Source organism: Melanerpes formicivorus, unplaced genomic scaffold (genome assembly GCF_026170545.1).
Source record: "Melanerpes formicivorus ecotype bairdi unplaced genomic scaffold, bMelFor1.0.p_v2 SCAF_46, whole genome shotgun sequence".
NCBI classification, from domain to species: domain Eukaryota; kingdom Metazoa; phylum Chordata; class Aves; order Piciformes; family Picidae; genus Melanerpes; species Melanerpes formicivorus.
In genome coordinates, this window is record NW_027142398.1 from 3,434,721 (window position 1) to 3,553,481 (window position 118,761).

A 118,761-nucleotide genomic window follows, 5' to 3' on the forward strand; every position below is an offset into this window, starting at 1 on the left:
TATTGACAGCTCTGCAGAATGGGGGAGCTGAGCCCTTCTGTCTACGCAGCACCCCGTGCGTGTGCATCATCCTGACAGGATAATGAGCTGCTGCTTGTGCTGCTCTGCAGCCTGCCTGCCTTCTGCCTTCTCACAGTATCACCAAGGTTGGAAGAGACCTCAAAGCTCAGTGAGTCCAACCTGGCACCACAGACCTCCTGACTAAACCACGGCACCAAGTGCCACGTCCAATCCCCTCTTGAACACCTCCAGGGATGGGGACTCCACCACCTCCCTGGGCAGCACATCCCAATGGCCAACAGCTCTCTCTGGGAAGAACTTTCTCCTCACCTCCAGTCTAAACTTCTCCTGGCACAGCTTGAGACTGTGTCCTCTTGTTCTGGTGCTGGTTGCTTGGGAGAAGAGACCAACCCCTTCCTGGCTACTACAGCCTCCCTTCAGGGAGTTGGAGAGAGCAATGAGGTCTCCCCTGAGCCTCTTCTTCTCCAGGCTGAACAATCCCAGCTCCCTCAGCCTCTCCTCCCAGGGCTGTGCTCCAGACCCCTCCCCAGCTTTGTTGCCCTTCTCTGGACACCTTCCAGCAGCTCAACATCTTTCCTGACCTGAGGAGCCCAGAACTGGACACAGGACTCAAGGTGCAGCCTAACCAATGCAGAGTACAGGGCAGGATGACCTCCCTGCTCCTGCTGGCCACACTGTTCCTGATGCAAGCCAGGATGCCCTTGGCCTCCTTGGCCACCTGGGCACACTGCTGGCTCATGTTTAGGCAGCTGTCAATCAGCACCCCCAGGTCCCTCTCTGTTTGGGAGCTCTCAGCCACTCTGACCCCAGATCCCCCAGCTGCCTGGCTGGGTTGGCAGTGGTGTGGCCAGCGGGAGCAGGGAAGGGGTTGTGGCCCTGTGAGGGTCAGTCTGGGGCCCCTGACTCCCAAGAAGGATGATGAGGAGGAGCTGGAGTGTGGCCAGAGGAGGGCAACAAAGCTGGGGAAGGGTTTGGAGAACAGTGCTGGGAAGGGAGCTGGGGGTGTTGAGCCTGGGGAGAAGGAGGCTGAGGGGAGACCTCATTGCCCTCTACAGCTCCCTGAAAGGAGGCTGGAGCCAGATGGGAGTTGGTCTCTTTTCCCTGCTATTAGGCAAGAGAATGAGAGGAAATGACTTCAAGTGGCAGCAGGGGAAGATTAAGTTGGAGAGTAGGAAAAATTCCTTCACTCAAAGAGTGGTCAGGGATTGGAGTCCCCATCCCTGGAGGTGCTCAAAAACTGTGTGGCCGTGGCACCTGCGGCCATGGTTTGGTGGCCACGGTGGTGGGGTTGGGTTGCTGGTTGGACTCCACCACCTTAGAGCTCTTTTCCAACCCAAACAATTCTGTGCTGCTCTGAGGTGTCAGTGGCCAATATGAATGCAGGTCAGAGGAGAGCTGCTGGGTGAGTTTTCATGTGGTTCCCATCGGGGGGAAGAGTCTCCAAGCACCTCCTTGGAGCAGCTGATCGTTTCTTAGAGTACCAAGCAATTAATGTGGGCAAGCAGGGAGCTGCATGCAGCCAGTAATTAGCGAGGAAAGCACCTTAGGCCAGCAGAACAAGGTGCTGGTGTGGGTGTCCTGCCCTTTGAGATGGTTGCTTTTAATTGCAGCAATTTAACTGCTTGGATGGAGGGAAGGAGTGAGCTGGGAGGCTGCCATTGGGCAAGGGAGCCTTCAAAAGAGCTGAAATGCAACCGATGGGCTCTGCCCAAGAAAGTACCTGCCGCGGGGCACCTTATTTACATGAGAATGGGTAGTCCTGTGAGCTGTCAGCAGTAATCCTCTCACAGGGCTGACTAAATGCTGAGGCTCTGACATCTAGACCGTTCTCTTCCTTATATAGGACTGGCTAAGTGCTGGGCAGTAATGAGATTGGAATAAAAGGCTTTGGTGAGGAAGAGGAGCTGGCAAGGCCCAGCTGAACCTTACACTTCTCCAGATTCAAGCAGTGCAGAGCCTGGGTCCTAGAGTTCAGGGCTTCACAGATTGCAGTGGGTTGGAAGAGGCCTTCAAAAGTCATCCTGTGCAACCCCCCTGCAGGCAGCAGGGACACCTCCAGCTGGAGCAGGCTGCCCAGGGCCACAGCAAGGCTGATCCTGAATGGCTCCAGGCATGGGGCCTCAACCACATCCCTGGCCAGTGTCTCATCATCCTCAGTGTGAAGATGCCCAACCTAAATCTCCCTTGCTCCAGTTTCAAAGCTGTGCCCCTTGTCCTCTTGCTACAAGTCCCTCCCCAGCCTTCCTGTAGATCCCCTTCAGATACTGAAATGTAGCTCTCAAGGTCTCCCTGGAGCCTTCTCTTCTCCAGACTCAGCAGCCCTAACTCCCTCAGCCTGTCCTCACAGCAGAGGTTCTCCAGCCCTCTGATCATCTTTGTGGCCTCCTCTGGACCTGCCCCATCAGGTCTCTTTGTCTCTTGTGTTGGGGAGGTCCCACAGCTGGGCACAGCACCTCCAGGTGAGGTCTCAGCAGATCAGAGAGGCAGAATCCCCTCTCTCTTTTGCTGTTCTGGAGCTTTGGGTTGTGAATGGTGTTTGGTCTCTTGAGCTGTGGGCTCAGTGAGATGGAAACCCCCTTGAGTTTTGCCTTCATTCTATGGGAAAGAAAAGGGTGGGGAGGGAAAGGGAATCTAGCAGCTAACAGATAGCAAAACCTCCTGAGTGTAATTCATCAGGATGGATCTTCTTCCAGAGTGGTTGGGTTTGTTTTTCTTTCATTGGAAGCTGTTTGAGCTGCATGAAGAGAAGCTTGTCTCTCCTGGAATAAGAGAATCCATGTGGGATAGTGAATTAATAGAATTTGCTCTGGTTTCATTCACAGTGCATCTGATACTTCCCTTGTGCAGGCAGGGTTGTTAAAGGCTCTGCTTCACAATCTCTGTGTGGTGTAGTCAGATGTGGTCAAGGAGAATCATCCCCTCTGCTGCTCTCTGCCTGGCCTTGAGCATCTCATCCTTTGCCAGCTTCAGTGCTTGAAAACCAGGGGGTAGGACAAGAAGGGCTGAAGTTGTGCCAGGGGAGGTTTAGGTTGGATAGAAGGAAAAACTTCAGGACTGCAGGGGTGGTCAGGGCTTGGCACAGGCTGCCCAGGGCACAGGCTGCTGGAGGGTAGAGAGGCTCTGCAGAGGGACCTGGACAGGCTGGACAGATGGGCAGAGTCCAACGGCAGGAGATTGAACACATCCAAGTGCCAGGTTCTGCACATCGGCCACAGCAACCCCAGGCAGTGCTACAGGCTGGGGTCAGAGTGGCTGGAGAGCAGCCAGGCAGAGAGGGACCTGGGGGTACTGGTCGATGGTAGGCTGAACATGAGCCTGCAGTGTGCCCAGGCAGCCAAGAGGGCCAATGGCATCCTGGCCTGCATCAGGAACAGTGTGGCCAGCAGGAGCAGGGAGCTCATTCTGCCCCTGTACACTGCACTGGTTAGGCCACACCTCGAGTCCTGTGTCCAGTTCTGGGCCCCTCAGTTGAGGAAGGAGGTTGACTTGCTGGAACGAGTCCAGAGAAGGGCAACAAAGTTGGTGAGGGGCTTGGAACACAGCCCTGGGAGGAGAGGCTGAGGGAGCTGTGGTTGCTTAGCCTGGAGAAGAGGAGACTCAGGAGTGACCTCATTGCTCTCTACAACTACCTGAAGGGGGGTTGTAAACAGGCAGAGGTTGGTCTCTTCTCCCAGGCAGCCAGCACCAGAACAAGAGGACACAGTCTCAAGCTGCACCAGGGGAGGTTTAGGCTGGAGGTCAGGAGGAAGTTTTACACAGAGAGAGTGATTGCCCATTGGGATGTGCTGCCTGGGGAGGTGGTGGAGTCCCCATCCCTGGAGGTGTTCAGGAGGAGACTTGACAGGGTGCTTGGTGCCATGGGTTAGTTGGTTGGGTGGTGTTGGATGATAGGTTGGACGTGATGATCTTGAAGGTCTCTTCCAACCTGGTCTGGTCTGGTCTATTCTATTCTATTCTATTCTATTCTATTCTATTCTATTCTATTCTATTCTATTCTATTCTATTCTATTCTATTCTATTCTATTCTATTCTATTCTATTCTATTCTATTCTATTCTATTCTATTCTATCCTTTGCCAGCTTCAGTGCTTGAAAACCGGGGGGTAGGACAAGAAGGGCTGAAGTTGTGCCAGGGGAGGTTTAGGTTGGATAGAAGGAAAAACTTCAGGACTGCAGGGGTGGTCAGGGCTTGGCACAGGCTGCCCAGGGAGGTGGTGGAGTCCCCATCCCTGGAGGTGTTGCAAGAAATGTTGTGGATGTGGTGCTTCAGGGCAGAGTTTGGTGGTCATGGGTGTTGGAGTATGGTTGGGCTTGATGATCTTCCAACCCTTGGGTCATTTCCAACCTTAATGGCTCTGTGATTCTATGAAGTGCAGGAATCAGCTGGAAGATGCCAGTCCTAGGAAGTCTCAGCCTAAATGATGTGGGAAGGACACAGCAGGAATCAAGAGGAGAGCAAAGGCAGCATTTCACAGATTGACAGAAGGGGTTGGGTTGGAAGGGACCTCAAAGATCACCCAGTTCCAACCCCCCTGCCATGGGCAGGGACACCTCCCACCAGCCCAGGTTGCTCCAAGCTTCATCCAACCTGGTCTTGAACAGCTCCAGGGTGGGGCAGCCACAACCTCCCTGGGCAGCCTGTGCCTCGAGCTGCAAAGTGGGGAGGGCTTCATGGCCACTCAGAAATGATTCCTTCTCCTGAGATCCCAGACATTGGAGCCCCAAGATTCAACTCCATCAGTGCCTCACCACACTTGTCAATGCTGCTGAGGACTCAGCACTCAGATCCCATGTCTCTCAAATCTCCAGGCAAGCCTGCTGGATCCTCCCTGGGCAACCTGTTCCAGTGCCTCCCCACCCTCACTGTCAATCATTTTGCTAATAATTGGAAGTCATTTCCCTCCCTTCCCTCCCTTCCCTCCCTTCCCTCCCTTCCCTCCCTTCCCTCCCTTCCCTCCCTTCCCTCCCTTCCCTCCCTTCCCTCCCTTCCCTCCCTTCCCTCCCTTCCCTCCCTTCCCTCCCTTCCCTCCCTTCCCTCCCTTCCCTCCCTTCCCTCCCTTCCCTCCCTTCCCTCCCTTCCCTCCCTTCCCTCCCTTCCCTCCCTTCCCTCCCTTCCCTCCCTTCCCTCCCTTCCCTCCCTTCCCTCCCTTCCCTCCCTTCCCTCATGTATTTATGTTTACTCCCTCGGGGAAGGCAGGGATGAAATCTGGAAGAGAAAAGGAGGTTGGGAAGAGCGGAGGCTGAGGGTTGGTGGCAAGGTTCTGCTTCCCAAGAGGTGGTAGAAATGTGACTTGGGGGAAGTGTCGAGTTATTCTGCACTGGCACCTTCAGAGAGCTGCTGCAGCTGAGCTCTGGTTTGGTCAAGATGCTGAGGTTGGAGGTGGGTGTGGGGGGAAGGAAGGAGGTGGCGAGTGGGTGGCTTCATTTTCACCTGGGTGCCACCTGAGCTCTTTCTCCAGAGTGGGTGAAGACGGAACAACTTGGAAACATCTTATTGATCCCTTTTCATTTTCACTTTGCTTTGGGGTTGGGTGGATTTTTTTTGGGGGGGGGGGGGGTGGGGTGGGGGGAGAGTGACTCACTGCAACTTACCCAAAGTGACCTGATTTAGTTAAATGAGGCTAAATATAACCCCCTGTGCAAAGTACTGACATGTGGGAGGAGACGCCAGCAGTTGGCTCTCAGCCTCCCTGTTCTGCAGGGAACAGCTTTTCACGACTGGTGACTAATAATTTTTTTACTCTGGGTGGCTTTGGAAAGAGCATCTCTGCTCCAGCCTCCCCTCCTTCCTCTCCCCTCCTCCCCCCCCTTTTCCCTTCTAGGGCAGAGGCGACCGAATGCCTGGTGCTTAATCCCCCTCGCTTTTGTGTTCTGCCTTTCTGACTTGCAGCTTACTGCTATGGACAGTGCTATCACCCTGTGGCAGTTCCTCCTCCAGCTCCTCCAAGAGCCTCAGAACAAGAATATCATCTGTTGGACCTCCAACGACGGGGAGTTCAAACTGCTGCAGGCAGAGGAGGTGGCCAGGCTCTGGGGGATCCGCAAGAACAAGCCCAATATGAACTATGACAAACTCAGCCGGGCTCTCAGATACTATTATGTGAAGGTAACAACGTCTCTAAATCCACCTCCAATCCTTAGCCACCCTAATGAGCTTTGTTTCCTTTTTCATTCCCCTCCAGGGGGTAGGTGCCTCTCCTGCCTGCCAGGATTAAGTGAGGTGTGCTGGGCTGTCTTTCCAGGGGGTGTTCATATCCCTTCGTTGGTGCTGTGTTTCCTCCCCGCTGCTTAGTTCAGGAGGTTCTTAGCCAGCTCTGTGCAAAGGGTTCTCTCTGGTTTGTGCCTTTGGGAGCACCAGTCTTGGAGCGCTCATCCTCACCCCCCAAAATAAGAGCCCTTGGAAGAGTTAGAAACCTTCTGCAGGTAGCACTCCTTGAGTGCTGATCCTCACCCCCCAAAATAAGAGCCCTTGCAAGGGTTAAAAACCTTCTGCTGGTAGCACTCCTTGAGTGCTGATCCTCACCCCCTAAAATAAGAGCCCTTGCAAGGGTTAGAAACCTTCTGCAGGTAGCACTCCTTGAGTGCTGATCTTCACCCTCCAAAATAAGAGCCTTTGCAAGGGTTAAAAACCTTGGAGCACTAATCCTCACCTCCAAAATCTGAACCTTTGCAAGGGTTAAAAACCTTCTGCTAATAACAATCTTTGAGCACTGATCCTCACCCCCCCCAAATCTGAACCCTTGCAAGGGTTAAAAGCCTTCTGCTGGTAGCAGTCTTAGAGCACTGATCCTCACTCCCCCAAATCTGAATGCTTGCAAGGGTTAAAATAACCTTTACTGATAGCAATCTGTGAGCACTGATCCTCACCCCCAAATCTGAACCCTTGCAAGGGTTAAAAACCTTCTGCTGGCAGCAGTCTTAGAGCACTGATCCTCACCCCCCCAAATCTGAACCCTTGCAAGGGTTAAAATAACCTTTGCTGGTAGCAATCTTTGAGCACTGATCCTCACCCCCCAAATAAGAGCCCTTGCAAGGGTTAAAAACCTTCTGCTGGCAGCAGTCTTAGAGCACTGATCCTCACCCCCCCCCAAATCTGAACCCTTGCAAGGGTTAAAAACCTTGGAGCACTGATCCTCACCCCCAAATCTGAACCCTTGCAAGGGTTAAAAGCCTTCTGCTGGTAGCAGTCTTAGAGCACTGATCCTCAGCCCCCCCAAACCTGAACCCTTGCAAGGGTTAAAATAACCTTTGCTGATAGCAATCTTTGAGCACTAATCCTCACCCCCCAAATCTGAACCCTTGCTAGGGTTAAAAACCTTCTGCTGGTAGCAATCTGTGAGCACTGATCCTCATCCCCAAATCTGAACCCTTGCAAGGGTTAAAATCCTCAACACTCCACTTTAAGCAACAGGATGATGATGAGGAGGAGGAGGAGAAGGAGGAGGAGATGGTGAATGTTGCACCACCTCGAGATCTCTTCTGCAGTTGTCCCTGGGAAGGGAGATCAAAATGAGGATTTTCAGGGAAGCAGCACCGAGGGAAGGGTTTGTTCCCCCATGCATCCAGACTTGCTCTCTTCATGTGGTCAGCAAGTTTAGCCCAGCAGAGGAAGGTGCCCCTCTTGCACAGCTGCTCCCCCCTCATAATGTGGGAGAGCCTCTCCTAGCTAGTGTCCAAAAGTGGAACTGGAACCCCGGGGTGGGATTCCTGCCTTCCATTCCAATCAACCATCTACCCCAGGACCGTTCTTGGGTGGGGGGTGCAGGAGAGAAAATAAAGCTCCTGAGGAACCTGCCAGTTGGTAGGAGGTGGTCTTTGGCTTGGGGCTTTGTTAGCAGGTAGCAAGCAACCTGACTTGGCCCTGTGACACCTCACCAATGATGCTGATTGTCCACTAAGCTGAGAACCTTCTTAGCTCCGAACCGTGCCTGGCATTTCGCTTAGGAGCCAAACAAGTCTGACAGCTGCTGTTTGGTGGTATTGAAATAGCTGATTAGCCTGAGTTCTGCTGACTAGTTCAGCTGCTGGCTTTTCTTTTCTTATCATCTCCTTGAGAGCAAAGGTGGATTGGATTTGAAATATCAACTCTCAGGCCTCCCAGCTGCGGTTCTGCCGAGGTTCTCCTCTTAGCCTACGCTGAAGGCAGCCAAGGCAGTGATCGCTGATGGAGGTAATGGGAGAGGTTTCTCTCTTTCTTTCTTAGCTGATGGTTTGAAATGCATTAGGGAGTTTCAAGGCTATTGTTTGGTATTTTGAAGGTCAGGTTAAACTCCCCTGGTTCACTGCTCTGCCTGGGAGCCCTGGAAATGCTACTTTGGGAGCCCAAAGCGAGCCGCGAGGACGCGGTGTGGGTTTTAAACCGGGAAGGCAGAAGAAACCATTCCTGAGGAGAGCTTACAGACTGTTTCCTCAGTCTATTTTAGGCAGTGTTTGGAGGAAGAAAATGAATCTGAAGAAGGTCTAAATATATATATCTTTTTTTTCCCTTCTATCTCCTTACCCCCACAGAATATCATTAAGAAAGTGAACGGGAAGAAGTTTGTCTACAAGTTCGTCTCTTACCCGGAGATCCTGAACATGGATCCGCTGGTGGTGGGCAGGCTGGAAGGGGACCCCGAGATGTCTGGCTTTGCAGAAGTCAGCAGTGCTCCAAAGGAGGTGGAGAATGGTGGGAAGGAGAAGCCTCAGCCCTGTGCAAAGTCCTCCAGCCGCAATGACTACATCCACTCAGGCCTGTACTCCTCCTTCACCCTCAACTCCCTCAACTCCTCCAGCGTCAAACTCTTCAGGTCCATCAAGATCGAGAATCCGGCTGAGAAACTGACAGAGAAGAAGCCTGCTCAGGAGCCGACCCCCTCTGTCATCAAGTTTGTCACCATGCCCTCCAAAAAGCCTCCCTCTGCCCCCCTGGTCTCTACCACTTCAGCCATCTCTGCCACTTCCACTGCTTCTGCCACCTCCACCGCGCCCTCCCTTCCCATGGGATCGGATGAGACTCTGCAGACCTTGGAGACCCTCGTGCTGCCCAAGCTAACTGTCCCTGAAGCTCCAGCACCTTTGCCAAACTTAACCACCAGCTTCACCCCAACCCCCCCCATCTCCTCAGTCTCTCCTACTCTGCAAGTTCCCTCCACGCCCCCATCGCCCCCCCTGAGCTCCAACCCCGACCTGGACATTGACACGGACATCGAGTCCGTGGCATCTCAGCAGCTGGAGCAGGCTCAGAGCCTCCAGCATCAGTCCCCAGAGCCCAAAGAGCAGGATTCATCTGTGCTGGAGAAGGAATTTGCCAACCACCTCTCCAGATCTAAAAAACCCAAAGGGCTGGAGTTGGCTCCCACTTTGGTCATCACAGGCAGCGATCCAAGTCCCCTGGGGATTCTGAGCCCTTCTCTCCCAACTGCTTCTCTTACTCCAGCACTTTTCTCTCAGGTAACCTCCTTCCCTTCCCCTTGAGTTGGGCTTTGGGTTGGGTTGGGGTTTTTTTGTGTGCTAACAATAGGAGTTCTGCTGCATGTTAAAACAGGAAGGGAAGTTGGAAATGGGAGCAGCAGCTTGTATTTGGAGTTCTGGACCTCAGGATGTCACTCCCTTTGCTGCTTGCTTGGGGATTCTTTGTGGTGTTCTGGGTTTGGTTTTTTTTTTGATGCAACTGAATTTGTAGACAACAGAATTAGTTTTCTTCACAGCCAGGGTTAGCTTCCACCCCAAAGTGTGCCCAGGTGTGGTGGCTGAGCTCTGCCTGTCTGTACAGTGGCAGCATGAAGAGGCAGAACCCAAACCAGCAGCAGCAGGGATCCTCTCTAGATCTTGCCAGGGTGATAGAGAATCATTTCCAACCCCCTGAACCTTGCCTTTACCCCTCAGGCTGATTCTGGAAATGCTTGAAAAGGAGAGAGCCATGGAGGTGTCTGCTGAGCAGCTTAGGTGGTTTAGTTTGATCCTGTGGGCACTGACTTCAGGCCAGAGTATGGAGACTCATCCTGGTCTATAGTAAGCTGAACATGAGCCAGCAGTGTGCCCAGGTGGCCAAGAAGGCCAAGGGCATCCTGGCCTCCAGCAGGAGCAGGGAGGTCATTGTGCCCTGTGCTCAGCACTGCTGAGGCCACACCTTGAGTCCTGTGTCCAGTCCTGGGCTCCTCAGGTTAGGAAAGATGTTGAGCTGCTGGAAGGTGTCCAGAGAAGGGCAACAAAGCTGGGGAGGGGTCTGGAGCACAGCCCTGGGAGGAGAGGCTGAGGGAGCTGGGGTTGCTTAGCCTGCAGAAGAGGAGGCTCAGGGGAGACCTCATTGCTCTCTCCAACTCCCTGAAGGGAGATTGTAGCCAGGTGGGGGTTGGTCTCTTCTCCCAGGCAAGCAGCAGCAGAACAAGAGGACACAGTCTCAAGCTGTGCCAGGGGAGGTTTAGGCTGGAGGTAAAGAAGAAGTTCTTCATAGAAAGAAGCCCTTGGGATGTGCTGCCCAGGGAGGTGGTGGAGTCCCCATCCCTGGAGGTGTTTAGGAGGAGCCTGGATGAGGCCCTTGGTGCCATGGTTTAGCTGATCAGATGGTGCTGGGTGATAGGTTGGACTGGAGGATCTCAAAGGTCTCTTCCAACCTGGTTAATTCTGTTCTATTCAGAACAGCTGCTTAATGTGGTGGTTAACTTTGTGTGGGAAAGGAAAGCTTCTCTGCCTCATGTAAACATTGGGAGAGAACTGAATCCAGCTCTCCTCTTCCTCTCTTCTCCATGTATTCAATCTCTTTCCTGTCAGGAATGGGTGAGAGTGTGAGGAAGCTGCTGAGTGGAAACTCAAATGGCTGAAGACAGGGTGGGAGGGGAAGAAAAATCCTTTGGAGTTGCTCTTTCTGGCAGCCTTTGGAATGTTTGGCTGTTGGAGCACCTAGAACATTCAAAAGCACAGAATGGGAGGGGCTGGAAGGGACCTCTGGAGATCACCCAGTCCAACCCCCCTGCCAAGGCAGGGTCACCCAGGGAAGGTCACCCAGGGACACATCCAGGTGGGTTTGAATCTCTCCAGAGATGGAGACTCCACCATCTCTCTTGGCAGCCTTCTCCAGGGCTCCAGCACCCTTAAAGTTCCTCCTCATGTTTGGATGGAACTCCTGATGTTCGTGCTCATTGCCCCTTGCCCTGTCACTGGAGACTGAATGGAGCCTGGCCCCATCCTCCTGTCACCCACCCTTTAAATACTGATCAGATCCCCCCCTCAGGCTTCTCTCCAGACTAAACAGCCCCAATTCTCTTGGTCTCTCCTCATCACAGAGCTGTTCCAGTCCCCTCAGCATCTTTGTAGCCCTTTGCTCTACCCTCTCCAGCAAAATTGAACCAGGGAGCCCAGACCTGGAGCCAGTACTGCAGAACTACATCCAGAAGCTGGGTGTAAATGTCCCTTGTTGTGGCTTAACAGTGCCAGTGTCACCCAGCCTCTGGGTGTGCCCAGCCTCAGAGGCTGAGCTTTCCAAAGCCACTCACAGATGCTGTGGGCTGAATTGCAGGAGGAGCTGCTGGGCTCTGGGTTGCAGTGGGATTTGGCAGTGAATGGGAAAAGAGGCCAATGGCTCAGCAAAAGGGGAAGCAGAGCTGGATGGCTGCTGCTGTGGTGGGGGTTGGAGGGAGGAGGAGGGAATGGGAGTTCCTGGAATTTGGACCCAGCCCTCTGCAGCTGTAGGAGCTGAGCTGATTGTGGCTGGCTTGGATTTTCATGTGCTGTGTGTTCCACTCTCAGTGCTGCTTTCACCCTGCTGACCATCTCCTTGTGTTTTGCAGACTCCCATCTTGCTGACCCCAAGCCCCTTGCTCTCCAGCATCCACTTCTGGAGTACCCTCAGCCCAGTTGCTCCTCTCAGTCCTGCCAGGTTGCAAGGTGCTAACACACTCTTTCAGGTAAGCTCCAGCAGCATTAGTCAATCCCTCTGGGCTTTACAGAGCCTCCCTCAGCAGAGCTGCCAGAATCAACCCAAACAGCTGACAGAGAGGCAAAGTAGTGATCTCTTTCCCCCCCCCCCCCTCCCCCCTTCTCCATCCCCTGTGTTAGCTTTTGAGAGCTTTAATTGTAGTGTTTACTGAGTTTTATTTAAGTCTGGTGTAAATGTTGATGTTCCAGAGATGCTCTGTGTTACTAACAGTCTGTTCTGTGCTCAGAGATTGACTTTTTTATAGGCCTGTGCTTCCTGTCAACCTTTTTGGTGGCAGGGCAAGAGAGGAAATGCTGCCTCTTTGGTCAAAAAACAACCTCACCTCAAATCCTGCCTCCAGTTCTGGTGTTCCCAGCATAAGGACACAGAGCTGTTGGGAGAGAGTCCAGAGGAGGCCACAAAGATGATCCAAGGGCTGGAGCAGCTCTGCTGTGAGGCCAGGCTGAGGGAGCTGGGGGTGTGCAGCCTGGAGGAGGCTCCAGGGGAACCTTAGAGCTGCCTTCCAGTACCTGAAGGCATCCTACAGGAAGGCTGCAGAGGGACTTGATGATCTTTGAGGTCTCTTCCAACCTTGGTGATACTGTGTGTGACTTGCCCTGAGGGTGTCTAGAGACAGGGCAAGGGGGAATGGAGTCTTCCAAGCTGGTATCCATTTTTCCTTGTCTTGTTACTGTGCACCACCAAAAAGAGCTTGGCCCTCTCCACCTGCGCCCCAGCCCTCAGACATTGGTCAGCTCCCCTCTCAGCCTTCTCTTCTCCAGACTGAACAGCCCCAGGGCTCTCAGTCTCTCAAGTCCCCTGATTCTCTGCTACCTGCACAGCTAGGAGAGGAGCAGCACCGTTACAATGACCTCTCCCTTAACCATTGCTTTGTTCTGTCTCTCAGTTTCCATCAGTGCTGAACAGTCATGGCCCATTTACTCTGTCTGGACTGGATGGACCTTCAACCCCTGGCCCATTTTCCCCTGATCTACAGAAGACATAGCACATGATCTCCTGGGAAGGACATCTTGGCAAGCCAAGGGGAAGGATGTGAACACTTCTCTTGAGCCCCCCTTTTGTAACCGAGCAGTTTCTAGCTCCACAAAGGTTCTCCACAATCCTTGGGGGGTTTTGCCCTTCCCTCTCCCTCCTAAAACACACAAAAAGCTTCTTTTTTTTGGGGGGGTAGGGGGCAAAATTCCCCCCTTCCCCCCCTCCCCCCCCCCCACTTTTTGTTGTTGTTGGAAGACCCAGCTTGGGAATGTTTATGCAAAGGCCTTAATGGGAGCTGAAGCTCCACCATCTCTTCCCTTCCCTCCTCAGTTTGGAAGACTTCAAAGGAGTTTTTGGTTGGGGTTGCAGTACCTGAGTCTGCACTGACTGCAGCCAAAATGGTATCAGGGAAGTCTTTTGTTGTTTTCTCTCCCTCTCTCTGACTTTTGGAAAACCCTCTCTGCTCTTCTGCTTCCTGTGCTTTGCAAGAAGGGGGAAAAAAATAAACCCCAACCCAACAACCCCTCCACCCCCCCCCCACCCCCACCCAAACCTAATCCTGATTGAAGCTGGCATTCCAGGAAATGCTTGGGAAAGGGGGTGTGTGCACTCAGCTTTGCCTTGGGGGCTCCAGAACTTCTGCAGCAGCCAAGCAGCCTGCATCTTTGCTGCTGGAAAAAGCAAGCAAGCAGCCAAGCCACCTTTTTGTCTTTCTGCAGGGAGAAGTTTTCTCAAGGGGTGTTCAGTGGTTGTGTTACTGAGAGACAATTTGGCTATGGTGGTGTTAGAGCAGCAGCAGCAGCCCAGCCCCTCAGAGGAGCAGTCTTGGCAAGGCTCTTCTGGATGCTTCCCTGCCCCTCCTTTTGGTGAGGAGGCCACGAGCTGACCGGGGGGGATTGGTTCCTTTTCAGTTCTCAGTGAGTTTGAATGCTGAAGTCCAAACATTTCTTGTGCCAGAGACCTGTTACAAAAGCCCTTGTGTAACCTCACTGCTGGATGAGCAGGGTGGTGGATTTTTAACCTGTCTGTGTTTGGTGAGGTTGCTGCCTGATGCTGAAGGTTTGGACCCCCCAGTGGGTGAGAAGAATGAGGTCTGAGCATTAACTTCCTTGCTCTTTTCCCACGGTGGAAGGTGGAGGAGCTCCTCTTCTGCCAGCTCTGAGCTCAAGTTTGGCATTAATGCTGTTGCCTTTTTAATTTGAGGAAGCACTCAGCCCCCCAATCAGTTAGGCTCAGACCCAAGGTAGGCTCAGACCCAAAATCAGTTAGGCTCAGTGTTTACAGCCACCTGAGAGGGGCACCCCCACACCCCAAGCTCACTGTAAATTTGCACTTGCATTCCTTTTCCTTGGTGGCCCTGTGTGCATGGATCAGCAGAGGATTGGTCCTCAGCCACTTTGAAACACTGATGGAATGAAATTTGCAGTTTGATTTGTACTTCTCTTTTCCTCTGACAACTCAGGAGGCCTTTTAGGAGGAATGAGGGAAGAGAGGCTCTGCTCTCATGGCTCCTCAGAGGCTTGGGTGTCTTGGGTCTGTCGGTGGTGTGTCCTTCCACTGTGGGCAGCTGATGTCAGGCAGCAACTTCTCATCTCTTTGCTACTGCATGCATTGAGTTGGTGACATTAAGAGGATCTCCTCCATGAGCTGTACAGCTGGAGACCATCTCCTGGGGCATTCCCCACTGGCTGTCTTCAAAGTCTTGAGGAGCAGAGGAGGATTGCACCTCTCCCAGCACGAGGAGCTGACAGTCTGTGCTGTATATACTGCACCTGCCCTGTGGAGAAGTGGTGAACTCCAAACTTCCCAGAGTGTTCCTTCTGCCACTCCTGCAGACTCTGAATTCACTTTTAAAGCATCTGACAGTACCCAAGACTTCACTTAGAGCAGTGGCATTGTCCTTCTACCTTCTACTGTTGAAATCCAGAGACCACTTAGTGTGTTCCTGACGTGAACCCCAGGCAGGTGGACGTAGGGGAGTTGCTTTTGGGGCATTTTGGGGGGGGTTGGGGTCTTGGGTTTTTCTTCATCCCAAAAAGTCCCCTGCCTGGTGGGAGGTGGGAGAAGAAGCTTCTGCCTCCTTTAGGTGGGAAGCAGGGGAGTGAGCTCCTGGAGTGAACTGTCTTCCTGCAGTTAGGTCAGAGGCATGATGCTTTGTGTTTGTTCAGACATCAGCAGAGGCAGGAGGAAAAAACTTCCTGTGCCAGCAGCTCTTAAAGTGACAAATGTGCAATATTTGACCTCTTAGGAATTTTCCCTCTCCTTTTTTTTTGTTTTTTTACTTATTAATTATTATTGACTGCAGAAATCAAGCTGCAGGTCAGAACTGAGAGCAGGCAGCTGGAATTTTCCTGGTGTGCAGGATGGCTTAGGGGTCTGCTCTAGAAAATTCCCTGTAGCTAGATAGGAATAGCAGCACTTTGAATGGTTGATTTAGGGTGGGCCAGCTTTGGGCCCTAAGGTTGGGCCAATTTTATGCCCTAGGTTGGGCCAGCCTTGGGCCCTAGGTTGGGCCAGCCTTGGGCCCTAGGTTGGGCCAGCCTTGGGCCCTAGGTTGGGCCAGCCATGGGCCCTAGGTTGGGCCAGCTTTGGGCCCTAGATTGGGCTAGGATTGGGCCCTAGATTGGGCCAATTTTATGCCCTAGGTTGGTCCAGCCTTGGGCCCTAAGGTTGGTCCAGCCTTGGGCCCTAGGTTGGGCTAGGATTGGGCCCTAGATTGGGCCAATTTTATGCCCTAGGTTGGGCCAACTTTGGGCCCTAAGGTTGGGCTAGGATTGGGCCCTAGGTTGGGCCAATTTTATGCCCTAGGTTGGTCCAGCCTTGGGCCCTAGGTTGGGCTAGGATTGTGCCCTAGGTTGGGCCAACTTTGGGCCCTAAGGTTGGGCTAGGATTGGGCCCTAGGTTGGCCACTTTCATGCCCACCAGATGGGTGGACTTGAGAGCAACCTTGCAGACTAGGAGCAGAGTTGACAGACAACAAACAAAGCACTAAAGATTTGCAATCTAATTGCTTCCCCTTTCCTCATCCCCTATGGAGAAAAGCCAAGTTTGTTTGTGTAGAAGTCATGTGTGTGTATGTGTGTGTGGTGCACAGGATGCACTTAGCTCATTGTAAACTTGATCACTTTCAGCACAGGTATGCAAAGAGAAGCAAGGGCTGGCGCAGCTTCTCCGCCTGGTTTCCTGCTCCTCTCCAAGCAGCTCCCTGAGATTGCACTGCCCCAAGGGAACGGCCTCAAGCTGCAGCAGGGTAGGGTTAGGCTGAGCATTAGGAAGGTTCATTCTGTTTGTCTCACTGTAAGCAGCTCAGCCTCAAGCTGCAGCAGGGTAGGGTTAGGCTGAGCATTAGGAAGGTTCATTCTGTTTGTCTCAGTGAAAGGGCAGCTCAGCCTCAAGCTGCAGCAGGGTAGGGTTAGGCTGAGCATTGGGAAGGTTCATTCTGTCTCACTGTAAGAGCAGCTCAGCCTCAAGGTGCAGCAGGGTAGGGCTAGGCTGAGCATTAGGAAGGTTCATTTTGTCTCACTGTAAGCAGCTCAGCCTCAAGCTGCAGCAGGGTAGGGTTAGGCTGAGCATTGGGAAGGTTCATTTTGTCTCACTGTAAGAGCAGCTCAGCCTCAAGCTGCAGCAGGGTAGGGTTAGGCTGAGCATTAGGAAGGTTCATTTTGGCTCACTGTAAGAGCAGCTCAGCCTGAAGCTGCAGCAGGGTAGGGTTAGGCTGAGCATTGGGAAGGTTCATTTTGTCTCACTGGAAGGGCAGCTAAGCCCTGGGACAGGCTGCCCAGGGAAGTGGTGGAGTCACCATCCCTGGAGGGAGGTTGTTTAGGTGCTTAGTGGTGAACTTAGCAGAGCAGTTGGACCTGGGGATCTCTTTCCCAGCCCATGAAAGGGTTGCTGATCCACATTTGCTTGCAGAGAGAGAGAGGGCTGCTGGGAAGCTGCAGTGTGTGTGTGTGTGTGAGTGTGTATGCTGGATTCAGCCTGGAAATCCCCAGCTTCCTGCCAGATAGGCTGAGATGTTTTGCTTCTTGAGCACCTGCCTAGGACAACAAAAAGCTCCTGATCTCAGGAGGCAGCTGGGGAAGCAGGGTAGGGGTGGGGGGGTGGGGAGGAGAGGGAGAGGAGCAGCTTGCTCGCTTTTTCTCCATGACAACGTTCAGGTCACTTAAGGTAATACTCCCTTGTATATATGCTGCCTCATTAAACACAGATTAGCTAACAAGTGTCTAAGTGCCAGCTCGCTTGGATCCCGTTCCTGACTGGAGCTCAGCGTCCCTCTGACTTCTCGGAGCTTGGGTTCTGCCACTCGCTGATGATTTCAACTCGCCGGCTACCAGCAGCAGTTCGCAGCTCGTTGCAGCTCTTCGTTTAGGGGAGGGAAGGCTGGGGGTGGGGGGATGGTGGGAGGGGGGGAGGGAGGGAAGGGGGGGAGGTTAATTTAGGCTCTCTTTTTCACTTAGCAGCCTGTAACGTGGGGTGTTTAGTAGAGTGTCGGTTCCGAGTTACCGCAGCCTCGCAGAAGCCTCTCGCTCCGGTTCGTGTCGCCATGGTCTCGTTGGATGCTTTTGATTAACCTTTGCATTGGTGAATTCAGTAGGTGGTGGTGGTAGAATTAGGCTGGATGAGCATGGTCTTGCTTCTGGAAACCTCTTGTCTTGTTTTGTTAGGTGTCACTGCTGCTGTGTAGTAGCTGCTGCAGGGTGAAGCCAGCTTGCCGCCGCTGCCGCCGCCTGTGCTACCTCCGGTGCTTCGCTTGGAGCTCCTGAGCTCTGGGGATGCTACCAGCACCACATGGTGCTGGCAGAGGCAGTTCCAGGGGAAGCAGAAACGTGTTCCATGCACCCTCAGGGTTATGGAACCAGACTTGCTCTGCCTTAGCCCTGTTCCAGGGGCTGTGATCCTACTCGTCAGGGGATGGAGAAAAGCTGGGTTGGTGTCTTTTCAGCTTTACCTTAGCAGCAGCTTCAGCCTAGCTCCTTGTTTCAGCAGTTGATCTGCAGCAGTGAGGGCTGGATTGTGTTTGCTATGCACTGCCTCTGGCACATTCAAGTTGCTAAAATCCCTTGAGTTTGAGGAGCTGTTGTTTTAACTTGGAGCAGCTGAGGGCTTCTCAGTCTCCAGGCGGTGTGGCAGAGCCTGCGCCTGCGGTAGGAGAGAGGCTTTGGCTGCTCAGTGGTTTGTTCAGGGCAATCCCTCCCTCTGCTGTGTTTTCAAACCTCAGATTTCTGGCAACTAGACTTATGGGTGTGTTTTTTTTCCCCCCTTGGGTTGAAAATGTTTGTTGTAAGCACAGGGAAGGCTGCTTTGTGTCCAGCCCTTCCCTTCCCCCGCTTGCCGAGGTGCATCCCTCCTGGCTCTGCCTGTCACAGGAGAGCTTCTGCAGGCTGAGATGGGATGGAGGAGCTGCTCTGGCACATGGGTGCAGCCCCTCAGGTGAGCACAGGCACAGAGTTCTGCTCCTCTCCTGTAGCATTTTCCCAGTGCCAGGTCAGGGCCAGGCTGTTGGCTCCCCCTGGTTTGTTCATGTGTTGGTTTCTTTCCAGTTACCTTTTGCTGCTGTTTTATAGCAAACCTTTTTGGGTGTGTACTTATGTTTTACTACACAATTCAGCCTCTTCCATCCTTTCTTTTTGATGCCTGTTTGTTTACAAGACACATCTCAGTGCTGTAGCAAGAGGCTGCCTTGGTATTGCCAGCAGTGCAAATTCAAACTGCAGCAGCAGTAGTTAAGGAGCACTGGCAAAGCTCACAGGGAGTTGAAACCTTGATGTTTAAATTCTGGCTGTCCAGAACAACCTTCTTCTGCCCTTCTGGGGCACAGACATCACCTCCTGGCCTCTGAGGTCGTGGGGGATGGAGAGTTCTCTTTGGGTTTAATGATCACAGAGCATGGTGTGTTGCAACCAGCCAGGGACCCACAGGATCAGGTGAGTGGAGAAGCCATTAGGGCTGCAGCTGTGCTGCTTAGGAGCCACTCAGGATGGTTTCATGAGGGTTAGGATGTGATGCCTAAGCAGGAATCTTCATGCTTTGATTAAACTTTAATTAAACAGTAATTGGCAATGGCTGCTGCTGAGCCCTGAGCTGCTGCCAGCAGATCTGCCTGATGTGGAGGCCCTGGGCTATGGGCATCAAGTGGTTCACTTGTGACAGGCTGGAGCTGAGCTGCTGAAATCAGAGGCTGGCAGAGGCAGATGGAAAGAGGAGCTGCAGTGACAGTTGTTCTACACAGACCTTCAGGGCTACTGCTGCAGAGAGCTGTGGATCAGCAGCTGTGGAGGTGCCTTCCCATGTGGTTTTAGTGTGGCTGTGGAGGAGCTCTGAGAGGTGTGTCCTGCAGGTCTGAGGAGGTTCTCCTCCATCTCTTCTCTGCCCTAGTGAGACCACACCTGCCCAGTGTGGGGCTCCCCAGCTCAAGAGAGACAGGGATCTGCTGGAGAGAGTCCAGTGGAGAGTACAAGGGTGATTTGGGGTCTTGAACATGTTCATAACTCCTGTGAAGAAGGACTGAGACCTGGGGCTGTTTGGCCTTGAGAAGAGGAGGCTGAGAGGGGATCTGATCAGTGTCTCTGAATATCTGAGGGGTGGGTGTCAGGATGAAGGTGCCAGGCTCTTTTCAGTGGCAGGACAAGGAACAACAGTTGAAACCCAAGAAGTTCCAACTCCAGATGAGGAGAAACTTTAGTGTGAGGCTGCTGGAAGCCTGGAGCAGGCTGCCCAGAGAGCTTCTGGAGTCTCCTTCACTGGAGACTTTCCAAACCCATCTGGATATGTTCCTGTGTGAGCTGCCCTGGGTGATGCTGCTTTGGCAGGGGGGGTTGGACTGGATGATCTCCAGTGGTCCCTTCCAACCTCTACCATTCCATGATTCTGGACAGAGAAGGATTGGTTTGCAGGGAGAAGCCAAGGTTTTTATTGCATGGCCTGCTTTTAGCCAGCCAACCCTTGGCAGTCTGTGATTCTGTGGCACCAGAGGAGCTACGAAGCCACAGTGGTGGAGTCAGCATTGCTGGAGGTGGTTAAGAGAGGACTGGATGAGGCCCTTGGTGCCAGGGTTTAGTTGGTTAGATGGTCTTGGGTGATAGGTTGGACTGGATGATCTCAAAGGTCTTTTCCAACTTGGTTTGGTCCCTCCTGCTCCTCTCTCTCTGCCTGCCTCCTCCTGCTCCTCTCTCTCTGCCTGCCTCCTCCTGCTCCTCTCTCTCTGCCTGCCTCCTCCTGCTCCTCTCTCTCTGCCTGCCTCCTCCCGCTCCTCTCTCTCTGCCTCCCTCCTCCCGCTCCTCTCTCTCTGCCTCCCTCCTCCCGCTCCTCTCTCTCTGCCTCCCTCCTCCCGCTCCTCTCTCTCTGCCTCCCTCCTCCCGCTCCTCTCTCTCTGCCTCCTCCTGCTCCTCTCTCTCTGCCTCCCCCTGCTCCCCTCTGCACTCAACCAACCTTCTGTTGGCATTCCTGACACTTTTGGTGCCACCTAAAGCAGAAGGGTTCAGCTTTGGGGTTGGGTGTTAGTGCTTCTTGACCCTGGGGGGATGTCATTCTTGCCCTTGGAGGAGGAACAAGCAGAATGAAGGGAGGGATCTGTCCTCTGCAGCAGGTTGGTTTAGCTCCTGGCAGGATGCAGCTTTGACCATTGCTATCCCATGGTAAGGGTTTGGGTTGGGGGGGAGGGGGTTAGTGGGTTTTTGAGGGGGGGTTTAGTGGGGGGTTTGGGGGGGTTTAGAGGGTTTTTGAGGGGGTTTAGTGAGGGGTTTGGGGGGCGTTTAGTGGGGGGGGGTTGGGGGAGTTTGGGAGGGTTTAGTGGGGAGTTTTGGGGTTTTAGTGGTTTTTTGGGGGGGTTTAGTGTTTTTTTTGAGGGGTTTTAGTGTTTTTTGGGGGTTTTAGTGTTTTTTTGGGGGTTTTAGTGGTTTTTAGGGGGGTTAGTGATTTTTTGGGGGGGTTTAGTGGGTGTTTTTGGGAGGGGTTAGTGTTTTTTTGGGGGGGTTTAGTGGGTGTTTTTGGGAGGGGTTTAGTGGTTTTTTTGGGGGGTTTAGTGGTTTTTTTTTGGGGGTTAGTGTTTTTGGGAGGGGTTAAGTGGTTTTTTGGGGGGGTAGTGGGTTTTGGGGGGGTTAGTGGGTTTTTTTTGTTCAGTGGTTTTTTGGGGTGGTTTAGTGGGATTGTTTTGGGGGGGTTAGTGGTTTTTTGGGGGGTTAGTGGGTTTTTTTGGGGTTTAGTGGGGTTTTAGGTGGGTTTTTGGGGGGGTTAGGGGGGTTTTGGGGATTTTAGTGATGTTTTGGGGGGTTTTGGGGGGTTTTAGTGGTTTTTTTGGGGTTTAGTGAGTTTTTTTTGGGGGTTTTAGTGGGGTTTTAGGTGGGTTTTTGGGGGTTTTAGTGGGTTTTGGGGGGGTTTAGTGGGTTTTCCTTCTGGGGGGGCAAGGGCTGTCTCAGGCTAATTCTGAACCTTCCCAAAAGTCCTCATGGTGACACCAAGCTGTAAGCAGAGGGGAGGAGAGGTTAGCAGGCAGGCTGTGTGTGCAGAGCCCACTTCAGCCCCTGAGCAGCAGCTGCAGCAGTGCTGCACCAAGAACTGGAAGCTCTTTGGTTTGGTTTCATTTTTCCCTTTTTCTCTGGAGGCTTTTCCCCCCCTCCCCTTTTTATTTCAGATAACCTCTCAGCACAGGAAAAGCTTTGAGGGTGGCCTCTGCATGGCTCCTGAAGTGTGCTGTGTGCTGGCCTTGGGGGAAGGGGTGAGGCTAGAAGGGCTCACACCCCAAAGTGGTGAAGTTTCATCAGGCTTAGAGGGGAAGCAGACCCCCAACAGAGGCACTTGATGGGGTTTAAGCCAAGGGCATCCTGGCCTGCAGCAGGAACAGTGTGGCCAGCAGGAGCAGGGAGCTCATCCTGCCCTGTGCTCAGCACTGCTTAGGCCACACCTTGAGTTCTGAGTCCAGTTCTGGGCTCCTCAGTTTAGGAAAGAGGTTGAGCTGCTGGAAGGTGTCCAGAGAAGGGCAACAAAGCTGGGGAGGGATCTGGAGCACAGCCCTGTGAGGAGAGGCTGAGGGAGCTGGGGTTGCTTAGCCTGGAGAAGAGGAGGCTCAGGGGAGACCTTCTTGCTCTCTCCAACTCCCTGAAGGGAGGCTGTAGCCAGGTGGGGATTGGTCTCTTCTCCCAGGCACCCAGCAGCAGAACAAGAGGACACAGTCTCAAGCTGTGCCAGGGGAGGTTCAGGCTGGAGGTGAGGAGAAAGCTCTTCCCAGCAAGAGAGATTGGCCCTTGGGCTGTGCTGCCCAGGGGAGGAGGTGGTGGAGTCCATCCCTGGAGGTGTTTCCAACCCCTGGCTTCGCTCTGAGGCCCCTGGAGCTGTGGTTTTTACTCTCTATATCCTTTTTTTTCCCCCTGGGCTAGCATGTCTTAACCCCTTGAGGCTTTGAACCCTGCTTTAGCCAATTGTGTTGAGTTTTGTTGTTGGGCTTTGGGTTTTGTTCTGCTGTTGGTCAGTTGCACAAGAGGTGGGTTTTTTTTTGGGGGTGGGGGGGGGGGTGGGTTTTACCTTGGGTGTTAGGGCTGTGTGCTGGGTTGGGATCCCTCTGTGAGCCAGGGTTGAGATTTAATCCTCCTGGAGGTTTGGGTTGGGTTTGTTGTTGTAAACAAGCAAAAAAAAAAAACCAGATGAAAGGAAAGAACAAAACCAACTCCCAAAAGTTGTGTTCTGAGAGGAAAAAATGGATCCTAAAAGCCAAACCAGAGCAAACCTCTTGCTGTGTGTTGTGTTGCAGTGTTACCAGATGGCCTTATGTACGTCACAGTGTTTGTGATGAGTACAGTAGCACATTTAATGCTTCTCTTCCCCTCCCCTCCTCCCCCCCTCCCCCCCAAAAACCTTCTCTCCCCCCCCTCTCTTTTTGTAGCTGAGAAGGAGATTCTTTGAGCCCAGAGTTGACTCAAGGAAGGGGAGGAGAGACAACTCCAGCACCACCTCCCCTGAGGGGGGTGGTTGGCTCCTGGGTCAGGGCAGCTGGGACTGAGCTGACTGTGAGCAGGGCTGGGTAAGCAAGGTGTGAGAGGCTTTGCTTGGAGCCTCCCTGAGCGAGCTGCTGGCAGGTGTGAATCCTCTGCCAGAAGCTTGGCAGCCAGGCCTGGATGCTCTTGGCCCCACTGCAGGTGCTCTGACTTCACAGCAGGTGAGAGAATCTGCTCTGGGCAGCTTCTGAGCCCTGGCTCAGAGTCAGGGCAGGGAAGTTCCAGTGGCACTTGAAGAGAGCAGCCTGTAAGGTGTGACTCTTGGGCTTGGCTTTGTGCTTTCAAGTGCACATCTGATTTGGAAAGCAACTTTCTGAGGCCTTCAGTGTTTGTTCCTCAGCTGTTCACTTAACCTGGGTCCTCAGGATGGTGTCTGCAGTGGGGCTGCTCCTACAGCAGCTCTGCTTGGGGCAGCTTGAGCTTGGAACTGGGGAATGAATCCATCTCTGTTAGCTTGGAACTCTGGAACTAATCCATTTTACTTCCCTGGCAGTGGGTTAAAAAAACTCCACTGTGGTGGAGTTGAAAATCTCCATCAGTGGTTGCAAAGCTCCAGGAAGAAGTTGTTCCCCATGAGGGTGGTGAGAGCCTGGCACAGGCTGCCCAGGGAGGTGGTGGAAGCCTCATCCCTGGAGGTGTTTGCAGCCAGGCTGGATGTGGCTGTGAGCAACCTGATCCAGTGTGCCCATGGCAGGGGGGTTGGCAGTGGCTGAGCCTTGAGGTCCCTTCCAAGCCTGACAGTTCTGTGATTCTATGAAAAGACTCCCACCAGGGACTTCAAGGCTCCACCAGGGCCTGCAAGGCTCCCCTGAAAGCAGCAGAGGTGATGCTTTCAGTTACTCTTTCCAGAACAGAGCTGCATTTAAGATCTATTCTCTCTCTCTGTATTTATGTAGTACCCAGATGAAGCAAAGCAATTTATGTGGAGTAGTTGAGTGGCTTCACTTCCTCCACTGGAGGCTTTTGTGGTGGTGTTGCTTCTCTCACCATGGTCCTTTGGAGTCAGCTGTGATCTCAGAGGGGCTCTCTGGGGCTCCTGTTACAGCTGGGTCAATTTGCCTGGCAGAGACCTGGCTCTCAGTCTAAACCCTCTCTCACTGCCATTGTGTTTTAAAACACTCAACCCAAGCCCCCCCAGGAGCTGGTGGTGGAAAATGCAAGTCCCTAAAAACCCAGCCAGAGTTTGGTGTTACCAAACTTCCTTCCGTGCTAAAGGATGGTTGGGAAGACCTTCAGAACTGGCAGCTGTTGGGAAGCCCTTTCAGGGTCGACTTCAAAGGTGGGAAGCAAAGTTTTAAGGTGCAAAGAAGAGGGGGGGGGGGGGAAAAAAGAAACCACCCCAAAAAGGTGAACTTTGGACCAGTGAGAAGTGCCCTGAGCCTGACCTTTGAGCGCTGCTGCTTTCCAGCTTGGCCTCCTTGGGGGGCAGCTTTGTCTTTCACTGCAGCAGGAAGGTCTTTCCTCATCAATCAATCAATCAGGTGAGCTTTTTCTTTCCCCCCCTCCTCTTCCTTCAATTTCTGTGCAAAAAGGCCCTACTCCCCCTCCCCAATTAAATCCATGTCTTTGCAAGGGTTGTTGCTGCTCTTCTCCTCCTCCTTGGTTAGAAGAACTCATGGAGGGGGGGTGAAGAGGAAAGAGCTCCAACAGCAGCACCAACCCAAGCTCAAAAGTGCAAGCTTAGTTTAGGGAAGAACTGACAAGAGGGGGAGGGATGTTTTTTGGGTGGGGTTGGTGTTCTTTGGGGGGGGTGGGTTCTTTACTGTTTCTTTTTGGCTGTGTATAAATGCAAAGCTGGCTTTCAAAAAGCATCGTAGCGAGGTTCCCCCACCCTCCTCCCCCCCACCCCACCCCAGGTCAATCCTCTCTCCCCCCCCCCCAGGTTAATGTGCAACCAGACATGCAAAACAATTGTATTTTTTTAAATAAATATTTTTAACAAAGCTTCTCAGCCTTTGGGCAGTTGGCTTTTGGGGTTTTTTTGCTCCTCCTCCCCATCCTCCTCCCCCCCTGCCCCTTGCAGTAGAGGATTGAGAGCTGCGGAGAGGAAAGAGGGAAGGGGAGAGCGGCCAGGCAGAAAGGGAGCCTGGGGGGTGGTGGTTGATAGGAGGCTGAACAGGAGCCAGCAGTGTGCCCAGGTGGCCAAGAAGGCCAAGGGCATCCTGGCCTGCAGCAGGAGCAGTGTGGCCAGCAGGGGCAGGGAATTCATCCTGCCCTGTGCTCAGCACTGCTCAGGCCACACCTTGAGTCCTGTGTCCAGTTCTGGGCCCCTCAGTTTAAGAAGGACATTGAGATGCTGGAAGGTGTCCAGAGAAGGGCAACAAAGTTGGGGAGGGGTCTGGAGCACAGCCCTGTGAGGAGAGGCTGAGGGAGCTGGGGTTGCTTAGCCTGCAGAAGAGGAGGCTCAGGGGAGACCTTCTTGCTCTTTCCAACTCCCTGAAGGGAGGTTGTAGCCAGGTGGAGGTTGGGCTCTTCTCCCAGATCAAGAGGACACAGTCTCAAGCTGTGCCAGGGGAGGTTTAGGCTGGAGGTGAGGAAGAAGTTCTTCCCAGCAAGAGAGATTGGCCATTGGGATGTGCTGCCCAGGGAGGTGGTGGAGTCTCCATCCCTGGTGGTGTTTAGGAAGAGCCTGGATGAGGCCCTTGGTGCCATGGTTTAGTTGATCAGATGGTGCTGGGTGATAGGTTGGACTGGATGATCTCAAAGGTCTCTTCCAACCTGGTTCTATTCTAACTCCATTCTATTCTATCTCCATTCTAATTCTATTCTAACTCCATCCAGACCTTGAGGCAAATTCCTAGCAGCACCTCTTGAATGGAGACAGAGCTCCTGCTGCTCCTGCTGCTGCTCCTGCAGAGGTTGAATGGTTTTTGTTGCCAAAGCAGAGGCTGCTCCAGAGTTAAATTAGACATGAAGAAGAAATGCTGGGTGGTGAAAGACAGAGGGCTCTTGATAAGGGCTTGTAGGGAGAGGAGAAGAGGGAATGGAGTGAGGCTTGAGGGTGACAGACTGGAGAGGAGGGAGAAATTCTTTCCAGTGAGGGTGGGGAGACACTGGAACAGGTTGCTCAGGGGGGTTGTGGCTGCCTCCTCCCTGGAGGTGTTCCAGGCCAGGCTGGATGAGGCCTTGAACAGCCTGGGCTGGTGGGAGGTGTCCCTGCCTATGGCAGGGGCTTGGACCTGGATGATCTTGAAGGCTGCAGAGGGACTGTTCCCAAAGGCCTGCAGGGGCAGGACAAAGGATAATGGTTTGAAAGGAGAGCAGAGCAGGGTGAGATTGGATGTGAGGAAGAAGTTCTGCACCATGAAGCTGCTGGAACACTGCAGGAGGTTGCCCAGGGAGGTGCTTGGGGCCCCATCCCTGGAGATATTCAGGGTGAAGCTTGGCAAGGCTCTGAGTAACCCGATCCAGGGGAGGATGTCCCTGCTGCCTGCAAGGGGATTGGACTGCATGACCTCTGGAGGAAGCTCTCAACCCCTTCTAGGATGCTCTGATGCCCTGTGGTGAGTAGCTCTCTCCTGCTGCTAGCACCGTGGGGGATTGCAGTTGTCAAGTCCACGTCAGGAGCATTGAGCTGCCTATTAATCTGCAGGAGCAGTCCCTGGTGTGAGGGAGCTGTAAGCTGAGCAGCTTGCTTCCACCACAGCCTCCCCCCTTGTACTGCTGCCTGCTGGTTTCCTCTGGCAGGGAGGGAGAGGATGCTGTCACGGTGGGAGGGGCTCAGGGAGGGAGAGCCTGGGGGCAGCTGGGGAGGGTTGCTGCAAATGGGTTTGGCAGTACTCACTCTCTCCTCTGCCGGCTCTCTGGAGGAGAGGAAGAGTGGCATCCTGTGGTGCTAGAGAAGCATTGCAGTCCTGCAGGAGGGCTCCTCCAGCCAGAGCAGCCCAGAATCCAGGTGTTGAGCACAGGAGGGGCCGGGGGGGGAAGGGAGCTTCACAGCTCAACCAAGTCCATCCCCACCCTGCAGGCAGCAGGGACATCCCCCACCAGAGCAAAGTGCTTCGAGTGTCCCAAACAGCCTGAGCTGGGGCAGCTGGGCCAGGCTCTCCCCTTGCTCAGTGCTGGACATTTCTTCCTTCTCTTCAGCCTAACTCTCTCTTTTAGTTGAAGCCATCACCCCAGCTCCTTCCTGCACTGCTCAGCTGTAGGAACACAAAGGCAATTCAACACAGCTGCACCCCTCAGCCTCTTTCTCCAGCTCTACCCATCCTGGACTAGGAAGGGATTCACCTGGCAGCTAAAAGGCTACTGCCTGGACAAGCAGAAATGCTCCAACCCAGGTGAGGCTGAAGAGCTGTTCAGAGTCTGAAAGCTTAGAGGAGTTGTTACAAGGGCTTGGAGTGGTAGGGGAAGAGGGAAGGGATTGAAGGTTTGAGGAAGGCAGGTTTAGAGTGGAGAGCAGGAAGAAATCCTTGACAGGGAAGGGAGTGAGACACTGGCACAGGTTGAATCATAGAATCAACCAGGTTGGAAAAGACCTCAGAGATCATCAAGTCCAAGCTGTCACCCAACACCTCCTGACAACCAAACCATGGCTCCAAGGGCCACATCCAGTCCCCTCTTGAACACCTCCAGGGATGGGGACTCCACCACCTCCCTGGGCAGCACATCCCAAGGGCTAACAACTCTCTCTGGGAAGAACTTTCTCCTCACCTCCAGCCTAAACCTCCCCTGGCACAGCTTGAGACTGTGTCCTCTTGTTCTGGTTGCCCAGGAAGGTTGTGGATGTCCTCCCCTTGGAGGTGTTCAGGCTGGATGAGACCTTGAGCAAACCTGGGCTGGGGCAGGGGGAGGTGTCCCTGCCCCTGGCAGGGGGGTTGGAACGGGATGACCTTTCAGCCCCCTGCCAGCCCAACCCTTCAGCCCAACCCTTCAGCCCCCTGCCAGCCCAACCCCTTCAGCCCCCTTCCAGCCCAACCCTTCCAGCCCAACCCTTCCAGCCCAACCCTTCCAGCCCAACCCTTCCAGCCCCCTGCCAGCCCAACCCCTTCAGCCCCCTGCCAGCCCAACCCCTTCAGCCCCCTGCCAGCCCAACCCCTTCAGCCCCCTGCCAGCCCAACCCCTTCAGCCCCCTGCCAGCCCATTCTCTGCCTCTACGAACTGAGAGTCAGCTGAGCCCAGTCCTGCTGAGAATCTAGCAATCAATCAATCAATCAATCACCTTTAATTAACTCATTAAACACTGCTTTTTTTATACACAGCTCCATATGTACATCCACATACAGCAGTTCAAGCAAAACTAGGGCCAGGTCCAACCCCTCCAGAGCTGGGCTGGAGGTAGCTTTCCACTCCTCTCAAGCCAATCTCCTCCTCTCTTACCTTGGAACCAGGTCATGCTTAGGGGTGGGGGTAGGGTGGGGGCTCTGTGAGTACCTTTGGAAGGCACCAGTTAAAAAAATATTGCACAGATCAAGCAGCTGGAGGCTTAGGCTCCCAAACACCTCCTTGGTTTTAAAGCTTCAACTGGAAGCTGGTGGGGGGGGGGGAAAAAAAGTCAAACCACTCTTAAGAAGAGAGGGAAAAAAAAGCCAACAGACCCAAACCCACTGTGGCTGCAGCAGCTGAAAAATAGTGACTGAAAGCAACCCCCAAAGAATTACAAAAGCCCCAATCCAGCACAGCTCAACTCATTCTTGGCTTCAAAATTAGATTAAAAATGAAAGGGGAGGGGGAAAGGAAAGAAAAAAAAGCAGCAAATGATTTTAATAATCAAGAGGCCCTTAGCATGCTGAGCAAGAGACTGCCCCAGGGAAGAGGGGGGGTCTGATGCTGTGTAGCTATACAGGAATCAGCTGTGCACAGCCAGGCAGGGCCCTGCTGCCACCCTGCACTCAGTGGCTGCTGCCACTTGGGTCATTTCCACCCCTGCCTCCCCCCCCACTTTGGAGGGGAGCAGAGAAAGCAAAAGGAATCCAAACCCAACAGGATGCTGTGGGGGGGAGGGGTAGGGGGGGCAAGGATGCTGTGGAGGGAGGGGTGGTGGGGCAAGGAGGCTGTGGAGTGGTGGGGGGGCAAGGATGCTGTGGAGTGGTGGGGGGTGATGGTGGGGGGCAAGGAGGCTGTGGAGGGAGGGGGGGTGTAAGGGCAAGGAGGCTGTGGAGGGAGGGGTGTAAGGGTGAGGAGGCTGTGGAGGGAGGGGTGTAAGGGTGAGGAGGCCGTGGAGGGAGGGGTGTAAGGGTGAAGAGGCCGTGGAGGGAGGGGTGTGTAAGGGTAAGGATGCTGTGGAGCAGGCCCAAAAGGTCTCTGAAGTCCAGGGGCTGAGGCAGGAGATCTTCAGTCAAGCCACACGCCGCAGAACCTCCTCTTTCCCCAAGCCCCCAACTGCTGAGGAAGTTCATCTCCAGGAGCAACTGCTGCTTCCTTCTCACCCTCCAGCCTGAAAGTCCATCTCCAGGAGCACCTTCTCCTCCCCTCCTCCCTGCCAGCCCCTGCAGCCCCTCCAGCCCCAGGCTCCTCCTGCTGCTGCCAGGCTGTGTCCGGTGCCCGCGAGGGAGGCAGCTTCGCGCTCAGCTCAGCGCAGCGCTGGAGGATGTGGTCCTGATTCTGACTTACCCAAGCTGCTGTGCTTTTGATTGCAGAGAACTTGCATGATTCAGTCCCTTGCATCTGAAAAATCACCCTTGACAGTAATGCTCAGAGTGGGGGGGCTTGGTTTTTATTGCTTGCCTGGAGCTTGGCCACTTCCTTAGCGCTGGTACTGCCCGGTGTCATCCATGGCTGCTGGTTTGTCAGGTGAGGCTTCATCCACATCTGAAACAGGGGCATGAAAAGTGTGCACCTGAAGGGCTCAGGCTCCACTGAGCTTTAAAAGAGAAGGTTCAGCAGCTCTGCCAAACACACAGAATGGTTGGGAGGGACAGAGAGCTGAAGGTCAGCCAGTCCAGCCCCCCTGGATGTGGCTGTTCTGTCACCCTCAGGGTGAGGTGGTTGGCTTCTCTGGTTCTAGAGTCAGGGAAGGGTAGGGGGTGGAAGGGACCTCCTGTCCAACCCCCCTGCTGAAATGGGATCACACAGGAACACATCCAGACAGCTCCAGAGAAGGAGACTCTGCAAGGTCTCTGCTCTGGGCAGCCTGCTCCAGGGCTCCAGCAGCCTCACAGCAGAGAATTTTCTCCTCGTGTTGAGGTGGAACTTCTGGGTTCTAGTTTGTAGCCATTGCTCCTCACCCTTATACCCCAGGACACCACTGGAAAGAGCCTGGCCCTTTCCTCTTGACACCCACCATGGGTCAGGGAGGAAGGGCCTCCAGCTCCAGTGACCTGGGCACTTTTTCTCCCCCTTGTCACCCAGAGCTCCTTTTGTGAAAGGTGGATCCAAAGCCAAGCCCCATCTGAAGGCTGAGGTGGCCAGCCCAGAGCTTCCCTGCTCAGAGAGAAGGAAACCAAGCAGCACAGGCAGGCTGAAGTGATGCCAGAGAGAAATCTTGTATCAGGGAGGCTCTTCTCCGAGCCTGACAGCTGCCTCTGCGCGGCAGACCTGCTGGTTCCCTGGATCTGAGCCAGGGAACACAGAGGGAATCTTGTGCAGGCTGTGCTAGGAGCACTCAGTCCTGCTCACCCTGCAGGCAGAGCTTTCCCTTTCCCAGCCAGCCTGCCCTGTGCTGCCTCCTTCCTCTGCAGCCAGCCCCTCTTTTCCTTTTCCCCCTTCTTTTCTGCTTCTCCAACAGAAAAGCAAGCAAAGCCCAAGCTGTGGCTGCCAAGGCTTTGTGGGCAAAGTCAAAGCAGGAAGAGGGGCCAGGAAGCAGCAGCAAGAGAAACATTTCCTTGCATTTTGCTGAAGGGCTGCACCCTGGTTGTGCACCAGAGCCCTGGGCCACTCTTCCTCTCATTATCCAGCAGGGCTGAGGGCTGCTGGGATCTTACCTGAAGAGGGCTTGGGGTACATCCTGTGGAAAAACAAGAGCAGAGCATAGAAGGTAAAGGCCAAGCCTCCAAAGATCATCCCACAGACCAGGAAACTGTAGCTGCCCTGATCATGTATAATCTGCAATGGGAGGGGGAAAAAAGGAGAGAGAAGTCAGCTGGAGCAGAAATGTCCTCAGCACTCAGGCACCTCCCCAGCAGCAGTGAGAGCTTTGCTGTCTGCTAGCTCAGGGCTGAAGCAGTGATTGCCACAGCCTCACAGAATGGGTTGGGTTGGAAGGGACTTTAAAGGCTCAGCCAGCTCCAACCCCCTGCCATGGGCAGGGACACCTCCTCCCCCCAGCCCATGGCCTCATCCAGCCTTGCCCTGAGCCCCTCCAGGGAGGGGACAGCCACAAGCTCCCTGGAAGACCTGTTCCCAGCAGCTGTCCAGCTGCTGGGCTGTGGCTCCCCCTGGCAGGCTGCAGGGAGCTTGGGGCAGGGCTTGCCCACACTCACCGAGCCCACCAGGAGCTGCAGCACCATCTCTCCAATCCCAGCTCCGGTCACCAGCACGGTGGTGGCACAGCCTGCAGAGGAAGGGGAGGTGGTGTTGGGGCAAGCAGCCAGCAGGACCCTCCTGCAGCTGCTTCAGAGTGCCCATTTCATAGCTCTCCCCCTGCAAGGGGTTACAAACACTCCTCTTTGTTCCCAGCTGGTGTTGGGAAAAGCCTCTTCCAAGCTGCTGCGGTGCAGTAAAGGTTTCTAAGCTCCAAACCCCTCTTGTTCTGGCCCAGGCTGGCCCAGGTGATGCTTGCTCTTGTTGGGAAGATTTTCATAACTCATGGGATGGTTTGGATTGGAAGGGACCTTCAAGATCATCCAGTTCCAACCCCCCCATGCCATGGGCAGGGATCCCTCCCACCAGCCCAGCTTGCTCAAAGCCTCATCCAGCCTGGCCTTGAGCACCCCCAGGGAGGGAACATCCACAACCTCCCTGGGCAACCTGTTCCAGTGTCTCCAAACCATCCCTGTCAAGATGTTCTTCCTGATCTCCAGTCTCACTCTGCCCTCCTCAAGCTGCAATCCATTGCTCCTTGTCCTGTCACTACAAGCCCCTGTACAATGCCTCTCTTGTTCATGTGGCTGCCCAAGAGGTGAAGCTTAGTGGAGGCTCCTCTCAGGGCTGGCCTCACTCAGGCAGTTTGAGTCCTCTGATACAGAATACATCACTACCCAGGTTGGAAGAGACCTGATCATCTGGATGAGGCTTTCAAAGCTAGCTCCACTGCAAGCCCCTGCAGCAGATGTTGCTCTCAGCCCCTGAGAGCCCTGAAAAGCTGCAGGAAACCAAGCAGCTGCCTGGGGAAGCTATGAGGACAATAAAGCTGGGCTGGGTGCAGCCTGGTTTGTTGCATCACCACCCTGTCCAACAGCAGATCTTCCTTCCAGGCCTCCCCTAAGCAGCCCAGAGGAGGGGAGGGGTTGGCTAGGTGTCTGAGCTCCAGCCTTCAGCACCCACCTGCCCTCCAAGCCCAGCCCCAAGCCCAGCTGACCTCTGTACTGCAGGATGTCCTCGGTGTAGGCCAACATGCTGGGGAAGGTGCTGCTGAGGAACAGCCCCAGGGATGCTGTCCCCACAAACAGGAAGACAACACTGTGGGAGAAGATGAGGAGCAGGAGGAAGGTCATCAGGACTCCAACCTGTGAGCAAAGAGCCACAGGGTCAGTGGGAAGGCAAAGGTGGAGCTGCAAGCAGGGTCTGGGTTGGGTTGGGAAGAGGAAAATACAACCCCCCTGAAAAATGATGATAGTCTGGCAAAGTGAAGTGAGCAAGCAGCTAAAAGCCTTCTGCCTTCCCAGGGAAGAAGGTGGAGCTTTGCCACACAACCACTGAGGCTGGGAAGGGCCTCGAAGGTCATCCAGTCCAACCAGCAACCCAACACTGCCATGGCCCCAGGTTTCTTGAGCCCCTCCAGTGATGGTGACTCCAGCACCTCCCTGAGCAGCCTTGTGCCAGCCCCTGACCCCTCCTGAACAAACAAAATGTCTCTAATGGCCAACCTCAGCCTCTTCTGGTGCAACTTGAGGCCATTTCCTCTGGCCCCATCACTGGGGAAGAGCCCAACCCCCACCTGGCTCCAGCCTCCCCTCATGGAGCTGTAGAGAGCAATGAGGTCTCCCTCAGCCTCCTCTTCTCCAGGCTGAACACCCCCAGCTCCCTCAGCTGCTCCTCCCCAGACCCTTCCCCTGCTCTGTTGCCCTTCTCTGGACCTTCTCCAGCCCTCAATGTCCTTCTTGGAGTGGGGGGACATAAAGTGACTCTCTCCAGTTCAGCATCTTAGCCTGGAGAAGGAGGCTCAGGGGAGACCTTCTTGCTCTCTACAGCTCCCTGAAGGGAGGTTGGAGCCAGCTGGGGGTTGGTCTCTTCTCCCAGGCACCCAGCACCAGAACAAGAGGACACAGTCTCAAGCTGTGCCAGGGGAGGTTGAGGCTGGATGTTAGGATGAACTTCTTCCCAGTGAGAGAGATTGGCCTTTGGGATGTGCTGCCCAGGGAGGTGGTGGAGTCCTCATCCCTGGAGGTGTTTAGGAAGAGCCTGGATGGGCTGCTTGGTGCCATGGTTGAGTTGATCAGAGGGTGCTGGGTGATAGGTTGGGCTGGATGAGCTCAGAGGTCTCTTCCAGCCTGGTTAACTCTAGTCTAGTCTACTCTAGTCTATCATTAGGTAGAGGCAAGAATGCAGCTGAAAAACCTCTTTGTTCCCTCTGCAGATCCCACACTATTGACCCATCTCAATCACCAATCAGCCCTAAATTAGGCAGGTTAAGGAATTCAATCTCCCTCATTAACTGCTCAGGAAGCAGTCACAGGAGTGAAGCCAAAGAGCCAACACCATCTGAACCACCCTGCCTCTTCCCCTTGGCTCCTTCAGCCCACAGCCAAGAGCAAAAGCATCCCAGGTGCACCAAGTCCTGCACAGCTTGGAGGCAGCAGAGGGAGCTCTGCAAAAGCAGCTCAGCTCAGCTCATTCTCTCTGGGGGTGGCTGGAGGTCCACCACAGCTGTTGGGACTCTTAAATCCAAAGGGCAGCGCTGAAATGCCTCCAGGAGCTGGTGCAGCTGGCTGCAGCGAGCAGCCCCGAGGAGCCAGCACTGCACAGAGGGCTCAGTGCCAGCCAAGGAGAGGTTTTGTCCCTGTCTGGCACCACTCCTGTGGCATTAGTGGTTGGAAAAGGCCTCCCTGGAGTCCAACCATCAACCCAACCCCACCATGGCCACTAACCCATGGCCCACAGGGTTCTTGAAGCCCTCCAGGGATGGGGACTCCACCACCTCCCTGGGCAGCCTGGTTAGTTAGTCAGGAGGTGTTGGGTGGCAGCTTAGACTTGATGATCTCTGAGCTCTTGTCCAACCTTACTGATTCTATGAAGGTCTTTTCCAACCTGGTTAATTCTATTCTATCCTAGCTTTAAGGTCCCTTCCACCCCAAACCATCCAACCTACCCACACCCCTCCAAACCACTCCACCTTACTACCCCCCAACCCATCCAACCTACCTATCCACCCCCAAACCACTCCACCTTATCACCCCCTAACCATCCTACCTACCCATCACCCCTAAAACCACTCCACCTTACCCCCCCAGCCCCATTCCACCTTACCACCCCCCCCAAACCATCCTACCTATCCCCCCCAGCCCCATTCCACCTTACCCCCCCCAAACAATCCTACCTATCCCCCCCAGCCCCATTCCACCTTACCACCCCCCCCCAAACCATCCTACCTATCCCCCCCAGCCCCATTCCACCTTACCACCCCCCCCAACCACCCTACCTATCCCCCCCAACCCCACTCCACCTTACCACCCCCCCCCAAACCATCCTACCTATCCCCCCCCAGCCCCATTCCACCTTACCACCCCCCCCCAAACCATCCTACCTATCCCCCCCAGCCCCATTCCACCTTACCACCCCCCCCCAACCACCCTACCTATCCCCCCCAACCCCACTCCACCTTACCACCCCCCCCCAAACCATCCTACCTATCCCCCCCAGCCCCATTCCACCTTACCCCCCCCAAACCATCCTACCTATCCCCCCCCAGCCCCATTCCACCTTACCACCCCCCTCCAAACCATCCTACCTATCCCCCCCAGCCCCATTCCACCTTACCCCCCCCAAACCATCCTACCTATCCCCCCCCACAAACCCACTCCACCTTATCACCCCCTCCCCCCCCCCAATGCAGGCAGCCTCTTGGGGATGCAGAGGCAGCCCAGGCAGCCTCACCACGTTGATGAAGACCATGGTTGCTGGCTTCATTCTGTAGGAGACAGGGATGGAGATGAGCCTGCCCAGAGTGATGAAGGCCCAGAAGAGGCTGGGCAGGTAGCCAGCCACCTTGTGCCCCACGGAGAGAGGCTCCTCCACGGCGTAGCTGTACACGAAGCCTGAGTACTCTCCCTGCAGGGGAAGCACAGCAGGATGTCACAGCCAGCAGCTGCCCTCCAGGCCTTGCAGCTTCAAGCCTGGCCCCTCCAGCATCCACAATATTGACCCCCCCCACCCCCACCCCTGGCTTTGCTACCAAGTCTCCATGAGCCTCACTGCCAGCTGCAGGCAGGCATCCACCAGCAGCACGACACAGGGTTTAGGCTCCTTGAGTCCTGTGGCCAGTTCTGGGCTCCTCAGGTTAAGAAGGACATTGAGAGACTTGAAGGTGTCCAGAGAAGGGCAATGACACTGGGGAGGGGTCTGGAGCACAGCCCTGGGAGGAGAGGCTGAGGGAGCTGGGGTTGCTTAGCCTGCAGAAGAGGAGGCTCAGGGGAGACCTCATTGCTCTCTCCAACTCCCTGAAGGGAGGTTGTAGCCAGGTGGGGGTTGGTCTCTTCTCCCAGGCAAGCAGCACCAGAACAAGAGGACACAGTCTCAAGCTGTGCCAGGGGAGGTTTAGGCTGGAGGTGAGGAGAAAGCTCTCCCCAGCAAGAAAGATTGGCCACTGGGATGTGCTGCCCAGGGAGGTGGTGGAGTCCCCATCCCTGGAGGTGTTCAAGAGGGGACTGGATGTGGCACTTGGAGCCATGGTTTAGTTAGTCAGGAGGTGCTGGGTGACAGCTTGGACTTGATGATCTCTGAGGTCTCTTCCACCCTTATTGATTCCATGGCTCTAGAAGGGCAGGGCTGAGCAGCATTGCTGGCTGAAGAGAGGTTCTCCTCCTTAGAGCCTGTCTCAGCCTTCTGGAGCTGCAGACTCTCCAAGCCTGTCCCATGAAGCACCCAAAGCTGAAGTTCATCCTTGAAGACAGAGACCCTGGGAACTTCCTGTATGTGGCAGCTGCCCTCACTCATCTTTCAGGACCCTATTTTTAGTGCCCTATTTAAGACCCAGCAGTGTCTGACCACGAGGGGACTGAGACAAAACTGCTGAACAAGGACAAGGAGCAGCAACTTGCCAGCCAGGAGCAAGCCTTCCTCACCTGGGCAGTGCCACACAGGGGCCAGGACTTGCTGCCAGGCCACCTCAGAGGCTGCACCAGCACCACACCAACACAGGATGGCAGGGGCTGGAAAGGACCTCTGGAGACCACCCAGTCCAAGCCCTCCTGCTCAAGCAGGGGCACCCACAGCAGCTTGCCCTGGGTTTGGAAGCTCTCCAGAGAAGGAGACTCCCCAAGCTCTCTGGGCAGCCTGCTCTGGTGCTCTGCCACCCTCAAGGAGCTCCTCCTCAGGCTCAGATGGAGCTGACTATGTTCAGATTTGTCCCCCCTGGCCCTGGGCACCACAGAACAAAGACCTGGCTCTCATCTTGGCTTTTGAGGGCTCAGGAGACCCAGCACACAAAGAGCCACCCTTAGGAAATCAAACAAGGCTGGTCCTGCCTCTTGGCTGAGGCAAGGAGGCTCTGGCACCCAGGGAGGCTCTGGCACCCAGGGAGGCTCTCAAGTGGCCAAGTCAGCAGCAGCAGCAAGCAAGCTGCAGCACCACAGAGCCCAGGAGAAAGCCACAAACCCTCCCAAGAAGCAGGGCACATAATCAGCCTGACCCTGCTTAGCTTTGAAGGAGCTCCCCCAGGCCCCAGACTGCTGCACAGGCAGAGCCTCAGGTGCAGCCCACCCCAGGCAGAGGCCAGCTGATAGGTTTGGGCTGCTGGGAGTGATCAAGCCACAAGACAAGATCCCTCCAGCAGCTGGACTCACCACAATGCCATCAGTCATGAAGAGAACAAGAGCCCCAGTGATGTGCACTGCAAAGTAGGTGTAAGAAGCCCCTCTGAAGTTCTTGCTCTGGCAGCAGCTGAGTAAGTCATTGTGACCTGGGGGAGAACAATGCAAAGCAAACTCAGCTGGAAGGTTCCCCCTGGGGCTGGGTGGTTGCCAGCCCACAGTGGGGATTTGGGCTGTGCTCAGCTGCAGGACAGAGGTTCCCAAGGGATGGTGAGCAAGGTGCAGCACTGCCCAGCTCTGCTGCACCACCTCTTGCTGTACACACCTGGAAGCTTCCAGGGTGGAGATGGACCTCCAATCCCACACTGCTTTGGGTGGGAAGGGACCTTCAAGCCTCATCTAGGCCAACCCCCCTGCAACTAGAGCAGGTTGCTCAGAGCCCCAAACAACCTGCCCCAGAATGGTGCCAGGGCTGGGGCATCTCCCACCTCCTTGAGCAGCCAGGCTCTCCCCACCCTCAAACATTTCTCCCTTCTCTCCAGTCTGAACCTCCCTCTTTTGGCTTCCAACCATCCCCTCCTTGTCCTGAAAAGCTGCAATAACAAGAGGACACAGTCTCAAGCTGTGCCAGGGGAGGTTTAGGCTGGAGATGAGGAGAAAGCTCTTCCCAGAGAGAGTTGTTGGCCCTTGGGATGTGCTGCCCAGGGAGGTGGTGGAGTCCCCATCCCTGGAGGTGTGCAGGAGGGGATTGGATGTGGCACTTGGAGCCATGGTTTAGTTGTCAGGAGGTGTTGGGTGACAGCTTAGACTTGATGATCTCTAAGGTCCTTTCCAACCTTATTGATTCTATGATAAGGTCTCCCTGAGTCCCACCAGCAGCACACTCATCCCTGCCCAGGCCTTAGGGTCCCACCTGGTTGGAGGGCACCAAACTGTGGCCACTGCTGAGCTCCATCCACTCGCCCAGGGCACAGAGCTCCCTCCCGAGCCAACAGCAGCAGATCTTGCCTATTAAACCCCAGTGGAGACACTCACAACCAGGGCTGCAGAGGCCTGGGGGGAAGCTGCAAGCTCACCTGCTGCTGCCTGGGCTCTCTGCAGGGTGGTGGAGAGGTCATCCTTCTCCGCGGGCCGGGTCTCCATCGCCAGCTCGTCGGCCGACAGCAGGGGGTGGCTGCTGCTGCCGAAGCAGGGCACCATCCGCTCCTTGTAGAGCAAGAAGAACACAGCAATGGGCACTGGCAGCTGGGGAGGAGCAGAGAGGGGGCAGGGTGAGCTCAAACCCTGCACAGACGTGGTCCAGGTCCCGCTCGCCGCAGCAGCCTCAGCAGCCGCGACGGATCCCAGGACGTTGGGGGCTGGGAAGGGACCTCTGGAGAGCACCAAAGTCCAACCCCTGCCAGAGCAGGGCCAGAGAGCCCAGCACAGGTCCCCCAGCCCTGCACCCAGCACAGGTCCCCCAGCACAGGTCCCCCCAGCCCTGCACCCAGCACAGGTCCCCCAGCCCTGCACCCAGCACAGGTTCCCCCCAGCCCTGCACCCAGCACAGGTCCCCCCAGCCCTGCACCCAGCACAGGTCCCCCCAGCCCTGCACCCAGCACAGGTTCCCCCAGCCCTGCACCCAGCACAGGTCCCCCCAGCCCTGCACCCAGCACAGGTCCCCCCAGCCCTGCACCCAGCACAGGTTCCCCCAGCCCTGCACCCAGCACAGGTTCCCCCCAGCCCTGCACCCAGCACAGGTCCCCCCAGCCCTGCACCCAGCACAGGTCCCCCCAGCCCTGCACCCAGCACAGGTCCCCCCAGCCCTGCACCCAGCACAGGTCCCCCCAGCCCTGCACCCAGCACAGGTCCCCCCAGCCCTGCACCCAGCACAGGTCCCCCAGCACAGGTCCCCCCAGCCCTGCACCCAGCAGGCTCTTGAAAGTCTCCAGGGATCACAGAATCACCAAGGTTGGAAGAGACCTCAGAGCTCATCAAGTCCAACCTGGCACCACAGACCCCATGGCTGAACCATGGCTCCAAGTGCCACATCCAATCCCCTCCTGAACACCTCCAGGGATGGGGACTCCACCACCTCCCTGGGCAGCACATCCCAATGGCTAACAACTCTCTCTGGGAAGAACTTTCTCCTCACCTCCAGCCTAATCTTCCCCTGGGTGCCCACCTTAGGTGATTCTAAGGCACCTGGGCACCACTCTGCACTTGGCCTTCCAGACAAATGTTGCTGGCATCCTCTGCTCTGAGCTTAGAGAGACAGGGCAGGGATTGTTCCCCTCCATTCAGTACTGCTGAGGCCACCCCTCGAATCCTGGGCTCAGTTTTGGGCTCCTCACTCCAAGGGGGACACTGAGGAGCTGGAGCAGGTCCAGAGAAGGGCAACAAAGGTGAGGAAGGGTCTGGAGAACAGGGCTGGAGAGGATGAGCTGGGGTGCTCAGTGTGGAGGAGAGGAGGCTGAGGGAGACCTCACTGCTCTCTGCAGCTCCCTGAGAGGAGGCTGGAGCCAGGTGGGTTTTGGGCTCTGCTCCCTGCTATCAGTTGATAGAAGGAGAGGAAACAACCTAAACAGTGAAGCTTCTTTCCTGTGGAGGAGGAGGAAGCTTTCCAGGAGAGCTTCTGGGGCTGAGATTCTTTGTGAGGGAGGAGCAAGCTGCTCCAAGACCTGCTCCAGCTCCTCTCCAGCCATTAGCAGAGGTTGCTCAGCACCTCCTGAGAGATGAGCTCCTGGTTCCCAGGCCAACAATGACAACAGCAATACAGCACAGTGGCCTCAACCAGCCCCTGGGTACAGCCTGTGCCGAGGGGCCTGGCATCGAGGAGCAGTGAGGCCTCAGCTGTAGTCCTCTTGGATGCTGCTGAGGACATCCAGGGATGCTGCTTGCTGCAGCACACAGGAGCACACCAGCTGCAGCACACAGGAGCACACCAGCTGCAGCACACAGGAGCACACCAGCTGCAGCACACAGGAGCACACCAGCTGCAGCACACAGGAGCACACCAGCTGCAGCACACAGGAGCACACCAGCTGCAGCACACAGGAGCACACCAGCTGCAGCACACAGGAGCACACCAGCTGCAGCAGCCTCACAGCTTCACAGACTGCATCAGGTTGGAAGGAAGCCTCAGAGCTCATCTTTGTCCAACCCCCCTGCAGGCAGCAGGGACACCCCCAGCTAGATCAAGCTGCCCAGGGCCACAGCAAGGCTGATCTTGAATGGCTCCAGGGATGGGGGCTCAACCACATCTGTGGGCAGCTGTTCCAGTTCCTCATCCCCCCCACTCATTGCCAAGATCTTCCTCCTGATGTCCAGCCCAGATCTGCCCTGCTCCAGTTTCACACCACTGCCCCTCATCCTACTGCTACCACAAGCACTCCAGCAGAGCCAGACCTGCTCTGTGCACCACACAATCAGCACTTCACTAATAAGCCTTTCACAAGCAGTTTCCAAGCTCCTGGGGCTGAACCAGTACCTTCAGAAGGCTCTGCCTGTGATTCATCTTAGCCTTCTGCCCAAGGGGGATGGCCAAATCCACCCTCCTCAGGGTACCAGCATCGAGCCACTGCCAGATGCTGGCCTGGTGGGAAGCACGGGAGGGTGTTTAGCTCTCTTCCCAGGGCACACAGAGCACTGTAAGAGCACTTGAACCACCACCACCTTTTGTAGCTGGCAGGTGAAAAAAGGTGGAGAAGAAAGCCACCACTCACAGGGAATGCAACTGCAGAGGCAGGCTTCTCCCTCTGCAACAGCAGCACCACTCCCTGAAGGCAGAGCTGCTGCCCCTTCCCTCCCTCCCTTGCAGGCAGGCAGAGCTGCTGCCCCCTCTCCACCCTGCAGGCAGGCAGAGCTGCTGCCCCCTCCCTCCCTTGCAGGCAGGCAGAGCTGCTGCCCCCTCCCTCCCTCCCTTGCAGGCAGGCAGAGCTGCTGCCCCCTCCCTCCTTGCAGGCAGGCAGAGCTGCTGCCCCCTCCCTCCCTTGCAGGCAGGCAGAGCTGCTGCCCCCTCCCTCCCTCCCTTGCAGGCAGGCAGAGCTGCTGCCCCCTCCCTCCCTCCCTTGCAGGCAGGCAGAGCTGCTGCCCCCTCCCTCCCTTGCAGGCAGGCAGAGCTGCTGCCCCCTCCCTCCCTCCCTTGCAGGCAGGCAGAGCTGCTGCCCCCTCCCTCCCCACCCTGCAGGCAGGCAGAGCTGCTGCCCCCTCCCTCCCCACCCTGCAGGCAGGCAGAGCTGCTGCCCCCTCCCTCCCCACCCTGCAGGCAGGCAGAGCTGCTGCCCCCCTCCCTCCCCACCCTGCAGGCAGGCAGAGCTGCTGCCCCCTCCCTCCCTCCCCTGCAGGCAGGCAGAGCTGCTGCCCCCTCCCCACCCTGCAGGCAGGCAGAGCTGCTGCCCCCCTCCCCACCCTGCAGGCAGGCAGAGCTGCTGCCCCCCTCCCTCCCTCCTTGCAGGCAGGCAGAGCTGCTGCCCCCTCCCTCCCTTGCAGGCAGGCAGAGCTGCTGCCCCCTCCCTCCCTCCCTTGCAGGCAGGCAGAGCTGCTGCCCCCTCCCTCCTTGCAGGCAGGCAGAGCTGCTGCCCCCTCCCTCCCCACCCTGCAGGCAGGCAGAGCTGCTGCCCCCCTCCCTCCCCACCCTGCAGGCAGGCAGAGCTGCTGCCCCCTCCCTCCCCACCCTGCAGGCAGGCAGAGCTGCTGCCCCCTCCCCACCCTGCAGGCAGGCAGAGCTGCTGCCCCCTCCCTCCTTGCAGGCAGGCAGAGCTGCTGCCCCCTCCCTCCCTCCCCTGCAGGCAGGCAGAGCTGCTGCCCCTTCCCTCCCTCCTTGCAGGCAGGCAGAGCTGCTGCCCCCTCCCTCCCTCCTTGCAGGCAGGCAGAGCTGCTGCCCCCTCCCCACCCTGCAGGCAGGCAGAGCTGCTGCCCCCTCCCCACCCTGCAGGCAGGCAGAGCTGCTGCCCCCTCCCTCCTTTGCAGGCAGAGCTGCTGCCCCCTCCCTCCTTTGCAGGCAGAGCTGCTGCCCCCTCCCCACCCTGCAGGCAGGCAGAGCTGCTGCCCCTTCCCTCCCCACCCTGCAGGCAGGCAGAGCTGCTGCCCCTTCCCTCCCTCCCCTGCAGGCAGGCAGAGCTGCTGCCCCTTCCCTCCCTCCCCTGCAGGCAGGCAGAGCTGCTGCCCCTTCCCTCCCCACCCTGCAGGCAGGCAGAGCTGCTGCCCCCTCCCTGCTCTTCCTGCCCACAGGGCCCATGGGCTCGTTCCTGCCCACCGGATCTCTCCTGTGGCATCTGCAGCATCCCCTCCCCAGCCCCCTCCCTGCCAGGTGCTGGGGGCCAAGCCTGCCCCCAGCTCCCACCCAGGGCTCCCTGGCTGCTCCAAGCCCGGAGGGACTTTGTTCTGTAGGATTTTAGCACTGTTTCCCCCCTCCCTTTTTAACAGGAACCAGAGGGGAGCAGAGGAGGGCTGCTCCCAACCAACCCTCCCTTCCCCTCCCTCCCCGACCAAGTGGTGTTTACTCTGCAACAAACAGCAGGGAGGGGGGGAAGCAAGCCAGGAAATCCCAAGTGAGAGCTCCCTCGCTTGTTTTCTCCCTGGCTGTGAGCAGGAGAGAGCTCTAGCTCCACATTTCCTGCTTTTCCTTGGCTCCTGGCTCCATTCAAACGTATGGAGACCCCCCCCCCCCCCCCCTTCGCCTCCCCCCCTTCCCCACCTCTCTTGCCTCAATTCATCGGCGAGGACCTCATTGTTCTGGGAACAATGGGAATAGGAACAGTTAGTTCGGTCCCATGGAAGACAAAGGCTTTGGCTTGATAGCTCTGATCCTTCCGGAGGTCAGGACCAGGATTTTGTTCTCCTAAACTGCAGATTTTGCAAAAACAAACCACCCAAACCCCTCCAAACCAACCCAAAACCATCCCCAGGCAGAGGGCCCTGGCTGGCTGGGCAGAGCCTGGCTCCAGCCTTAAGAGGCACTCACTGCCTGAGTAGCAAAGGGCTCCAGCTCCCAAACTCATTCCTCAGCCTCTGCCTGGTCAGGATCCACCACAGCCCTCTGGAAACAGGGATGGGAATGAGGGGGAGGAGGGGAGGAAAGAGGTTTTGACCACTCCAGAACAAAGCTGCTGGTCCTGGATGATGTTTCTCCACCTTACTCATCTCATCCACTGCCTGAGTAGCAAAGGGCTCCAGCCCCCAACTCATTCCTCAGCCTCTGCCTTGTCAGGATCCACCACAGCCCTCTGGAAACAGGGATGGGAATGGGGAGGAGGGGAGGAAAGAGGTTTTGGCCACTCCAGAACAAAGCTGCTGGTCCTGGATTCCATTTCTCCACCTTGCTCACCTCATCCACTGCCCTAGCGGGGAGGTTTGAGTCTTGGTTATCAGCTTGTGCTGAGGTGTTTTGGAGCTGAGCTGCTCCCAGCATCTCCTCCAGCCAGCTGCTTGGCTTGTGCAAACCAAACAAGGAACCAAACCTTTGGGGAAGGCAGCAGCAGCTCAGCTTTGGCAAGGGGATGAGCTCCAGAGCTGTGGGGACAGCACACACAGCCCCCCAGTGCCAGCTCCCTGGGGACACCACACTGACCCCCTGGGGACACCACACACAGCCCCCCAGTGCCAGCTCCCTGGGGACACCACACTGACCCCCTGGGGACACCACACACAGCCCCCCCAGTGCCAGCTCCCTGGGGACACCACACACAGCTTCCACTACCTGGGGACACCACACAGAGCCCCCCACTGCCAGCTCCCTGGGGACACCACACAGCCCCCACTGCCAGCTCCTCTGAGTGTGTTAGCACCTAATCCTCCCCCCAGAACCCAGCATCTGCCAGCACAGGGGGAACAGAAGCAGTTGGTTTGCTCCCATGGAAGACAAAGGCTTTGGCTGGATAAGTTCTGATCCTTCTGGAGGTCAGGACCAGGTTTTTGTTCTTCTAACAAAAAAATCCCCTCCAAACCACCCCAAAACCATCCCCAGGCAGAGGGCCCTGGCTGGCTGGGCAGAGCCTGGCTCCAGCCTTAAGGGGCACTCAGTGCCTGAGTAGCAAAGGGCTCCAGCCCCAACTCATTGCCCAGCCTCTGCCTTGTCAGGATCCACCACAGCCCTCTGGAAACAGGGATGGGAATGGGGTGGGGGGGAAAGAGGTTTTTGACCCCTCCATGTTTGTTTGGAGGTTTGGTTTGGGCTCTTTTTGGGTGCCAAAAAAAGGTGGCTAAAAAGCCCCCTCCAAAATGGCTTTGTGTCTTTCCCCCCCCCCCCCCCTTCCCCTCCTTCCTCTTCAAATGAAACTTCTGGGCCAGGACTCATCCAAAGCCTTCCTGCTGCTAGTGTTGAAGCACCAAACTTTCCCTCAAGCATAAAAGCCTCTTAAACCTAAACATTTGGAGTCCAGAAGAGGCAGAACTCTGTCAGCTCTGGAGGCTGTGTGGCTGCCAAAGCCCCACTGAGACATTTCCCCCCTTTAAACAACAGGGAAGAGACTGAAGTGAATCATCTCAGCCTCTGCCTGGTCAGGATCCACCACAGCCCTCTGGAAACAGGGATGGGAATGGGGAGGAGGGGAGGAAAGAGGTTTTGGCCACTCCAGAACAAAGCTGCCGGTCCTGGGTTCCATTTCTCCACCTTGCTCATCTCATCCACTGCCCTAGGGGGGAGGTTTGAATCTTGGTTATCAGCTTGTGCTGAGGTGTTTTGGAGCTGAGCTGCTCCCAGCATCTCCTCCAGCCAGCTGCTTGGCTTGTGCAAACCAAACAAGGAACCAAACCTTTGGGGAAGGCAGCAGCAGCTCAGCTTTGGCAAGGGGATGAGCTCCAGAGCTGTGGGGACAGCACACACAGCCCCCCACTGCCTGCTCCCTGGGGACACCACACTGACCCCCTGGGGACACCACACACAGCCCCCACTGCCTGCTCCCTGGGGACACCACACTGACCCCCTGGGGACACCACACACAGCCCCCCACTGCCAGCTCCCTGGGGACACCACACTGACCCCCTGGGGACACCACACACAGCTCCCCACTGCCAGCTCCCTGGGGACACCACACACAGCCCCCCACTGCCAGCTCCCTGGGGACATCACACACAGCCCCCCACTGCCAGCTCCTCTGAGTGTGTTAGCACCTAATCCTCCCCCCAGAACCCAGCATCTGCCAGCACAGGGGGAACAGGAGCAGTTGGTTTGCTCCCATGGAAGACAAAGGCTTTGGCTGGATAAGTTCTGATCCTTCTGGAGGTCAGGACCAGGTTTCTGGTCTTCTAACAAAGAAATCCCCTCCAAACCACCCCAAAACCATCCCCAGGCAGAGGGCCCTGGCTGGCTGGGCAGAGCCTGGCTCCAGCCTTAAGAGGCACTCACTGCCTGAGTAGCAAAGGGCTCCAGCCCCCAACTCATTCCTCAGCCTCTGCCTTGTCAGGATCCACCACAGCCCTCTGGAAACAGGGATGGGAATGGGGAGGAGGGGAGGAAAGAGGTTTTTGACCCCTCCATGTTTGTTTGGAGGTTTGGTTTGGGTTCTTTTTGGGTGCCAAAAAAAGGTGGCTAAAAAGCCCCCTCCAAAATGGCTTTGTGTTTTTTCCACCCCCCTTCCCCTCCTTCCTCTTCAAATGAAACTTCTGGGCCAGGACTCATCCAAAGCCTTCCTGCTGCTAATGTTGAAGCACCAAACTTTCCCTCAAGCATAAAAGCCTCTTAAACCTAAACATTTGGAGTCCAGAAGAGGCAGAACTCTGTCAGCTCTGGAGGCTGTGTGGCTGCCAAAGCCCCACTGAGACATTTCCCCCCTTTAAACAACAGGGAAGAGACTGAAGTGAATCATCTCAGCCTCTGCCTGGTCAGGATCCACCACAGCCCTCTGGAAACAGGGATGGGAATGGGGAGGAGGGGAGGAAAGAGGTTTTGACCACTCCAGAACAAAGCTGCTGGTCCTGGATGATGTTTCTCCACCTTACTCATCTCATCCACTGCCTGAGTAGCAAAGGGCTCCAGCCCCCAACTCATTCCCCAGCCTCTGCCTTGTCAGGATCCACCACAGCCCTCTGGAAACAGGGATGGGAATGGGGAGGAGGGGAGGAAAGAGGTTTTGACCACTCCAGAACAAAGCTGCTGGTCCTGGATTCCATTTCTCCACCTTGTTCACCTCATTCACTGCCCTAGGGGGGATTTGAGTCTTGGTTATCAGCTTGTGCTGAGGTGTTTTGGAGCTGAGCTGCTCCCAGCATCTCCTCCAGCCAGCTGCTTGGCTTGTGCAAACCAAACAAGGAACCAAACCTTTGGGGAAGGCAGCAGCAGCTCAGCTTTGGCAAGGGGATGAGCTCCAGAGCTGTGGGGATAGCATACACAGCCCCCCTGGGGACACCACACACAGACTCCCCCACTGCCAGCTCCTCTGAGTGTGTTAGCACCCAATCCTCCCCCCAGAGCCCAGCATCTGCCAGCACAGGGGGGACAGGAGCAGTTGGTTTGCTCCCATGGAAGACAAAGGCTTTGGCTGGATAGCTCTGATCCTTCTGGAGATCAGGACCAGGGTTTTACCCTTCCCAAACCCCAGCATCTCCCAGCACCCTGGGACCCCCCCTGCCCTGCCCTGCCCCTGGTGACCCTAACACTGCTGAGACCCTGCCACAGGCTTCCCAGGGAGGTTGTGGCTGCCCCCTCCCTGGAGGTGTTCAAGGCCAGGCTGAGCAGCCTGGGGCTGGTGGGAGGTGTCCCTGCCCATGGCAGGGGGTTGGAACTGGATGGACTTGAAGGTCCCTTCCAACCCAACCCATTCCATGACTCTGCAGAGTCTGTGCACAGAGGTGCAAACCATCCCCACATGCAGGCATCCCAGACTGCAGCAGGCTGCAAGGGACCCTCAGGAGCTGCCTTGTCCAACCCCCCCCTGCAGTCAGCAGGAACATCTCCAACCACATCAGCAATGCACAAGCCCAGCTCAGGACTTGCTGTGCATCAGCAAGACTCAGCCCAGGATCCTCAACCCTGCTCCCAGAGCATCCATGAGATGCTGCTAGGAGCAGAGAAGGGTCTGGCAGCCACCCTCCCACCAGTGCTGCAGGCATGAGGCTCAGCCCTGTGCTTCAGGCAGAGATTACATGTGGCCCTCAAACCTACATTAGCTTGCTGAGGACTGGCTGAGGATGAGGCTGTGGAGTGATTAAAAGCACATTTCCCCTGGCAGAGCAGAGTCAGAGGTAATTAAAGCTGCCTTCTCCTCCTCCTAGGCTGGAGCCTTCCTGGGGGGACTTCTGCCAAGGAGCTCAGCACAGCCCCTGCCCAGCTGCCCTGGCTGCCTGTTCCTCCCCTCACATCAGCCCTGCTCAGATGGAAGCCCCCAGCAGGGCATGCTTTGGTTCTTCAGCAGACCAGAAAGGGCAGAGAGCACCCAGCCAGGCTCACCCTGCGCCCAGCCAGGCTCACCCAGCGCCCAGCCAGGCTCACCCAGCGCCCAGCCAGGCTCACCCTGCGCCCTCTGCTCTCATCACCCCAGCACCATAGGGACCAGCAACACAGTGCTGCTGCCACCAGGGAGATGGCAGTGGCAGCTCTGCTGCAGAGGGACTGTGGATGGACACAGCCAAAGGCAGCCCAGGTTGAGCAGTCCAGGCTGAGGGGCTGGGCACAGCCAGGGGCAGCCCGGGCTGAGGGGCAGGGGCTGGGCACAGCCAAGGGCAGCCCGGGCCGAGGGGCAGGGGCTGGGCACAGCCAAGGGCAGCCCGGGCCGAGGGGCAGGGGCTGGGCACAGCCAAGGGCAGCCCGGGCCGAGGGGCAGGGGCTGGGCACAGCCAAGGGCAGCCCGGGCCGAGGGGCAGGGGCTGGGCACAGCCAGGGGCAGCCCGGGCCGGGGGGCTGGGGCTGGGCACAGCCAGGGGCAGCCCGGGCCGGGGGGCTGGGGCTGGGCACAGCCAGGGGCAGCCCGGGCCGCGGGGCAGGGGCTGGGCACAGCCAGGGGCAGCTCAGCTACTTGTTTTAACTCGCTCCAGTCGTGGCTGGTCCCTCCCCCCTCCCCTATTCTTATCGATTACTATCGGCAGTGCCGTTCCAGCAGCGAGGCAGCGCCGAGCAGCAGCCGCTGCCTTTCAGCAGGCTGCGATTGGGGTCCGGGCAGGGCCACACTCCAAAGGGAGCCCTGCAGGCAGCGGCAGCTCGCTGGAGAGCGGTTTTGGGACCCAGCAGGGCAGGGAAAGAGGACAGGCATTAAGCTCCATCCCTCTCGCAAGAGGAAGGGCCCCAGGGCTGCTACGTCTGCTGCGAATCACCAGGGAAACACAAGAGACAGGCAGAGACCTCCTGATGAAGGCTTCCCTGCCGGTAACCCAGCCCCGGAGGAGCACTTCCCTGGGGCTGCCGCTGGAAATCATCACCCCCTGCCCAGCCCCTGCCCACGGAGCTCCTGCAAGTCCTGCCCAGGGGGCTGCTGGAGGTACAACCTGCTGCCAGGGACCACAGCTGGTGGGGCAGAGACTGCTGGCACTGCCCCCACAGCCCTGCCCCAGGCTGCCCCTGCTGGGAACAGGGCACTTGGCAAAGCCAAACTAAGCCTCTGCTGGGACCCAGCACAGCCCTCCCCTGGGACCCCACACAGCCTTTCTCCTGCCTCCATCCCTCCCCTGGGTCCCAGCACAGCCCTCCCCCTGCCTGCCTCCTTCCTCTATGACCCCACACAGCCCTTCCCCTGCCTGCCTCCCTCCCCTGGGTCCCAGCACAGCTCTCCCCCTGCCTGCCTCCATCCTCTATGACCCCACACAGCCCTCCCCCTGCCTGCCTCCATCCTCTATGACCCCACACAGCCCTCCCCCTGCCTGCCTCCATCCTCTATGACCCCACACAGCCCTCCCCCTGCCTGCCTCCATCCTCTATGACCCCACACAGCCCTCCCCCTGCCTGCCTTCCCCCCCAGCACCACCTATGGGGCAGCAGCCCCCCTCAAGCGCCCCAGCCGGCTGCAGAAGGGGAGCAGCAGGGGTGAGCCAGGGCAGGGCAGGGCTGGGGCTGCAGCACTCACATTGATGAGGGCCATGATCCAGAAGGCGTAGGAGACCCTGGTGACCACCATGCCCTTCATGGGCAGGTCGTAGTGGGAGAGGTTGCCGGGGTGGTGAGGCAGCAGCGACTTGCGGATGTGGGGCAGGTTGCTGGAGGCGTTGGCTGTGGAGTTGGAGAGGATGCAGTTGGTGTCTGAGAGGAAGGGGTCAGCTATCAGGGGGCTCAGCAGTGCCCCAAAGCCCACGAAGAAGTGAAGGGCCTGCAAGAGAGGAGACACACAGGGAGAGCAGGGGAGGGGGTGGTGGGAGGGGGTTTGCTTCTCTGCTCTGAGCCCCTCACTCCTCTGAGCAGCAGGGGGGCTGGGGGCTTGCTGCTCACTCCTCATCCTCAGAGGGGCAGAGAGGGGCTCCATGCTCACCTGCAGGAAGATGGCTGAGTCCTTCTGGTAGATCTTCACCAGCTGCATGTTGGAGATGGTGTCGATGCAGCCCATGGCCAGCCCGGCCACAGCCATGACCACAGCCAGCACCACCACATTGTGGCACAGAGGGATGATGGCAAACACCAGGGAGATTGCCAGGGAGGAGGCAAAGAGTGCAAACAAGGACTGAGCCAACCTGAGGGGGGTGGGCAAAGGGGAGAGAGAGGATGGAGTCACGACCATGAGAGCGGTGCCCAGCCCTCTGTCCTGCCTCCTGCTGCCAGCCCCGTGGGGAGGCACCAGCAGGAGATGCACCCCCAGGCTGTGGCAGCTCCAGCCCCCCCTCTTCTGACAGGGCAAGGGAGATGCTGCTCTCAGAGCCCCCCCCCCCCCCCCCCCAAGCCTCTGTGTCACAGCCAAAGCCAGCCCAGGGCACTGCCACCTCCTGTGTGGAAGGCAATGCCTCCAGGAGGCAAATCTCCCACCCAGCTTTCATGGGGCAGGGCAACCAGCCCTCCAGAGCTGTGCTCTGCACATGTCCAGGCCTGGGAAGCTTCCTTTGTTAGCTGGGCATGGAGAGGAGCAGGGGCAGGAGCAGGCAAGGCCACACCACGAGCTTTGAGCAGCTCCAGGGTGTTTCTCCTGCAGGACTGCATGGCAGGAGCAGGCAGGAAAGCTCTTGGGTGATCCCAGTTCCCAGCAGGAAGAGAGCTGCTGGCATCCACATCACCATGTCAGCCCAGACCTGCCTGCCTGAACCTGTCCTGCCTGACAGGGAGCACTGGGGAGCTGCTGCAGCTCCCTCCCCATGCCCTGTGCCATCTCTGTGCTGCCAGCATCAGCCCTCACCCAGCACCCCGGGCTGGGATGCAGCACTGCTGCCATCCCCGGGGCAGGTGCCCACCTTCCAAGCCACATGGCCCAGGGGAGAAGCCCAAGGGATGTGTGGGGTGGAGATCAAGCTGCTGCAGTGCACCTCAAGGCTGGCAGCAGCACCAGCAGGCCCCAGGCACTGGCCAGAGAAGGGCTCCCAGGCTGGCACCGTGCAGCTCTGGAGCTGCCAAGAGGGAAGGCAGGCAGGGAGGAAGGAAGGAAGGAGGGAAGGAAGGAAGCAGGGACCAGACAGTGGAGCCCTGGTGAAAGATGGGACTGCAAAATCACAACAGAGAGAGAGGTTGGCACAGCCATGGCCCCACCACACCTCAGCTCCCAAAGCCTGGGAGAAACCTGTGGCAATGGCCAGCAGCTGATCATAGAGTGGGTTGGAAGGGACCTGAGAGCTCAGCCAGTGCCAAGCCCCTCCCACGGGCAGGGACCCCCTCCCACGGGCAGGGACCCCCTCCCACGGGCAGGGACCCCCTCCCACCAGCCCAGCCTGCTCAAAGCCTCATCCAAGCCTGGCCTTGAACACCTCCAGGGAGGGGGCATGCATCCTCAGCCCCCCTGGGCAGCCTGTGCCAGTGCCTCCCAACCCTCCCTGCAAAGAACCTCTTCCCAGTGCTCCTCCTAACTCTGCCCTCCTCAAGCTCCAACCCAGCCTGCAGCAGTGAGCTGCTCATTAGCAGCTGGGGGGGATGTGAGGCACAGCAAAGGGCTGGCACTGCACAGGGATGTCCCCAGCACAGGGATGTCCCCCAGCAGGGACAGACAACCAGCAAGTGACAGACCTGCAGCTCTCTGCTTCCTGCTGTGCCCCAGGAGGGAGGAGGAGGCACAGCAGAGAGCTTCCAGCCCTCCTGCCCTGATGGCTCATCCAGAAGAGCCCAGCCTTGGCCATGCCACTGCCCTCATCCATCTGCACAGCCACAGCCTCTTGGCCTGCCACATCCTGCTCCTTGCTTACACTGCCCTTCAACAGCACCAGGGAGAGGGCAGGGGGGAATGGGCCAAGGGCACAACTCCTTTTTCCCCTCCTGCCTCCAGCTGCCTGCTGTGCTCCCAGCTCCCAGCCCAGCCTCCCTTCACCCTTCAGCTGGACCACATTTTGCCAATCCCTCACTCCTGATCCTCCTCTGACAGCAGAGCTGGAAGCCAGTGTGGGATTCCTGGGGGAGGGAGGGAGGCAGGTGAGATGTGCACAGTCACAGCAGGAGAGACAAGCAGCAGATGAGAGAGAAGCAGCTTCCAGCCTGGGGAGCCGAAGCAGAGCTCTGCAGGGTGTAGCAGGAGGGAGGGAGAGAGAGGCAGAGGCACCAGCAGCTGGTGGCTCCCAGGCTGGGAGTGATGAGGAACTGGGGAGAGCACACATCAAGACACCCCAGGAACTCCTCTGCTCTTCTGCAGCCCAAGCAGAACAGCCACAGCTCCTCTTGTGCCTGGCTTCAGGCCTGGCTGGAGCTAAACACTATCATCCTTAAAGAGCATTGCAGAGATCCCCTCACTGCTCCCCCAGCAGCAAAACCTCCTCCCTCCAGCCCTGACACCACAATTCACCTCACTCCCCCTCCCACCCAGCAAGCATCAGCAGCCCACAGCCCAGGGTGGCATCAGGCCCCAGCTCTGGCATCAGAGGGGACCAAGGGACTGCTGCTTTCCCATGCCAGGTCCCTAAGGGGCAGCCAAAGGGCACTGAGCAAGCAGCTGGGGGAGGGCTTCAGAAGCAAACCTGCTGGAAAGCAGCCTGGCACCCCACGACCTCCAGAGGGGCTCTGAGCCCCATGTCTGGGTGATGGGAAGCCAGTGCACCCCCCCAGAGGGCTCAAAAAGCAGCCCTGGTGCTGGCTCCTGACATTGCTGCCTTCCCCCTCACCAACTGGTCCCCATCAGCAGATGCCCAACACAGCTCTGCTGTGCCCATGCCCAGGGCAGGCTCCACTTCAGCAGCAGCAGAAAGAGACTTGGAACACCATGGGCTCTGCTTCAGGAGCACCCAGGGCAAGTCCTGCCTCCATCACAGTGCAGGAGGGAAGGTCTGGGCTGAACTTCTCGATGGGAGTGGGCTGGTTGATGCTGTCCCTGCAGCCACAGCCAGCAAAGCCTCTCCTCTCCGTGCCCAAACTGCACAGGACCCTTCCCCCCAGCCCCACCTCAGTGCTGCACCCCTCAGGTTTGGTCTTCCCCCACCTCAGGGAGTGTTTTCCAAGTCCTTCCCATCAAGAAGGAAAACAATCATCAGGCTAATTGGGACCTGCCAGCTGATAATTAGGGGCCCAAAGCCCTAAGGGGGCAAGGTGAGGGCATGGAGGAAGAAGGTGGCATGGCTTGTCCCACCTGAGGAAGTGCTGGCCAGGCTTGGGGAGCCTCATCCTGACCCCTCCCCATGCTCAAGGCTCAGCAGTGGAAGCCTTCCCTGTCCTTTGAGAAGTGTCCTGCATGCAGCAGCCACAGACTTGAGCAAAAGCCTTCAGAAGATAAGAGTCTGAAGGGCAGGGAGAGAGCAGGGAGAGAGCAGGGGGCATCCCCCCTCACCTGGCACACCCAGGGGGGAAAGGTGAAAGCAGGGCAGAAAGGTCTCAGCTCAAGAGCTTTCCAGGTGCTGGTGTGGATCACTCCTTTGGGCAGAGCCTGTCCAGAGCTCCACCACAGTGCAGCTCCCCCAGCACCTCCTCTGCTCTGCTAGCACCACAGGGATGAGCTCAGGGCTGACCCCAGCCCTGGGAGCAAAGGGGAAAAGGCAGTTTCTGGGTTTCAAGCCAACCCTCAGCAAGCCCAAACTGGGCCCCAGGCTCCTGCTTGGCACAAAGGGCTGCAGGCAGCACGACTTGACCTTCACAATGGGAGCCTAAACCCCAGCAGCTCAGGGCTGGAAGCAGGGAGGCAAGGGGGAGTGAGTGGTGGGGGAGATGTGGGTGCACAGAGCTCAGCCCTGGAGTCTGCAGTGCCAGGGGCTCAGGGCAGGGCTGACCCAAGAGCTCAGCTCCCACTTGGGTTTCTAAGCAGGGTCTGAAGTCCTCCCAGCCCTCACACCCCAGCAGTGCTGGGGGGGTTGCAGCCTCACAGCACCTCAGGCACTGCTGAGAGCACAGTGCAGGGAGCAGCAGGAGGCTTCAGTGGGCTTCACACAAAGGCACAGAGGACTCCTCTGAGGAGGGCACCAGCTGCTGCCAGGGTGGTCTTTGCTTGAGGCACCTCTCCAGCAGCACCAGGACACACACTGCACCTGAACCCCAACCTCACTCATGCAAAGACCCCAAGTTCTCCTGCAGCAGAGCTTCAGATGGCAGCCAGGCAAAGCCCAGGCATGAGACAGCAGAGAGCAGCAGCCTGGTGTGAGCCTGAGCAGGAGCTTAAACCACACACCTTGCTCTTCTCCCTCGTACCAAGTGATGGAAGGGTCTGAAATTGTGCCAGGGGAGGGTGAGGTTGGGGATGAGGAACAGTTTCCTGGCCGCCAGAGTGGCCAGGGGTTGGCACAGGCTGCCCAGGGATGTGGTGGAGTCCCCATCCCTGGAGGAGTTCAAGAGATGTGTGGCCATGGCACTTGGGAACAGGGTTCAGTGGCCATGGTGGGGTCAGGCAGATGCTTGGACCCAGCCTTAGAGGTCTTTCCCCACCAAAGCCATTCTGTGATGCTCTGACTCCTGCCTCCCCATGGCAAAACTTTCTCCTTCCCTGAAACCTCTGAGGCAGCTCTGGAGCTCATCCTGGCAGCCCAGGCTGGCACCGAGCTGCAGGGGGCTGGATGCCATCCTTGTGCTCTGCCCTCCCTGTGCTCCAGCTGGGCTCAGAGAGGCAGAGAACATGACCCTGCCCCCAGCAGCCCCCCCAGCAAGGGGCAGGGACCCTGTCCCAGGCACCCTGCCCCAGCCCCCAGCACCCTGCCCCAGCCCCCCAGCAGCCCCCCCTAGCGAGGGGCACCAAACCATTATTTAGATCCCACCCCCCACCTCTGCCCCTGAATCCACCTCTGGCACTTGTGAGCCCATGGAGCAGGGCAGGCAGCTCAGAATTGCAGCTGTAAGTCAGCAACAAAGTCCTCAGGCATGAGAAATTAAAGCCAGCTTGCAGGCAGGCCTTGGCTTGGCTGGCTTGCAGGCAGGCAATGCTTTGGGATCCTCCACCAGCAGCTAACCATCTCCCAGCTGGAAAATATGACCTGTCCAGCACTCTTCCTTGCCCAGCACTGGGGCCACCATAATCTGATTTGGAAACCCACAGCACAGACCCAGGAGCAGAAACCCTTTGCAGGAGAGCTCAGTCTGTCTGTCTGTCTGTCCCTGCAGAGGGGATGGCAGAGGAGTTCTTGGAATGGGAACAGTTAATATCCTCCCCCAAACCCCAGTGCTGGTAGCTGCACTTCTGTGAGTAACCCACACAGCCACGCTCCTCAGCTCCAACTATCCCAAACATTCCCTCCTGCCTGGCACAGCTGCTGCTCCTCAGCAGGGCTCAGACACTTCCCTGAGCCCCATTGCTCCGCAAGGAAGGGCTCAAAGACCCCCAGAGGTCCCTTCCAGCCGCTAGCATAGACTCATAGAATCAGTCAGGGTGGGAAGGGACCACAAGGATCAGCCAGTTCCAACCCCCCTGCCATGGGCAGGGACACCCCACACTAGATCAGCCTGGCCACAGCCTCAGCCAGCCTGGTCCAGGGCCTCAACCACCTCCCTGGACAACCCATTCCAGGGTCTCACCACTCTCATGGTGAAGAACCTCCTCCTCACATCTAGCCTGAATCTCCCCACCTCCAGCTCCATTCCATTCCCCCTAGTCCTATCACTCCCTGAGATCCTGAGCAGTCCCTCCCCAGCCTTCCTGGAGCCCCCTGCAGATCCTGGAAGGCCACAATGAGGTCACCTGGGAGCCTTCTCTTCTCCAGACTGCACAGCCCCAACTCCTTCAGTCTGTCCTCATAGGAGAGGTGCTCCAAGCCCTCTGCTCATCCTGTGGTCCTGAGCACCACCAACACACCCTGCCTCAGAACCACACTGAGCAACCAAAGCTCTTTTCCTCCCCACCAGGTGCTGCTGCAGAGGTGAAAGTTTGGGAGCCTCCAAGCACAAGAGCAGCCCAAAGGGCTCTGTGGAACCTGCTGGCCAAGGGCAGCTTTGGGTAGGAAGTGGCCAGCAGGAAACAATTCTGCACTTTCCTTTGCTGCTCCTCCAAGCATATGTGAAGCAGAGTGGGGGCTGGCAAAGGCACTGCCTGCTGACCCAGCAGACTCAGAGCTGTGTCAGGCCCAGGGCAGGCTTCCCACGTGCCAGCCCTGCTCCTGTGCACCCCACCTTGCACCTCCACTCCCAGCACAGCCCAGCTTCTGCTGCTGCACGACCTGGACAGGGGGACTGCAGAATCATCTTGGTTGAAAAAAGCTCTTTAGGGTCACTGAGTCCAACCATTCCCTAAGCTCTGCCAAGCCTGCTACTAACCCCTGGCCCTCAGCACCACATCTCTGTGGCTTTCAAACACCTCCAGGGATGGGGATTCAACCAACCACCTCCCTGGCAAGCCTGTTCCAGGGCTTGGGAATCCTTTCAGGGAGGAAGTTTCTTTCTGCCACCCAACCTAAACCTCCCCTGGTGCAACTTGAGGCCATTTCTTCTTGTCCAGTCACTTAATACTAGGGAGGGAAAAAAGGAGACCAACCCCTCCCTTGCTCCAGCCTCCTGTCAGGGAGTTGTAGAGAGCCAAAGGGTCTCCCCCTCAGCCTCTTTTCCTCCAGGCTGAACACCCCCAGCTCCCTCAGCTGCTCCTCCCCAGCCCTGCTCTCCAGACCCTCACAGCTCCAGGCAGCAGGGTGGCAGTTTTCCAGGTGCTCAGCTGCCACCTCCATCATCCAACCTCTCCACAACCCAACAGGAGGTCAACCAAGCATAGATTTACTTCCCCTTCAAAAGGGACATTTTTAAGAGCAGGGAAGGGATCCCCTGCAAACCTCTCTCTCCCCCTTTACAGATGTACCTCAGAGCCACACGGGGAGCTGCCAGGTTTGATCACTGCCTGAAGAATCAGCCCCAGTGTAGATAAGCAGCTGATGCTCAGCAGAGCAGAGCTGTCAGCAAGCCTCGACTCAGATGCCTGTTTGGCAACCTTGAGGCTTCAGCCATCATCTATTATTTATCTCCAAGACATCCTGGAGAGGAGGCTGAGGGTAAGTCCCTGTCTGGCTGCCCCTGGGGCTCTGCCTGGCCGACAGAAGTCCCCTGCCGGCCCCGGCCGCTCCGTTCAGCTCTTTGTGCCCCCCGCAGGATCGCGAGGGCCGCTCACATCGCACCCAAACTCCCGGCCGTGGGAGGGGGGAAGAGCGTGGCAGTGCCTCGGGTTTCTGGCACCGAGGATGTTCAACACAGGCTTCCAGAAATAATGCTGGTGATAAACAATCGGGGTAAGGAAAACACCCTCCAGGAAATTCTGGCTGGAACTTCACGCCAAGGCTGTCTCCGTCCTGAGCTCCGGACCTGGCAGCTTCCCCCCCGAGGGGAGGAAAGCAGCAAGAGGACAGCAGCAGCCCCACGGAGCAGCTCCTGCCACACACCTCCAGGGAGATCCCCGCCGTCCCTCCTTGCTGCTCAGCCAGGAGGGCTGCAGAACCCCGGGAGGCTCTGGACCCCCTGGGACCGGCTCAGAGCTCCCCCGGGGGTTCAGTTTTTCCCCCATCCCATCCCAGCCCTGCGAACCCAAGACGGGGGATGCAAAGCCCTGAGCTTGGGGGGGGGGAGGAGGGGAGGATGGATGGCTGGGTGCTGCCCACCCCCAGCCCAGGAGGAAAGGGGATGGAGGAGCTGTGGTGAGTGTCCCAGGTGCCTTACGTCCTCTTGAAGACTCCTCCGAGGCAGCTGCCGAGCAGGAGGCAGAACTGCTGGGAGAAGAAGACCCAAGTGATCTGGGAGAGGGAGCTCTGGGTCTGGCAGCGCAGGTCCAGCAGCGTGGGCCCCAGGAAGGCGATGCAGAGGCCGAAGCTGAAGAAGACGCTCCAGTAGGTGAGGGTGGGCTGCAGGTTCCTCCGGAACCGAGCCGACACCCGCTCGTCCCACCACATCCTGGGCGGCGGCGCGGGGTTGGGGGACTGGGGCGGGGGCGGCCACGGCGATGCGGTTCCCGGTGCCGGTCCCGCCGCCGCCCCGGTCCCGCTCCCGGTCCCGCTCCCGGCCCCGCCGCCGCCCCGCTCCTCCTTTTGCAGGATGTGGCTCCGGAGCCCGGGCTCTGGCTCCGCCTCCGGGGCCGCCACCGCCTCCCGGGGCCGAGCGGGACCGGCGCTGGGGAAGGGGAAATCGGGAGGACCCCTACAACTCCGTCCCCTGGCGCTGACCCAGCGGACCCCGCTCCAACGCATCCCTGCCGGAGAAAGGGCCAAGGAAGCCCGAGAGCATCACCCCCCCCCCGCCCCCAGCCACCAGCATCCCCCCGGGGTTTGCATCATCCTGCCAAAAGTGGGGCAGCCCCCGGGCTGCGCGGCCCAGACCTCACGGCCACGAGTGCCGCCGACCCCCGGGCGGCAGCGGCGAGCCTGATGCACCGAAGGGAAGAACAATCCCCACCCCCAACCCCCCAACCCCTTTTGCTCTGCTGCCACCCATCTCTGCCAGCTCCAGGAGCCATAAATCAGTGCCACCCTTCCAGACTAAGGCAGTGCCAGTTGTCCCTTCCCTGGCTGAGAAGCACAGGCTGCTTTGTGGGGAGGTGGGGGTGGGGGTGGTTGATGTTTTCCAGCCAGAGCAGTTGATGCTTACGCAAAAGGTCTCCTCTAGAGGATGGGTTTATAAATATTTCACCTACTTTAGCTAGGGAAAGACTTCAGCAATTTTTAGAACACTCTTTCCAGGCAAAGCAGAATCGATGGAGCTCAGCCATGGGAGCTCCAGGTCTGCACACCCAGCCCCATGCCAGCAGCCCCTGCCCCTCTACTCACCCCTCCAGTGACCCATGCCCAAGGAATGCTGCTCCAGGGGCTTGCAGGAGCTCATTTCCACCTGGACATTGCTTAATGTTTAGCCAGCCCAAATTGCAGCCAGGTCCTTCCTCTCCCCTGCCTGTGGCATCCAGGGGAGCCTTCCCAGGGGGTGAAGAGAGCAGGGTGGTGTCCTCCTCCCACCACCAAAGGGCACAAAATGGCTGTGGAGCAGGTGGGCAGCAAGCCCCTGATCGTCCCCCCCAGGGGGAAATGAGGCTCCCAACAAGCAGCAGCTGGAGGTGGTGAGCAAGCAAAGAACATCTCAGCTGCCCCGGGGTGAGGAAGCAAAGTTGTTGTCCTGGTTTAGTGATGGGGAAACTGAGGGCTAGGAAGGAATGAGGAGCATTGCTCCTGCACACCAGGTGAGTCAACAGCATGGCTGGAAGCTGAGCTCCATCATTAGGTGATAGAAACCATCCTACTCAGCAGCCTGGATGGGAGCCACAGCCTCAGGCTCTCCTTACCACTGAGAAACTACTGCCAGACCATCCCCAGCTCCTCTTCCCCACCCATGAGTGGAGACAAAACAGCACAAGGCAGGAGAGATTGGGGCAGTGAAGGCCTTTCCACCAAGATGCTGCTGGGAAGGTCACCTCCTGACCCTCTCTGTCCATGCAGCTCCTTGTGGGTGGAGCTGAAGCTGCTGCTGAAACAGCAGATCCTTGCTTTCCACACAGCAGGTGCCATGCCCCATGGAGAGGGCTGCCATGGCTTTACCTCTGCTTCCCCCGGACCACATTCTTGACCTTGGCTCTCCTTTGCTGGAGCTGCCCTCTACTCTTGGCTTCCCTTGCTGCATCACCACCACCTGGTGGAACCAGCTCTCAGGACTTTGAACAGAATTACCCAGGCTGGAAGAGACCTTTGAGATCATCCAGTCCAACCTCTCACCCAGCACCATCTAATAAACTAACCCATGGCACCAAGCAGCCCATCCAGGCTCTTCTTAAACACCTCCAGGGATGTGACTCCACCACCTCCCTGGGCAGCACATTCCCATGGCCAATCTCTCTTGCTGGGAAGAAGTTCATCCTAACATCCAGCCTAAACCTCCCCTGGCACAGCTTGAGACTGTGTCCTCTTCTTCTGGGTGCCTGGGAGAAGAACCCAACCCCCACCTGGCTCCAACCTCCCTTCAGGGAGTTGTAGAGAGCAATGAGGTCTCCCCTCTGAGCTTCATCTTCTCCAGGCTAAGCAACCCCAGCTCCCTCACAGGAGAGGCTGAGCTAAGCTTCCCCCCAACCTTTGCAGGCCCAGCCTAGATGCAGAGGCAGCATCCAAGCCAGCAGAGGTTACAGCCACAATCCCTCAGCCCACTTCAGCGAGCACTGACCCCCAGCAGCCCCTTACTCCTTGCTCCCAGGGGCAGGAGGAGCACAACACCACCACCACCTCCCCCCCACCCCACCCCAAAGAGCTGCTTGCAAATAAGGGAGGGAGCGTGGGTGGGTTAGTCAGCAGAAGAACACACAGCTCCCTTCTGGCACACCACACTCTGGAGAGGCAGCTGATAAAAAATGCAAGCCACAGGACTATGAGTAAATGCAGGGCCCAGAATTAGCCTCTCCAGGAGGCACTTCAGGGCTGTTTTCCAACCTGGAATCGATGTTGTGCTTTGCAATGAATTAAACACCCACAGCTCAACTGCTTTTTCTTTTCTTTTTCTGCCTTTCCTCCCCCCCCCCCCCCCCCCCTTTTTTTTTTCCCCCTCCTGATTTAATTTGAATTTCAGTTTTGCCCTTGCTGCAAAGTTTGGAAGCATGAAGGAAGGAGGAGCAGAGCAGCAGGACCCTGCAGAGGGGCAGCCCAGGGCTCGGTGCGTGCCCCCAGGGGGGCTGCTCAGAAAGGGCCTCAGCAGCCCTTGGGAGCCACCTGCAAAGTATCATAGAATCAGTCAGGGTGGGAAGGGACCACCAAGGATCAGCCAGTTCCAACCCCCCTGCTCATGGGCAGGGACACCCCACACCAGATCAGCCTGGCCACAGCCTCAGCCAGCCTGGGCTTAAAGACCCCCATGGATGGGGCCACAACCCATTCCAGGGCTTCACCACTCTCATGGGGAAGAACTTCCTCCTCACCTCCAGCCTCAATCTCCCCACCTCCAGCTTCATTCCATTCCCCCTACTCCTATCACTCCCTGAGATCCTGAGCAGTCCCTCCCCAGCCTTCCTGTAGCCCCCTGCAGAGCCTGGAAGGCCACAATGAGGTCACCTCAGAGCCTTCTCTTCTCCAGACTGAACAGCCCCAACTCCTTCAGTCTGTCCTCACAGCAGAGCAGCTCCAGCCCTCTGCTCATCCTCCTGGCCCTGTTCTGGACACCTTCCAGCACCTCCAGATCCCTCTTGCCATAGGGGCTCCAGAACTGGAGGCAGTACTCCAGGTGGGGTCTCCCCAGAGCTGAGCAGAGGGGGAGAATCACCTCCCTTGCCCTGCTGGCCACACTTCTCCTGCTGCAGCCCAGGCTCTGGTTGGCTTTCTGGGCTGCAAGTGCACACTGAGAGCTCCTGCTGAGCTTCTCCTCCCCCAGCACCCCCAAGTCTCTCTCCTCAGGGCTGCTTTCCAGCCAGTCCCTGCCCAGCCTGGCTTTGTGCCTGGGATTGCCTCGATCCAGCTGCAGGACCCTGCCCTTGGTCTTGTTGAACCTCATGAGGTTGGCTTGTGCCCACCTCTCCAGCCTGTCCAGGTCAGGCTTCCTGTGGCTTTGCAGGTTTCCTAGGGCAGCAGGAGGCTCCAGCAGGGATTTTTCCCCCACTCTCTCAGTCAATCTTCCCAGCCAGTGGAGCTTTACCAGGGTGGATCCTGCTGGGCAGTGAGGGCTCCTTCCACCCCGAGGGCAGCTGGGGCTGGGATGTTGGGATGCTGGCAGCACTTCTCTCAGCCCAGGCTCAACAGAGTGAGGAAATTCACTGCTAGGAAGAGTTTTTCCATGGCTTTCCTTGGGGCAGAATGAGCTGAGGCTGCACAGGGTGGGCTTGGGCCAGCAGGGGCCTGGGGAGAGGCTCCTCCAAGGCTTTTGGCAGGGTTTGGGTTGGGAGCTGGGGCTGAGATGCTGTTGAAGGTTTTTCCTCCTTGTGGAGCAGTTTCTCCCCTGTCCCCCCTTTGCCAAGAGGCCACAAAGGGCAAGTCTGAGCTGACACCTGCAGGGCTGTGAGGGTGATGAGGGCACTAGAGCATCTCTCTCCTGAGGAGAGGCTGAGGGGCTTGGGGCAGGCTGCCCAGGGAGGTTGTGGAGTCTCCATCTCTAGAGTCCTTCCCAACCCCACCTGGATATTGTGATCCTGAGCAACCTGCTTTGGGTGACCCTGCTCTGGCAGGGGTCCCCTTCCATCCCCTAACATTCTGTGTGGTCCTGGGAAACCCCAAGACATCATCCCAGCAAGCAGGGCTGCTGATGGGCCAAGGAGCTGCCCCTGCTCTTGGAGGCAGGCACACCACTGCCTCTCAGCAGCTGTAACTCAGCCCAAACCTCCCCCACCAAGCAAGGTGGAGCAGATAAGAAACCAAACCACTGGACCTCCCTGGGAGAAGACAGTGTGGTGTTCCTTAGGAGGCAGGGGAAGCTCTCCATGGCACAGGCTGTGTTGTTCCAGGCTGTGTGCAAGCTGCTGAGCACAAGCAGGCCAGGCAGCAGAGCAGAGAGGTGCTCACCCCTTCTGTTTCAGGGTCAAGGGAGTTTCAAAACACTCCATGTGATTCAGAGAGCTTGGCTCCACTTCTAGGTCAAACATTAGCTCAAGATCTTGGCCCAGCTGTTACAGATCCTGTAACACCTGTCTGAGAGGAGGAAGCTCTCACCTGCTTGTCCTTCCACCATCCAAGTGAAACAATTCAGCTTGGCTGAGCTGGGAGCAATCTGCTTCCTCCTTTGCTGCAACTCAAAACTGCAGCAGGGGAAAGGCAGACAACCAGGCTGAGCCCCCCCCATAAAAAGCACTTAATGGAGTTTAATGACACACAAATAAGCTCAGGAAGGGCAGCAGGGCTCCTCCTGGCTTTGCAGATACGCTGAGGGCTGTGGGGAGTGCTGGCAGCCCTGGCTGCAGCATCCTCATGAGGCAGAAGGGCCAAGGGCCATGGAGTGGGGAGGCTGTGGTGATTTGGGTGGCTGAGAACATCCAGACTCTGGGTCAGGTCCCTGAGGGGAGGAGCACAGAGTTGTTCAGGGTTGGAAGGAACCTCAAGGCACAGCCAGTTCCAAGCCCCCTGCCATGGGCAGGGACATCTCCCACCACAGCAGGTTGCTCAGAGCCACATCCAGCCTGGCCTTAAACACCTCCAGGGATGGGACCTCCTCCACCACCTCCCTGGGCAGCCTGTGCCAGTGTGAAGGATGTGGCCTGGGCCAGGCTGGTGGCACTCACGTGGCCCCAGCACCAGCAGCTCCCACTGCCACGGGGCTGGAGGAATGACAGCAGCAGATGGAGGAACTGGTTTGGCCAACTGCTTGTTACTGGGGATCTGCCCAGTGCCAGGGGCTGAGGGTGACTCAGGCAGGTTGGGCACAGGCTGCCAGTGCAGCCTGGGGAGGGGATGCCCCCTTCCCTAAACCAGCTGCCCACCATCGGTGGTTTCACAGGCCAGGTCTGGCTCCACAGACCCCACAGGTGCCCTCCACGCTCCACCTCTGGCTCCTGCCAGCTCCCCCAGGCCCAGGGGGATGCAGCTGCTCCTCAGCACCAGTGGGGCAGAGGGCAGGAAGGTGTCCAGGGGGTTGCTGTGCCAAAGAGCTCTGATCTCAGGGGGCTTTCAGCAGACAGAGCTCTCCTGTCCCCTCCCCAGCTCTGCCCTTCAGCTGCTTTGCAGCCTTGGGCTGGGCACGGCAGCTCAGGGCTTTATTTACCTGCCAGGCCTGTGGCAATATTTGTTCAGGGCATTAGGATCCACACAAGGCACCAGAGAAACATTTTCCTACTGCACAGAAGTTCCTGAGCTCCTCTGTTCCAACCTTCTGCTAAGGTCAGGTGCTAGAAAACTCCTCCTGCCCTGAGGCTGTGCCTGGAAGGTGACTACAGCTGGCTGAGAACTGGAGGGGAAAGGCAAAGCCTCCTGGAGCTACTCAGAAATGCTGTGGGAAGGCAAAGGGATGGCACAGCAGGGCATGGGAGGGCACAGCAGGGCATGGGAGGGCACAGCACACTTCCTGCCTCCCCTACCACAGAGCAACTCACTGCTTGGGAGCTCCCCAAGGGACCTGTGAGTTTGGGCCATCAGAGATACCTGCCTGGCATTCAAAACCAAAGGCTTCCCTCCTCCTCCTCCCAGAATCATGAAGGTAGGAAATGCCCTCTGAGATCATCCAGTCCAACACCAACCCAACCCCACCATGGCCACCAAACCCTGGCCCCAAGTGCCATGGCCACAGGTTTTATGAACACCTCCAGGGATGGGGACTCCACCACCTCCCTGGCAGGCTGTGCCAACCCCTGACCCCCCTGGCAGTCAAGAAATTCTTCCTAATCACAGAACCCCCAAGCTTGGAAGAGACCTCAAAGCTCATCAAGTCCAACCTGGCACCACAGACCTCCTGACTAAACCATGGCACCAAGTGCCACATCCAATCCCCTCTTGATCTCCAACCTAACCCTCCCCTGGCACAGCTTGAGGCCATTTCCTCTCCATCACCTGAGACTAGGGAGAAGAGACCAATCCCCACCTCCCTCCCTCCCTCCCTCCTCCTCTCAGGGAGCTGTGGAGAGCAATGAGGTCTCCCTTCAGCCTCCTCTTCTCCAGACTAAACCCCCAGCTCCCTCAGCTGCTCCTCCCCTGCTCTCTTCTCCTACCACAGGGGGAAAAAGAGGCAAATTACCTCCAAATCCCCAAATCCTCCTCCAGCCAGCAAAGTTTAGTGTCCAGCCTTGAAGCTTTGGTTCACACAACTGCTGAGGCCACCCCTTGAGTCCTGTGTCCAGTCCTGGGCTCCTCAGGTCAGGAAAGAGGTTGAGCTGCTGGAAGGTGTCCAGAGAAGGGCAACAAAGCTGGGGAGGGGTCTGGAGCACAGCCCTGTGAGGAGAGGCTGAGGGAGCTGGGGTTGCTTAGCCTGGAGAGGAGAAGGCTCAGGGGAGACCTCATTGCTCTCTCCAACTCCCTGCAGGGAGGTTGGAACCAGGTGGGGGTTGGTCTCTTCTCCCAGGCAAGCAGCACCAGAACAAGAGGACACAGTCTCAAGCTGTGCCAGGGGAGGTTTAGGCTGGAGGTGAGGAAGAAATTCTTCATAGAAAGAGAGATTGGTCATTGGGATGTGCTGCCCAGGGGGGTGGTGGAGTCCCCATCCCTGGAGGTGTTCAGGAGGGGATTGGATGTGGCCCTTGGAGCCATGGTTTAGCATTCAGGAGGTGCTGGGTGCCAGCTTGGACTCGATGAGCTCTGAGCCTCCTCGATGAGCTTCCAGCCTTGGTGACTCTGTGAACCACCAACCTGAGGCATGAAAAGGAAATGAGCAGAGCCACCAAGCAAGGCAGGAGACACAAACCAGGCCCAGCCTGAGAGACAGACATCACCTTTTATTCTTGCCTCTCTTGTTTTTTTGGCTACCTTTCCATTCATTCCAGAAACCAACAAAACCAAACCAACTTTCCCTCTCTCTCTCTTTCTCTCTCTCTCTCTCCATATATATATATATGTACATATAAAAATCATTGCTTCTCTTGGAATAAACCTTTCCAATCACTTCTTTTTGCAACACAACCTTCTGCCTGTGGCCCAGCAGTGACAGAGATTGTTGGGATCCTGGAAACAAAGCACACCAGGAGAAATGTTCACAGTAGGTGCAGCCTGGCCACCTGGACTGAAGGGGTTTGGGGGAGTTTTGCCTGCTGAGGAGGAATGAAGGCAATGGAGCAAGCAGAAAGTGGGACCCAAAGTAGCTGTGCCCCAGGCATGGTTGGGAGGAGCCATCCAAACCCACTCCTGGCAAGACTTGGGGCTGCAGAGCCCTGCCCAGGGAGGGGGTTGAGGCTCCATCCCTGGAGATACTCCAGGTCAGGCTCAGCAGGGCTCTGAGCAGCCTGCTCCAGTGGAGGATGTCCCTGCTGACTGCAGGGGGCTTGGACTGGATGAGCTTTGGAGCTCTCTTCCAACCCAAACCGTTCTAGGACTCTATGACAATGGTTTGGCACAGCTGGAGCAGCTTGGGCAGGCAGAGCCACAGCACTTTGAACCTCAGGGAGTCCAGGACCAAGAGCTGGAGGAGCTTGGAGGAGCTGCTCTGAACCTCAGGGAGTCCAGGACCAAGAGCTGGAGGAGCTTGGAGGAGCTGCTCTGAACCTCAGGGAGTCCAGGACCAAGAGCTGGAGGAGCTTGGAGGAGCTGCTCTGAACCTCAGGGAGTCCAGGACCAAGAGTTGGAGGAGCTTGGAGGAGCTGCTCTGAACCTCAGGGATTTCAAGACCAAGAGCTGGAGGAGCTGCTCTGAACCTCAGGGAGTCCAGGACCAAGAGCTGGAGGAGCTTGGAAGAGCTGCTCTGAACCTCAGGGAGTCCAGGACCAAGAGCTGGAGGAGCTTGGAGGAGCTGCTCTGAACCTCAGGGATTCCAGGATCAAGAGCTGGAGGAGCTTGGAGGAGCTGCTCTGAACCTCTGGATTTCAGGACCAAGAGGGATTCTGGGGGGAAGAGCAGGGCACCCTCTGCTTGAGGCTTCTGTGAGCTGGGGAATCCAAGGGCTTGTGCTGCTCAGCAACCCAGCCAGGCCCTGTGGTCCTCAGGGAGCCTTTAACACCACTCAGGAGATGGAGAGCTTGGCTCCCAGCCCCAGCTGCAGCCAGCCTGCAGCTCCTTTTCTTTGCAGCCAGGAAGGTGCTGGTGGGCAGTGTGCTGTGGGAGGTCAGAGGCTTGGGGCTGTGCCAGGCACCACCTGCAAGAGCAGCAGGGGAGAGAGGGCCTGGAAGCCAACCCTCAGCTCTGTGGGGCACCAAATATTTACCCCCACTCTCAGCCTCCTGAACAGCAGTCAAGCACCCAGGGGGACAAAAGGGTTATCTGGAATGAGGCTGTTGGCAGGGCAGGAGGTCAGCAGATTGAGTGTCCTCTAAGGGAGGGCTGGGGGGAGGAAAGGCAAAGGCTGCACAAGAACAAACAGCAGCTGCCAGGCTCCTTTGTCTCTGCTGCCTGGACCTGGGCAATGCAGTCCTGTCCCCATGGTCACTGCTAGGGCATTTCCCCCACAGGTGACCTTCACCACCAGCTGCAAGACCTCTCTGATGGGGGAAAACAACTGAGACCACAGCAGCCTGGAGGTCTGCTGGGCTCCAGCTCCCTCTGAAAGTGGGGACAGCTTGGCTGGGCTTCACAGACTCACAGAATGGGTTGGGTTGGATGGAACCTGAAAGCTCAGCCAGTTCCAAGCCCCTGCCATGGGCAGGGACCCCTCCCACCAGCCCAGGTTGCTCAGCCTGGCCTTGAACACCTCCAGGGAGGAGGCAGCCACAGCCTCCCTGGGCAGCCTGTGCCAGGGTCTCCCCAGCCTCCCTGCCAGGATTTTCTTCCTGATCTCCAGCCTCAATCTGCCCTCCCCAAGCTTCAATCCATCCCCTCTTGTCCTGTCACAAGAAGCAGCCTCAGTCCCTGGGGATGGCAATGCCAGCCAGGAAAGCTGCACACAGGCAGCTCTGACCTGCCCTGAGCTGGCTTCTCAGGAGCAGGTGCAGGGGGGTCCTGCTCCCCTCTGCTCCCCTCTGCTCCCAGCCCACAGCAGGGGCCTGGCCCAGCCTGGCCATGCCAGCAGCCATCAGCTGGCCTGCCTGCTGAGCTCCTCATTCCTGCTGGGAGCTGGATCCCAGCAGGCCAAGGCAATGCCTGCAGAACATCCCTTTGTGAGAGGAGAGTGTGGGAGAGTTCAGACTCTGCACCTCCCCTTGGGAGCTGCCCCCTGCTGAAAAGCCCCAGGCAGCAGGAGCTGGGTGGAGGAAAGCAGAGGGAACAAGGACCCTAAAGGAGGGAGATCTGAGTCACTGCTGGCTGCTCAGGCTCTCCCCTATCAAATGGAACCAATTAATGAAGAATCCAGCCTGCTGCATGCTGGGGAAGGGAACAGAGCAGGGCTGGGCAAACCTCAAACCAGGCAGACGTCTGGATGCTTGTCTGGGACAAAGGCAAAGGAGCAGCTCCGGTCCCAGGCAGGAAGCTCAAGAGGGAGCATCGAGCACTGCCACAGGCAGGAGTCACCCCACAAGCTCTGGCGGCATCCACACTTATCCTCAGGCTCTGCATTCTCCACGGGGTGACAGAGGAAATGCTGCCCTGCAGGGCAGAGAGGGACAGGGCAGGGCAGGGCAGAGCAGAGAAGGGCAGAGCAGGGCAGGGCAGAGAGGGGCAGAGAGGGACAGAGCAGGGCAGGGCAGAGCAGAGAGGGGCAGAGCAGGGCAGGGCAGAGCAGAGAGGGGCAGAGCAGGGCAGGGCAGAGCAGAGAGGGGCAGAGCAGGGCAGGGCAGAGCAGAGAGGGGCAGAGCAGGGCAGGGCAGAGCAGAGAGGGGCAGAGCAGAGCAGGGCAGGGCAGAGAGGGGCAGAGAGGGACAGAGCAAAGAGGGACAGAGAGGGACAGGGCAGAGAGGGGCAGAGCAGAGAGGGGCAGAGAGGAGCAGAGAGGGGCAGATTGGGGCAGAGAGGGACAGAGAGGGACAGAGGGGGCAGAGAGGGACAGAGCAGAGCAGGGCAGAGAGGGACAGAGCAGAGCAGGGCAGAAAGCGACAGAGCAGAGCAAGGCAGAGCAGGGCAGAACAAGGCAGAGCAGAACAGAGAGGGGCAGAGCAGAACAGAGAGGGGCAGAGCAGAACAGAGAGGGGCAGAGCAGGGCACAGCAAGGCAGGGCAGGGCAGCTCTGGCTCCCTGCTCCATGGGCAAAAGGCAGCATGGGGAAGCCAGCAGCCCCTGAGTGATGCCTCAGACCACCAGCATGCCCTGCCAATGCCAGTGCCAGGTGATGACCCCAGTGCCCTGCCAAGCCCTGAGTGTCTTGGCCACCTCCACGGGCTGGAGGGCTGAGGGCAGGGCAGCTGGGACAGCCAGGAACAGGATGTGACTGTCCCACAGCAGAGGGAAGGCTTCTTGCAACACCCCCCCAACACTTGAAGCTGCTTCAGGCTGGTTTTGCAGGCTGTGGGGGAGAGGTGCAGCAGGGCCTCTCTGCTCAGGATGGATTTGGCACAATCCTGAGGTGTATGGGGGGGGAAGGAAATGCAGCAGGAGCAGTCCTTGGCCAGCAAAGCATGCTCAGACCTGCACATCCCCCTCCCCAGTCCCACAGCACCCATCCCAGGCAGGACTGCTGTGCTCTGGTGCTGGCTACAAACACAGAGGCCAGGCAAGGAGGTTTGAGGGAGGATTTGCTTCTCCTCAGGTCTATTTCTGGTGCCCACAGCTGAGCTGTGGGAGGTTTGGCACCTCTCCCCCCTTCCTCTGGGTAGAAATGCTCTGAGGTGGGGGTGTGCAGCACTTTGGTACTGTGAGAGGCTGCACAGCTCAGGATCAGCCCTGGGGTGGGGGGAGATGCCAGCTGGGAACTGCATCCTGCCCCCTGTGACCACAGCAGAGAGGGTCAGGGGCTGGGGGGGGGCCAGGCTCAGCAGTGGGCAAGGAGCTGCTTCACCAGGGCCTGGCAAAGGCTGGCTGAAGGGCTTGGCACAGCAAGGGGAGGCAGCAGGGGGCCGATGCTCATCTGGCCCCACTCCTGCCCAGCCCCAGCAGCAGGCACCTGCCCCCTGGGCTGGCTGAGCTTCAGCTCTCAGCTCAGGACAGCCCTGGGGAGCAGCCAGCTGGCTGGATCTGGGAGCACAAGGGTGGCAAGGAGGGGAAGGTGAAGCAATGGGAAGCCCTCTCCTGCCAGCTGCTCCACTCCTGTCAGGATCCAGGTACCAAAGATGGGGAGGGAAAAGAGTTACACAGGCAAAGGAAAGGGCAAAGGAGGGGAGGCTGCCCTGGCTTTGTGCAGGCCCTCCAGTGCCAGGCTGGGTGATGCCCCTGACTCATAACACAGCTGCCAAGTGTGCCCCCAGGAAGCAGAGGCTGCAGAGCAGGTCTGAGCAGAGCCACACCTTCAGGAATGCCTACCTGGGCCTCAGGATGCCCTCCCCATGCCCAGCTCTGGGGGTGCCACAGCCCTCCCCATGCCCAGCACTGGGGGTGCCACCCTCTGCTCACAGCCCAGCTCTGGGGGTGCCACAGCCCTCCCCATGCCCAGCTCTGGGGGTGCCACCCTCTGCTCACAGCCCTCCCCTTGCCCAGCTCTGGGGGTGCCACCCTCTGCTCACAGCCCTCCCCATGCCCAGCTCTAGGGGTGCCACCCTCTGCTCACAGCCCAGCTCTGAGGGTGCCACTCTCTGCTCACAGCCCTCCCCTTGCCCAGCTCTGGGGGTACCACTCTCTGCTCACAGCCCAGCTCTGGGGGTGCCACTCCCTGCTCACAGCCCTCCCCATGCCCAGCTCTGGGGGTACCACTCTCTGCTCACAGCCCTCCCCTTGCCCAGTTCTGGGGGTACCACAGCCCTCCCCATGCCCAGCTCTGGGGGTGCCACCCTCTGCTCACAGCCCAGCTCTGGGGGTGCCACTCCCTGCTCACAGCCCTCCCCCTGCCCAGCTCACCCTGCCAGCTGGGGCAGCCCAACGCCCAGGGCAGCTCCTGGCCAGAGCACCTGCCCCCAGCGTGGCAGCTCAGGACTGATGAGGGCAACATGAAACCAGGATGGGGGAAGGTGGAGGGGGGGGGGGAGCAAAAGGCCCCAGGTGCACCAGGAGCAGCTCTGGGGGCTGGGGGGGGCTGGGCAGGGGCCAGCCTGCAGCCCTGCAGCCCTGCAGCCCTGCAGCGTGGTCCTGCTGGCGCCGGTGGCTCTGCGGTGGGGCAGGTGGGAGCGAGCTGCTGTCTCCTCTCTCGGGGCTTTAATCTCCATGGTGACAAAGGGAAGAGGAGCTCCAAGTCTAAAATATGCTCTGCCTCCTGTTCTTCCCTCGGCCTGAGGGAGGAAGAGAGAGAGGAAGAGCTGGGTCAGGGCAGCAGCCGGCAGGGAGGCTGAGCCCTGGGGTGCTCTGCGCCAGGACACTCTGAGCCCACGGCGGCTACAGGGGCAGCTGTGCCTCAGGGCACTCAAAGGGCACCTTGGTGCCACCCTGGGTGAGCAGCAAGGATGCCCCAAGGGTACTAAAGCAGGCAGCATGGAGCAGGTTTGGTTATTCCCCAGGCAGAAGGCCCTGGGAGTAACCTTGGTGTCGGCACCGTGCGTGGCACCATCCGGGGGAGGTCAGTGGGGGTCTCCCCCGTCCTACCTGACTGCTGGAAGGCTGAGCCTCGGTGGCCAGGGTCCTTCTGGAGCTGGATCTCCTTCAGGGAGAAGATGGAGGCATCTAGGCAGAGGGGGGAGGAAGGAAGGGGTCAGCTGGGTTGGCTAAGCAAACCTGGAGCCAGGCAGGATGGCAGTGCCCAAGGGCAGCGCTGCAGCCCAGCACAGCTTCCCTCTCCCTCCTTGTCCTACCCAAACTCCTTCTGGCTCTTGGAACTACCAAGAACACCTCTACATGAGCAGAGAGGCTGCAAACCACCACCACCATCATCATCATCACCACCACAGTATCACAGAAGTGTCAGGGCTGGAAGGGAGCTCAAGGCTCAGCCAGCTCCAAGCCCCCTGCCATGGGCAGGGACACCTCACACCACAGCAGGTTGCTCACAGCCACCTCCAGCCTGGCTGCAAACACCTCCAGGGATGAGGCTTCCACCACCTCCCTGGGCAGCCTGTGCCAGGCTCTCACCACCCTCCTGGGGAACAACTTCTTCCTCACATCCAATCTCAATCTCCCCACTTCTGGTTTTGCTCCATTCTACTTTTTCCCACCACCATCATCACCACCTCCATCTCCACCTCCATGACCACCTCCACCACCATCATCACCACCTCCACCTCCACCTCCACCACCACCACCATCACCACCTTCACCTCCATCATCACCTCCACCTCCATCATCACCTCCATCACCTCCACCACCTCCATCATCACCTCCACCACCATCATCACCTCCACCTCCATCACCACCACCTCCACCACCACCTCCACCTCCACCACCACCACCTCCACCTCCACCTCCACCACCTCCACCTCCACCTCCACCACCTCCACCACCATCATCACCACCTCCACCACCTCCATCACCACCTCCACCACCTCCACCACCATCACCACCTCCACCACCTCCACCGGCCCCCCCGGGGTGCACAGCAGCTCTGCTGCGGGTGCCCCCTGCAGGAGGAGCTCAGCACTCACTGTCAGGCAGGAGCTGGATCCTCTCCCCCAGGCTCTTGAAGTAGGGATGCCGCAGGGCTGCCTCCGCCGAGATCCTGCCTTTGGCTTCGTACTGCACAGAGCCCCAGAGCAGGGCAGTTAGGTGTGGCCTGCAGGGGCCAGCTGGCACTGCTTGGGCACGCTGTGTCCACGCCAGGGGGGCTGGGCAGGCACTCCCCAGCGCCACTGGCACAGGCTGCGTGGCCAGGGCCGTGCCGCACCTCATGGCTCAGCAGCTCTGTGTCCTGCCCCCCACGGGGTGAGGGGAGGTTCACCACCCACACTGGGAGGTGGTTTGGGACAGCAGCTACAAGGCCACAGGTGTAGGGCCCTGGTTTGTTCTGCAGTCACAGCTCCTCTCCTTGTCTCCCTCAGCCCCCCTGGCCACCCACTGGGACTGCTCCACCACTCACCAGAAGGAGGTTGGTCAGCAGGTCAATGCCTTCTGAGTCCAGCCTGAGAGAAAGAACCACAGAATGGGAGGGGTTGGAAGGGACCTCTGAAGATCACCCAGTCCAACCCCCCTGCCAGAGCAGGATCACCTGGAATACACCACCCAGGAACAAGCTCAGCTGGGTTTGGAAGCTCTGCAGAGAAGGAGACTCCACAACCCCCCTGGGCAGCCTGCTCCAGGCCTCCAGCAGCCTCAAAGTGAAGATCTTCTGTTTCCATGGAACCTTCTGGCTCCCAGTTTGTGGCCACTGCCCCTTGTCCTGTCACTGGAGCCTGGCTCCATCCTCCTGACACTCACCCTTTAGCTATTGGGCAGCATTTAATGAGCTGCCCCTCAGTCTCCTCTTCATCAGGAGGAAACACAAAGCTGGAGCACTGTTGCAGCCTGGAGACACTGCAACCACCAGGGCAGGGGAGAAGAGGCAGCTGGGAGCCTCCAGGGCAGGGCTGAGGCACCAGAGGCTGCCAGCACCACGAGGAGCAAATGAACCTGGCCTCCCTTTTCTGCTCCCACTCCTGAGCAGCACAAGCCCAGCCCGTGGCCCTGCTCAGGGAGGTACCTTGGGGCATGGTTTATGAGGGGCTGGGCTCGGTACTGGGTGAAATTGTACGCCTTGAACTCCTCGTTGGACGTGATTCCAGGCCAGGTGTCTTCTGTTGGGGTTCCTGGGAAGGAGGAGAGGAGGAAACCTGTTCAGGTTCATGTGGTGCAGAGAGGAGAACCTCGTGCCAGGGAGTGCCAGGGGCAAGGACACCAAACGTCCCTAGGAAGCTGGGGGTGAGGAGCAGCTCACAGCCCTGTCAGCCTGCAGGGGGGCTGCAGGGGGGCTGCAGGGGGGCTGCAGGGGGGCTGCAGGGGGTTTCTGCCCACCCTGCCCACCCTGCTGCAAGGCCTTGCCAGCAGCTGCCTGCAGGCTCCTGAGCAGGGCTGGGCTCTGTCCCTGCTGCTGCAGTCAGGCACTGCCCTCGCGTGGGGATTTGGGAGAGCAGCAGGAGGCTCACCCCGCGCGGGACCCACGCAGCACGGGACCCGCCCCCCACGGGACCCGCCCCCCACGGGACCCACACGGGACCCACCCAGCACCGGGACCCATCCCCTACGGGACTCACCCCGCACCGGATCCACCCCCTACGGGACCCGCCCATCACGGGACCCACCTCCCACGGGACCCCCCCACCCCACGGGACTCATGCAGCATGGGACCCACCCGCCACGGCATCCACTCAGCACCGGACCTACCCCCAGGGGACCCACCCTGCCGGGACCCACCCCCTGTGGGACCCACCCCCCAGGGGACGCACCCATCACGGGACCCACCCCCCAGAGGACCCACCCCCCAGGGGACCCATCCATCACGGGACCCACCCAGCACCGGACCTACCCCGCAGGGGACCAACCCATCACCGGACCCACCCCCGAGGGGACCCACCCATCACCGGACATATCCCGCAGGGGACCCACCCATCACGGGACCCACCCCCCCAGAGGACCCACCCATCACGGGACCCACCCATCACCGGACCTACCCCGCAGGGGACCCACCCATCACGGGACCCATCCCCCAGAGGACCCACCCATCACGGGACCCACCCCCCAGAGGACCCACCCATCACCGGACATATCCCGCAGGGGACCCACCCATCACGGGACCCACCCCCCAGAGGACCCACCCCCCAGAGGACCCACCCATCACGGGACCCACCCATCACGGGACGCACCCATCACGGGACCCACCCCCCAGAGGACCCACCCATCACCGGACCTACCCCCAGGGGACGCACCCATCACGGGACCCACCCCCTGCGGGACCCACCCCCGGGGGACGCACCCATCACCGGACCCACCCCCTGCGGGACCCACGCCCGGGGGACGCACCCATCACCGGACCCACCCCCTGCGGGACCCACGCCCGGGGGACGCACCCAGCAGGCGGAAGATGAGATGCAGCTCCTCCTTCACGGTGGAGCCGGGGAACATGGGCCGGCCGGTGACCATCTCGTAGTGGATGCAGCCAACGCCCCTGGAGCAGCGGCAGAAGCTCTGGGGTTAGTGAGGGAGAAGCCCTGCGGCCACCCCACCACCCCTTGGCCAGGGCTGAGGATCCTGGAGAAGGAAAGGAGCTCCAGGAGCTTCTGCACTCTTCGGCCCCGAGGAGCACAGCGCCCTGCAGGAGCCCCAGGGGGCAGACGGCGCCCCCCCCGGGCCGGCTCCCCACCTGCCCCTGTGCCCCACGCTGTGGGCACCTGCAGAGCGGCACTGGCAGATGGAAAAGCACAACCCCCCCGCCCCGAGGGACCCCGGGAGCTCGGCTGGGAGCTGTGGCTCACCACATGTCGATGGGGGTGGAGTACTCAGTAGATCCCAGGAGGACGTCGGGGGGCCGGTACCAGAGCGTGACCACCTCGTTGGAGTAGGTCTTTGTAGGGACTGACTTGGCTCTGGCTAGCCCTGAGGAGGAAGGGATGGGCATCCAGGAAGCTGCACCTCCTTGCCAGGCTGCCCCAGGGTGGGGGATCACCTACCAAAGTCAGCCAGCTTGAGCTCTCCCCTCTCGTTGATCAGCAGGTTCTGGGGCTTGAGGTCTCGGTGCAGGATCTTCCTCCCGTGGCAGTAAGCCAGACCCCGCAGCAGCTGGAACATGAAGATCTGCCAGGGAGGGGAAGGGGCTGGCATTTAGCACTGGCATGTGGGCACACCAGAAAGGGAGCCTGCCTGAAAGGCTCTTCAAAAGTGGTGGCCAGGAGAGGCCCCCTGAAAGCTGGCCTGGGGGGAGAGACACTGCAGAGAGATGGTCAGAGCCTCCCCGCCCCCAGCAGTGCAGGAAAGAAGCATGGGGTCAGAGAATTGCCTCACAGCCCTCCCCATGCCCAGCTCTGGGGGTGCCACCCTCTGCTCACAGCCCTCCCCATGCCCAGCTCTGGGGGTGCCACCCTCTGCTCACAGCCCTCCCCATGCCCAGCTCTGGGGGTGCCACCCTCTGCTCCCAGCCCTCCCCCTGCCCAGCTCTGGGGGTGCCACTCTCTGGCCTGGGGTGAGAGACACTGCAGACAGATGTTCAGACCCTCCCCCCCCAGCAGTGCAGGAAAGAATCATGGGGTCAGAGAATTGTCAGGGCTGGAAGGGACCTCAAGGCTCAGCCAGTTCCAACCCCACTGCCATGGCCAGGGACACCTCACACCACAGCAGGTTGCTCACAGCCACATCCAGCCTGGCCTTGAAACCCTCCAGGGATGAGGCTTCCACCACCTCCCTGGGCAAAAGGGGCTGAACAGAGTCTGTGTGCCCAGGAATTTTACTGAGGGGGGGGGGGGGGCAGTGACTGGGGAAATGCTGATGGAGCATCAGAGCAGGCTGGAAAAGCTCAAAGAAGAGTGAGAAAGCTGAAGTGAAGAGGGAAAGGGGCAGCCAGCCTCACCCAGCCCTGCAGCACCCCGGCCTGCAGCCAGGGTGAGCTCCCCAGGGGGAGGCTGGGGGGGCACAGAGAGCCCTCAGCATCAGCTCACCTTCACGTTGTGCACACTCATCAGGTTCCCACAGTTGTCAAGGTACTGCTTGAGGTCATTCTCCTGCAAGGAGCAGCACTCATCAGCTGCCCCTTCCCTCGGCCCCCACCACCCCCTGCTGTCCTCCCACAGCTCACAGAGCTGCTGAGGCTGGAAGGGACCTTGGAGGTCATCAAATCCAACCCCTTGCCCACCCACAGCTCACAGCCCCTCCACTGCCACCGAGCCGCCACCACCACCCCCCCACGTCCCTCAGCACCACAGCCAAGTGCCTTTGGAACCCCTCCAGGGCTGGGGGCTCCACCAACAGAATCACCAAGGTTGGAAGAGACCTCCAAGATCATCAAGTCCAACCTGGCACCACCTCGCTGGGCAGCCTGGGGCCAGCGCCCCAGAAGCCTTTCAGGGGGGAGGAAGTTTTCCTAACCTCCAACCTGAACTTCCCCTGGCAGATCATAGTATCACAGTATCAGTCAGGGTTGGAAGGGACCACAAGGATCATCCAGTTCCAACCCCCCTGCCATGGGCAGGGACACCCCACACTAGATCAGGCTGCCCAGAGCCTCATCCAGCCTGGTCCAGGGCCCCAACCACCTCCCTGGACAACCCATTCCAGGGCTTCACCACTCTCATGGGGAAGAACTTCCTCCTCACATCCAGCCTGAATCTCCCCACCTCCAGCTTCATTTTGCCACTTGCTGCATGTGAGAAGAGACCAACCCAAAGCAAAAGCCAAGGACATTTGACCTCCCCCCTGCCCCCAGACCCACCAGGTACTCAAAGACCAGGGTGAGGGAGCGCTCGGTGTGGATGATGTCGTGCAGGGTGACGATGTTGGCGTGCTTCAGGTTCTTCAGCAGGGACACTGCAAGGAGAGGAGGGGGCAGGTTGGGGCAGCAGGAGCTGGGCACACTCCTGCCCTGCACCACCCATGCCCTGGCATTGCTCCTGCTGGGGGGGGGGGGATGGCTCTGCTGCCCTCACCCTCCCGGATGGCCGTGCAGGGTGCCCCTTCCTCGTGCTCCAGGCGGATCTCCTTCAGGGCCACCAGGTTCTCAGTCAGCTTGCTGCGCCCCTTGAAGACAGTGGCATAGGTGCCCTGGTGGGGAGAGAGGGAACACAAACCATGCAGAGCACTCAGCAGGGTGGCACAACCCTCAGAATCACAGGTTGGGTTGGGTTGGGTTGGGTTGGAAGGGACCTTCAAGATCATCCAGTTCCAACACCCACCCCCCCCTGCCATGGGCAGGGACACCTCCCACCAGCCCAGCTTGCTCAAGGTCCAACCTGGTCTTGAGAAGAGGCTTCCACAACCTCCCTGGGCAACCTCTTCCAGTGTCTCCCCACCCTCACTGTCAGGAATTTCTTCCTAATCTCCACTCTAAACCTGCCCTCTTCCAGCTCAAAGCCTCACCCTACCCCTCACATCCCATCACCTTGTGCAAAGCCCCCCACCTAGCTTTCTTGTAGACCCCCTTCAGGTACTGGCAGGCCTCCACCCCAGCTGGAGGAAAGGTACAGGACCAAGTCTGAGGTCCATTTGGTCTCAGAACTGCCAGGTATGGAAGAAGTTTGGCCACAGCCTGCCCCTTGCACTCCAAGTTGCTTTGCTAACTCAAATCCTTCCAGGGGGCCCTCAGGCTACTCACCTCTCCCAGTTTGTCCAGTTTAACATAGGTTTCCAGCTTCCCAAACCCAATATCTGACTGCAAGAGAGAAAGGAAAACACCACTGGGAGGGATCTCCCCCAGGGATGGCTTCAGCTGGGGGAGGAAGGCTGAGGACATTGGACAGGGACAGCTTTAGGAGCAGCAGATCCAAGCACCCAAAGCCCAGCACCCTCCCTCAGCCAGAAAACCTCTTTTGGGTTGGAGAAGCTCCAGGCCACCCTGCTGCTGCTGCTGCTGCCCAGCCCTTGCTGGAGAGCTTTCCAAGCCCACAACTTCATGTCTGTGTGTGCTGTCCAAACCAAGCCTGCCAGGGACGTGTCCCTGTTTGGAGCAGGGACTCTCTGCAATGTGCTGCTGAGAGCTGCTCTCCTGCTGCCAGTGGAAGAAGGACAACCCCTGTGAGGCCACAGATTTGGGTGTCAGCCCTTAGCAGAGCCCTGCAACTGCCATCTTCTGTGGGGTCAGAGACCCCTCCTGGGTTGGTCCTGGCAGATCTGTGTGCCAGGGCCTCCCCTCGCTGCTCAAGCTTCACAAAGTGCTGCTGGTGTCCCACGCAGCAGGTCTGCATGGGTGCAGGCCCAGCAGAGCAGCCCAGCACCAGGAGCCCTCCTGCTGTGCCCAGGGCTGCTGCCATGCCTGCTGCCAGCAGCAGATGGAGCTGGATGGGCAGATGTCAATCTGCAGCCAACCCCAGGAGCTAGGCAGGGGAAGGACTGCCCTGGAGCCCCCACCGAAGGGAGCCCCCCTGGAGCACTGCATGTTAAAATCAGCAGCTCCAGACCTGGGAGGCTCTTGCAGCCTGCCCTGCTCACCAGCTCTGCCCCATGGGGAGGTCCTTCCCTTGCCAGAGGCTCTCAGCAGACCACCACAGCTCCCCTGAGCTGCCCCACAACAAGGGAGCTGCTGTCTGACTCAGGCAGGGTGGATTTGGAGCAGCAAACCCCATGGCGGTTTGGGGTTGATTTAGTCCACTTTGGCTTCTCCAACCCCACTGCGTAGCCTGGGATCAGATGTGTCCTGAGCAGGAGAAGGAGGAGGCTGCTGCCAGCTGGGTTTTGCAGCAGCAGGTCTTTACTGATGGAGGGGACCATGAATATGAATGGCACATTGCTGTGGCTGTGTCTATTTTATTGCTCAGACAGCAGGGGCAAGCAGATGCAAGCTCTCCTTTCCTCCTCTCTCCCCATGAACAGATCTGAGGGCACCTGCTGAGTCCTCCCTCTGGTACCTCCATAGCCCTGAGCACTTCTGGGCAGCAGGACACTTGTTGGCAGGTTTGTAAAGAGGGCAGCTGGGTTTCTGCTCCTGCACAGGCTGAAATGCCAAAGCTACTGCCAAGGCCAATCCATTATGGCTCTGCACTGCAACGAGAGGAGGCTCCAGCACTTGCTAAATCACTGGAGGCTTTCCACCTCCTCCAGTTTGGAAGGAGCCAGGCCAAGAGGGAAGTCAGGTAGGTGGAGAGGTGAGGGAAGGGGTGAGCAGGCCTGGGGATGTGCCCAGAGGTGCATGTGGGAGAGATGACAGAATTGTTTCAGTTGGAAAAGCCCTCTGAGAGCATCCAGACCAAGCAGCAACCCAACCCCTCCATGCCCACCAAACCCTGGCCCCAAGTGCCACGGCCACACACTTCCTGAACCCCTCCAGGCATGGGGACTCCTCCACCTCCCTGGGCAGCCTGTGCCAGCCCCTGACCACTCTTGCAGAGAAGGAATATTTCCTCATCTCCAAGCCAGGCTCTCCCTGGGCCCAATTTCAGGCCACGACTGCACGGGTGGGTGGCAGCCAGCACGAGCATCTGCTGGCTGGGCCTGGTGTGCAGGGAGTGAGCTGCTGGGGCTGGCACTGCTGGCTCTGCAGGGGCAGACTTACGAGGGAAGCCCTTCTGGACATCCTGCTGAGGGGCTTGGGGAACTCTGGGCTCTCCATCTGCAGCTTCTGCAGGAACTCGGGGGGCAGGCGGATGTCCATGGGCAGGGACAGGCGCTTGCTGACATCCTGTGGGGAGGGCCAGAAGAGCAGGTGGTGAATGCCTCTGATGGAAGAATCACAGAGTCAGGGAATAGTAGAGTTTGGGGGATCAGCCAGTCCAACCCTCCTGCTCAAGCAGGGCACCCACAGCAGCTTGCCCAGGAGCACAACAGCCAGGGGGGGTTGGAAGCTCCACAGAGAAGGAAACTCCACAACCTCTCTGGGCAGCCTGCTCCAGGCCTCCAGCAGCCTCACACCAAAGAGGTTTCTCCTCCTGGTCAAATGGAACCTCCTGGGTTCCAGTTTGTGCCCATTGTGCCTTGTCCTGTCCCTGGGCAGCGCTGAGCAGAGCCTGGCCCCAGCCTCACGCCTTTAGCTCTTGCTGAACTTTGATCAGCTCCCCTCTGGGGCTCCTCTGCTCATTTGGTCATTGAGGCCAACTATTATCTACCTCTACCAAGCCTGGTCCTAAACCTTTGTCATAAATCACAGAATGGGTTGGAAGGGAGCTCCAAAGCTCATCCAGTCCCCCCCTGCTGCAGCCAGCAGGGACATCCTCCACTGGATCAGGTTGCTCAGAGCCCTCTCCAGCCTCACCCTGAATATCTCCAGGGATGAGACCTCAACCACCTCCCTGGGCAACCTGCTGCAGTGCTCCAGCAGCCTGCTGGTGCAGAACTTGTTCCTCACATCCCATGTAAATCTGCTCTGCTCTCATTTCAAAGCACTGCCCCTGGTCCTGCCCCTGCAGCCCTTTGGGGACAGTCCCTCTGCAGCCTTCTTGCAGCTCCCCCTCAGCTACCCAAAGGACACTCTGAGGTCTCCACATCCCTTAAGTACGGTTCACTGCAGACAACGTGGCCATGAGGGCCCATGCCTGAGACTGGCAGGTCCCCCTGCATCAAAGAGCAGCTCTGCAGGCAGCAGCAGGTGCCAGGCAGGCCGTGCCAGGTGCCAGGCAGGCCGTGCCAGGCGCCCTGTGCCCAGCCCAGGACTTGCCTCGGTGGAGAAGCGGCGCTGGCTGCTGCCGCGGTAGCGCACGCCCGGCGGGGACTGCGCCTCCGCCTCCGAGGGGGAGATGGGGCTGCTGTCTGCTTCCAGCTCCCTGCCCAGCTGCAGGTGGCCTTGGGCCAGGTCTGTGGACAAAGAGAAAGGAGAGTGAGGTGCTGGTGTGGTGGCAGAAGTGCCACGGCTGTAGGAGCTTGCTCTGGAGTAAAGAGAGCGAGAGCAGGGGAGGTCCAGAGGTGCTCCGGGGCCATGGGGTAGACTTCTCTGCATCCAGGAGCAGAAGGAACATCAGCTTTGTGCTCCAGCTTTGTGCTCCAGCCTCCTGCTCCAGCATCAGCCCCTTCTCTGCTGGGCAATTTCCAGCTCTCTGCCCCAAGCCTGCAGCCTTTTGGGGGCTATTGTGACCCAAGTGGCAGGACCCAGCCCTTGGCCTTGCTGCACCTGACAGAGCTGCCCTCAGCTCATCAGCCCAGCCTGGCCAGAGCCCTCTGCAGCACCTTCCCACCTTCAAACAGAGCCCACTTCGGTGTCCCTGCCCCTTTGCCAAGCCCTGTCCCTGAGCTGCAGAGACACAGCCCCACAGCTCAGTGCCCAGCTCCCAGGCTGCTGAGGCAGCCAGCAATGATCTCATTGCTGGAGACTGGAGAGGGAGGGCTGGCGTTCACGGGGTGCTGAGCAGGGCTGGGACCTGGCTCGGCTTTGCTCAGCTGATGGATGAGAGGTGGCAGGCAAGTGACCTGGGAAGAGATGTGGCTTTGTGCCATGGTCACTGGGGAACCAGGGGACCTGCAAGGCAAGGGATGCAGGCTGTCCTGCACAGACAGCCCACACCTAAGGGGTGGCTCCAGCCCGTGCCACTGGCCTTGGGAGCATCTGAAGCAGTGCCAGGAGTTTTGGGGCAGATACAAGACCCAGGCACAGAGTCTCCCAGGACCACTGTGGGACTCTGGTCCCTGTCCCTTTCTGGCCATCTGTCTGTGCAGGAACACTCCCAGGAAACTCTCCCTGAAATAACCACAGGCATGAAGCTGCCACAGGCCAAGGAAACTGGATCAGATCTGCTTAACTTGCTCAAATCCCAAGCCAATTACCCCCAACAATAAAACAAACCCCAAAGGCCATTTAAAATCCTCCTGAGCTGGCTCCAGTGAATTCACTTCCCATGGCTCCCAGAGCTAAGCAAGCCCAAAGTCTTGGTAGGAGATGCAGCCTGGCCTGGTAGGTGCAAGCCAGCAGCACTGGCAGGTGCCCACAGCACCCAGAGGTGCCCAATCCACCCCATGAGGGGTTGATGGTTGGACTTGATCTTAAAGATCCTCTACCAGCCTTAATGATTCTAGGTCACTGCCAGGTGCCCACAGCACCCAGAGGTGCCCAATCCACCCCATCAGGGGTTGATGGACTTGATGACCTCTGAGGTCTTCACCCACCTTAATGATCCTTTGATTCGAGGTCACTGCCAGGTGCCCACAGCACCCAGAGGTGCCCAGCCCTGCAGAGCTGTGCTCTCCCGGGGCTGAGGTTGCCTCCAGCTCTGCAGGGCCTTGCTGGCTGCTCCTGGGGGCAGATGGGAAGCTGTTGGGTGTGCAAACCTCGAGGACCTGCTGGATTCTGCCCCACATTTCATGTGGCTGAGGGTGAGCCCTGGCACTGCAGCAGGGAGGCCACGTGGGATATCAAAGGCATCCCAGGGAGCCTGCAGACATGGCAGCTGCTTTGAGGAGCCTTCTGCCTCTCTTAATGAAGAGATTTAAATGCTGCCTCTGCCAAAACAAGCTTTGATCTCCTCAGGAAAGGGGCCAGAACCCTTCACTGCTTGCCCAACTTAGAACTTTTAATTACTGTGCAAAGTGTGAAGCCTCCTCTCACCGTGCCCCAAAAGCCTCCTTCAGCCCAGGCTGCTGGGGCTCATGCCTGCTTCCAGCTCTGCCCCTTGGAGCTGCTGCCTCCAGGAACCCTCATCCCAGCCCTCCTGGCACAGGGCTGTGGGCAAAGAGCTCCCTCAGCCATGAAGGGTTTTAGTAAGTGGCCAAAGAGATGCTTCAGAGAGGTTGTGGCTGTCAGGGCTCTCCATCAACAGCAGCCACAGCCTGCAGGAGATGGAGCTGGAGGGCACTGTGGAGGTGACTCCTTGGGGCTGTTCACAGCCCCCAAGGGAAACTTAATGGAGAGATCTTGGGCAGCAGGAGGAGGGCTGGGGGTGGTGGGAGCAGCAGGGACCACGTTTGGCTGTGCTGTGTGGGAGAGGGCTTGGGTGCAAGCTGGGAATTGTGGAGCAGGGAATGGAAGGGGGAGAGGGAGCTGTGGCTGGATGTGCCACTTCCAGGCAGGGAGAGACTTACTGACTGGTGAGGGCTGGCACTGGGGCAGCCTGTAGCAGCACAGGAGGAGCTGTACCCCAGGGGGGTGCTGGTGGACCCCAGCATCCTGCTGCATTCCTGTCTCCAGGCAGGTTGGTCTCCTGACCACAGTCATGGCCTAGGAACTGCTCTAGCCTCTAGCCACAGGGTTGGGAATGTCCTCAAGTCCTGGCCCAAGTTCAGGCCACTCTGACTTTGCTCTTAATTCTCTCCTGGCTACCCCAGGAGTGAGACCAAAAGCTGCAGGAGGGGGGCAGGCAGATGCTGCCAGGCACTGGTTTGCCATTGAAGGGCAAAGGAAAGATCATGACTGAAGCTTCAGCAAGGCAGAGGGATGAGGACATCACCTCTCCAACACAGCCTGGGTTTGCTCAGTGGAGGTAACAAGCCTCAAAACAGCCCAGGGCAGAGGTCCCCCCCAGGGAAGGCAACAGCAGCAGCAGCTGCCAGTGCCCAGGACTTCCTTAGCCTTGCTCCAGTTTATCCCCACAGCTTCTGCACATCTAATTAAGAGCTCAAGTCTAATTATAGCCCTGGCTGTTTGCTAGGGTGTGAGGGGAGCTATGTGCATGGGGGGAGCAGGGAGAGGGGGGGCTGTGAAGGGAATGCTGTTGGGGGCAGCTTGGGTGTCCAGGGGATAGGAAGAGCATCAGGAGCTGCAGGAGTGAGGCAGGGCAGCTCCAAATGAGGTTACTGCAGCTCTTCTCTCAGGCAGGTTGGCTGGCAGGGAGAAGGTCTCTGCCTGCTGGGGCAGATGCCAGTGCCAGGCAATTACATCATGGCCTCAGCCCCTGCTTGCAGCAGAAGTTTCTACCCATTGTGGCTGCAGGGTGAGGGCAAAAAAGAGCTTGAGTGTGACCCAAGTGGGGCTGAGGGCACTGGCACATGCCTGGCTTGGCCTCTGGCAAGCAAGTTGGCTTAGAACCATTGGATCATTAAGGTTGGAAAACACCTCCAAGATCATCAGGTCCAACCATCAACCCAACCCCACCATGGCCACTAAACCATGGCCCCCAGTGCCATGGCCGCAGGTTTCTTGGAGCCCTCCAGGGATGGGGACTCCACCACCTCCCTGGGCAGCCTGTGCCAGGGTTTGCTTTGTCAGGAGGCAGCAGCAGACACAGGATGTGATGGCCAGGAGCAGCTCAGCCTCGCAGTGCAGCACTGAATTCACCCCTGGATGAATCCAGCCTGACTTTATCAGGCTTCCAAACCCCTGCCTGTCAGCAGCTCTTGTCTGCTTGTCCATGCATGGCTGCCTTGGCTTCAGCTGCTCCCAGTTCATGCCTCCAGCACTGCCTCTCCCTCGAAATGCCCACAGCTGGAGCCAGCAGAGCCTGCCCCAGCCTGCAGTGAGGCTGCTCTGTGTGCAGAAGGGCTGTGCCCAGTTCTGCTCGCAGTGATGTTAACCCTAACCCTCCCTGAGGGCTGCTTCCCCCAGCTGCAGGCTGTGAGCCCAGCAGCTAAGGAGGGCTCAGCGAGCCCTGAACAGGGCCTGCAGCTCTTTTGGCTTGGGGGACTTGCCAGCCTGGAGCCCTGGAGATGGTTCAATCACCACTGCCACTTCAGGGCAGGCAGGGGAAGGTCCCAGAGGTCCCCAAACCACAGGCTGTGCCTTTCCTCACAGCTCTGTGCAGATACCTTGCCCCCCCCAGGGCTTTCTGTGTGCAGGTATAAATCTCTCCTCAGATTTAATGAGGAGCTGTGATTAACCCTGCTGGCTGGAGGGGGAAAGCACCACAGAGCGAGGGACAGGAACTTTCCACACATCAACACACCCAGGAGGAAGGGCCAGGCAGGAGGGCAGGAGTGGAGATGTTTGTCGGCAGCGCTGACCCCAGACGCTCCCCGGCCGGCCCCAGCGCAGCAGGTCAGGGGCCCAGGGGGCTCCTCACCTTCATTCCTGCGGTTGTTGAGCTGGTTGAACTGCTCTGTGAACTCTGTCAGGGACTCCTCGATGGTCTCTGTCCGAGGCACTGAGAGGGAAAACCTCCTCTTGAAGTTTTTCATCTTGTTCATGGTAGCGGCAAGGGATGGCGCAGCCCTGCCAGGAGGGGAGAGAGCAGCAGGCTGAGAGGATGCACGGCACAACCTCCCCTGCCCCCAGCCTCCCAGTGCCTGCTGCCTGGGCTTGGCAGCACCCCCATCCTGCTGGGAACCTGCAGGAGTCCCTCGGGTCCTCACCCCCCCGGAGGTGCTCCAGAGGCACCTGGGATTGGTGAGGCTGGAGAAAAGGAGGCTGAGACCTCCTGCTTCTCTGCAGCTCCCTGAAAGGAGGCTGGAGTGAGCTGGGGTTTGGTCTCTTCTCCCTGGTAACAAGCAACAGGCTGAGAGGAAACAGCCTCAAGTTGCACCTGGGGAGCTTTAGGCTGGAGATTAGGGACAATTTCTTCCCTGCAAGAGTGGTCAGGGGTTGGAACAGGCTGCCCGGGGAGGTGGTGGAGTCCTCAGCCCTGGAGGGGCACAAAACACAGGGGGGCAGGCACCTGGGGCCAGGGATTAGTGGCCATGGTGGTGCTGGGTTGATGGTTGGACTTGATGAGGGCTTTTGTTAAAGGTCTCTTCCAACCTGGTCTGGTCTGGTCTGGTCTGGTCTGGTCTGGTCTGGTCTATTCTATTCTATTCTATTCTATTCTATTCTATTCTATTCTATTCTATTCTATTCTATTCTATTCTATTCTATTCTATTCTATTCTATTCTATTCTATTCTATTCTACTCTATTTCATTCCAATTCCATTCCATTCCTATTCCATCCCTATTCCATTCCATTCCAGTCCATTCCATTCCAATCCATTCAATTCCAATTCTATTCCATTCCAATTCTATTCCAATTCCAATTCCATTCCATTCCATTCCAACCTAATCAATTCCATGATCCCATGATTCTCTCCTCCCAGGCACTGCTGCTGTGTCAGAGCCAAGGAAGGGGCTTGTGGCCACCCAGGCAATCAGCTCCCTCTTGTCTTTAAGGGCTGACTGTGGTCAAGAGGTGCAGGGAGCTTTTCCTGAGCTGGCTATCAGAGCTGAGCCCAGGGCAGGGCTGTGCCCAGTGAACCATCAGTGCCAACACAGGCAGTGCCCTGCAGCATCCTTGGAAACAAGAAGAATGCCTGGAATGGGGAAAAGCAAGGCAGAAAGGGCAGGCAGGCAGGCAAGGGTGAAGAGGGACAGCAGAGATTGACTGCCACCCCCCCAGCCCTGCCCTGGCAGCTTGGCTCTCTGCTGTTTGCCCTTGCAAGAAAGACTTCCTGAGCCAGCAGCACAATGCTGAGCGAAACCAGCAGCGGCCCAGAGGGATCCCCGAGGTGCAGAGCCAGGCTGGGAGGTGCTTGGAGCTCACAGCTTGCTCACAAGCTCCTCAATGACTCACCCTGAGCAGGCTTCCATCAGAATCGCCTTAGCCAGGGATCTGATTAAAGCACTAAACCCCTTAAAGGAAGCAAACCCTGGAGGGGGCACTTGGGGCAGTGAGCTGAGGCTGAGCAGCCACACCAGCAGGCTCAGGGAGCTTGCTCTGGGTGCTCTGCAGACACAAACTGCTCTGCTTCCCTGCTCTGCCTCCTGCCAGCTCTGTCCACAGCTTAGCAGCACGGTTGGGACCAGCCTGCTAAAGCTGCTGTGCCTGCTTTGGTCTTCAGCACCAGCCCCTCTGCACTTGGAGGTAATTCCTCCTGCTGAGCACACTGAGCAAACAGCCAACACTCCTAGGACCTGGAGACCTCAGTGTCCCAACCCAACCAGCCATAGCTCTGCCCCTTCCAGTCCCAGGAGCAGGTTTGGGTCTGTTCCTCTTCCCTTCCCCCCCTGATGAGTGTAAGGTTGCTCCTTCCCCAGCTCTTATGGCCTCGACCCTCCAACCTCTTTTGGGAGGGGATTTGCCATGAGCAGCACTGGACTCTCAGCCACCAACCCAAGGAGGGATCTTGGAGGGGGGGTGGGGGGCAAAATAAATCAATGCTTGGTACCAACCAGGCACCAAAAGCTGCACAGAAAGTTCTTCTCTGCACCACCACTCACATCCTGCAGCTCCTCCTGCAGCCTGGAGCAGCTCAGACAGCCGGCCCAGGGTGTCCCTGCCACAGCTGAGCAGCCAAGCCTCCTTCCCGGGCTCCCCCCACTCCCTCCCGGCCCCCTCGGGGTTTCTCAGCACAAACAAACAAACGGTGATCACATTCCAGGCGGATGGGATCAGACACAGCATCCGGGAGCTAAAGCACCGCGTCGCCAGGGCAACAGGCACCCTCGGCTCGACATCCCCGCATCTGAGAGCTTAAAGGATTATCCCTCAGCAATACAAACGCCCAGGCTGGGTGTCTGCCACACTCCGGGCCGAGGCAGGGCGCCCTGCTGCGGGTGCAATCCCCTGGAAATCCCTTGGGATTCACCTGAAGCCTGGGGACTCCACACACCTCAGCCAGCCCTGCTCAGCCCCCGCCGCCAGGGCTGCCCAAACACCTGAGGGTGAAGGCTCTCCAGCCATGGAGGTGAGCCTGGAGACAGGGCTGGGGGTGGGAAGGGAGGCTGCAGACTGCTTTGAGTTGCAAAGTGAGGAAGGAGGAGGAGGAGAAGGAAGGATGCCAGACACATGCCCTTCAAGCTTCAGACTGTCAATGTGTTCTCCACATCAAAGCCAGACAGGGGTTGGGCTCTTCTCCCAGGTAAGGATCACAGAATCACCAAGGCTGGAAGAGACCTCAAGGATCATCAAGTCCAACCTGGCACCACAGACCTCATGACTAGACCATGGCACCAAGTGCCACATCCAATCCCCTCTGGAACACCTCCAGGGATGGGGACTCCACCACCTCCCTGGGCAGCACATCCCAATGGCCAACAGCTCTCTCTGGGAAGAACTCTCTCCTCATCTCCAACCTAAACCTCCCCTGGCACAGCTTGAGACTGTGTCCTCTTGTGCTGGTGCTTGTTGCTAGAGAGAAAAGCCCAACCCCCAGCTGGCTACAACCTCCCTTCAGGGAGTTGGAGAGAGCAAGAAGGTCTCCCCTGAGCCTCCTCTTCTGCAGGCTAAGCAACCCCAGCTCCCTCAGCCTCTCCTCCCAGGGCTGTGCACCAGACCCCTCCCCAGCTTTGTTGCCCTTCTCTGGACACCTTCAAGAAGGGATAGGAGAAGAGCAAATGAATAGAATAGAATAGAATAGAATAGAATAGAATAGAATAGAATAGAATAGAATAGAATAGAATAAAACCAGGTTGGAAGAGACCTTCAAGATCATTGAGTCCAACCTATCACCCAACACCACCTAATCAACTAACCCATGGCACCCAGCACCCTCTCAAGTCTCCTCCTGAACAGCTCCAGTGATGGGGACTCCACCACCAAAAAGGCCTCAAGCTGCAGCAGGGGAGGGGCAGGGTGGACATTAGGAAGTATTTCCTCACTTCAGGAGTGGTCAGGCACTGGCACAGGCTGCCCAGGGAGGTGGTGGAGTCCCAGGGAGGTGGTGGAGTGCCCATCCCTGGAGGGGCTCAAAGTCCTGTGGCCAGGGCGCTTGGGGCCGTGGCTCGGTGGCCGTGGTGGTGCTGGGTTGCTGCCTGGACTGGATGACCTCAGAGGGCTTCTCCAACCTTTGTGACTCCGAAAGCCCTCCCCTCCTCCAGCCCTCCCCTCCTCCAGCCCTGCCGAGCGGCACAGCAGGGCTCTCAAAGGCAGCGCTTTCAGCAGCAGCCTCTCCTTCAGCACCACGCTCCGCAGCAGCCTGCTCGGGGAAGGGAAGGGAAGGCATTCATTGACCTCCGGAGAGAAGCAGCGCTTGCTAAGCGCAGCAATGACATCATCTGCTTCACGGCTTGAAGGACCTCGGGGCGGGGGAAGGAAACGGCAGCAGCCCCTGAACTGCAGGAAGAAGCTGGGTGAGCAACAACGTGCAGGGACATGACCCTGCCTGCTAGGATCCAGATCCCAGCATCCAGCATGGGGAGGGCTGGGAGGGACCTCTGGAGCTCACCCAGTCCAACCCCCCCTGCTCCAGCAGGGCACCCCCAGCAGCTTGCCCAGCAGCACAATGGCCAGGGGGGGTTGGAAGCTCTGCAGAGAAGGAGGCTCCACAACCTCTCTGGGCAGTGTCCACCAGGCCTCCAGCAGCCTCACACCAAAGCAGTTTCTCCTGGGAGAACCTCCTGGGTTCCAGTTTGTGCCCAGTGCCCCTTGTGCTGTCCCTGGGCACCACTGCCAAGAGCCCAGCCCCAGCCTCCTGCCCCCCAGCCTTTAGCTCTTGCTGAGCATTGCTCAGCTCCCCTCTGGGGCTGCTCTCCTCCAGGCTCTCAGCCCCAGGGCTCTCAGCCTTTGCTCCTCCCAGAGCTGCTCCAAGCCCCTCAGCATCTCTGTAGCCTCACCTGGACTCTCCCCAGCAATTCTCTGTCCCTCTTGACCTGGGGAGCCCAGAACTGGACACAACACTGCAGCTGTGGCCTCACCAGGGCAGAGCAGAGGAGGAGAACCTCCTTCATCCTGCTGCCCACACTCTTCCTCATGTACCTCAAGACACCAGTGGGCTGCCAGGGCACATTGCTGGCTCCTGGGCCACTTGTTGTCCACCAGCAGCCCCAGATCCTCCTGTGCAGAGCTGCAGACAGGCAGAAGGATCCCAAAACAGCAAGAAGGAATTTAGGCAAACATGAAATCACCCAGGCTGGAAGGTGGCCAAGGAGCAGGGACCAGAGCCAGCAGTGAGGGAGCTGAGCTTACTGCAGGAGAGGCAGATAGTAAATACTTGGCTAAAACACTTCAGAGAGCCCCAAGCTGAGTCCCATCAGGAAAGCTCCTCACAGGATCCAGACAAGATGTCAAGGATTCTTCAGGCTCTGGGTTCAGAGCCTTGGCAACAGCCACACTCAAGGCTTTCCAGACTGTTCCCACAGGCAAACCCAGCAGCAGCCACTGGCTCTCTGGGGTAGGGCTCAAGGGAAAGATGTTTTAGGGACCTGAGTACTCCTTCAGGCAAGAAAAGTCTCCTAAGGCCCAACCTAAACCTGCCCTGGTGCAACTTGAGGCCATTTCCACCCCCACCTGGCTCCAACCTCCTTGCATGGAGCTGTAGAGAGCAATGAGGTCTCCCCCTCAGCCTCCTCTTCTCCAGGTCCCTCAGCTGCTCCTCACCAGATCTGCTCTCCAGACCCTTCCCCACCTTTGTTGATCTCTTCTGGGGTCAGAGGGCCATGGCAGGCTGCTGGAGATGACTCTAACACCATCAGGGGTGATGCTGAATATCCCACAGCAGCTGGGAACCATCCCAGGGCCAGGTCAGAGGGGCCAGGAAGGGCATCAGCCCCCAACCACCAGCAGGGCATCAGCCCCCAACCACCAGCAGGGCATCTCCTGGCTGCTCAGCTGTTGGCACAAAATCCTCCCTGGGGTAAGAACCTCCCAGTTGCTCCCTCCCCCATGACTGATGCTGCAGAGCACAGGCAGTGCCTGGGCAGGTTGGTTCAGATGGGCAGAGGCTGCCCAGCAGAGCCATGGGCACACAGTGCCTGGGCAGGTTGGTTCAGAGGGACAGAGGCTGCCCAGCAGAGCCATGGGCACACAGTGCCTGGGCAGGTTGGTTCAGAGGGACAGAGGCTGCCCAGCAGAGCCATGGGCACACACAGTGCCTGGGCAGGTTGGTTCAGAGGGGCAGAGGCTGCCCAGCAGAGCCATGGGCACACACTGCTCAGCCCCCAGCCTGGGCAGCAGACTCTGCTCACCAGCCAGAGCAGTGTCCACAATTCCTGCCCCCAAAAGGTGAGAGATGAGAGGGCAAAGCCAGCTCTCCTCCCTCCAGATTTGCCTCCTGCTGCTCAGCTCAGCTCTGCTCTTCAGGCTTCCTGACATTTCCCTCCTCCACACGGATCAAAGCCCCTGCCAGGAGGTCAAGATCCTGCAGGGAAGGTTGCTCAGTCAATTCCTATCAATCTACAGGAGCCCTGTAGCAAACAGCAAGGCCACCACATCATCCCTGGGCACGATGGAGAAGGGAACTGGGGGGCCCTGGGGTCAGGGCAGCCTCACACTGAAGCCCTTTCCCCCTCCTCTTGCACTGCTGGCTTCCAAGGCTACAACAAATGCAGTGCTGCAGGAGGAATGTGCTGGCAGCAGCCAGGAGATGGAATCATGGAAGAGTTTGGGCTGGAAAAGCCCTCTGAGAGCAACCCAACCCCACCATGGCCCCCAGGTGCCATGGCTTGGACACCTCCAGGGGTGGGGACTCCACCACCACCCCCCTGGGCAGCCTGTGCCAACCTCTGACCACTCCTGCAGCAAAGAAATTCTTCCCAATCTCCAACCTAAACCTTCCCAGGCACAATTTGAGGCCCTTCCCTTCCCACCTCTGTGGTTTTGGAGGAGGCTTGGGAGGGAAAATGATCCTGTGGCAAGCAGGCCAGGCTGGGCTGCCCCTCCGGCTCTGACCCCCTCGGCGTGCCTCAGTTTCCCCAGCTGCAGATCACCTCCATGACATCCCTGCACAGGAATGGGGACACAGGCAGCTTGTTTGCCTTCTCCTGGGCTGTGGGGTGCACAGAGCACACAGCAGGGTCCCATCCTGCTGCCCAGGGAGGTGGTGGAGTCACTGTCCCTGGAGGTGTTCAAGAGGGGATTGGATGTGGCACTTGGAGCCAGGGTTTGGTTGTCAGGAGGTGCTGGGTGACAGCTTGGACTTGGTGACCTCTGAGGTCTTGTCCAACCTTATTGATTCTCTGATTCTGCAGCACTGCCTTAGTCCTCCTAAGCTGTCATTAAGTGAGGCCAGCACAGGCAAAGCACAAGGCAGGGGCAGCATGTGCAGACCTCCAAGACCTCAACAGACACAGAGAGAACCTGGGAAGGGTCAGTTCATAGAATCATTCAATGGTAGGGGCTGGAAGGAACCTCTGGAGACCATCAGTTGAAGCCCCCTGACAAAGCCACCCAGGGCAGGTCACACAGGAACACAGCCAGGGGGGGTTGGAAGCTCTCCAGAGAAGGAGACTCCACCACCTCTCTGGGCAGCCTGCTCCAGGGCTGCAGCAGCCTCACACCAAGGAAAGAAGGAACCTCTGGAGACCATCCAGTCCAAGCCCCCTTCCAAAGCAGGGCCACCTGGGGCAGGTCACACAGGAACACATCCAGAGGAGTCCTCCCTAAGGAAGAAGGCTCCACAACCTCTCTGGGCAGCCTGCTCCAGGGCTCCAGCAGCCTCACACCAAAGAAGGAAGGAAGCTCTGGGGATCATCCAGTCCAAGCCCCCTGCCAAAGCAGGGCCACCTAGGGCAGATCACACAGGAACACATCCAGAGGAGTCCTCCCTAAGGAAGAAGGCTCCACAACCTCTCTGGGCAGCCTGCTCCAGGGCTCCAGCAGCCTCACACCAAGGAAAGAAGGAACCTCTGGAGACCATCCAGTCCATGCCCCCTGCCAAAGCAGGATCACCTAGGGCAGGTCACACAGGAACACATCCAGAGGAGTCCTCCCTAAGGAAGGAGGCTCCACCACCTCTCTGGGCAGCCCAAGAAATCCCTCCACACACACAACCTCTGGAGACTTCATGACCTGGACTTGGTGCACAGGGGAGGGTGGGAAGAGAAGTTGCTCTGCTGGATGCTCATTTCCCCTCTGCCCTGCCCCAGCCCTGACAAGGCAGAGCCCAGCAGCACAAGAGCAGACAAAGGAGGTTTGTTCTGCCTTTTGTCTCTGTTCTCTTTGTGTCCACAGCCCTGCATGGTGCAGTCAGCAGTTCCCACTTGGGTTCTTCCCCTCCCAGCTCTTGGGGAGCTCTGAGGAAGGCAGGAAAATGCTGCTCATTATTCCAGCAGCCTCCAAACACTAGGCACTTAGTGCTCAGCTGATGCCAACCTGAGAGAAGGGTCCAGTGTCCAGCTGGCACAACAATAGGCTGCTAACAACCAGCGTGCCCACCCCAGGCATCCCAGTCACGGGACCCAGCACAGCAGCCCGGGGCTCACATTGTGCTGAGCTGCCCTGAGCTGCTTGTGTCACTGCTTCCATGGTACCTTCCCTGGCCCCAGGGAATCACAGAATCAGTCAGGGTTGGAAGGGACCACCAAGGATCAGCCAGTTCCAACCCCCCTGCCATGGGCAGGGACACCCCACACTAGATCAGCCTGGCCAGAGCCTCAGCCAGCCTGGTCCAGGGCCTCAACCACCTCCCTGCACAACCCATTCCAGGGCTTCACCACTCTCATGGGGAAGAACTTCCTCCTCACCTCCAGCCTGAATCTCCCCACCTCCAGCTTCATTCCATTCCCCCTAGTCCTATCACTCCCTGACATCCTGAGCAGTCCCTCCCCAGCCTTCCTGGAGCCCCCTTCAGATCCTGGAAGGCCACAATGAGGTCTCCTCAGAGCCTTCTCTTCTCCAGACTGCACAGCCCCAACTCCTTCAGTCTGTCCTCACAGCAGAGCAGCTCCAGCCCTCTGCTCCTCCTCCTGGCCCTGCTCTGGACACCTTCCAGCACCTCCAGATCCCTCTTGTCATGGGGGCTCCAGAACTGGACAGGGATGCTCTGGGAGGTGCTGCTGCTGAGCAGCCTCATGACCCTTCCCCACGCTCTGCCCTGTTCCATGACTCACTCTCTGCTCCCAGCCTTTCCTTGCAGGCTGGGCAGGTGCCTCACCCCAAAAGCAGCACACTGTGTGCACCCCAAGCTCCCAGCACAGTCAGGAGCTGCTGCAATATCAACACAGTTATTGAGGAGGAACCTCCACCAGCAAGGACCAGCCTGCTGCCTGCCTTTTATGACACTCCACCAATTACTGACTCACAGTTGAGCAGCACAAACCCAGCTGCATTCTGAGGCAGCCTGGCTCTTCCCTGCCACACTGCAGCCCCTTGCTGGGAACCATGGGCTGGCAAGGGCTGGGAGGATCATCTGCTTTCAACCCCCCTGGCACAGGCTGGGACACCTTGCACTAGGGCAGGTTGCTCAAAGCCTCACCCAGCTTGGTCTCAAACTGCTCCAGGGATGCCCACAACTTCCCTGGGCAACCTGTTCCAGGGTCTCACCACCTGAAGGTACAGAGCTGCTTCCTAAGGACCAACCTAAGCCTACCCCACTCCACTTTGCTTAGTGGGCATGGTGGTGTTGGTTGGACTTCACCTTAATGAAGCCTCCCTTCCCTTCAGCAGCTCCCTGCAGCCCTGAGGCCCTGTGCTGCCCTCTCCCAGCATCACCTCCCTGCCTCCTGGCTGTCCTGTCCCATCCTAAAAGGGACAGAGGCTGCTGAATACACAACCACAACCCAGGCAGCCATCCTGGAGCCTGCTGAAAGCCACTCCAGAGGGAGAGACCAAAGCACTGCCACCCTCACAGCTGGCAGCCAGCCTCCCCAGGTGGCTGGAGAGACAGGGGAGAGGCTGCCAGCTCCCAGCTGGCATCCTCAGGAACACAAAGCCCCCTCTTCTCTCTCCCAGGAGTGTTTAACCTGTAGCTGAAGCTGTCAGCAGCTGCCTTGCCTTCACTGGCAGCCAGGGGAAGAGCCTTGGTGCAGCAGAGCTCACCTCCCCCAGGCCTCTCCCCCCCAGCCCACCTGCAGCTGGATGGGAGCAGAGCAAACCTGTCACCCCCACACTCCTGCAGCGAGGGCTGGGGAGGGTCTGCTGCCTTCTTAATTGCTGTTTTCTTTCCTCCTTTTCCTTCTTTTCCTTTCCCCCCCTCCCTCCTCTCATTTGCAGTTGGAGCTTTCCTCCCCTCCCCAGCCCACACACAGCTCCCAGCGCTGCCAGCTCGGCTGCCGCCGCCACGCAGGATTCCCCTTCCCTGCAGGGCCCAGGAGGAGCCAGGGGAGGCTGTTTCCTTTTCTCCTTAAGGAAATGCACTGGAGTTTTCCTCCCCTGAGCCTGGATTTCAGCTCTCACCCCAGGTCTCTGCTCCTGGCACCCGAGAGCGAGGCTGCGAGGATGGCAGCGGCGCAAAGCGAGGGCTCAGGGCCAGCCTAAGGCCACCAAGCTGAGCAGGGGGCTGGGGAACAACCCCTGTGGGGACAGGCTGGGAGAGCTGGGGGTGTTCAGCTGGAGAGGAGAAGGCTCCAGGGAGACCTCCAGAGCAGCCTTCTGGGGCCTGAAAAGGGCTGCAGGGATGCTGGGGAGGGACTGTTCACAAGGGCTGGGAGTGCCAGGACAAGGGACAGTGGCTTTGAGCTGGGAGAGGGCAGATTGAGGCTGGAGATTAGGAGGAAATTCCTTCCAGTGAGGCTGGGGAGACACTGGGACAGGTTGCCCAGGGAGGCTGTGGCTGTCCCCTCCCTGGAGGTGTTGAAGGCCAGGCTGGATGAGGCTCTGAGCATCCTGTGCTGGTGGGAGGTGTCCCTGCCCCTGGCAGGGGGCTGGAACTGGATGAGCTTCAAGGTCCCTCCCAACCCATTCTATGGATCTAGGGCTGGAGGCAATTCATTCCTTCACCTGCAATGTGGAAGGCAGAGAGAGGACTCAGCTCTGACCTGCTGCCCAGGGGGTGGTCAGAGCTCAGCTGGCACCGTGCCCTGCAGGGACAGCTGGGAGCAGGGATCACAGAGTCCTGCTGCCTGGGTCCCTTTCCAGCAGCATTCCTAGGGAGGGTATTTAAAGCAACCCAAAGGACATCCTCTGCACCCCAGAGCTGCCTGGAATCCCTGCAGTGCAGCTACCTCTGGGGCAAAGGGAAGGAGGAGGCCAGCAGCCAGCACACAATGCAAAGGTGAAGAGAAGTGGTGCAAGGCAGGAGACCTGTGCAAAGCCTTCCCAGGGAGAGCCTGGCACCAGAAGGCCTTGATGGAGGCTTTGGGATGCCAAGCAGAGATCAGAGATGACTAAAGAGGTGAAACAGCACAGAATCACCAAGGTTGGAAGAGACCTCAAAGCTCATCAAGCCCCACCTGGCACCACAGACCCCCTGACTAAACCATGGCAGCAAGTGCCACCTCCAATCCCCTCTTGAACACCTCCAGGGATGCTGACTCCACCACCTCAGGGCCTGCCAGCCTCTGCTCACTCCCCTCTGGAGGGCAACCTTTCATGCCTCTCTGGGAAGCCAGCAAGCAAAGGCTGTTTGGATAAACCTTGCTCCTTGTTCCACTGTAAATAACATCTGGCTCCCCAAGCCCAGCCCAGCCCCAGCTCCCTGCTCTGTGTCCTGCAGGCTGCAGGGGCAGCCATGGGGGCAGGCAGGCACAGCCAGGCCCTGTGGTGGGGCTTCAAAGCACTGCAAATGAATAATTTCTCTCCTTTTTTCCTACCCCTCTCTTCATGCCCAGCACACCTCCCCATCCCCCCTGCCCTCTAGGGACTATCTCAGCTCTCCTTCCACACTGGTTGAGCTCCTCCCCATCCCCCCTGCCCTCTAGGGACTATCTCAGCTCTTCTTGCACACTGATTGAGCTCCTCCCCATCCCCCCTGCCCTCTAGGGACTATCTCAGCTCTCCTTGCACACTGCTTCAGTTCCTCCCCATCCCCCCTGCCCTCTAGGGACTATCTCAGCTCTCCTTGCACACTGCTTGAGCTCCTCCCCATCCCCCCTGCCCTCTAGGGACTATCTCAGCTCTCCTTGCACACTGCTTGAGCTCCTCCCCATCCCCCCTGCCCTCTAGGGACTATCTCAGCTCTCCTTGCACACTGCTTGAGTTCCTCCCCATCCCCCCTGCCCTCTAGGGACTATCTCAGCACTCCTTGCACACTGATTGAGTTCCTCCCCATCCCCCCTGCCCTCTAGGGACTATCTCAGCTCTTCCACACTGGTTGAGCTCCTCCCCATCCCCCCTGCCCTCTAGGGACTATCTCAGCTCTTCCACACTGGTTGAGCTCCTCCCCATCTCCCTCTACCCTCCAAGGACTATCTCAGCACTCCTTGCACACTGATTGAGTTCCTCCCCATCTCCCCCTGCCCTCTAAGGACTATCTCAGCTCTTCCACACTGATTGAGCTCCTCCCCATCCCCCCTGCCCTCTAAGGACTATCTCAGCTCTTCTTGCACACTGGTGGAGTTCCTCCCCAGCCAGCTGCCCACAGCTCTGGTGTCCTTGACAAGCTCAGATGGATTCTTGCACAAGCCTTGGAAGCTGGGGAGATAAGAGAGGCCAGCATGAGATAAACAGAGCGAGGCAGAGCCCTCTCTTGCTGGAAACCACATGGCTGGACTCTAGTCCTGGGGCACTGGGAGGAAGAGAGAGGTGCTGCTGGGCTGCACACGTGCTGAGCCCATGGGCTGCAGCCCACTGCCCTTGGTAGGACACTGCTTGGACTCTGGTGAGGTTTTTCCCAGCCCAAACAAGTCTGTGGTCAGGAAGGGATGCCACAGGCAGCCCCCAAGCCCCAAACACAGAGAGAGTTCCACCTGGCTTCCAGCAGCAGCCCAGCAGAGCCCAGCAGGCTCAAAGCTCAGGAGGGGAGGAGGAAAGGGACTGCAGGGGGGCTGAGCTGTTTGAAGCTCTCTTGGCTGTGTTCAAGCCTCCTCCTCTCCTGCCTCACAAGCTGATAAGCTGTGTGCTGCACAGGAGCCTCCTGAGCTAAGAGAGGATTACAGCCTGGCTCCCACACACAGTGACAGGGTTGGAAGGGACCTTACAGCTCATAGAATGGTTTGGGTTGGGAGGGACCTTCAGGATCATCCAGTTCCACTCCACCCCTGCCATGGGCAGGGAGACTTTCCCCCCAGCCCAGGCTGCCCAAAGCCTCATCCAGCCTGGGCTTAAACACCTCCAGGGATGAGGCATCCACAACTTCCCTGAGCAACCCATTCCAGTGCCTCCCCCCCTCCCTGTGCAGAGCTTCCTCCTCATGTCCAACCTAAACCTCCCCTGCTCCAGCTCCAAACCCTCCCCTCTCATCCTATCACCCCAAGCCCTTCTCAACAGTCCCTCCCCAGCCTGCCTGTAGGTCCCCTTCAGGTACTGAACTGCAGCTCTGAGCTCTCCCTGGAGCCTTCTCTTCTCCAGGCTGACCACCCCCAACTCTTTCAGCCTGTCTTCAGCTCTGCTTTTCCAACCCCTGCCCCTTGCCCTTTCACCAAGGACCCTCACAAAAAGTCCCTCTCCAGCTTTCCAGGAGCCCCCTGGCAGAGCTCCAGGCCTCCAGGGGTTCCACTTAGAGGAGGGGGAAACAGAGGAACCAAATCATTGCTGCAGGAGGTGCCCTGACAAACAGTCCCAGAGCTGGGCTGAGGTCTTCCCTTCCCCTCACCACCCCCAGGTCTGCTCTGCTCTGAGACTGGGGGGGGGGCTGCTTGCACCCCCCAGGGCACCTAACTGTGCTTGCCACACTGCTATCATGGTGTGATTAGTTGCACAATTAATCATTAATAAGAAGGGATTGGAGGGGATTAAGGACTTAAATAGAACACATGCTGCTAATGGGAAGCTCTCAAACCATGCTGCCTCCTCCCTCAGGCACCACCTCAGCTTCTCCCGGGCCTGAGCTGGCTCCAGCAAGACTTTGTCCCTGCACCTCTCCCCCCCTGCTTTCCACCACTCTGAAGCTGCAGCCAAGGGGATTCAGGAGCCTGATGGGCACCTCTGGGCACCACAGCCACGGGGGGTGCCAGGGGCAGCACAGCTGGGGAGGAGCAGCTGAGGGAGCTGGGGGTGCTCAGCCTGCAGCAAAAGAGGCTGAGGGGAGACCTCACTGCTCTCTGCAGCTCCCTGAGAGGAGGCTGGAGCCAGGTGTGGGTTGGGCTCTGCTCCCTAGTCCCAGGTGACAGGACAAGAGGCAATGGCCTCAAATTGTGCCAGGGGAGGGCCCAGAGGGAGAGCTGGCCCTGCAGAGGAGTTCTCTGCACTGGGCAACGCTTGAGACTGCCATAAGAAACTCTGCCAGCTGATGGCCTGAGGCATTGGCCCAGCACCTGGCAAGCTTCTGCCCCTGCTCAGTCTGAGGAGTGACATGGGGTCACCCCTGCACCCCATGCAGGGGATCCCTGGGGGTGGATCCATGGCATCCCATGCAGATCCCTGGGGCTGGATCTGCATCATCCCATGCAGGAGATCCCTGGGGGATGGATCCATGGCATCCCATGCAGGAGATCCCTGGGGGTGGATCTGCATCATCCCATGCAGGAGATCCCTGGGGGTGGATCCATGGCATCCCATGCAGGGGATCCCTGGGGGGGGATCTGCAGCATCCCATGCAGGAGATCCCTGGGGGATGGATCCATGGCATCCCATGCAGGAGATCCCTGGGGGTGGATCTGCATCATCCCATGCAGGAGATCCCTGGGGGTGGATCCATGGCATCCCATGCAGGGGATCCCTGGGGGGGGATCTGCAGCATCCCATGCAGGAGATCCCTGGGGGGGGATCCATGGCATCCCATGCAGGGGATCCCTGGGGGTAGATCTACAGCACCCCATGCAGGATACCCCTGGGGGTGGATCCATGGCATCCCATGCAGGGGATCCCTGGGGGTGGATCTACAGCATCCCATGCAGGAGACTCCTGGGGGTGGATCCATGGCATCCCATGCAGGGGATCCCTGGGGGTGGATCTGCATCATCCCATGCAGGGGATCCCTGGGGGTGGATCTGCATCATCCCATGCAGGGGATCCCTGGGGGATGGATCTGCATCATCCCATGCAGGGGATCCATGGGGGATGGATCTGCATCATCCCATGCAGGGGATCCCTGCAGTGCTCTGGTGTGGCAGTGCTGGCAGAGCAGCTCCCTGGCTGTGCTGAGCCTGGTCCTGGGACACAAACAAGAGGCTCTCAGTGCCTGGGGCTGCTGCCATTCCCCCCTCTGGCCACTGCCAGGCTGAGGGAGCAGCCAGGCTCAATGCCTCCAGTGCAGGGGCAGAGCAGGAGGGCTACAAAGGCTTTGCCCCTGGCTGTGGTCCTCCCCAAGCAGGATGGGGGAGCCCTGGCAGAGCTGCCCAGAGGCTCTCCTGGAGAGCCCCAGCCCAGGATGGGGCTGCTCCCTGCCCTGCCCTGCCACTGCTCTTCAGCCCCTCAGTGGCACCCATGAAGAGCAGAGGGCACCCTGAGGTGCCAGCCTCAGGCTGGCTTGGGAGCTCCCCTCTGGGAGCTTGCTGGGCAGGGCTGGAAGCCAGCTGCCAGCACGATGGGCAAGGCACAAAGGAGGGCTAAGGACAGGCTGGGATTGGTGAGACACAGCATGTTGCAGGCTGCTCAGGCTTCCTGCATCCTGTGGCACAGGGATTGCTGTGCAGTAATTAGTTAATAATTAGAGGCTGCCCAAGCCTCAGGAGGATCTGCAGCAGAAGGAGCAGCGAGGGCTGGAGGAACATTTTCCTTATTGCTTCTCCCTGGCACTGAAGTCACTGCCTCTAGCTTGAGGCACACACAGCAGATGCCAGGAAGGGGTTTATGCCTCCAGGGACACAGGAGTGGTTCCTCCTCCTCCTGTGATCACTGTTCCCTTCAAGGGGAGCCAAACCTTCCCCTGCACCTCAGCCCAGCTCTCCACTTGGCTATTCACCCCCCACCCAGATGGGAAGCCCAGAAGAGCAGAGGTGGGTTGGGACTCACCCAAGAGCAAACAGCAAGGCAATGGCACAGCCAGGAGAAGCATGCAGAAGGGCTGGGCCCTGGAGCCTACCTCCAAACGACTCCTGCAGCACTGGGTCCTTTGGGCTGTTGGTCATGGACCCCCCCTGCCCAGCAGGGCTGGATCCTGACCTGAGGCACAGCCCACAGGGTCACTGCAGAAAGGAGAGGGAGTTCCTGGCTCCCCAGGGTGACAGCAGAGGTGACACAAGCACAACACAGAGAGCCTACTAGGAAACCAGAGAGGAGTTGTGACACTCACAGCCTGGGCTGGTGACAAAAGGGCCATGCCCTGTGCTGCTGGGGGGCTGCTGGCTTCAACCAGAGCCCTGCTGATTTGCACCACTGGGGGAAGCAGGGCAGGGAGGGAGATCTTTTACCCCCCAAGGTGGGCAGATGGACCAGGAGGGTTCATTCCTGGGGTGAAGAGAGGTGCCCCCAGCTGCCATTTCCCTCTTCAACCCAGATGTTTCAAGTCTAAAATACATCACCAAACCTCAAGGTGCTCTTGGAGATCCCTGAAGCTCCCTGGTTGCATCTTTTGAGGGTGCCAGGGAGTGACAGGACTGGGGGAGAGGGAGTAGAAATGGGGAGATTCAGATTGGATGTCAGGAAGAAGTTGTTCCCCAGGAGGGTGGTGAGAGCCTGGCACAGGCTGCCCAGGGAGCTGGTGGAAGCCTCATCCCTGGAGGTGTTTGCAGCCAGGCTGGAGGTGGCTGTGAGCAACCTGCTGTGGTGTGAGGTGTCCCTGCCCATGGTTGGAGCTGGCTGAGCCTTGAGGTCCCTCCCAACCCTGACAGCTCTATGACCTCTGGGTACCTCCAAATCAGCAGCAGCTGCCCCAGCACAGGCTCAGGGCTGCTCTGAGAAGCTTTCCATCAAATCATTCAGGCCATGCTGAAAGGCAGAAAAATCAAGCTCCAGGTGATGGATACAGGGGGGGGGGTGGGGGGGAGAAAAAACCCCAACCCCAACCCCTGCTGGATTTCTGTGCATCCTCACAAGGCTTCTGTTCACCAGGGCTGCCAGAGCCAGCAACTAAAAAAAGATCTGCCTTCCAGAGTGGGCAGAGGGAGAAGCCACAGCACAGGGAGGGAAGGAAGGGGATGTGTGTACAGTTAAATCTAACTGGGCTCCTGAACAACCCCCCCACCCCCCTGATTAACACTCAGCAGATAATTAAACAGAGCCAAGTCAAAACAACCTCCCTCAAACCAAAGCAGAGCCCCAGCAGCAGGCAGTGGAACGTTTGGAATGCTCCCCAAAAAGGCACACTTGGATCTCCTCAGAGGCTGCAGTGTTTATGGTCAAGCTCCAGCAGCCTCCTCTCCTTTGGGCTGGTTTGGGTTTGGGGTGGGGGGAGGTTTTAATTCAGCAGTTTGATTCATCATCATCATCATCTCCCAAACTACAGCAGCAGCCCCCAGCAAAACTGCTCAGCTCCAGCCCCCCCTGCAAGCCTTCAGCTTTGGGTGGTCTTACAGGGCCACAGCTGAGCAGCTCAGAACAACAAGGTGGGCAGGGGGAGGGGGGAGGTCCATGGGGGAGGCTTCAGTAAGGAAAACCTCTCTGCAGGGCAGGTCATGAGCCAAGGCTGAAAGGCTGCCCAAAGGACAAAGAAAATTCACCTCAGCCCTGCTTCAGGAGCTCCTTCCCCCAGCTCCTGCCCACCCCCGACACTGGGGTGCATTATGCCCCCCACCCTCACTCCAAGAAGGGCATTGAGGGGCTGGAATGGGTCCAGAGGAGTGAAACAGAGCTGGGGAAGGGTCTGGAGAACAGAGCTGGGGAAGAGCAGCTGAGGGTGTTCAGCCTGGAGGAGAGGAGGCTGAGGGAGACCTCCTTGCTCTCTGCAGCTCCCTGAGAGGAGGCTGGAGCCGGGGGGGGCTTGGGCTCTGCCCCCAAGTAACCAGCAATAGGAGAAGAGGAAATGGCCTCCAGCTGCAGCAGGGGAGGTTTAGGTTGGACATTAGGAACAATTTCTTGACTGCAGGAGTGGTCAGGGATTGGCACAGGCTGCCCAGGGAGGTGGTGGAGCCCCCATCCCTGCAGGGGTTCAAGGCATGTGGCCATGGCACTTGGGGCCATGCTTTGGTGGCCATGGAGGGGTTGGGTTGCTGGCTGGACTGGATGACCTTAGAGGCCTTTCCCAACCAAAACAAGTCCATGATTCTGTGATTCCTCAGATATCCCAAGGCCTGGAGCTGTATTCCCTCAGGTCCTATCACCCCAGAACTTGTGGTGCATTAAGGAGAAAGAACTTGAGCAGGAGCCCAGCTGCTCTTCAGGTGTGGAAAGAGCCAGGCAGGCTCTCAGCAGGGCTCAGCCTGCTGTGCTGGAGAGAGGTGGACATTTCCCAGTGGGAATGCAGCATGCCCAGCCTGCCTCCCTGCCTGCCAGGCTCCAGCTTCAGCTGTGGTGCTTTGCAGCCCATCCCTGAGAGAGCAAAGGAAAGCCAGGAGGCAAAGGGAGCAGAGATCTCAGGCTGTGATTGGAGACACAGCAAGAACAAAGCCACAGGAAAGGAGGGAGGTGAAGAAGGACCAAGTGAGAGGAGAGACTGCAGGGAGGCTCTGATGGAGCCCAGCCATGGGCTGAAGGCTTGCTGGAGCTCTGCTCTTTAGCTTGGAAATCACTCCACAGCAGCTGCTCCCCCAGCCAGGCTGCCCAAGACAAAGATCCCAGCAAAGATTGGGAGCTGCTGAGCAAACAAGCAGCAGATGAGCAATGCTGGCTGCAGGCAAAATGCTACCTGGAAAGAAATCTTGATTAGAAATGGAAAGAGAGAGAGAGAGAGGGAAAGATGCTCCAGCCAATTACAGATCCCCTCTGCAAGGTTAATTGTTCACCAGATCCTAATCTGGGCTTTCTCATCTGCCATCATCACCAACAGGTTGCTCTCTGCTATCAGCTGTCCCTTCACAAACAGCAGCAGCAAGCTCAGCTGGAGAAAAGCAAACCTGGCAGGTCAGACCTGCACCCACACAGCTTGCTGAGGGCAGAGACCTTTCCTTGCTCTTCTGCCCCTAAAGATGTAAACCAACAGCCAGAGCTGACCTCCAGGCTCACAGGGCACTCATCATGCAGAGCAGAGCTCAGTCCCAGCTAAGGGAGGGATCCTCTCTGAGCTCTGCAGCTAGCTCCCAGAGTCACAACTGCCTGTCACAGAATCCCAGCGTGGTAGAGGTTGGAAGGGACCTCTGGAGCTCAGCCACTCCAAGCCCCCCTGCCCCAGCAGGGCACCCACAGCAGCTTGCCCAGGAGCACAATGGCCAGGGGGGGGCTGGAATCATAGTATCACAGTATCATAGTGTCATTCAGGGTTGGAAGGGAGCACAAGGATCATCTAGTTCCAACCCCCCTGCCATGTGCAGGGACACCCCACACTAGATCAGGCTGGCCACAGCCTCATCTCTCTAGGGAAGGAGACTCTACAACCTCTCTGGGCAGCCTGCTGCAGGGCTCCAGCAGCCTCACACCAAAGAAGCCTCTCCTCATGCTCAGATGGAGCCTCCTGGGTTCCAGAGCTGCTCTAAGTCATTAAAAGGGAGTATTTTAGTTCACTTCAGACAATTCCATCCTCATTCTGGCCTTGCAGTGCTTACAATAAGTGGTGATGGATGTCAGGTCCTCTCCCTTTAGCAGCTTGCCCAGCAGCACAGTGGCATGGGGGGGTTGGAAGCTCTCCAGAGGAGACTCCACAACCTCTCTGGGCAGCCTGCTGCAGGCCTCCAGCAGCCTCACAGCAAAGAATTCTTCCCTCACATTTAAATGGAACCTCCTGGGTGCCAGTTTGTGCCCACTGCCCCTTGCCCTCTCCCTGGGCACCACTGAGAAGAGTCTGGCCCCAGCCTTCTTCTGTCTCACCATGTGGTGCAGCACAGAGGAGGGATCCTCATGGGCTGGGGAGATCAAAGCTCCCCCAGGCTTTCTGCAGCACCTTGACCTAAAGCCATGGTGTCTCTCTTCCCCCTGAAGCTGCCTGCAGCTCCACAGGGCCAGCAGCATTTGAAGCAGATGGTTCAGATGCCAGCACAAGGCAGCTGGGCAGGGCAGCTGCCCTGCAGCCACCTGCAGCGGACCACAATGTGTCAGCATCACTTCACCCTTTGTCACTCACTCGCCAGCAAAGCTCATCTGAAGGGTCCATTCAAGGGCCCACAAAGGGTTTGTTCAGTGAAAAGGGCTTCACAGCATTGAGAGAGGGACTTCAGGGCTTCCACAGCCACCTCTGCCAGCAGCCCAAAGCTCCACAGACCTCAAGGAGCCAACCTCAGAGAACAAAGCAAGGCCAAGAGTTACCAGCTGGAGGAACTCAGAGATGGGGGGAAGCTGATGTGCCTGAGGTCACACAGAACCCATGGCCAGGCCAGGGACAGGGTCAGACCTCCAGAGCCCTGTCCTGTTGCAACACTTCCTCACTTTTCCAAGCAGGACAAGAGAGGAGGAACTCCCAGGGATCGCAGGGGAGGTTGTTCCACCACTCCTTTAGGACCTACCCTCACACAGACACGTTCCAACACACAGCACCAACCCTTTCCTGCACCAGGGAGCAGCTCTGGGCTCATGGAACCAAAACTCTGCAGCCTGCAAAGCCTCCCATCAAGCATGGTCCCACCTGCAGAACGGGCACCAAAGCCTGCACAGAAGTCTTCTGGCATGACAAAAAGAGGTCTAAAAGCCACCAAACTGTGAGCTGGATGCCTCTCACACACACCCCCAGATGGAGTTTCATGGATGGGGGGCCAGCTGGTGAACCAGATGCCCTCCTGCTCCTGCCTCTGTTCCTTCTTTGCATCAGGCTCTTCCTGGGCATACCACAACCCACTGATGCTTATTGTCCAGGAAGGGAAGGATGCTCTAGGCTACAAACACACTTTGAGATCTCAGAGTGCCACCACTGGTGTGTTCCCACTGCCTCTAGCTGACCACTGACCCTCTGGTTTGGTGCTTGCATCAGGGGAATCTTCCCAGGATCATGGGACCTGGGTTTCAAGACCTCTCCCTCCACAGCTGGGGGTGGCCCCAGCTGCCCTCTCAGTGCCTGGTGACGCTGACAAACAATCCCCTGGCTTGTGACTTCCACCTTTCAGCTCTGTTTGTCAGCACATGCTGCAGCTCTTCACTGCCCCATTGCTGCTGAGGAAGAAATGAATCCCATTTCCTCCTCCTCCTTCTCCTGCCAGGCAGAGGGTCCTGCCCAGAGCCCCCTGCCCTTTCACCAGTCTCATCTGGAGGCACTTCCTGCCTGCAGCTTGTTCAAAGAGATTCCCCTCCAGGCACCTTCTCCAGCCCCCAGCAGACACACTTCACACCCTGCATCTGGCTGATGCAGAGCACAAAACCCCCAACCCCAGCAGCTTCAGGCCTGACCCAGCTGCTTGCTTCTTTCTGAGCTAATGGGGGCAAGCTCTCCACACCCATGGGAGCTTGTCAGAGCAAAGAGCTGTGCTGGAGCCACAGAGCCATTGAGGTTGGAGAAGACCTCCAAGATCATCAAATCCAAACATCAACCCAACACCAACACCACCATGGCCACCAAACCATGCCCTGAAGTGATTGCAGGTGATACCCACAGCACAGCAAGGAGGATGCCCCAGCAGCAGGATTCCATCCTGAGTAGGGGAAGCCACCAGGCAGACCCTGCAAGCCCCCCATGGAAACTCTTCACTGGAGGTGTTTAAGACCAGGCTGGATGAGGCTCTGGGCAGGCTGATCTAGTGTGGGGTGTCCCTGCCCATGGCAGGGGGGTTGGAACTAGATGATCATTGTGGTCCCTTCCAACCCTGACTGATTCTATGATACTATGATCACAGAATTGTTGGGGTGGGAAAAGACCTCTGAGGCCACCGAGTCTGGAGACAGAAGGGATCCCTCTGGTGCTTGCCAGAGGGACCCATACCAGGGATGGAGAAGTTGGCAGGTTGAACAAGGCTTCCTAAACCACATTTAGGACCAAAAGCCATGCAGGGATCTCCCCTGTCAGGAAACAGACAGCTAGAAACTGCTCTCCACAACCGGCTGCAAGGAGGTGGGAATCAGGTGGGGGTTGGCCTCTTCTCCCTAGTATCAGGTGATAGAATGAGGTTAAACAGCCTCAGGTTACACCAGGGGAGGGTTAGGTTGGAGATGAGGAACAATTTCTTTGCTGCCAGAGTGGTCAGGGCTTGGCACAGGCTGCCCAGGGAGGTGGTGGAGTCCCCATGCCTGGAGGGGGTTCAAGAAACCTGTGGCCGTGGCACTTGGGGCCAGGGTTTGGTGGGGCTGGGTTGATGGTTGGACTGGATGCTCTCAGAGGTCTTCTCCAACCTTACTGACCCTAAGAATTTCCCGCAGTTCTCGGTACCCAGCCGACCACCCCCCGCCCCCCCACCGTGTCCCGGCTCCAGCTGCTCCCTCCCCGCCGCTTTCCGCCCGAGCAGTCCCGAAGCAGCGGCAATGCCCTGCCCAGCGCTGCCCGCCCGGGGGAGGTGCACGGGGGGGCAGCGGGGACCCCGCAGCCCCCCGCCGGGACCCCGGCACTCACCGCTCGCTCTGCCGCCTTCCTCCTTCCTGCCGCCGCCACGCCGGGGCCCGGCAAGCGCAGGGGCGGTGCTGCGGGGCCGCTCCGGGGCCGGGCCGGGGGCAGCGGCGCCGCGCCGGGGCTGCGGCCGGGGCTGGAACGAACGCGGGGACGGTACCGGAGAGGGTTTGGAGCGGAGCCGGGGCAGAAGCGGCGCCGGAGCGTTACCGGAGCGGGAGCGTTACCGGAGCCGGAAGGGGCTGGAGCGGTGCCCGAGCGGTGCCGGTACAGACGAGGTGCCGAAGTGGTGTCGGAGCCGGAAGGGCTGGAGCGGTGCTAGTGCCCGAACGGTACCGGTGTCGGAAGAGGCTAGAGTAGAGTCGGCACCGGAGCAGAAGCGGTGCCGGTACCGCAACAGAAACGGTGCCGGGAGGGTTAGAGTGGTGTCGGAGCAAGAGCGGTACCGGTACCGGAGTAGAAGTGGTGCTGGAATGGGTTAGAGTGGTGCCGGTACCGGAGCCGAAGCGGTGCTGTTACCGGAGCCGAAGCGGTGCCGGGTGGAGTTAAAGCGGTGCCGGAACCGGAGCAAAAGCGGTGCCGGTATCGAAGCGGTGCCAGTACCGGTGCCGGAGCCAGAAACGGTTGGAGCGGAGCCGGTGCGGGTGCGGGACCCGGCGCGGTGCCGGTGCCTCGCTCGGGGCTGCGCTGGCTCCTCCCCGCCCGTAGCCCCGGGGTAAGAAGTCCGCTCGGCTCCGTTGCCCTCGCTCGGCCCGGGGCGACAGCGGGCAGGAGCCGGCTCTGCCCGGGGGAGGGAAGGAGCTGCTCTGCGGGCTGGGGGGAACCGCACACAGCTCTCCCCTTCCCGATCCCAGAGGGTCCCCTCCTCCTGTCCGTCCTGCAGATGCGAGGCCAGCCCCTGAGAAACCGGGGGCACGGCAGGGACTTGTGTCCCTTGGGCACCCTTGGCAATCTCAGCCCTTGTCGCTCCACCGGGGTTGTGTATTTAGCAGCAGCTTCACCCCCCACCCCCACCCCACCCCCAGCTATTTATTGTCTTATATTTAGCTAAACAGCCTCAGTTTGCCGAAAATAGAGGAGCCACGGAAATAAATCAGGCTGCCTGGAGGTGCCAAGGCTGTCTGCCTGCAACTAATTAATTTCTTATATCCCCAGCTATATTCATCCTCGTCTCCCCTCCACAGAGCATCCTGGCAGCTGAGCTTTGCTCATGAGTGGCTCTGATGCCTAAATCTGGGGGATGTGCAGGAGGTTTAATGTGGAGCAGGAAGGCAGGGGGGATGCCTGCAGGGCACCTGGGGAGGGAAGGGTCAAAATCCACCTACAGAAGAGGATGGTGAGTGGCAACTCAGACACAGCAGAGCTCTTGAGGAGGAGGAGGAGGAGGAAAGGAAGGCTGGCAGGCATAGAGGATCTTCTCCTTTCCAAACATCTGAGATTCCACAAGGAACACTGTCCAGGAGACACAAATTCAGGCTTGCTTGGTTCTGCTGTTGACAGAACTCCTCTCTTTTTTCCCCTTTTGGAACGTGGGAGTCTTGGGGGACTTGCTGCCTCTCTCTTCCTATATTAGAACCACGGAGCTTGCTGGGAGACACTGTGAGGAACAGGGAAGTGGTTCACAGATGGCACTGCAGAAGCCTAAAAGCTGAGGCTCCCCGCCCCCCCTCCCCCAGGGAGGAAAGGAATATTTCCCTGGGATCCATCTTGTTTGCTCACTTCAGCCTGCCCCATGGCAACACCCAGCCAAGACCTGACACCCTCAGTAATGCTCATCTGCTCCCTGAGTGGGGGAAAACATTCAGCACCAGCTCCTGTGGCAACTCCTCCAGTGAGCACATGAGCTGAGACTTGTCTGAGCACACAGAGCTGGCTAAGAGGGCTCTGAGCTGGAATTGTCCCTCCAGAAGCAGGTGTGAGGGTTGCAGCCTGGGGCACCTTGCCCCAGCTGGGGCCTGATGACTCCAGAGCAGAGGTAGGAGCCCATCCTCCACCACACAGCTTGCTTCTCCCCTGCCCCTTGGGGAGCTGCATCCTCGGCTCTGCAGGGTGTGAGGAGGAGCAGCAAAGGGCAAGCCCCAGAGACACGATGTGCAGGCTGACCCTTGGCTCCCGTGAGAGGCTGCCCTCCCTTCACCCCTGGTCAATGAGTACCAGGTCATGTGGGCTGCAGACTCAGCAGCAGCTCCGTGTGACGTTGGCCACCACGTTCCCTTTGTGCCCCTGGCCACTGGCACGTTCTCTGCAGCCCATCCAGGCTGTGGCATGAGCCAGGCTCACCCCAGCCTCACCCCAGCTCCTCTATTTAAAGGGGAGATGTCTGCAGGGGAGGAGATGTCTGCAGGGGAGGAGATGTCTGGAATGCTGCTGTGCCATTCCCAGCACAGTGCATTCCCCTCGGTGTGACAACTGCTGCTGCCTGCTCCATACCGCAGCTCTGAGACCACCTGGCACTGAGTCCATTTTAAACCTGAAAGCCAAAGAGATCCCCAGCAGAGGCTGGGGGCTAATTAAGGAGAGGAAGCCCCCAAAGTGCAGAGGAACAGAGAAACCATCTCTAAAACCCCCTAGAAGCCTCATCCCTGGAGGTTTTCAAGGCCAGGCTGGATGTGGCTCTGAGCAACCTGATCTAATGTGGGGTGTCCCTGCCCGTGGCAGGGGGCTTGGAGCTGGTTGATCTTTGAGGTCCCTTCCAGCCCTGACAATTCCAGGGTTCTGTGGTTCTAAGTAAGAGGCAGTGATGTGCAAGGGACGAGAATGCTACAAGCAATTAGCAGCAGGAGCTCTGTGGCTGCTCCACGCAAGCTGCTTGCTGATGTGTAACACTCCTCAGAAACATACATTAGAATACTGCAGGGATGGCTCTGGGAAGAGGATGTGGAGAGGGCAAGCACCCAGCTGCTGCTGCAGCCAGCAGGGATTCCTGGAGCTGCGTGTTCCAAGCCTGGAAGGGAGGTGGACAGCGTCGACCAGCCGGCAGGACGCGAAGGCAGGACGCCACCTCCCTGGCAGGCTGACGTGGGACAAACCAGACCCAACCCTGGGGCCGGGGCTGTTCCACCAATAACAGCCCGGAGCAAACTGTCCCTTAAATGTGTGCTCTGTGAAGGGCAGCAGGGGCTGAGGTCGCTGGTGTTGAACTTGGCACCCAGCTGTGGATGCCTCTGCAGTCCCGGGCAGCACATTTGCAAGGCAAGTGCCTGCAGGGCAGCTTTCAGCCCTGCCAACAACGGCTGAGCAGGAGGCAGGAGCTGGGCTTTGGGGGAGGCTGTTTTGGTGGCTTGTGGTTGTTATCCCCCCCCCCCCCCCCCCCCCCCCCCTTCTGAAATGACTTTGGGTTCTAGGGTTGTTGTGGGGTTGAGTTTGGTTTGGGTTGGGTTGGTTCTCCCCTTTTGTTTGGTCCCGGTGAAATCCTGGAGCCTCGTGGAGCTGCAGGGGAAATCAGATGTGAAAATGAGCTCCCTGGGGGCAGGAGTGGAAAAAAATGGCTCCATGAGGATTGTTGTAGATAAATGGGTCTGGGAAACTGGCAGGCTTTGTGTGAGTCCATGGAGGTGATCACCTCAGCTCATGCTGGAGGGAGCTTTACTCATCAAATCCTCCTCCTCCTCCTGTGGTTAGGCAGCTCCAGGGGTGTCCCTCGCCTGGTGCAGCCAGGGGAGTGCTGGGCTGCAGCCCGCAGCTGCTCTGCCTTTTGGTATAAGCTGCATCCTTTGAAGATGCACAGGCTGTGCTTCCTCAGCCCTGCCTGGCTGCTGTCACCTCCCTGCAAGCAGCACCTCGGGCCAGCTGTGCCTTTGGCTGGAGTGAGGAAAGAAGGGGGAGGTGTGAAGGGGAGAAGGCTGCAGCAGACAGAGAGGTCTGACAGAGGCTTTGCACACTCTGCCTGCTCCCAGCCAAGGGGGCTCGGCTGGCTGGGTGCTGGAGCTGAGCTGGGTTGTGGTGCACAAGGAGGAGGATGGCTCTGAGCTGCTCATGCCCTAGGACTTCCTCCAGGTAGGAGCAATTCACCTTCTGCTGTACCCCAGCAGATCAGGCACCCTCCTCACCCCTCCTGAAAACCCACCCCAGAAACCCTCCAGCCAGGTGTGCTGAGCTGGGCCCTTTGCTAAGCCAAGGCACCAGTGGTCCCTCTCCTTTGGGGGCTGCAGTGATTTTCAGGAGCAGCAAGGAAGGCAGCAGCATCCTGAGCAGCATTTTAATCACAGCCCCAAGGGGTTTGCTGGGGCTGCTCCTCTCCAGAACCTTCCTCATCAGCACCACAGAGACGGGCCAGAGGGACCGAGGGGTCAGCACAGCCTCGGGGTGATGGAGACGTCAGCCCCAGCCCCATGGCCAACGGGAGGGCAAGGACAGGGTGTGAGACTTTGTCCCTCTGCCCAAGGATGGGGCCACGGGAGCTCTGTGTGGGCTGACACGGAGCTGGAGGCCAGGCAGTGCCTGTCTTGTCAGGCTGTGCCCTGCCCCAGCCGTGCTCCCTGCGTGGCTCCCGGCCAGACACAGTAAATCCTCCCTTGCTCCCTCACATGGTGAGGCCCTAGCAGGGACACTCCATCCAGGCCTGGACCAGCTCTGGGAGAGAAGAGGGAGAGAGCCCAGGGGCCTGCAGAGCTGCCTTAGGGGACACCAAAGCTGTCAAAGCTGTTTATCCTTGAGGGTGAAGAGCTGAGCAGGGGAGGGATAGCAGTCTCCAGAGGCACTGAAGTGGACAGGAGCAGTTTGTCCCCTGTCACAGGTGTGCCAAGTGTCCTTTGGTGTAAACCCACAACATATCCTGTGTTTAGTACCCCTCCCCAGGCTGCAGGCAGCCCCACCTGCCCATCCCACTCCCTGTGCCCTATGCAGCATCCTGCACAGAGGCAGGAGCTCTGCTGCACCACCTCCAGGCTGGAGTCAAAGCCATTTTGGAGTCATTGGGATGTGCTTGGCAGCCAGGTGAGAGGGTGAAAAATGCCAAAACACTCAAACAAATTACACCCCAGGTCCAGGAAGAGCTGCTTAAGAAAGGCACAGCCTTCCAAGAGTGCTCTTCCCAGGAGGCATCACTGGCTCCCTGGAGAGAGCTCCAATCTGCACCCCAGAGTGCTGGCAATCCCAGTAAAGACAGGAGCTATATTAAACCTGACAGCTTGGGCTGGAGCATCAGAGAAACAGCAGCAACCTGCCTGGGTTTGACTTCCCAAGGCAGCTCAGGTCAGCTCCAGGGCTGGAGGTGATGGGGGGTGTCTAGGGGGGGTTGGGTTTCACTTGCTTTCTTCCAGCAGCTCCCTCCAGCCTCATTCCCCTACCGGCCAGAGGCAGCCTTGGGAGTTGTGGAACCCTCCAGGTCTCCCTTCCGGGCACGGTTTCCCTCCCCTGCCAAACTCACATGGCCCCAGCATGTGTGCTGCTGTGGGAGGCCAGCAGCTGCGCGCAGGGCTGCTGCGGGGGGGAAGCTTTCCCACTCCCCGCAGCCAGCAGCAGTTCCCTGCCCCTCAATCGGAATGCAGGCACCGAGTCGTGGACGGGAAAATGTGCTGAGCGCCTGCCCTGCCCCGCGGACCGTGCTGCCTTGTGCGCAGGCAGGCATGTGGAAATCATCGCCCCGAGCCCAGCGCTGCCTTTCGGCGGCAATCAGAGCGCTGTAGTTGAAAGGCTGCCTGCTAAGTCAAGGGAAAACAAAGAAAGAGGCAAACCGCCCCTGCCCCCCTCCCCTGCTCCACTGCCCAGCCTGGCACAGCAGGGTCTGCTCGTCCCAAGAGCTGGAGAGGCCAAATGCAGCCCCTGCTCGTCCCTGGGAGTGCTCAGGCTGTGCCCGTGCTGGCTGCAGCGGCTGCAGGTCCCCCCTGATTCCACAGCACCCCCAGCGAGTCCAGGTCTGGAGCCCCTATGACAAGGGGGATCTGGAGGTGCTGGAAGGTGTAACCTGGAGTCCTGCCTCCAGTTCTGGAGCCCCTATGGCAAGAGGGATCTGGAGGTGCTGGAAGGTGTCCAGAGAAGGGCCAGGAGGATGAGCAGAGGGCTGGACAGACTGAAGGAGCTGGGGTTGTTCAGTCTGGAGAAGAGAAGGCTCTGAGGTGACCTCATTGTGGCCTTCCAGGATCTGAAGGGGGTTCCAAGAAGGCTGGGGAGGGACTGCTCAGGATGTCAGGCAGTGATAGGACTAGGGGGAATGGAATGAAGCTGGAGGTGAGGAGATTGAGGCTGGAGGTGAGGAGGAAGTTCTTCCCCATGAGAGTGGTGAAGCCCTGGAATGGGTTGTCCAGGGAGGTGGTTGGGGCCCTGTCCCTGGAGGTGTTTAAGCCCAGGCTGGCTGAGGCTCTGGCCAGGCTGATCTAGTGTGGGGTGTCCCTGCCCATGGCAGGGGGGTTGGAACTGGATGATCCTTGTGGTCCCTTCCAACCCTGGCTCTATGACACTATGAAGTTCCATCTCTGGTGGGTGCCTGCAAATCCTGGGGAATTTTCAGTGGGGGCCAGTGACAGGACAAGGGACAAGAGGTACCAGGGGCAGGAGATCTCCTACAGCATCTCCAGGCTGGAGTCAAAGCCACTTGGAGCAGTTTGGATGTGCTCAGCAAGGAGCTAAGGGTGAAGATGTCAAACCACACAAAGAAATGACACACCAGGTCCAGTAAGAGCCAGTCAAGACAATGGCTGAAGCTGGAACCCAGGAGGTTTCACTTGAACTTGAGAAACTTCTCCACTTTCAGGGTGCCAGAGCTTCCCAGAGAGGCTGTGGAGAGCTTCCAACCCCCCCTGGCCACTGTGCTCCTGGGCAAGATGCTGTGGGTGCCCTGCTTTAGCAGGGGGGGTTGGACTGGCTGAGCTCCAGAGGTCCCTTCCAGCCCCCTGCCACTCTCTGATTGTAGGAAACTCAACCCAGTGTGAACCACTGCACAGAGTCCCCATCCCCACAGCCCAGCAGCCATCAGGCCAATTGCAGCCTGGTGAATCCAGCAGCATCTCCTCTCTTCAGTTTTGCCCATGGAGCATCACCATAACAACAGATCCACCAATCCACACCACAGATTCATGCACTTAGCAACCAGGAGCTGCCAAATCACAACAGAAGTCCAAACTGTGCACAAAGTGTCCCCTGGAAGAGAGGACAAGGTCCTGCAGCACGGTGGGCAAAGCCCTGCAAGCCCACAGAAGGGTGATGGATACCAAAGGCTCTCCCTCAGCTTTAGCCCTGGAGTGAAACCATTCATTGCCCTGCCAGTGCTGCCACTGGGAGCTGAGTTTGACCTCTGGGTTTTGGCCCTTCACTTTGGGCCGTATGCTGGAGTGTGAAGGTAGAACCAGACCCAGGGCTGCAGGACCAGACCTAGGGCTGCAGGACCAGAACCAGGGCTGTAGGGCCAGAACTAGGGCTGCAGGACTAGAACTAGGGCTGCAGGACCAGACCCAGGGCTGCAGGACTAGAACTAGGGCTTCAGGACCAGATCTAGGGCTGTAGAACCAGAACTAGGGCTGCAGGACCAGAACTAGGGCTGCAGGACCAGAACTAGGGCTGCAGAACCAGACCCAGGGCTGTAGAACCAGACCCAGGGCTGCAGGACCAGAGCCAGGGCTGCAGGACCAGAGCCAGGGCTGCAGAACCAGAACCAGGGCTGCAGAACCAGAACCAGGGCTGCAGGACCAGGGCTGCAGGACCAGACCCAGGGCTGCAGGACCAGACCCAGGGCTGTAGAACCAGACTCAGGGCTGCAGAACCAGACCCAGGGCTGCAGGACCAGGGCTGCAGAACCAGACCCAGGGCTGTAGAACCAGACTCAGGGCTGCAGAACCAGACCTAGGGCTGTAGAACCAGATTCAGGGCTGCAGGACCAGACCCAGGGCTGTAGAACCAGACTCAGGGCTGCAGGACCAGACCCAGGGCTGCAGAACCAGACCCAGGGCTGCAGGACCAGGGCTGCAGAACCAGACCCAGGGCTGTAGTTCCAGGGCTGCTGCCTCCTAACAACACTGAGCTTCCCCAGCTATGGGATCTGGAGAAACCAAGCAGGACTGCTCTGCTTGGATGTTTCCAGAGGGGGCTTAGCAGTTGCTTCTCAGAGGTTAAACCATCCCAGCTGTGCAGAGAGGAGCCCAGACTCCAGCACTGCAGTTCCAAAGCAGCCAAATGCTGTCCCCAGGGGAGTTTGCTCCTGTGAGTGGACCTTGTCCCTCCTCACCCTGTGTGGAGCAAGTGTGGGGAGGAGATAAGTTCTGTTTTCCAGAAAGCAATCCACCTCTCTCCCACTGACTCACTGCCAAGCTTCCCCTTTCCAAGGCAGTTCCCAGGCTGAGTCCTCCCAGCTGGAAAGGGGGGTGAGTAAGTGCTCCACAGGCTTAAATCTCTGCTTGCTCCTGGAAGTAAGGAGCAGCAGGGTTGAACTACTGCAGGGGAATCACAGAACTGTCAGGCTTGAAGGGCCCTCAAGGCTCAGCCAGCTCCAACCCCCTGCCATGGGCAGGGACACCTCACACCACAGCAGGTTGCTCACAGCCACCTCAGCCTGGCTGCAAACACCTCCAGGCAGGAGGCTTCCACCACCTCCCTGGGCAACCTGTGCCAGGCTCTCACCACCCTCATGGGGAACAACTTCTTCCTCACAGCCAACCTGAATCTCCCCATTTCTAGTTCTGTTCCACTCCCCCTGGTCCTATCCTCACCTGAGAGCCCAAATGAGCTTGGGCAAAACAAACAGACCACACACCTCCCTTCCCCAGTGTGCAGCAGGAGCTCCAGCACAGTGTCTGGTGCCTTCCTGCTGGCAGAAAGGGGGAGTCCCTCCTTGGGCTGAGCCCAGCTCGGTGAGCAATAGGCAGTGATTAAGAGAGCAGCAGATGGGGTTTTTCCAGCCCAAACCAGTAAGATCCCCTAGCAGCAGGATGCAACCCTGTGGCCCAGGCAGGGCAAGAGGGCTGCCTGGAGAATAACAAGGACTTTGCCACCCACAGGGATGGGTGGGTGGAGGGAGGGAGGGAAGGGGGGAGGGAGGGAGGGAGGAAGCGAGGGAGGGAGGAAGGAAGGGAGGGGAGGAGGAAGGGAGGGAGGAAGGAAGGCAGGAAGGGAGGGAGGGAGGCTGAAGGGAGGGAGGCTGGAAGGGAGGGAGGGAGGAAGGAAGGCAGGAAGGGAGGGAGGAAGGAAGGCAGGAAGGCAGGGAGGAAGGAAGGCAGGGAGGAAGGAAGGAAGGAAGGCAGGCAGGAAGGAAGGCAGGAAGGAAGGAAGGAAGGAAGGAAGGAAGGAAGGAAGGAAGGAAGGAAGGAAGGAAGGAAGGAAGGAGGGAGGGAGGGAAGGAAGGAGGGAGGGAGGGAAGGAAGGAGGGAGGGAAGGAAGGAAGGAAGGAAGGAAGGAAGGAAGGAAGGAAGGAAGGAAGGAAGGAAGGAAGGAAGGAAGGAAGGAAGGAAGGAAGGAAGGAAGGAAGGAAGGAAGGAAGGAAGGAAGGAAGGAAGGAAGGAAGGAAGGAAGGAAGGAAAGGGAGGAGCCATGGCAGGGGGCTGGCACCGTTCAGCAAACAGCTTGGGTGGCATCGGAAAGGGACTCCCTCGCTGCTGACTGTGACAGCCTCGGGATGCTAAGCCAGAATTTGCTGCTTGCCTCACAGTCTGTTAGCTATTTTCAGCCCAAATGAGGAATCCAACCCAGCTCTGGCTTCCCAAAACATTGCTGCAGGCAGAAACTTCTGCAGGCGTTGGAGAGATGATAGATGAGAGGACATTTCCAAACCAGGGAGAGCCAAGGAAGGGCTTGGGCTGCAGAGCTGGGCACAGGCGTGGTGGAGCAGAGGGCAAAGCACCCCTGAGAGGGCAGGGCTGGTGAGGGTCTTCCCAAGAAAGCTGCCTGGCTCAGCTGGGAGGGGAGTGGGTGCAGTGCCACCTTCACACACACGCGGCGAGGTTGTGCCAGCCGAGCTCCCGGCGCCTGGGCGCCGCTCCAGCCCACACTGGGCTACCAAGGCTGCTGGAGCTGATGTTCACCCCACACAACCTGCTACCCAGTCTGACATCCCCCACCTCTGCTGCTGTAATTAGGGAACTGGAGCAGATGGCAGCAGAGTTAGCTGGAAAGGAGGAAAATCTCATACACAGCTGCCAGGTGCTGCTGGGGGCAAGCTCTGCCCTTGCAGGCAAGCCAGGAGGAGGAAGGCAGTGACCAGGGGGAGAGCTGCTGGAGCAGGCTGCTGCAGCCACATCAGCCCCAAAAGCAGCTGAGGGACCTGGGGCTGTTTAGTCTGGGGAAGAAGAGGCTGAGGGGAAACCTCATCTCTTTCTACAGCTCCCTGAAAGGAGGTTGGAGCCAGGCAGGGGTTGGCCTCTTCTCTGTAGTGTCAAAGGATACAAGGAGAGGAAATGGCCTGAAATTGTGCCAGGGGAGGTTTAGGTTGCAGATGAGGAAGAAGCACCAGCTGGCATTTCCCTCCTGGCAGGCTGGTGCCCAGCACTGAGCAGCGTGCCCATGATCCCTGCCCAGCCAGGAGGGCTGAGCAGGACAGAGCTGGCTGCTCCCCGGGGCTAGGTAGGGCACAGCTGATGAGCTGTGACTCAGCACCTCATGTGAACAAGGGCTGAGCACCGTGCCAAGTGGCAAACCCTGCTCCTGGCTGCCTTAACCTGGCTGCTGGCAAGCCCACAGACAAGCACTGGTCCTCCCAAGCAGGCAGAGGCAGGTCCTGCCAGGCTGGCAGCCCTGCAGCTACGTTTGGACCTGCTGGCTCCTGAGCAGCAGGACGTGGTGCATGGGGAGGCAGATGGGATGCTTATGGATCTGGAGATCTGTCTTGGCCCTCCTGTGACAGGGGAGTGAGCTCCACAGAGCTGCCACGAGTCATGGAATGCCTGGAGCTGGAAGGGACCTTAAAGCTCATCCAGCTCCAAGCCCCCTGCCATGGGCAGAGACACCTCCCAGCAGCCCAGGTTGCTCAGAGCCTCGTCCAGCCTGGTGTGAAACACTTCCAGGCATCCACAACCTCCCTGGGCATCCTGTTCCAGGGTCACAGCAAAGAACTTCTTCCTAATGGCCAGCCTAAATCTGCCCTGCTCTCATTCCTAACCATTGCCCTTTCACCACAGACCCTCTCCAGCACTCTTGGAGGCCCCTTTCAGAACTCAGGTGCCCAGGAGTCCAGTTCAGAGGAGGAAAAAGAGGAGTCTGATCGAATGGGTAGCTGCAGGAGCCTTTTCCTGCGGCAGGAGCTCTTGCCCTTGTGACCTGTGCCCCTGCTTGATCCCTCCTCAGCTCTTTTCTCCACGCCACAGCCCTCCCTCAGCTCCCTGGCTGTCCTGCCTCCCCTACTCGAGTCAGCGGCAGGTTGTTCCCAGGGCTCCGCAGGAGTTTTTGGCGAATGCTTCCACCTCGTGGTCCTCTGGAGAAGTGACTGGCTGGGAAAAGCCAGGCTGGGAAAACCAGGCTGGGAAAAACCAGGATGGGAAAAGCCAGGCTGGGAAACGCCAGGCTGGGAAACGCCAGGCTGCACCCGTGGAACCCAGCTGAGACACCGAAGCGAGGCCACGAAACCCTCCCCCTTGCTCCCTTGCCTTTCCCCCAGGCTCAGCTGGGGTTCCCAGTACCTCTGCTCAGCCCTGGCACTGCCTGGGTGCTGCTGGCAGCGCAGATCATGCTGTCAGTGAGGCACCCACCAGCCAGAGAGCAGAGCCCAGGCTTCCCAGGGACCCACACTGCTGCATCCCAGAGGATAAGGATGGAGTTCTCCAGGGCTGGAGGCATTGAAGTCGTCCAGGGGCTGCCAACCCCTGGTCCTCCCAGCCCGGCTGTGCACACCAGCACTTGCCAAACCTCAAGCCTGGAGCACCAGAGCTGCCCAAGATATTCTGCTGGGGGAGCAGCAGCCCCAATCCTGGTTGCCCTCCAACATCCCAGCGCCCTTCTTGGAGTGAGGGGCCCCAAACTGAAGGCAGTGCCAGTGGTGCCCTCTCTGCCTGGAGGGAGGTGAATGATGATGATTGCTGGGTGTGAGCAAGACTCAGCTTTGTTCCCCAGCAGCAGCAGCATTAAGTGATTACATTTTGAGGAGGTTTTTGCTTTTGTTGCAAGACAAAGCCCATGAAGGTGGCAAATCCATTCTCCATGCTCCTTCTGTGCAGAGCACGATGTGATTGTTCCTCCTGATGCCAGCAAGAGGACCAAAGTGCCACAGAGATGCTGCAGTTGGACAGCAGAGCTGGGTTAGAGGTGGGAAGTGCTCCAACAGCCTCACCCAGGCAGCAGCTGCTTCCCCACAACCCTCCAGGCGTGAGGCTCCTGACCTCCACAGGCCCACAGACAGCAGTGGGAGGGTCAGGCTGGTGGGAGATGGAGGTGAAGCAGAGACATGAAGGGACACTAAGGTGCTGAGGAGACTGGGACCTTATGAGGGAAGGCTGAGAGAGCTGAAGCTGTTCAGCCTGGAGGAGACTGAGAGGGGATCTGATCAGTGCTCAGCAAGAGCTAAAGGCTGGGGGGCAAGAGGCTGGGGCTG

The 118,761-nt window shown here is 58.3% G+C and overlaps 3 protein-coding genes across 5 annotated transcripts in view; 1 reads left to right on the forward strand and 2 right to left on the reverse strand.

Moving 5' to 3' along the window:
• The window catches only part of ELK4 (ETS transcription factor ELK4), a 25,490-nt gene extending 8,198 nt beyond the window's left edge, over positions 1-17,292 (forward strand). The window contains exons 2-5 of the mRNA XM_068159660.1: positions 5,911-6,126; positions 8,529-9,452; positions 11,789-11,905; positions 12,824-17,292. Of these exons, the coding sequence (XP_068015761.1) occupies positions 5,920-6,126; positions 8,529-9,452; positions 11,789-11,905; positions 12,824-12,922 (1,347 nt within the window). The 5' untranslated portion in view covers positions 5,911-5,919 and the 3' untranslated portion in view covers positions 12,923-17,292. The remainder of the gene's footprint in view (positions 1-5,910; positions 6,127-8,528; positions 9,453-11,788; positions 11,906-12,823) is intronic.
• A 10,751-nt stretch (positions 17,293-28,043) lies between these two features.
• On the reverse strand, positions 28,044-57,346 carry MFSD4A (major facilitator superfamily domain containing 4A). Its single transcript, XM_068159661.1, has 10 exons — positions 56,967-57,346; positions 49,276-49,474; positions 48,877-49,116; positions 37,981-38,149; positions 36,938-37,053; positions 35,031-35,204; positions 32,296-32,443; positions 31,259-31,329; positions 30,761-30,881; positions 28,044-29,648 (listed from the first exon to the last, which is right to left on the reverse strand). Exons 1-10 carry the CDS (start codon positions 57,194-57,196, stop codon positions 29,584-29,586), a joined length of 1,533 nt encoding a protein of 510 aa, XP_068015762.1. The 5' UTR covers positions 57,197-57,346; the 3' UTR covers positions 28,044-29,583.
• A 12,617-nt stretch (positions 57,347-69,963) lies between these two features.
• CDK18 (cyclin dependent kinase 18) lies at positions 69,964-107,296 on the reverse strand. 3 transcript variants are annotated; one of them, XM_068159662.1, is made up of 16 exons: positions 106,323-107,296; positions 84,229-84,377; positions 79,965-80,101; positions 78,867-78,992; positions 76,974-77,030; positions 76,309-76,423; positions 76,095-76,189; positions 75,325-75,387; positions 74,344-74,467; positions 74,149-74,269; positions 73,744-73,841; positions 72,381-72,486; positions 71,781-71,823; positions 71,350-71,440; positions 70,358-70,435; positions 69,964-70,047 (listed from the first exon to the last, which is right to left on the reverse strand). In XM_068159662.1, exons 2-16 carry the CDS (start codon positions 84,350-84,352, stop codon positions 70,013-70,015), a joined length of 1,413 nt encoding a protein of 470 aa, XP_068015763.1. In that variant the 5' UTR covers positions 84,353-84,377; positions 106,323-107,296; the 3' UTR covers positions 69,964-70,012. The 3 variants fall into 3 exon arrangements, with proteins under 3 accessions (XP_068015763.1, XP_068015765.1, XP_068015764.1); XM_068159664.1 differs by lacking the exon at positions 106,323-107,296 and adding an exon at positions 87,733-87,750; XM_068159663.1 differs by lacking the exon at positions 106,323-107,296 and adding an exon at positions 84,820-85,314.
• Between the last annotated feature and the right edge of the window lie 11,465 nt (positions 107,297-118,761).

Coding starts and splice junctions, on each gene's coding strand:
- CDK18 (XM_068159662.1), bottom strand. CDS start 84,352: ATGAACAAGATGAAAAACTTCAAGAGGAGGTTTTCCCTCTCAGTGCCT. Junction 74,270..74,343: donor GCTCAAGCTGGCTGACTTTG/GTAGGTGATCCC, acceptor CTTCCTCCTCAG/GGCTAGCCAGAGCCAAGTCA. Junction 70,436..71,349: donor GATCCAGCTCCTGCCTGACA/GTGAGTGCTGAG, acceptor CCCTCTGCCTAG/ATGCCTCCATCTTCTCCCTG.
- MFSD4A (XM_068159661.1), bottom strand. CDS start 57,196: ATGTGGTGGGACGAGCGGGTGTCGGCTCGGTTCCGGAGGAACCTGCAG. Junction 37,054..37,980: donor GAGAGCCCAGGCAGCAGCAG/GTGAGCTTGCAG, acceptor GTTCTCCCCCAG/GTCACAATGACTTACTCAGC. Junction 31,330..32,295: donor GGACATCCTGCAGTACAGAG/GTCAGCTGGGCT, acceptor CTTCCTCTGCAG/GCTGTGCCACCACCGTGCTG.